This window comes from Triturus cristatus, chromosome 6, assembly GCF_964204655.1.
Source record: "Triturus cristatus chromosome 6, aTriCri1.1, whole genome shotgun sequence".
Classification (NCBI taxonomy): domain Eukaryota; kingdom Metazoa; phylum Chordata; class Amphibia; order Caudata; family Salamandridae; genus Triturus; species Triturus cristatus.
In genome coordinates, this window is record NC_140589.1 from 917,517,052 (window position 1) to 917,661,230 (window position 144,179).

General features: G+C 46.7%; 1 protein-coding gene across 4 annotated transcripts; it reads left to right on the top strand.

Moving 5' to 3' along the window:
- The first annotated feature begins 2,598 nt into the window (after window positions 1-2,598).
- On the top strand, window positions 2,599-117,350 carry LOC146820793 (uncharacterized). Of its 4 annotated transcripts, none has more exons than XM_085611590.1 (8): window positions 2,599-2,807; window positions 23,377-23,462; window positions 30,051-30,177; window positions 43,384-43,494; window positions 85,452-85,556; window positions 85,995-86,105; window positions 113,820-113,906; window positions 115,264-117,350. In XM_085611590.1, the coding sequence occupies exons 2-8, from the start codon at window positions 23,454-23,456 to the stop codon at window positions 115,890-115,892; spliced, it is 1,179 nt and encodes a 392-aa protein (XP_085467716.1). In that variant the 5' UTR covers window positions 2,599-2,807; window positions 23,377-23,453; the 3' UTR covers window positions 115,893-117,350. The 4 variants fall into 4 exon arrangements, with proteins under 4 accessions (XP_085467716.1, XP_085467714.1, XP_085467715.1 ...); XM_085611591.1 differs by lacking the exon at window positions 2,599-2,807 and adding an exon at window positions 8,000-8,110; XM_085611588.1 differs by lacking the exon at window positions 23,377-23,462 and having other exon boundaries at window positions 2,668-2,807.
- Window positions 117,351-144,179: the final 26,829 nt, after the last annotated feature.

The following is a 144,179-nucleotide window of genomic DNA, read 5'->3' on the forward strand; positions in this document are numbered from 1 at the left end:
CAAACTAGAGTGGTCTGTCTGTGCTGAAAATGCGCTATGGTTTGTCTAAACTAGCAGTTCTGATGATTTATTAGTAGCGCAAAGTGTTTAACATCCCTGCTCGACAGTGCACTACGAAGCAGCACCCTTTATTTTCTCAGCACAGTTAGACTTGACAAGTCAGAGATCAGTCATGTGATTATTGTTCCCACTGTAGAGAGGTCAGAATTTTCTCTCCTGGCAGTTTTCACTCACATCATTAAGTAGGGTAGTGGGTTAATAAGCCTTCTTCAAAAAAGCATATTGTATTGTACTGTATTGTATGTGGATAGCTCAGTGAGTTGCTGTTTTTGTCACACAGATCCCTTTGTTACGTGTGGTTTGGCCGCACCTGAAGCTGAGGTTGGGGTGGAGGGTGCTGATTTAAAAAAAAATAATAATAATAGCTTCAAAGGCACCTGCTGCAGAGTTTGACTTCCTTGTTGCTCAAATGAGTGTGATTTCTGATATTTGTCTATTTCCATTGACTTCATTCCATGATTTTGGTTGCAAGAAAATGTCACTCTAAGTGTTACACATCTACTTGTTGCCTGACTCTCATAAATCAACTGAATCTATGAAAATGTCACACATTAGCAATCTGAAACATTAGCAGCTAAACTCAAATGAGTGCCATTTCTGATATTTATATGATTCCCTCGTCTTCATTGCTTAATTTTGCTCGCAGGAAAGTGTCAATCATAGTCGTTGAAATGTCATTCATAATTACAATGAAAACATGAAAATGTCACACATAGCAATCTGAAACCTGGGCAGTTCTGGGGTCCATTCAGGCCCTCTGCTGTCAACCACATTCACAATATCCTCTGCATTTGTGCAAACACAGGAATCATGACAGTCCCCTGGCAGTGGCAATTAAAAAAGCCATGGTGAAGAGTATAACATGGCTTTTAACATATCAGAGTCTTTTGTGTGTCTGCTTGTGTTTGTGTGTTTGCCTGTTTTTTGTAAGAAAAAAGCAAGAGAGAGAATCAAGACACTCTCAGGAGGTATTTTAAAGAAAATGGGTGGCACTTTGTGTGTACATGTCTGCGGCGACAAAGGTTCATGAATAACGTAGTAGGCAGGATTGGTGGGTGAGTTAGTGGATGGATGAGTGAGAAAGGGTGGATGTATAGATGGATGAATGGATCGATGAGTGACTGGATGGATGAGTGAATGGATGTATGGGTGAAAGAGGGTGGACGATTGGATAAAAGGGCAGATGATGGGTGGATAAGTGAAAGATTAGATGGATGAATGAAAGGGAGGGAGGATGGATGAGTGAAAGGAGGGACTGAGTGAAAGGGTGGATGGAATGAAAGGGTGGATGGTATTAAGGAGTGATAGGGTTGATGGATAGATGAGCAAAAGGATTGATGGATGAGTGAAAGGGTGGATAAAGAGATGGATGAGTGAAAGGATGAATGGATATGTTCAAAGATGGATGGATGGATACGTTTGGATATGAAGGGTGGACAGACGGAATGGTGAAAAACTGAATGATGGATGAAAAACTGAATAGACGACAGAATGTAAAGGGTAAATGGTGGACATCAGCAGGTAAATGGTAGGATGAAATGATGAATAGATAGATCAATGGAAGAGATATCTTCAGGGGAGGGTCATGATGATTTGCTTCATTTGCTTGGTGCCATAAAAGCTTTGGTTTGAAGTGCGGGTATTTTCAGTTTCTTCCTACTCACGTGCTCAAAAATATTAAGTATTGTGCCAAACAACATCAATTAACAGTATGGCATTAAGAAGGTACAACTATTGCAAAAAAAAGGAAATGTTAACATATTATCGCATTTCTCTTTAATTTTGTGTAATGAGTTAACCTGCTTTGTTTATATAAACACATTTATCATGTGTTTTGGTGTGTGCTGCAACTATTATGGAAGTTGTTAAGTATCATTATGTCTTGCCCTTAGCCCCGCCCCTTGCCCCACCCACTCACTACAGCTTTAGCTCATTTTAATGAGTACCTGCACTTATTTTTTCCCATTTAAGCACTGACTATCTCCCACCTGAAATTGCATCTTCTTCAATAGAAGTCATTTTGGAAATTACATTCTCACTATTTCTATTCCAAAATCTCCCACTTCCCGGTCCTAAAACGTTGGCATGTATGCCAAATAGCAAAAAAACAGGCTTAGCACTGGGGGAAGAGGCTAGCAGAGAAGGGGTTAAAGACACACCTGTTGGCTATGAAAATGCGTGTTCTCGTACTGGTTCAGAAGTTCAAGTCTAGTATTGCCCCTACATCATGCATCATTCATGTGATATCACTTTACGGAACGTCGTAGGAAATTGGGTATGCTAAATGTTACAACTATTGCTTTTGGGGACTTGTGCTAAGCGCTATGGAAATAAACAACTTATTCTTTTCATAACATGAAGCTAGTAGCAGTATGCTGAGCCCTGGCAGAAGCATACAATAAATATGAAAAAATTAGACAAGTGAGCTTCTCGGCATACAGTATGTATACGTTCGCATTCTCTAGCGCACATGTAGCAGGTCACTAGCGCCTATTCTGTGGCCACAACAGAAACCTACGTAGTAAGGCTTCCTTGAGCATGCGCAGTAGGAAGCAAAGGGGACCATGCGCTTTTGAGTAGTGTCTCGTGTTTACGGCATGTGCTGTGGCCCGTTCTGGCAGTATTGTTTACTGAGAGGAAGGGAGCTGTGTCCTTGGCTGCCTAGTAAAAATCTCTCACACCGATATTTTCACGTGGAAAATTGAGTGACGCTCGGCAGAGGAATGTTTCGGCGTGATTCTCGCAAGGTGAGTAAACATATTTTAACGTGCACATGCTTTTGTAGAAAAATGTGTGTTTCTGAAGCTATTTGTAAATTGTATTAATAAATTACATGCTCCACAACATTGTACTCCGCAGCAAGGTATGCAGAAATGTAATGCGGGTCCTGCAATGTGAATTTACTGTGTATTGAAAGGAAGGTGCCACAGTGGTAACGTGGACGCAGGACGTTAAACGTGCTTAAAACGACGTTGTGTTTTAGTGTTGGAGTTGTTGTTTAAGAGCTGATTTTAGCGGTTTCATTCTTAAGTCATTCATGTTTCACGTTTATTTCCGTGGCATGTAGAGGTCAGCATTCCCCTGTTACTTTAAACGGATGGCATAAGCAGGTAAAAACCAACATACACCCATTTGTTTACAGCTGTAAACAGTGAAATTTGGCGATTTTTAGAAAGTGTCACTGGGGTTGTTTTTAGTTTCAGATCGTCCACTACCCAATCGAGTCATTTATTTTAGTCTTTGCAGTTATCTGTTGTGAGCTGTTTTTTGGGACTATTCGGAAACGCATCTTAAGATTTCCTGATAAAGTGCAACACAGGTTCATTTATTTTATTTTTTAGTTGTGTGTCTTTAGGCGTTGCGCCTGGAGAAGACATCACGGGGAAAACAAGGACAGTATTGTAAATGGCTTCAGTGATGTAGGCGGCACTGTAGTGTGTTTGCATAACAACCTGTGATGATGGGAAAAAGTTCTGGTAGAGTGATATTTTTTGCTAAGTTCTAATGCTCCCATGCCTGACCATCTCCACGCTCACCAAGCAGTGCCTGTAGGAAGCTGGCTCTGTATATACTATACCATAGTGAGGTATAGTGTGCACAGAGTCCAGTGGAACACCAAAGGTAGGCAGAGGTAAAGTTAGATAGAACCTTACTCTCTATTTGTGGTAGTGTGGTCGAGCAGTAAAGCAGTATCAGAGGAGAGTGTAAAGCATGTGTTGTACACACTCAGTCAGCAAATGAATTCACACATTCAAAGACTGAACTTCAGACCAATTGTTTTTGTATGAAAATATTCTTTCAGTTATTTGATTTTCTCAATCCAAGCAAGCCTGGCACAGGTAAGCAATACATACGTTACAGTAGTAATACAGTTTGTAAACAGTTTGGATTGCAATAGTAAATGTACTTTGATTGGACTTACAGTATTGTTTAGAGAAATGCAATGGTTTGTAAATACAGAACATAGACTTGAATGGGATTTTTAGTAAAATGTCAGGTAAGTTACTTTTTGGATTACTTTTTTTACTCAGAGTAGTATGCCTGGATACTACTCTGGGACATTTCCTGCAAACAGGTTGGTAAAATCATTTTTGTTAACCCCTTGCATGCCCTTGACGGAACCACTCCGTCATGAGCCACGGGCGCCGTGTGCTCATGACGGAATGGTTCCGTCATGCTGCGGCCGTTGGTGGCCGCTCCGCGCACGCGGCGCTAATTCCCCGCCTGTGCGGGCGATTAGCGCAAGTGGGTGGAGTCATGACGGAACCACGCCGTCATGAGCATAGCTCGCCCGTGACTCATGACGGCGTGGTTCCGTCATGACCATAGTGGCGCCGCAAACCCCCCGAGCGCTGCGGCGGAATTCGCGCCGCAGCGAAGGGGTTAAACAGTGTAATTTTAAAGAATTTCTTTACGTTTTCAAACTCCACACTTTGGAACTTTTTCCAAGAAAAACAGTCAATGTTATCCTACAGAAGAAAATAGTGTTTACAGGTAAGTTACTTTTGAGATTACTTTTCTTACACAGTGTAGTATACCTGGATACTACACTGGGACATTTCCTGCAAACAGGTTGGTAAAATCGTTTTTGTTAAACAGTGTAATTTTAAAGAATTTCTTTACGTTTTCAAACTCCACACTTTGGAACTTTTTCCAAGAAAAACAGTCAATGTTATCCTACAGAAGAAAATAGTGTTTACAGGTAAGTTACTTTTGAGATTACTTTTCTTACACGGTGTAGTATACCTGGATACTACACTGGGACATTTCCTGCAAACAGGTTGGTAAAATCGTTTTTGTTAAACAGTGTAATTTTAAAGAATTTCTTTACATTTTCAAACTCCACACTTTGGAACTTTTTCCAAGAAAAACAGTCAATGTTATCCTACAGAAGAAAATAGTGTTTACAGGTAAGTTACTTTTGAGATTACTTTTCTTACACAGTGTAGTATACCTGGATACTACACTGGAACATCTCCTGCAGACAGGTAAGTGAAATTGTTTTTGGTAATCGGTACAGTTTTAAAGAATTTCTTTAGGTTTTTAAACTCCACACTTAAGTTATCCTATGGAGGAAAATATGGTTATCGGTTTTGAGGTAAGTATTTGGTAGTGGGAGTTGAGGTTCTGGGGCTAGACTCAGGGGTCCCCCAGCGCCAGTGATGCACTCTTGTTACACCCTCAGCGGCACTAGGGCGGCCGGGTGCAGAGTGTTGAGGCCCAATGTTAACCAATGGGGGATAGGGGGCCTCTGGTTGGTGGCTGCTGGCAAGCAGGTCACTGGGTTGTGGGAGCAAATGTCCTGGACTTTAGCTCAGGCCAAATGGGGAAACAAATTAGCGGCGTTGTGGCAGCCGGGTGCAGTGTGCTGTTTTTGGCGTCGGGTGCCCTGTTGTTTTCAATGGGAATTTTCGTTTTTGGTTTTTAGCTGCAGGCTCGGTCCAGGGAGACTTCCGGGAGGAACCAACAGCTGGGCAGGTAGGTTGGCGGGCTCGGGGATGTAGGTGCACCTCGGGTTCTTTTCTCCAGGGCGCAGGTCGGCTGGATGCAGGGGTGTCTTTTGAGGTAGGATTTCACGTTACCGGGCCACTAGCGGTTTGGAGGGGTCTCCGTGCAGAGGCTGCAGGCGATGTCAGGAAGTCCTGGAGCGGTCAACCCACGGTGGAATCGGACTCTGGAGCACGGGGGCCGGTGGGCCACTTGAACTCGGGCTGTAGGCGACGGGTGCAGTGGTGGTTCCAGGCATCGGGTTTCTTTTTCCTCAGCAGGCTCGCAGTCTTTGTTTGGTGTTTCTTTTGAACAGAGCTGCTGTTCACAGGAGATCCGGTCTTTGTTGAAGGCAGTCAGTCATCCCTGGAGTTCTGGAGGTCGCTGGCTGCAGGACAAGACGATTTTTGATGCAGGATCTCCGGAAACTGCAGACGGGCCGGTAGGGCTGGGGCCAAGTCTGTTGTTCTCTGCAGTCTCCTCTGCTGGGCGTCTTCTTTTGTCCTTTTTAGGTCTCGCTAGCGTAAGGCTGCGCGCATGCGCAGTCTCGCTGGCGAGATTTAGTGTTGACAGGGTATTTTCAGTAAGGGGCATTAAGCCCCGCCCCTCTCTCCCATTGGCCGGCATTACCGTTTATGGTAAACGGCGGCCAGCCATTGGGAAAGAGGTGCCGGTGACGTTTTCGCTTGGCTTTTCGAGCCGTCCCATTTGGACGGCCTTGCCTGCTTTGCGTTGGTCGCAAAAGGTTTCTTATCTTTATGGGGCCAAACACATGGCCCCATAAAGACAAGAAACCTTTTGGCAGGCGAGGCCACGGCAGAAAAAGCCAAACGAAAACGTCATGGCGAGCGCTTGTGTTTATATGCCCTCGAGCCATGCTGTGCATTCTACATTCCAGGTTGTGAATCGTAAAGTTTACCACACGTGCTGCTGCTACAGAGTGTGAGGTGAGGGGGGGCAGGGAGCAGTGGGCCTTGGGAGGGATGAGGTGCCGTTGCCCAGGGGAAAGGGTGGGAGAGATATGTGGGGCAGCTGACGGGGTTAATATTACCAACTGAAATGGTAATAAACGGCAAGAACGTTATGGGGCATTAATAAAGTGCTAAGGGAAATAGTTGCAGGATATTTCTGAGTATTGGTGTATTCGCCTAGCTCACCTTTCACCGATTGTGGCTCGTCTGGCGAGGTCCCCGCCAGAGGGTGGATTTCCTCCTCAAGGCACATTTGTGGGGATGGGTGTGTTGGTGATGGAGCCACCAGATGGCTGGGGTCTGTGGAGGTCGGCGTGGGCTGCTTGGTTGCTGATCTAGGGTTGATGCGGTGTTGGAATGCCCGCGGTGACTGGCGTTGTGGTCGCCTAGACTTTCGTGATGGGTGCAAGAAATTAAAGGACGGAGTAAAATTCGGGGGGGGGGGGTGTAACCGTGGGAGCGGGCGGAGTTTGAGGGGAAGGGAGGGTGACACGGGATTTTATTTTCTGCGTTTCTATATAACGCAGACTTTACCCTAAGGGGTCAGGGTGCCATCGGACGGAGAGGCAAAGGTGTTGTTCTGGGGTGTGGGCGGAGTGGGATGGTTGGGTGAAGGAAGCGGGGGTGATCGGCTGAGGGTAGGAGGGGGGCGTTGTGGGTTTTAGGGGTCGGAGTGCTGCGTGGGAGGGTGTGGGATGGGACGTGAAGGGGAGGTGGGCGTTCCTCAGTGGGTCGGGTATGCACAAAGGCTGGGAGGAGGCTTGGCGGCGGTTTGAGCTCCATTCAGAGAGGATGGATGTTTTTGCCGGGCTGGGCTCGGCCTGCTGGCATGTGGCTAGCTGTGGAGGATAAGGGGCAGTACGGAGGATTTGATGTGGGACGGCCGGAGTGTCGGCGCTGGTTTGGATGGGTGGGTGATGATACGTTGGCATGTATGCCAAATAGCAAAAAAACAGGCTTAGCACAGGGGGAAGAGGCTAGCAGAGAAGGGGTTAAAGACACACCTGTTGGCTTTGCTAATGCATGTTCTCGTACTGGTTCAGAAGTTCAAGTCTAGTATTGCCCCTACATCATGCATCATTCATGTGATATCATTTTACGGAACGTCGTAGGAAATTGGGTATGCTAAATGTTACAACTATTGCTTTCGGGGACTTGTGCTAAGCGCTATGGAAATAAACAACTTATTATTTTCATAACATGAAGCTAGTAGCAGTATGCTGAGCCCTGGCAGAAGCATACAATAAATATGAAAAAATGAGACAAGTGAGCTTCTCGGCATACAGTATGTATGCGTTCGCATTCTCTAGCGCACATGTAGCAGGTCACTAGCGCCTATTCTGTGGCCACAACAGAAACCTACGTGGTAAGGCTTCCTTGAGCATGCGCAGTAGGAAGCAAAGGGGACCATGCGCTTTTGAGTAGTGTCTCGTGTTTACGGCATGTGCTGTGGCCGGTTCTGGCAGTATTGTTTACTGATAGGAAGGGAGCTGTGTCCTTGGCTGCCTAGTAAAAATCTCTCACACCGATATTTTCACGTGGAAAATTGAGTGACGCTCGGCAGAGGAATGTTTCGGCGTGATTCGCGCAAGGTGAGTAAACATATTTTAACGTGCACATGCTTTTGTAGAAAAATGTGTGTTTCTGAAGCTATTTGTAAATTGTATTAATAAATTACATGCTCCACAACATTGTACTCCGCAGCAAGGTATGCAGAAATGTAATGCGGGTCCTGCAATGTGAATTTACTGTGTATTGAAAGGAAGGTGCCACAGTGGTAACGTGGACGCAGGACGTTAAACGTGCTTAAAACGACGTTGTGTTTTCGTGTTGGAGTTGTTGTTTAAGAGCTGATTTTAGCGGTTTCATTCTTAAGTCATTCATGTTTCACGTTTATTTCCGTGGCATGTAGTGGTCAGCATTCCCCTGTTACTTTAAACGGATGGCATAAGCAGGCAAAAACCAACATACACCCATTTGTTTACAGCTGTAAACAGTGAAATGTGGCGATTTTTAGGTCTCGCGAGCCAAAGGCTCGAAGAGAGATTTTATATGTGGGATTTTCAAAGTGCTACCCAGTCTTTTGGCTGGCCTAAACCTTGAGTGCACGATGGCGTGCACGTGCACAGCTGCTCCTCTGCTCATTGCATTTCCCCCTCCCTTCTCACCCAGCCCTTTGATGCTCTGCTCGATTACTTTCACTTTCGCCGCTTTGACCCTTGCATTCCCCCCTCCCTTCTCACCCCCCCCTTTGATGCTCTGCTCGCATCTCCCTCCTCCCTGGGCGTGAAGGGAGACAGAGCCATCCTGCTTGATTGCCGTGTCTGCGATCACTTTAATGAAATGCAGCGCTCGCTCCCCTGCTTTCACTAGGCCCGTTTGGCTTCCTCGCGTGTAGATTTTACAGTGTACACCTACATAACTCGCATTTTGTTTTTTATTTATCTTTCTTTATGTTAAGGCTTTGTGTTTTGCTTATTGGTGTATTCTTCTGCTGTTCTCAAAATATAGCGCAAACTCGACTTAAAGGTATTGGAGCGCTTTACATGAGCCTCAGTTCACATGCATTGTGAGATTAAGTGATTTGCCCAGGATCACAGGCTCTTGAACCAACGCCAAGACTGGAACCTGCTTTCCCAGTTCCATAGTCGCAAAGCAGCCTGGACCGTAATACTACATCCTGGGTAGAGGATGGGAAGGAGGGGGAGAGACAGAAGCCACACGAAAGCTCGGCTCGCTATGAGCTCGAGGTTCCAACAGCACCTCGAGCTGAGCCAGGCTCCAGCTTTTAGTGACTTGCCCGCCTCGAGTTGCTAAGCACTGGTGCCCAGAGGTGTGGCTCCCTCACCAAAGCACAAGTCTGTCTTTTTCTAACACCCTTTGGGTAGGGGACAGTAGGGCATTTCTCTTGCTCGCGTGAATATCACTCTTGCCACTGATTTCTGATCTGGTGGCCAGTGAGTGAATACGTTGTACAGAGCGCTTTTGGATGTGAGTGTTATAGAATAACTGCTGATTTAGACCCCACTTCTTGTTTGTTTATGGAGCAGAGAGGGTGGGAGGACCTTAGTTTGGCAGCAGAAGTACAACACTAGAGCATGTTCACAAAAGTGGGCTAGTAGTGTCCTATTCATGAAAGTGAATTAAATGGGTTGACTTATTAACCAGGGCTAGTTTGCATAGCGTTCTATTAGATAAAGTGTAGCATAATCGTAAAAAAACACGCAGAGTTCTGAAAATCCCTTTTCTACACCCTGCAACAACTTCCTACAAACGCCCACTCCGTTATGGATACTCTGCATCCGCCCTACACCACCACTACTTGCACTGCATTTGTAAGGCATTTATTAACCAAGTCTCACTGTTTGGAAGAAGGCCTCCTTGAGGCAGACTGAGATGCAAGATTGTGGCGCTCTAACCCCAGCCTGAAACTGGTCTGTTGCTTATTAGGTCTGTTCACCCTCCACGTGTCTCTCCTCACCCTCCACCTCACCCTCCACGTGTCTCTCCTCACCCTCCACGTCTCTCCTCACCCTCCACGTGTCTCTCCTCACCCTCCACACGTGTCTCTCCTCACCCTCCACACGTGTCTCTCCTCACCCTACACGTGTCCCTCCTCACCCTCCACGTGTCTCTCCTCACCCTCCACGTGTCTCTCCTCACCCTCCACGTGTCTCTCCTCACCCTCCACGTGTCTCTCCTCACCCTCCACGTGTCTCTCCTCACCCTCCACGTGTCTCTGCTGAATGCCGCACACTGCTGAATGCCGCACACTGCTGCACGCCGCACACTGCTGCATGCCGCACACTGCTGCACGCCGCACACTGCTACACGAAACATTGCTGCACGCCACACACTGCTGCACGGCACACACTGATGCAACCGGCACACTGCTGCATGCCACACACTGCTGCACACTGCTGCATTACTCACTGCTGCATGCTGCACGACACTGCTGCACGCAGCACACTGCTGCACGCCGCACACTGCTGCACGCCGCTGCACGCCACAGTGCTGCATGCCTCACACTGCTACACGAAACACTGCTGCACGCCGCACACTGCTGCACGCAGCACACTGCTGCACGTCACAGTGCTGCATGCCTCACACTGCTACACAAAACACTGCTGCACGCCGCACACTGCTGCACGCCGCACACTGCTGCACGCCGCACACTGCTGCACTCCACACACTGCTTTTATGCTACTGACATTGTAAATGACAATGCCTTTTATTTGTTTTAAAACCAAAACATAAATAAAAGGCATTGTAATTTTACAATGCCAATAGCTCAAACTCTTAGAAATGCGAGACCTATTGCATTGCAAATGCTTGTTAGAAAGTGTCACTGGGGTTGTTTTTAGTTTCAGATCGTCCACTACCCAATCGGAGTCATTTATTTTAGTCTTTGCAGTTATCTGTTGTGAGCTGTTTTTTGGGACTATTCGGAAACGCATCTTAAGATTTCCTGATAAAGTGCAACACAGGTTCATTTATTTTATTTTTTAGTTGTGTGTCTTTAGGTGTTGCGCCTGGAGAAGACATCATGGGGAAAACAAGGACAGTATCGTAAATGGCTTCAGCCTTCAGTGATGTAGGCGGCAATGTAGTGTGTTTGCATAACAACCTGTGATGATGGGAAAAAGTTCTGGTAGAGTGATATTTTTTGCTAAGCTCTAATGCTCCCATGCCTCACCATCTCCACGCTCACCAAGCAGTGCCTGTAGGAAGCTGGCTCTGTATATACTATACCATAGTGAGGTATAGTGTGCACAGAGTCCAGTGGAACACCAAAGGTAGGCAGAGGTAAAGTTAGATAGAACCTTACTCTCTATTTGTGGTAGTGTGGTCGAGCAGTAAAGCAGTATCAGAGGACAGTGTAAAGCATGTGTTGTACACACTCAGTCAGCAAATGAATTCACACATTCAAAGACTGAACTTCAGACCAATTGTTTTTGTATAAAAATATTCTTTCAGTTATTGTATTTTCTCAAACCAAGCAAGCCTGGCACAGGTAAGCAATAAATACGTTACAGTAGTAATACAGTTTGTAAACAGTTTGGATTGCAATAGTAAATGTACTTTGATTGGACTTACAGTATTGTTTAGAGAAATGCAATGATTTGTAAATACAGAACATAGACTTGAATGGGATTTTTAGTAAAATGTCAGGTAAGTTAGTATGCCTGGATACTACTCTGGGACATTTCCTGCAAACAGGTTGGTAAAATCGTTTTTGTTAAACAGTGTAATTTTAAAGAATTTCTTTACGTTTTCAAACTCTACACTTTGGAACTTTTTCCAAGAAAAACAGTCAATGTTATCCTACAGAAGAAAATAGTGTTTACAGTTAAGTTACTTTTGAGATTACTTTTCTTACACAGTGTCGTATACCTGGATACTACACTGGGACATCTCCTGCAGACAGGTAAGTACAATTGTTTTTGGTAATCGGTACAGTTTTAAAGAATTTCTTCAGGTTTTCAAACTCCACACTTAACCATATTTTACTCCATAGGATAACTCTTATCGGTTTTGAGGTAAGTATTTGGTAGTGGGAGTTGAGGTTCTGGGGCTAGACTCAGGGGTCCCCCAGCGCTAGTGATGCACTCTTGTTACACCCTCAGCGGCACTAGGGCGGCCGGGTGCAGAGTGTTGAGGCCCAATGTTAACCAATGGGGGATAGGGGGTCTCTGGTTGGTGGCTGCTGGCAAGCAGGTCACTGGGTTGTGGGAGCAAAGCTCCTGGACTTTAGCTCAGGCCAAATGGGGAAACAAATTAGCAGCGTTGTGGCAGCCGGGTGCAGAGTGCTGTTTTGGCGTCGGGTGCCCTGTTGTTTTCAATGGGAATTTTCGTTTTTGGTTTTTAGCTGCAGGCTCAGTCCAGAAAGACTTCCGGGAGGAACCAACAGCTGGGCAGGTAAGTTGGTGGGCTCGGGGACGTAGGTGCACCTCGGGTTCTTTTCTCCAGGGCGCAGGTCGGCTGGATGCAGGGGTGTCTTTTGAGGTAGGATTTCACGTTACCAGGCCACTCGCGATTGGGAGGGGTCTCCGTGCACAGGCTGCAGGTGATGTCAGGGAGTCCTGGAGCGGTCAACCCATGGTGGAATCGGACTCTGGAGCGCGGGGACCGGTGGGCCACTTGATCTCGGGTTGTAGGCGACGGGTGCAGTGGTGGTTCCAGGCATCGGGTTTCTTTTTCCTCAGCAGGCTCGGAGTCTTTGTTTGGTGTTTCTTTTGAACAGAGCTGCTGTTCACAGGAGATCCGTTTTTTGTTGAAGGCAGTCAGTCCTCCCCGGAGTTCTGGAGGTCGCTGGCTGCAGGACAAGATGATTTTTGATGCAGGATCTCCGGAAACTGCAGACGTGCCGGTAGGGCTGGGGGCTGGGGCCAAGTCTTTTGTTCTCTGCAGTCTCCTCTGCTGGGCGTCTTCTTTTGTCCTTTTTCTTCTTAGGTTGCGGGAATCGGCTTTCTTGGTTCAGGGCTGCCCCCTAAATACTGTATTTAGGGGGCGTTTTAGGGGTTTTGAGGTCAGTAGTCAATTGGCTACTGACTTTAGGGTGACTACACCCTCGGTGTGCTCACCCCACATGGGGGAGTGAGCACAATCCCTAATCCTGATTGGGGAGTGCCTGCCATCTGCAAGATGGCGAGCACTGAAGAGAGGGCTTCACCTCGCCTCCCCCACCAGAGGAGTGGAGTTGGCAGAGGTGGGCACACCTTCTGGGATGACTAGTTTTTCCCGCCTGTCTTCCCGCCGAAAAGGAGGGGAGACAGGAAGGGGGCATGCTCCTGCTAGCAGGAGAGGCTGGGGCTCGCATTACAAAGTCTGTCAGGCCTGTGAAGCTCCCTTGCCACAGATGTCTCTTCATGGCCTGGGGGAGGTGTGAACACCTCCGCCCAGGAAAGGCTTTGTTTCTGGGCTCAGGGAGCGAAGGCTCCCACCCAATGGGGTCCAGAAACATGTCTTGTGGTGTCAGGCTGGTGTGTACCAGTCTGGGAACCCACCAGAGACTGGTTTTATTTCAGGGGGCATCTCTAAGAAGCCCCCATGTGTGCATTTTTCATTAAATCCCACACTGGCATCAGTGTGGGTTTAATCTGCTGAGAAGTTTGATACCAAGCTTCTGAGTTTTTAGTGTAGCCATTGTGGTGCTGTGGAGTTCGTAATGACTAGCTCTGCACTTACAATGTCTATGAACGAACTTAGACACTGTAGGGGTACAGGGCTCATGCACCTGTACCCTCACCACTGGTATAGGCACCCAGCTAGAGGGGTGACTGATCTATGCCAGGGCAGTGGGTTGTAGGCATGGCACACAGGGATGTGTGCCATGTCGACTCTTCACTTTGTTCTGCACTAAAACACGCAGTCTGCAAAGGCAGTGTGTGTGTGTGTAAAGGTACAGGGCCTCTAAGGGTGGCACAATAAGTGCTGCAGCCCTTAGAGGCCTTCCCTGGTCACAGTGCCCTGGGTACCTGTGGTACCATTTACCAGGGGCTGACCTGTGGCCAGAGATGCCAATTGGGTTATGTTTGGGGAAAGAACACAGGCCCTGGGAACCTGATAGGCAGGGACTCATGGCACATCAAATCAAAGTGCATCAGTAGTCTGGCAAAAAGTGGGGGGTTACTGCAGCAGAAACCCACTTTCCTACAGTGCCAATATTTCACCAAAGTCTTCACTTGATTGTGAACTGTGCCAGCAGGTTGGTGTTGGCCCAAACCACCTTCCAAATAAGTGTGCTCTGAAGTCATCTAAAATAAGTCCACATTCTCAGATCCCGCCTAATACCCGCTCCCAATCTCACATGGTGATTAATTCAGTTTTCCCATTTACACCCGCAGTTATCACAGGTTGACCTTTTCTCGACCTTTATTCCAGAAAGTGTCTCTATGAAGGTGAGCATCGTGTTCAGTGGCTGACTCAGTTTCAGTTCCTGATAATGTAAGAATCATTACTTGATCCAATGTCTTTTCCTTCCCTAGGGAGATGCCTAAGATCTCAAGGAATTAAATGCCCTCAGTACTGTAGCAAGTTCCCCCTATGTGGGTGACCCACAGACAAGACATTTTTGAGGCAGTGCCGCATATTCTCCCTCTGCTGCAATCTGCGCAAGAGCCACTTCAAATCGTGTCAAACATGTCCAGATATTCACAGGTGAAGGACAGTCTGTAGGCATGTGTTAGAACTGGGATCTTTCGTTGGCTGAGGTAGGTACCTTAGTCCAAATAGGGACCCTTGATTCTAGTCAGGGTAAGGACAGACACACCCTTAGATAACCCTTGCTCACCCATTGGTAGCTTGGCACGAGCAGCCAGGCTTATCTTCAAGGCAATGTGTAAAGTATTTGCAACTGTTGCAGGGATTCTGCTCATGCACAGAACTATGCGCAGGAAACCTGGACCTCAGTGAATTGCGGTGTACCAAAAACTCACCTCAGTACTCAGAACCCCAATCCGACTAACATATGTGTCCCATTCGTCCTCCGTATCCTCTCGGAGCTCCCAATGTATACACAACCCAGAACAAGCGACTTAAAGAGTACTCTCAGAAATGGTGGGAATCAGAAATACCTGTTCGTTATTATTCTCATATCAGTCCACAAGAAGAGTAATCAGAGACACGGTAAAGCTTAAAATGTTTATTTTATAGAATACGTGTCCTAAGATGCAGTACTTTGGCTAACATAGGCAGACAAATGATTAAAATTAAAACCATCAGCATTGTTACAATACCATACAAAATGAAGGGAGAAATCATATTACAAATGATAGTGAAACACAACCACCCTCCCTTCACTAGTGAGCTAGTATTATTATACTAATAGAAGGTCTCTAGGTTTGAAGGGGGAACCCCATACCGTAAAGATCAGCTTAGGTGAATCACATCACAGGATCAGCTTTGCTCTGTGCCTGGAAAAGTTATTTTCCAGAATGTGTATCTAATGCATGCAAACTGCAATATTAAAGGCTCTCGACTTTCAGATATTTGCAGCTGTGTGCGTGTTATGGCTAGAGCGTGGGCCGATCAACCTGAACTCAAAAACATACATTGTTTGGTGGCTCAGACTGTTTCTGCACACAATGTTCAGACCAAGGTTGCAGTGCACGTCTAGGGATGTGAACAACAGACAGTTCTCATGTGAAGAAAAGGCAAGCAAGCAGTTTTCAAATAATAACATGTACCTGCAGTGTCGTGTGCATAAGCAGCAAAAGTGGCAAGATGGCGTTTCTAACATCTAAGGCGCTTATGCTAACATAGCAATTTATCTATCTAAAACGCTGCCTCCACTACACAACCACACTCTCAGTAACAAAGTGATAACACCACAAATGGACACCACACTGGTTTCATAAAAATAGCGGTATCTTTATAAAAAGGAATACGATGAGACCAAACGATAGAAAACCAACATATGCGTATTCATAATAATTCACTTGGTGGATTATTAGGCCAGCAATCACTTGTAGGTTCTTGCGGTATTAATGAGTAATTCACGATCTCTAATGCATTCCCAGTGCAATGCTATGCAGTTCATAATGCAGTTAGTAATGTAGTAATAAGACAGTCCAAAATGCAAGAATCAGGCAGTTCGTAATGCAAGAATAATGTGATTCTTATTGCAAGAATCAGGCACTTCGTAATGCATTAATAATGCGGTTCGTAATGCAAGAATAAGGCAGTTCGTAATACAATAATAATGCGGTTTGTAATGCAAAAATCAGGCAGTTCGTAATGCAATCTGCGCGGTCAACTCGGGCACCACTAGGCCCCAACAGCAGAGACAGCGGTCATAGGCTTAAAGGGGCGGCCCCGGTCCTGCTGGGCAGGTACGGACCGCTTGGGGACTCAGAGCGTCTAACGCGGTGCAGCGGGAGAGAGCTTGGAGCACTCCTGTACTCCGCCTGCATGCCTCCCCAAGCCACACACACTTGCGGCTCCCAACCGGAGTCCAAGCCTTACCTGGGGGGCTGCGCTGCCTCGCTCTCTCTCTCTCCCTGCTCGTCGGACGTACTGCTGGGCGATCCCGATCACGTTGCGGCTCTGTTGCTAGGCGACGCTGTAGCCGGACAGGTTATGGCGCTGCCTTCTCCTTTGTTGATGATCTTGGGCAGAGTCCTTACGACGAACAGCGATCACGATCCTTTTCACCTTGTAGCTCCCTTAGCTTCAAGAAATCCTTTTGCATGTTGCGGCTCGGGCCGGTGGCGGTGATCCTTACTCACAGCCTTAGTTACGATGACTGCTCGGGCCACAAACAGCAATACAGCTGCGTGGACGATGCTTCACGCTGCAGGGGCAATGCGATCACGGGGCACCTTGTAAACAGTTCCACGGACCCCACAGCAGTCTCAGGCATGCAAAAGCACCACGCACACAGCGTCGCTGAGACACAGTCCTTAGTTTCAAGTAAGCCGTTAGCACGCTGCGGCGTGGGCCGACTGCGGCGATCTTTTCTCACAGCCTTAGTTAAGATGACTGCTCGGACCACAAACAGCAATAAAGCAGCGTGGCCGATGTTTCATGCTTCAGGGGCAATGCGATCACGGGACACCTCGTAAACAGTACCACAGACCACATGGCAGTCTGAGGCGTGCAAAAGCACCACGCACACAGTGTCGCTGAGATACGGTTGGAAACTTTTATATTCCTGAGTTTCCACAACAGGGGACCAGCTCTCCTCAGGCCCTTAGAGACACGCTACTTCAGGACACAGCACACAGAACACACAGCAAGGGCAGTCCTTCTCTTCGGTTTCTTCAGCTGTTCTTCTTTGGCAGGGGTTCCTCTTGAACACAAAGTAGTTTCAATCCTTTTTAGGTCTCGGCTAGCGAAGGCTGCGCTTGCGCAGTCTCGCTCGCGAGATTTAATGACTTGGAGAAGAGGGGCTTGAACCCGCCCCTCTTCTCCATTGGCTGGCCTCTTAAATGCTGGCCAGCCATTGGAGAAGAGGTTTGTCTCGCAAAACAGGCCCCGTCCTTTTCGGATTCGGGGGCGTTTTTTTTCGATACTTTTCGCTTGGCGTGTTTTTCTCTCCTCCAGCCAATGGCAAGAGGAGAGAAAAAGAAAAACACGCCCCCTAATCCGAAACCGCCGCTGCGTTTCTCCGAGGCATTTCTGCTTCACCTCGGAGAAAGGCAGTGGTGTGCTTGTTACTTTCTCCTTAGAGCTAAACAATTTGATAAGCGGTGCCTAGCTTAAACTATGGCCATTGATTTTCAACAGATAATTTGGAGGCATCCATACCTGTGACCAGAGGAATTGTGAAATCCCTTATGCCACAAGTATCAGTACTGACTCACGGAATAACATTCATTGTTATTTTTCTGTCTGGTTTGGTGGTTCTTTTTTAAGTAATAAGTCGCTCTCTTGTTGTGATCCTAACATACTATTAGTGCCCGTAAGTGTTCACGATTTGTTCTCATAAAACTAAAATCAATTGAAATCAATACCACTGATCATTTTATTATGAAGGCCAGTTACAATTTTTGTCCGAACTCGTCTTTTTAACAGGCGGAAATAAGTCTTTTATTTTTATTTTTACACAATACTGCTGAAACCACATCTAAACTTAATATACATTTATTGTGGTTTTGTACTAAAAATGCATTCCTCAGTTATTCGTCTGCTGCAGTTTTATTCATAACTACCTCTCACCACTGTCAATTTTGGAAGAGCCTCACTCACTTACCGGGCGCATGCCCAGATGGTACGTATTCCCGAGGCAGATGCAACATCCAAGCGCCCGCAACTGATGCGCCGTGACTCCTTTCATGGTGCCCTGTGTGCCTACATGAAAACCGGCGTAGGTACCTCCCCATGAGGCAATCGCAGCTCGCATGCCCGGGCTTTGGATACTCGGCATTCCGCTAGCACTCGTAGAGAAAGCGGCGGCGCTGTGCCGGTGGAGGCTGCCATGCTGCTACGGATACGACGTCACCAGAATGCGATGGAACCACACAGCAGGCCGCCATCTTAGAAGCTGTACGGAGGAAGTATACTTAGGGCGCAGCCATATGCAAAAAGCGTCACAAAAAGCCATGGAAGAACATGAGCAAGCAAAAATCGTCAATGCCAACATTTTTAGAAAAGTAAAGTGGGAGAATTTTAAAAGTAATCAGGACTCTATATTTTTCCCATTTACTTATATTGAAAGAGAGGCAATTTCAGGCGTGAGACCACCCAAATGAAGATATTTTTGGCTTCAAAGATGATGATCGGGACTCTCCAACCTAAATCTTGTCTAAGGCATGTTTAAAATATAGCATTTAGCAGTCAAGTATAGCAGCCAAAGCCTTTTCAAAACGATAATCTGTATGCCATAGAAAACAAGCATTGGCAAACCCAAAAGGTCTCGCCTTTGGGACCTGTTGGCTTTACGAATGGTTTTTAGGTCTCGGCTCGAAGGCTGTGTTTGCGCAGTCTCGCTCCGAGATTTTTAGGTCTTGGCTCGAAGGCTGCGCTTTCGCAGTCTCGCCCCGAGATTTAATGTTTAGGAGTGGGGCTTTAACCCGCCCCTTTTTTTTTACCTCTTCTCCATTGGCTTGCCTCTTAAATGCTGGTCAGCCATTGGAGAAGAGGTTTGTCTCTCCAAACAAGCCCCGTCCCTTTTGGATTCGGGGGCGTGTTTTTTCGATTCTTTCTGTCCTCTGGAATGTAAACATTCCAGCCAATGGCCAGAGGAGAGAAAGAAAAACACGCCCCCGATTCCGAAAACGACACTGCGTTTCTCCGAGGCATTTCTGCTTGACCTCGGAGAAAGGCGGTGGTTTTCATGGCGACTCCCTTGAATGATTGTTGCGCCCCCGACGATTTCGATCGCTGCATCTTGCAGCGGTGATTAAGCTATTGACATTGTAAATAACAATGCCGTTTCTTTAAATGTTTTAAAAACAAAAACATAAACAATAATAATGTCATGAGCAATGCCAATAGCTCTAACTTTAACAATGCCGAGACCGTTGCATTGTAAATGCTTGTTCAGTATGGATTTCAGTCTTGAGATCAAGGGTTTCAGCTCTTACATTTATACCCCTAAATGCCTTTGAAGTCTTTTTGTTCAGGGTGCTCTGACCTCGTTCCAAACCAAACCTGGGTGTCTTCCTGCCAGTGCCCACCCTCCTGCTTTGATAGTCAGGGTCTGGGGCCCAGACGCTCAGCAGGAGGTGGAGACATCCTTTTGTGGCAGCAACACAGCCCTCTTCACATCCAGGAGGCTACTCCTCCCCCCACATCAAATGCCGGCCAGCCTGTTGCTGTCTCACCTTTTCCTCCCTGGGGTCAGAACACTTCCCAGACCCTGTCACATCTAAACCCAGGCAGGAAATATACAACCAGGCAGAGGCACACTGGATGGTTTAAGACAAGAAACCAGCAACTTTTAAAAACGTGGTTTCTAAGCACACACTTCAAAAACCATCTTCACAAAAAGATGTGTTATTAAATTCTGAGTTCAGGCACACTAAACTCAATCTCTGTATCTTATGCCTGTGGGAAGATATGGTGGAAACATGGGACACAGCATTCCCCATTCTGTCCTATGGGCAAGATGGCCTTGCAACAGTTAAAAATGAATGTGGCAGTATTTTACTGTCAGGACATGGTACACACCCCAGTACATTTCCTACCTTTCATATACACTGCACCCTGCCCGGGGGGTACCTTGGGCCTACTATAGGAGTGTCTGATGTGCATAAAAAGGGAAGGTAAGGCCTGGCAAGTGGGTGCACTTGTCAGGACAACAAGGCATTTACCAAACAGCACGCAGGCACTGCAGTGGCAGGCCTGATATCTCATTTTAGGCCTACTTGTGTGGGTGGCACAATTAGTGCTGCAGGCCCACTAGTAGCATTTGCATTACCAGCCCTGGCACACATAGTGCACTTTGCTAGGGACTTTACTAGTAAGACAAACATACCAATTATGGACAACCAATTACCATACCACTGTACACAGAGAGCATATGCACTTTAGCACTGATCAGCAGTTGTAAAGGGCCCAGAGTCCTAAAACCAACAAACACATGTCAGAAACAATACAGGAGGAAGGCAAAAAGTTCAGGGATGACCCTGCAAAAGGGCCAAGTCCAACAGCATGCATGTATCAATATATTTAATTGTCACATTAAAATACAGTAAATGTAAGCTGTCTGAGTGGATTTGTAGGAGTTTGAAAGTAAGCTCAATGTCCACTTTTGCCATCAGCACTCCCACTCCTGGGTCTCTCACAGCGATGAATGTGTAGAACACTGGCCACTGTTCCTTGATCCAACCAGTTGTTGACTGATCCGCTCTCAGGAAAACAGTGCGGCGGACGCACCAAATAATCTAACAACCATGATAAAATTGGTGAAATGGGGTTCTGTGAATGAGTCCTGAACCCTCCCCAACCACAGTTCCTGTTAATCTTAGCCTTTGCTATTCTTAGGGGCGCATTCCTTGACTTCAAATAATTTCTGGACCTGCTAATACTATGTCTCCTGTAAGGAGGCCTGAAACTTTTGGTGAATTTCTTTCCTAGCACTTTTGCTTCACGTCGCCTGTGCTATAGATTCAGCAGGGCTCCTAAAACTGATTGCTTACTCAGCAAGGAGGGTTCCTTCTGAATTCCCCCCTGAGACGGCGCAGTCAACCATTTCCAAGTACAGTGCTATTTCAGTGCTTTGTGCATGATGGGTTACATGATGTGATGGTACAACCATTTGTATCTACATGTTGCCCTGACTCTACAAACATGACCACTGGAAGGATCTCTCTAGAAGATGGGTGTACAGTCCTCAGTCTTTAAATTGTATATTCTTCTGTCCATGTGATACTCAGTAATTGCATGGGCTCCAACGCAAGAGATTTGAGTATCATTAGTTTATTGGTGAATCTTGATGCTATTATCTGTGAGTAGGGCCCCAAGCGGCTTTGTGGACAGTATGAAATCATGAGGGATTTCACAGGAAAGATAGTGATCTTTTGGAGACTAGAGATGCATATGTGAACCAACTGGTATCAGTCGGAAAGGTAGGAGGAGAACAAGTAATGGACATTGCTGGTGAATCCCAAAGAAGGCTACATGGGTGCACATGAGTTTGGGATGGTCAACTATGCTAAATGCATCTGAAAGGTCCAATTGAAGGGTACAGTTTGAAGTTTCCATTGTTTTTTTTTTGGGGGGGGGGGTTGCATTAAAGTAATCACATAGATTTAATTTAGAATAATGTTTTGGTTGGCAGTGACCATAACATAAAAAGGGGAAATGTGAGGAGATTTATTTGAACCAGTGTGACACACAGGGAGAGGTGGATGGTTTTCCCTAGGAACATGCATCCATAATTTGGAGAAAGTTTGTAGAAATATACTTTATTTTATTTTATTGTCTTGTAACTTCTTTCTCCAGCAACTGCTTTTCCTGCACTGACCATTTGGGGCATACTTCAGTCATAATTTAACAAATATGTCCTATTTTAGTACACTAATCATAGACAGGAGTATGCAGTTCCTCTAAAACAAGGGGAAGGGGGAGGAAAAAATGTTTGTACTGTTCCGGGTTAAAGGAGAAATCTCCAAACGGAGAAAGTACCCTCACACACCCGAGAGGTGTCATGCTTCATCAGTTGAGCATGCTCTTCGTCAGACTGGCGCTGCAATGCCCAACGGTCACCCACTAGGGAGCTTTTTACTGGAGATCTTTTAAATGCCATATGGTGAAGTGTGTGAGTTGTGTTGTGTATGTAGCATGGTGACCAAAGGTGGATTAAAATAGGTAAAGTGATGCTTAATATAAGAACATTTCAATAAAAAAGCTCACTACCCTAGTTAAAAGATGTGGTGCTCAACTGAGATACAATGCTCTTAATGATCAATTCTTTGCTGTTGCAAGCTAAGGATTTTCTTTGTGAAAGGAAGCTATGGTGGCTCCACACTTGAAACAAACTTCCGCCAACCCACAGACAACTAGTAATTGTAGGCCGATCTTGCCTCTGCAATTCCTGCGAAGATTGTAGAAAACATGGTTAATAGACAACTTTCTGTCTTTTTGGAAGAGAATGAATGCCTAGACTGTGACAAAGAAGCCCTCCTTCCACTTCACAGCATAGAAGTAGCTCTTTTAGCTGTTGAAGAGGATCTCAGAATGAGAATGATAATGGTGGCAGTAGCAGAGCGGCACTAATCCCGCTAGATTTAATTGTTGCTTGCAACACTATTTTGATCTTCCTGTATTGGCTTTTCTCTCTTTAGATTTGTGATAAATCCCTTTCCTGCTGTATCGCTTTCTACCCAACCACACACAGAAGGCCCCTCTAAACATCTCTTACAGTGAATCCAACTTAATCAAAATGTTGTTGTCCGATTATCCCCCTGACCTTCTATCTCTGGCAGTTCTAAAACGTTCCCGGTTTCTTGTTACCGAATGATCTATATTCTAAGAGTTGTGCATTTGTCATTGTGCATTCCAAACAAACAGTCCTGAGTTTACCTCTAGCCACATTTGCACCTATTTACCTGACAGAAATCTCTGGTCTGCTTCTGTTTATCTTATTTAGTCAAAGTTCCACACATCAAAAAGACTCAACTGGGTGGTGGTGGTTCTTTTTTTTTTTTTTGCTGTCATTTACTGGAATGCCATTGGCTCGGCATCTTTACGCTGGACCCTACTATCCTTCATTTTTAAGTTAAAATCTTTAAAATGGCTGTTTTAATAATTCCTTTTCTCTTGGACATCTTCAGCGTCAGAACCCCCTTTGTGGGTGGCAGCTGAACTCTGTTAATTGCATTCATTCATTCAGATGTCTGATGTTTTCCATTTAATGTCAAGAGAAATAAAGATTAGAGCCACAATGCAACATATTCTGTTATGCTTGCAGGAGGTTATTTCATTACATCCTTCGATTGCGGACTTATACCTGACGAGCCATACTATTCTCATTTTGATGACTTCTTAATGGAACATGTAAGTCTCTAACGTTATAATGTTTAAAATCCTGTTTTTTCTTTGCGAAGAGCTCCGGCTAAATTCTAAACAAAGGGATACATGTCCAAAGCATTTTTGATGTCTCAAACGGCTCGATTCACAGAATCGGGCCGTTTGCAACCACAAAAATGCTTTTTGGGATTCTGTAACTTGTTGGCGAATCGCAATTCGGACTTTGCGATTCGGTATTAGGAAGGGGCGTGTTTAGGATGTCCCTTTTTAATACCAAATGGAATGCTATGTATGAATGTTTTGCGGCCAAAATGCTGTCTCAAACATTCACAATTTACCACCAATTAAAAGTGATGGTAACCCATTCGCAAATAGGAAGGAGTCCCCATTTGATCCCTTCCCTTTAGAGAATGGGCTAAAAAATAAGCCCACTGCCAACTTTTAAAAACTCTCTTCCTTTATTTAAAAGCAATAACAGTCATGGTAGTCTGCTGACCCCAGCAAGCTATTATCCCTGTGATGACTGCGATTCCTAGTGGGTTGTAGGTTGCGACCTACCTCATTAATATTCATGAGATACATATGTCTGTTTCCGACGCATTACTAATTGCTAATGAAACAAAGTGTTTCATACGATTTCCTTATTGCGATTTGCAAGGAATTGCAGTCAGGAAATCGCTATTTCTCACTTTCATGCATCTGGCCCAAACGTTCTCTGTGCTGAATCATTATGCAGTTATGAACACTTTCAAATGTGGATAAACTATAAACTGACACAGTAATGCTGATGTTCCTGCCGCTGACTTCACCAGTTCTGATACCCTATCATTCTAATGGAAAAACAAGACTGAAGTGATGCAGTAGTCTTAGACTAAAGATGACTAAGCATGTACCTGTTCAGAGAATGTTACCCTCCATTTCTCTTCAGTCCTACTACAAATTGTACACTCCCAGGCACCACTTAGGGACATTAGATTTTTAAGAGAAAGGAGGTAGCTTGAGAATTGTCCAGCATCTTTTATCTGATTTTTCAGTTTCACCACTGGCCAAATCCTTTAATTTTGATGATTGAGAACAAAGCTTATGTGGTGCAGGAGAATTGCATCATGATGTTGTTGCAGTTGGTGAACTATCACACCAGTGGATATACCTGGTCCATGTTGCAGGAGACTGCAGTGATTCGGCACCAGTGTCTGGGGCCGAGAAAATAATACAGATGGTGATGGATTATCAGACATTTTACTGTGAATTCATCAAAGCAGTTAAAATAAGCAAATTGTGACCTCCTCTCTGCTTCTTTTGTGGAGGCGTAAGTATTCTGACTGAGGAGGAGCTTACTTGTATAGACTACTACTATCTCATTTCTTGAAAAAATAAATTCCTATTGGAGAGTACACGCATGAGTAAATGCAGATATTGAACTATCAATCATTCATTTATACATTTTAAAACTGACTGCCAAGCAATGGAGATGCAACATTTTTACATTTGCGCTATTAGCTCAGTAGCAATGAGGCAGCCATCTTAGACTGCCCCCACCCATTACCCCTGATAAGACTGGCCATAGCTTCTTCTCTCCACACTTCAGATTTTCTTTTTATCCCTCACTTGACATATCGTTAACCTCTTTTCTTCTAAACCCTTGTTCTTTTCCTTCCCCCCCTTGCACTTCTCTTCCTTATCTGCACTCTGCACCCGGGACACTAACATCTACTTCCAGTGTGCCACCCCCCCACCTTTCCTCTCAGTCCACTTCTACATAGCCCCTGGCTTCAGCTTTCTCGCTTCTCCCCCCCCCCCCCCATATCGCCCCCCCCAGCGCGCTTCGCACTGCATTGGGTGGTTCGCATCATGGAGCGTGCAGGTACACACACCTACAGCATAATTTATCCCCTAACCTCACTAAACAATCAGCCAAACGTTTCAAGCATAATTTTATAAAACTCCACCCCGAAACTCTCTGCGCGGACCCTGATTTCTCACTTCGTAGCGGGGTTACTACCACTAATTTCATTTTCCACACTAAATGAAGAGCCCAATGGAGAAAAGCATTCCTAGCTTCTCTCTCGATCTCCTCTACGAGGAAAACCGCGCATGGGACAGCCTTCGGTATTTCCCCCTCCCAACTCTTTCATGCGACAGCGACCATCACCATATACAATAACGGCACTATCCTCATTCAAGCCACAGACCGTAATTTAAATCTCTTAGACAACATCTTCCCCATCATTAAAAACTGGGTGTCTATATCCCAGCTGCCGTCTCAACCCTCTCCCTGCAGCAACACAGAGTGGATTAGCCCCCCACCCTGGCAAGCAATACCTCCCCGCTACCGCCCTGTCCTCGTCTGTCCCCCACACAATTTACCCCCCTCTCCCACACACCGCGCTTCACCTCATCCTCACCACCCTGCTCGCTTGACACCCCTGCCCTGCATACGCCCCGGCCACCGCTGGCACCAGTTCCTTACGGCACTCCCCCCGTACACCCCTACCATCCACACTCCTCCCGTCACTGCACTTGACCCGTGCATTCTACGGCCCAGCACGACCGAGGCAGCCTACGCGCCTCCCTTAGACGGGGAACCTATTCCTCTGAAGCCCACCGCTCCTCTCCCCCTTTACAGCCTATACCGCACTGATTCTATCTCTTCCGCCACCTCCCCTTTGCCAGACACGGCCTCTCCTGACACATACTCCCCACAGCGCAGTCACCCACCCCCATGTAGACTGTGGGCTAATAATGTATCACCTCACCCCCTTTCTGATACCTTCCTTCTGAGCAATCCATCCTCCATACTATCCCTACTCCCTCACAACAGCTAGCCACCCCCACTTTACTCCCTGCAACACAGCCATCCTCAGGCATAACACACTCACCAACCTCTCTCTCATCCGCACCAGACCCTAGACTAGAGGAAATTACGATCGCCCTGCACTAAATTAAAGGAGAGCTTCATTCGTTCAAGGTGATGTTGTCGAGACATTCATTGCGCTTCACTCCCTCAAAGACCTATAAATTACACGAATGCCCGGACCTCATTTCATCCGCCTCTAAAATGCTCCCACCCAGCTGGAAAACAGTTCCGTCCCACAACACACTAACACGCCCAATGTGCAGCACCAATCCGTTTTCGGAGAGCGATCTTCTCTCTCTTCTGCACTCTTACGAACCCTCCCACCCCAACTCCCTTACGTCCTCTCAGATGACCATCCCGACTATCCCTCTCAACCCCCGCAGACCCGCTACACACAACAACAGAGGAGTCAGTGATAATAACCTAAGAAGAATCCCTATCACTCAGGACCCCTCCTCTTCCCTCATTTCACCCCATCTGAAATGCACTCTGCTAAACTGTACATCGGCCTCCAGACACACAGCCGACATAGCTGACCTCATCATCTCTCAGGAGCTGGACATCTTATTTCTAACTGAAACCTGGTTAACAGAATCCTCCACCCCTCTCCTCGACATCCTAGCACCACCCGACTACGACATCATTAGATTAGACAGAACGGACAAGATAGGGGGTATCATAGCTTGTATACATCGTAGCAGCATCACCATAAACAGAGCCATATCGCCTACTTTCCCATCATGTGAATACTTATGCTCGGACATTAGCTGCAATGGCAAACCAGTATGCTCACTCCACATCATCTATCATCCCCCAGGAGACAACCTCCTCTTCATCGAACACCTCATGGACTTGATCTCCTCTAACAATGGGTGGCAAAATACCCAAATATTTCTTGGCGACTTCAATCTCCATTGAAACCACAACAATGACTCAGTGGTCAACAGCTTCAAAAACGTCCTGGATGATCTAGCCCTCATCCAATCCTGCAACAGCCCGACACACAATAAAGGCTCAACTCTTGATTTTATAATCTCCAAATCTGACATCATCCATGTGGACTCGATCCAACCTTGTGACTGGTCGGACAATCATATTATTGCCATCTATATCAAGGAAACCACTACACTCAACTCAGCACAATCCACAAAACCAAAGATCTGGAAATGACACTTGGAAAAAACTCAACCCCAACTCACTACCCTCCTCCAGCTACAACCTGCTCCAGCCCCCTGTAGGCACCTCTGACGTCCATGATCTCACCAACCACTATCTCGATGCTATGACCATGATAATTAATGAGGTAGCCCCTCTGCAACTTAAGAAAGCTCCCATTAAAGACTGCAAGCCCTGGTACAACGCTCTGCTTAATGAGGACAGATGGGCTCTCAGGTCCTTGGAATGCAACTGGAGATCAGTCCCATCAGCTAACCACCTTAAACTTCTAAGGAAAAAGAGAAATGCATACTACAAAAAGATTAAGCGTACTGAAGCTGACTTCTTCAGCCATCAACTAGACCAAGCAAAAAACCGCCCAAAAAAACTTTTCGAATCAAAAATCAATCCAAGGACGCACCCCAACGGCTACAAGACCTAGCTCGCCCACAACCAAACTGTGAAGAATTCTCTACCTTCTTTAATCTGAAGACCGACAACATCATGAAGGATCTCCTCAATGACCGATTACTACGCATTGCTCCTTTTACGGAAATCACCAACTCTTTTCCAACTCCCCCCTAAGCCTGGCCCTAAAAACGAGGCAGCATGGTCCTCCTTTGATACGTACTCTGAAAACGCCCTAGGCAAGATTCTCAACACCCTGAAACCGTCCAGTCACCACATTGACCCTCTCCCTGCCAATGCAGTCAAAGACCTTTCACCTTGGCTTCTTCCACTTTTGACCAAAATCATTAACAGCTCACTTCAACAAGGCTGCATCCCGGACTCCCTCAAAGTAGGTCAAGTTTCACCTATCCTAAAGAAACCCACAGCTGACCCTATGGACCTTAACAACTATCGTCCCATATCCAATATTCCCACCTTGGCCAAACTGCTGGAAAAATGTGTACACCGACAACTGACTAATCACATAGATCACTTTGACCTCCTAAATAAACACCAATCCGGTTTCAGAGCAGGTCACAGCACAGAATCAGCCATGACACACATTATTGATGATGCGTTACAAATCCTTGACCAGAACGGATCGTGCTTACTCAGCCTGCTAGACGTTTCCTCAGCCTTTGATACAGTCAAACACTAGAAACAAATAGATCTCCTGGAGCATAGAATGGATCTGTCAGGCACAGTGTTAAACTGGTTTACCTCCTGCCTCCATAACCGTACACAAAAATTCAAGTTCAACAACACGCACTCCAATTCCTTACCTGTAACACTTGGGGTTCCGCAAGGGTCCTCACTTTCTCCGACCTTATTTAACTTGTTCATGGAACCTCTCATTGAAATTCTACAGGCATCTAACGTACAATTTCATATGTATGCGGACGACACACAACTATATCTCAAGATCAACTCCCTAGAAGACATTAAGATGCTTAACTCCACACTCAGGAACACCCAGTCTTGGCTATCAGAAAATCATCTCAAACTGAACGCGCTAAAAACAGAATTCCTCCTCATAGCACCACCGGTCAAAGTCCGCTTAAAGAATGACTTGATCAAACAGCTTACCGCCTTCAACGTTCAACCAACCATCGTGGACTCAGCAAAATCCTTGGGAATTACTCTTGACAGTAACCTCACGATGCAAAAACACATCAGTAACGCTACAAAGGGAGCTAATTTCAAGATAAATACATTGAGGAAGCTGAAACCCTTCCTACCAGTCGAGGACTTCAAGCTGGCAGTACAAGCTCTAGTTATCCCTCGTGTGGAGTACGGAAGTGTCTCCTTATGTGGCCTCCCAAAAGCTGCAACAGCGCCACTAAGAGCGTCTATCAACGCTGCAGCAAGACTCATCACTGGCTCGAAAAGAAGTGCACACATATACCCTGACTTAAAAACCTTGAACTGGCTACCATTTGAAGCTAGAATCCACCTAAAAGTTGCATGCATGACTCATAAAGCCTTACATCATAGCACTCCCAGCTACCTCGCGCAGAAACTGACGATCTCTGGTGGTCTAAAATCCTCTAGGAGTGCTGAAAACCTTCTACTGAAACCACAAAGGATCAACAAGAAGAAAACATATAAACGATCCTTCTCAGGGATGGCGCCCAAAATATGGAACACTCCTCCCCCTGAAACCAGACTGAATGCCTCTACCGCATCGTTCAAAAAAGAAGTTAAAGCGTTTCTCATGGCAAAATTTACATGAGCACTATCTATTCAGGCCCGAGTTCTTTAGATCCTGTTATAATATACATTACCATGTTTAATCCTCCTACGATATTTGCACGAAATGTTGTTTTATATGATTGTTACCTGCACATTATTGTTTGTTCAACTTACAGTTGGTTGTTATGTAAAGCGCTCTGATATCCGCAAGGATCTTGTTCGCGCTCTATAAAACTTTCTAAATAAATAAATAAATTTGATAATGTTCTGCATTCACTAGGTACGAGTTCCTATTGTGAAATAAGCACTGGTCTTTTTTCACGCAAATCCCTAACAGTTATCACATGTTAAAAATGAAAATGGAGATGGAGGAAAAACTTACCACATTTTAAAATCGACTATCAAAATGGATTGTCACTATATGAATTTACTGAGACTTTCTTAAACCTTTGATCTTACAGGTCCCAGTTACTTTCCATGATGTGGCTGCCTGCTTCTCTGTCCAGGAGTGGAAGCTTCTACATGAATGGCAGCAGGAACTTTACAATAATGTGATGAAAGAAATTCACCAAGCTTTGACTTCAATGGGTAAGTATGCACTGCCTGTCTTTATTTAGAGGGGGTGAATTCTTCAGAACAATCAGTCTGTTTTTTTAGTTCACCTTTAAGAACTGTGAGATCACACTGTATTGCCAAAACTTTAATTAAAAAGAGATCAAAATTGCCTTACTGTAAATGTACAAAAATCAAATGAAAATATTTCATCATGGTCTAATACTTCAAAACCAAATTTTGGATTGGCCGTGAAACTGATGCAAACACACCCTTATAAAGGCACCACAAAAAGAGTCAGACTGATTTGCTTTTCAAATTTCTTTCTGTGGATGGAAATCATTTGCACTTCTTTTCTGTCTTACCATACTCAGCGTCCAATACGTGACATTTTCAAATACTGTCACCAGGGTTCCTCCCCTGCTTCCTCCATTGCTAACCAGTTCTGTCCATACACGTGCGACTTTCTTACAGACGGAGCATCTGCACAGCCACTTCCACACCCATTGCTCATCTGCTGAAACAACTGTACCTCATCTGTAACCGTCCATATCCAGTAACTTTTTGTTCTTCTCTGTACTTTACGCTTGCCACTCTGCCTTCTGCACATATCTTCCCATTAGGTTGTATATTATCAGCTATCCTGTTGTCCAGACTCCTTTTGACCAGTAGGCCCAGATTTTTCAGGCCCGAGGCCTTCCACGTAAAGCCATAGTAATCAAGCGTAGACCGCTGGCCACAACTCATCAGTTGTAGCACCTCTCTCATTATCTAATTTATTTTATGCTTGGAAAAAAAACATAAAGGCATCAATTACTGAGATGAGGTGTGATCTAGAGGATTCCGTGTCACTCAAGGTCAGTAAGATTTCATTAAAATAAAGCAAAATGTAGCAATTGCCCACTGGCATATCAACGCCCCGTATGTGAGTGGACTGACGGATAGTAGCTGCCAAAGGCTCTAGGGCCAGATGGAACATCTAGTGTGACAGCAGGTGATGGACCTGATACTCATCAGGCATCAGTTCCCGGAACTTATTTGCATATTCCACCTGGGTTTTGCTGATTTTCTTATGTGGCCTCCGCCACAACTACAGTGTGAAAGTGCACACGCCTTTCCGATCCGTTGTGGGGAGTGGTGCTGATTTCATGTTCTGAAACATGGGCCGATCTGTCATTGCAGACCGGTGGTTGTGCACTGATAGGTTGCCAGTGTAGGTTGCTGTGAGTACGCACCCGCACCTATGGTGCCCATGATTCCATCTGCCTCCTGCTAACACAGGTTATTGTGTGCGCACAGACACACGTATTGGTTAAACCTGTGTTCAGTCCGATGTGCAAACTCGGACGGGCGCACTGGCACCATGGGGGATGGGAGCTATGTGTCCCTCCTGCCATCGCAGGACAGGGTGTGCAATAGCGCATGTGCACCCAGGTAGTGATGAATACCTATGTATATGTTCACGACCTATGAATCCTGCTTTGCCCATAAGTTAATATGGGGAAATGGGTGACAATACTTCACGCAGCAATGCTGGATTCATATCAATGGATTCACAGTACCAAACCCTTTCCATTGGTAAAGGGTTTTTGGCATAATTCGCTTAGAAATGCCACTTATAGAATATGTTTAGAACAACAAATTATCTAGTCATCACCTTTATCGCTGTATATTACTTGAACAGAAGCAGACCATAAACTAATTTCTTTGGCCTGTAGTATTTATTTACCAATTATTTCTGCTCAACCAGGGGGCCACTTCCAACAGATTCAAATCTATTCGTAGGAAATTGTCGTTAATTTGAATAAACCGTTCCCTATGAGTACAAATAGTATTCCCTCTGGCAGCAACCTTATAATGAATGTATAAAATGATGAATGAATTCCCAATATGGTTGCTTTTTCTTTTATGAAATCATGACTGGTCTAAGAGCTCACACTTTACTTTCTTTCATGTAAATAATTTTTGTCATTTGTATCGTGTCTTTTGTAACAGTTTGGTTATTTTGTTTTTCACAATATGAGTTGACTTTATGTTTAAATCTGGGAAGAATTACGTGTTTCCCGTGTTCTTATTGTAAATGAACAATGACTATTTTTTCAAAATAAGAAATAATTAGTAAATAAATACTACAGACCAAAGAAATGAGTTTATGGTCTGCTTCTGTTTAAGTAATATACTGTAATATACAGTGATAAAGGTGATGACTAGATAATTTGTTGTTCACATTATTGACAGGCCCTACCTAGTAGGTGCCGTTTACAGGGCCTAACCCCTTTATTACGATACTTATAGAATATGGACATAGGACATTTCTATGCTCCAAGAGTCTCAGAGACCATGGTTTCTGGCTTAAGTGGACTCCAGGGGTCAGGGGGGAGCACATCTGTGCCTTCTCCAACCGACAGCCATAAAGCATGGGCTTCCCAAGGGAATGGCAGACCTCTGCCATTTGAGGGCCAACTGGGATAGATTGAAGATAGAGGTTGTGACACTTCGCCACTATGGGCCAGATCATTGCCCCACTAAAGATTAATATCTGCATTCCAATGCCCCATGGCAGACAGCCCTAGAATTTAGATCAGACAATTGTGGTTCAAAGAGAAAACCCCTAAACCCCCCGCCTTCAAAGACACACAACAGTGTAACTACAGGTGCCATCCTCCAGCAAAAGGTCAGATATGCTTGTGGGAACAACATCAACGGAGAATTCAGACTGCGAGGTGCACACTGTCAGAGGACTCTGTTGTGCACAAGGATAACTGTCCAAATAGAGACTGGCCTGGGCCGAGGACCTGCTTAAGTGTGACTCTGTGACATGTGTTCTCCAAGCACTCGATAGCGGTCCTCCTGTTCTCCCCAAAATCACAAGGACATCAAAGATCTCCGACGAGGGACCTACACCATCTATTGTGACATCTGGAGAGCTGTGCCCTCTCAAGTGCCCACTTTGGCTACTAAATCAAAACTGGTAGCGTGGTGTGAGCGCGGACTTGACTTGTGTCTGGAGACTGAATTGCCTAGTGCGGAGCCCCAGTAATCTTTCTCACATCTGAGGCGTATGGTTACCATACTGCGTGGACCGCAACACTCCTAAGCGTCTAGTGGCGGTGAATGGATTCAGCAGTTGCGGAACCCCGTGTGGCCCATTTCGTCAGCCATGCCGCATTTCTCTCATGTGACACACTGACTGCATGCTCATTGCGTTTGGTGTCCGATTCACAGGGTTCGACACTCGGCTGTGGGGGTGTACGCAGAGTAGTGCCTCATTCTACCTCATGTGGCTCTGCTGAGCTTGCGCCTGTTAGTGTGTGATCAGAGTGATTTGGTGCAACCTGTATCATTGTGCACTGGACAATGTGCCTTACTTCCAGAGAGGTACGGAATTGTAACTCTTCGCTGTGTAACTGGAATCACCTGGTGCAACCAAACTCGACGTGCACCTTCATTGTGCCTCCTTAACATGGAGGTGTGGAATTTACAACTCATCTTGTTTGAAATCTGAAGTGCCTGGTGCGACTAATCCCTTTGCACCCCAGTCACTGTGCCCTGATTGCCAGGGCACAACCTGGATCATTGTGTACCGATCGGGGGGCCTCATCCCACTGAGATGCTCCTCTGTGTTACTGCCCATTCATGGGTTGTTCTCTTCTTGACCCTCTTTTCGACAGATCAGCTGCCCTCACCACACCTGGCCCTTTCTAAAGACATTGTGGCACCAGGTAGTAGCGAGAGAGATTGACCGGGTTGAAGAAATGCTTCTGAGATACCTCGGAAACAGGTCAAGAGACTGCGTGGCTCATTTGTGTTTTGAGACCTGTGGGTGAACTTCCCGAGTGGCTGCTAACCTCTCCCTTGTTTACGTCTACCTCCTAATTAAAACTGTTATATATTCCCACCTACTTCCTGGGGACCCAGATTGAGTGTGACTTCAGCCACGTGCGGCCCAGTGTCCGGCAGGTGGGGCTGGTTATCTTGCATCCAGGGGTATATGACAATAAGGGTGAACTTGAGGGTGGAGGGAGGCTTGGGCCACGGCGTCTGCAGAGGGTGAGCAATATCCCTGCTGGGTACCAGTGGCACAGCATTAGGGTGCTGAGTGCGAATGTGTATGTAAGAGCATGCCGTACTGACTGGCTGATGCCTTTCGCACCGCATAGTGGTGCGGAGTGAGTGTGAGAGTGGGAGTGATTGTTTGCAGACCGCCTGTGATTCACGACACTGGCGGGCGGTGCGGCCTTAAACGTTGATCAGTGCCAAAAGCACAATACTGCTTGACACTGGGTTTCTTCCGTGTGGCGTCAGCTCGTGGTACTGTTAAAAAGTGTTCTATATTTTGTGTATGTACATAAGTTTGGTATCGTGCACCGTACAAGGGTGCTCTCACTCAGTTCGGAGGGGGGAGTTAGATTAGGAATTGTCCATAGTATGCATACTATTGAAAGCATAACCATACGAGTGGGCCTGGTACTGCTAGTAATATTTCTGATTGTGTTTAATGCCCAAAAGTATATGATGGTCATGTTATAATGGTTGAATATGTGTGTTGAATATAAATCTTTTTACATATATCCTATGTGAAGTCTCTTTTGTGACACTCAGTGCATGTATCACGAGTGGCTGCTGTGCCTTTGCTTTACACATTGCCTCTGTAGTGAACCTGACCTCTCAGTGCCAAGCACTGGTTATACAGCGAGTGTAATCACCTGTCCTTGACTGGAGCAGTAGTTCTGCCTGGGCGGGGGCATCCCTTCAGCCAACCATAAAACTGCCAGTTCCAACAGTGGCATCCTTGTCTTGTCCCCCCTAGGATCAGGAAGGTACCCAGAATATGTCCTCCACAAGCAATCTGTGCCATAGAGGAGGTACAGATAGAACCATCTGATTTTTACAGGAAATTGGGGCCTATCCCCCTCTGCTCAGCATGCACCTGGTAAAAAGCCTTGGCAATAGCTTATCATCCGGATCATTACACACGTGCCATATAACATTGGACAGAAGACGACTGTGGTTGTGGAAGGCACAACCGAGCTCAAATCCTACTTAGTAGTCCTAAATCAAGCTCGGGATAATCCTCTTATGGCAAGTTGCGAGGACTTTGCAGTATCTTCATATCTGCACTTATAAGTGATATTGGGCGATAGCTTACACAATTAGTAGGGTCATTGTCTGGTTTCAAAATAAGTCTGATGAGCGCTTTATTAAACTCCGGCTGCGGCACAGTGTTGCTTTCGAGTTCCATAAAAAGTTTACAGTGGAGGGGAGAAGTCAGCTGCCATGTAAATAATTGCACCCTTCTAAAGAAAAAAGCTGTTGTGTCTCTTAGCTGCTGTGATTACCTGACGGGTATGCTTATGTCGAAGAGAACATGCGATGATTGGTCGGGGCTATTGTGATGCACGTCTACCCTGATCTGGATCCTGTGTGCATTTCATAACTCCAGCGATGGCACAAAAGTCAGGCCTGTCAGTTTTGGGATAAATGGAGGTAGGAATCTGTCCATATTTTTCGCCTTCAGACTCTCTGGCACACCCAAGAAGCTGACATTATGTCTGCGACTCCGGTCTTCAACATCCGTCATCTTCCTGTGCATGTGCCACACCTGGCTGCCTACATCAGTATTAGATTCCAAAACTGTTAACCGATCGTCTATAACCAACAAAAGAACTGAAGTCAGACCTGAGGGATCTGTGGTCGGCAGCCGTGGACTTAGAGTCCGCAAGCATCAAGTCCAAGGTTCACTCAATGTCTGTGAGCTCTCTAAAGTAATGTCCGCCACAGTGGGCACAGTGTTCTTCAACTTGCTGGCCACCACTGGAGCATAGTTTTTACTTTGGACATAAGGGAGGGAGTGAGAATTCTCGTGACTTAGGGAGGTGGGACTTGAAATCAATGCCGGAGATCCACTCGGGGTTCTGAATGGGCAATATGATAGATTTTTGGATGTACCCTTAGTGTACTTCTGCAGGTATGCAGAGCTATCTATATTGCAGTCACCGTCCCAAGAGTAGGACCAACTGAATGCAAGGTAAGTTATGCTACCTCTGCAAAATTGGAGGTCCATCACTATGGGCGAAGAGGTGCACTGGATACGAGCCAGAGGTCTGTCCCTGGGCTCCGCATTGTGGTCCTATATATATATATATGTATGTATGTATGTATGTATGTATAGGATTTATAAAGCGCTGGAATCACCCCCGTAGGGGTATCTCCGCGCTATAAGAAAGAGAAGGTACAGGACACGCAAAAATCAGTCCCGGAATAGTTTGGTCTTCTGGAGTTTCCTGATGCGGAGCAGGCTGGGGCATTTGTGCAAGGCCTCCGACAGGGTGTTCCAATATTAATTTAAACTTGTCTGCCAAATAGAAGGGACTTCTACCATAGAGTGCTTTCTGGACGAGGCTGCAAAGTTTAAATTTGATTCTTTGGCGGATCGGACGCCAGTGGTGCTGTTTGAGCAATGGCCTGGAGGCAGTACGAGACAGCTTTTTGAGAGCCAAGCATGCTACAACATTCTGGACTATCTGTAGTCTACTCAGAAGAGATTTGTTTGCTGATACTAACAGCGTTGCAGTAGTCAAGACGACCAATGACCAGAGCCTGGATCAGAGTTCTACCGACAGATAGAGGCAGCCACTGGAATACTCTGCGCAGAAGCCTGAGGCAGCCACTGGAATACTCTGCGCAGAAGGCTCAGGGTGTGGTAGCAGGTCCCTGAGGTTGTCATAATTTGATCCCTCATGGATAAAGAGACATCCAAGCGGACCCCAAGATTTTTTGCAACAGGAGCCTGGATCGGGGCGGGGCCCAAGACAGCCGGCCACCAATTAGGGGACCAGGTTGTTTGAGCTGGGCCAAACAGCAGGATTTCTGTCTTGGCCGCATTTAACTGGAGACAGTTCTCAGTCTTCCAGGAAGATATGGCTAGCATGCCCTTAGCGAAACGATGTTCAACTAGCTCTGTATCCTTATCAAAGGACATGAGCAGTTGGGTATCGTCAGCATAGGAATAGGGAGTAAAACCATACTCCCTAATAATCTTGGCAAGGGGGGCCACATAAACATTAAACAAGGTGGGTCTCAAACAAGAGCCCTGGGGCACCCCCTTAGTAAGCTTCAAGGTTTGGGAGCGAAAGGGGCCAAGACTGATTGTCTGGGTACATTGATCTAAGAAGCTAGTAAGCCATTTAAGTGCCTTTCCCTGCACTCCAGACTCTCAAATGATAAACCAATCTCTGATGAGAGACAGTGTCAAAGGCTGCTGTCGGATCCAATAAAATCAGCAGCACAGCCTTGTTGTTGTCCAACTCCATTTTTATATAATCTGTAACACCAATAAGGGTAGTCTTTGTAGAGTGATTGGGTCTAAACCCAGACTGGGAAGGGTCGAGGGTACCTTCAGACTCCAGATAACCCATCAACTGAGTGTTAACATACCCTTCTACCATTTTGCTCATGAGTGGCAGAATCGAGCTGGGGCGACAGTTGGCAATCGCTTCAGTGGGTAGATGAGCTTTCTTCTTGATTGGTAGCACTTGAGCGACCTTCCAATCAAGAGGGAGTGCCCCTTCATGCAAAGACGTATTGAGGGTGTCACAGATGAGAGGCGGCAGGAAAGGAGCTAATAGGGCAAATAAATGATCTGGCATAACGTCTAGTGGGGATCCAGATTTCGCTGATCTTAGCATGGCTTCAACCGGAGGTATCAGTATCGCATTAAAACGCTGAAGGCCTTCCACCTCACTTCTTGAGGTAGGGGGGTGTGAGTTGGAGAGATCCCCGGGATGGGGGCCCTGAGGAAATTGATTGTAGATTTAGGTTTATTTTTTCATCACAATGTTTCGCTGTGATTTCACAAAGACCAGGAGAAGGGAGCATCTGCTATTAAAGCTGATATGCTGACTGTGGGAGTTAAGGGCCACAGACAGATTGTTATCACGTGGTGATGACCTCCTTTAGACTGGACCCCCTGCTGATCAGTTTGTTGCAGGGTCTCTAAATGTCTTTATGGGGCTGCCGGGGTTTGCCGACTGGGCACCACATCTGCATCAGACTAGGATCAGACCTCCGTAATCCTCCCAGGTTTTCACAGAACAGGTTGGTAGATTTTACACATGTTCAATAGAGATCTGGAGTAATATATAGCTTTTATACTAGACCCTCTACTGAGCAGTGTGTCTGCAGGGTCTCGAAATGTCTTTTCCGAGGTTTGCCAACTGGGCACCACAGCTGCATAGGACTGGGATCAGACCTCTGTAATCCGCCCAGTTTTGTGCAGAAAAGGCTGGTAGATTTTACACATGTCCAATAGAGATCTGGAGTTGTATATAGCGCCAATGCCTCCAGATAGGATTAAGCATTCAGTGTAGGCCTCTTTCTGATAGGCAGGTCTTGCTGTAGCCAAACAGGTAAACTTCCTCTGCTGGAGGTAGGGAGCTGCACCAGCCCAGAGTCAGAAGACAGTATCCGTGCCCCTCCATGTGTTGTCATAGGTATGTTCACTGCTGGGGGTTGAGGTCACATGGAGAATCAAGACAGCCGATGGCACCATATATTCCAAGTGCCAACCCAGAATTACTTCGCGTGGGGTCTAGGGAGCAACTGAAGTGGCCCGCCTTAGCAACGAGGCATGGATGCCTCCTGTAAGAACAGTGCGCTCGTGCTGCTATAGCCACAGTCTCAGAAGGCTGAGCGGGTCTGCATTTTCATGTATTCAGTATCCCCGGGGCTGTCAGGGCCTGGGGGCAAGGTGCTGCAGCCACACAGGGCCCGCTGTCCCTACGACGACTTACCTCGGGCCCTCTGCTCCGGCCAATGTCTGGCTTCTGTAGTCTGTTGCTTGTGACGGAGGGCAGGCCATCAGTGAGCAAGTAGGCCCTGCCCAGTCACTTTGGCTCAGTCAAAATAGTTTGCTCCATCAAAGGGCTACAGGAGGGATTGCAAACTGCACCCCCATGCTCCGGCCCCATGATCACCCCATGCCACGTAGCGGGGAGCCCTGGCTCTGCCGTATTCTCCGGGAGAGCGCCGTGTGGCTCAGGAGCTTTTTCTGGAGCAAGCCATCTTCGATGCAGCTGGACACCGCAAACCCCACCCTGGTTTCTTGACCTTCCCTCAAAAATTGATCTTGTAATAACAAAAACATGTGCAGAACACTACAATAATCAAATAACAACCCCTCCGCAAAATAGCAAAAAACTCACACCACTAAAATGTACATATGCAAATACAATTCAAGAGTCGAACACCTCTGACAATCCAATATGTTTGACCCAAGAAAAAACATCCTAAAATTTTCAACAATTTAAGTTCTGTTGCACAAAGGAACAATGCAACCTTTTTTCAGTTCCTTTCTAAGAAGCAAGAATGTATTGGGTACGTTATGCATGAAAAACACAGCATCATTTTAATAAAGAATGTATTTTTCATGTGATATGTGCCCAATACTTTCTTCTTTCTGAGAAAGCAAACACAGGCAAAGCCAGTAAGTCTCGCGTGTTGGATCATTTGGATTTGCCAATGCAGTGGGCTTCTGCTGTGCAACATTGTAAAAAAAAAAAACATTTAAAAAAAAAAGAGCTATAAAGGCAGAATGGTGCGAGCGTTGTTGGTGCACCCTTGTGTCGATAGGCATGTGTCCGCTTACAGAATGAAGCAGGAGCCATTGGAATCTGTAAATAAAAAAAACTTTACATGAACGCACAAAATAAAAATAAAAAGGACTGCGAGGTGTTGCACAATGGAGGAGTTGGCAAAGGGAGGAGAAAAGCAGCACTGAAGGGTGGAGACCAACATGGTGGACGGGTGGAAAGCACACAAAGGAGAGAACAACATATTGCACAAGGAGACAGGCATTTTTGCCATGAGCAACATGAAAGCCAGCAACGTATAAGAGAGAGAGTAGCACAGGCAACAGAAGAAAAGTGAATGTAAAACACACGGACTATTATGGTGTTATTAACCACAAAAAAAAAGTCGTTCCCTAATAGTGACAAGTGGAAGGATAGAAGTCAGACAGTTAAAAGGACACTTAAGAGGCTGTACTCCGTGGAGGAACATACACAAGAAGGGGGAAGGCAAGCCTTCATATAAGAAGCAAGAGTGGCAATAAATCCAAACAGTGGTAAGCAACAAAAGGGGTTGTAAGCCCACTGTAAGTTAACTATAGATCTTGCGCTGTCTGGTAGGTGAGACCTAAAAAGTAATTAACATGTAACCACTTATATCCTTCCTGGTCTGATATCAGAAAGCTGACCAGGTTTTATTGACTGCTTTTGGTAAGGGTAAGCCTTTCAACAGTTAGACCACATAGTGAGCCTTTGGGTAGTGGAAAAGTGAACTTTCAAGAGCCACACGCTTGACCCCATCTTCTCCGCAAGCCCCCACGTCTCCTTCAACCACACCATCGAACTCCACTGGACCGACCATCGCTGCATCCACTTCACCTTCTGGAAACCCACCACGCACCACCGCACCCAACAGATCCCTCGCCGGTCCTGGAGCAAAGTCACCGAAGACCAGCTCACCACCACCCTCGCCTGGAGCCCACCTTCCGACCCAATCGATCCCGACACCGCCCCCGCAACCTCAGACAGTGGATCGACGACTGCGCCAACACCCTTGCCCCGTTCAAGAAACCCTCCAACAACCACACCAGCAAGAAAGTCAGCTGGTTCACTGAAGACCTCCAGACCTCCAAGCAAATCTGCCGAAAGCTAGAGATGAACTGGTACCGCGAACGAACACCGGACAGCTACGCAGCCCACAAGAACGCCACCCGCAGACACCATCACCTCATCAAATCCGCTAAAAGGGCCTCCTTCAAAGGCCACCTAGACAACAACGCACACAACAGCAAAGAGCTCTTAATCATCGTGAAGGAACTCTCCAACCCCAGCACCAACAACAATGACATCTCACCTTCGCAAAACCTGTGCAACTCACTTGCCACCTTCTTCCATCGCAGGATCGCTGACATCCATGACCGCTTCAATGCCACAACCGCCCCGACAACCACAGACACTGCCGTCCCCAAGACCACCATCCGCACCGACCGCCTGCTCTCCTGGACCAACATAAACGACGACGATACCATAAAAATCGTAAACACCATCCACTCCGGATCCCCGTAAGACCCATGCCCACACCACATCTTCAACAAAGCCAGCACTACCATTGCACCCCATCTCCGGAAAGCCATCAACTTTTCCTTTCAGACAGCAACCTTCCCGGAGATCTGGAAGCACGCCGAGATCAACGCCTTACTCAAGAAACCCAAGGCGGACCCCAAGGGCCTCAAGAACTTCCGGCCCATCTCCCTGCTCCCGTTCCCGGCGAAGGTCATCGAGAAGACCATCAACAAACAACTGACCCGCTACCTCGAGAAGAACAGCATTCTGGACCCGTCACAGTCCGGGTTCCGCAGCAACCACAGCACCAAAACTGCCCTCATCGCTGCCACCGATGACATCAGGGCCCTGCTAGACAACGGAGGAACCGCGGCCCTCATCTTCCTGGACCTGTCAGCTGCCTTTGACACGGTCTGCCACCGCACTCTACGCACACGCCTCCATGACGCCGGGATCCAAGAGAAGGCCCTGGACTGGACCACCTCCTTCATCTCTGGCAGAACACAGAGCATCCGCCCCCCCCCCCCCCCATCCGCTCCAAAGCCACCGAGATCATCTGCGGCGTACCCCAGGGCTCATCTCTCAGCCCAACGCTGTTTAACATCTACTTGGCACCGCTCGCCCACGTCGCTCGACTGCACGACCTCAACATCCTCTTCTATGCCGATGACACCCAGCTGATCCTCTCCCTCACCAAGGACCCCCACACCGCCAAAACCAACCTCCACGAAGGAATGAAAGCCGTTGCCGATTGGATGAAGAACAGCCGACTGAAGCTGAACTCAAACAAGATGGTAGTCCTCATCCTCGGATCCACCCCCTCGGCCTGGGACGACTCCTGGTGGCCCTCCGCACTAGGAACAGCTCCAACACCCACCGACCACGCACGCAACCTAGGGGTCATCCTCGACTCCACCCTCTCCATGACAAAGCAGGTCAACGCCGTCTCCTCCTCCTGCTTCAACACCCTCCGCATGCTCCGCAAGATCTACAAGTGGATCCCCACCGAAACGAGAAGAACGGTCACCCAGGCCCTCGTCAGCAGCAGGTTGGACTACGGAAACTCCCTCTATGCAGGAGCCCCGGCCACACAACTTCAGCGCATTCAGAACGCCTCTGCATGCCTGATCCTCGACACCCCTCACACCCCGCCACATCACACCCCACCTGAGAGACCTGCACTGGCTTCCCGTCAACAATAGGATAACCTTCAAGCTCCTCACCCATGCACACAAGGCACTCCACAACACCAGACCAGCGTACCTCAACAGACGACTCAGCTTCTACACCCCCACCCGCCAGCTTCGCTCCGCCGACCTCGCCCTCGACACAGTCCCCCGCATCCGAAGAGCGACCTCCGGCGGTAGATCGTTCTCCCACCTCACCGCCAAGACCTGGAACACCCTCCCCATCCACCTACGGCAGACCCAAGACCTGCTGACCTTCAGAAGACTCCTCAAGACCTGGCTTTTTGAGCAGTAGCAGCATTCCCCCCCAGCGCCTTGAGACTTGATTGATTGATTGATTGACAGTGCTTGTACCAAGGAGATGGAGATGAGTGCATAAGCCACGTACAATCTAGCCCTGGGAAAATGTATGTGAGCTTTGCATGAACTTAAACCAAGCTTTTGAAAAGTGAGTAAAAATGCAAGTCAAAAGTAAGCCTTTACCATCTATAATGAAGCCACACGGTTGGAAGAACCTTCCACCAACTCCAAGCTGATGAAACTTGGGCGGAATTTACGTATATGTTGAGCCTTAGGGAAAGTCTTTTTATTTTAATTTCCAGAGTGTTTGGATCAGAAAATGGAGCTATTGAGTGCACATGCTGTTTAACTTGTGATCATGAGACAAACTGAAAAGCGAGCGTTCGTTTGCCTGTGATAAAGTCACAGTGGTTTTTTAGACTTGAAATGCATTGGAACAAATGGTATCCAAAACAGGTTATGGCTTGAATAAACCCAACCGGTGTTTTTGACCTTTACATAAGGTGCCTTTGTGGAGTTCAATTCTGTCACATAATCTTCTTCAGTGTCAGCTATTCTGTACTGTCTGCTTATTACAGAAGAACTAATTGAGAATTTCTAATTTTTTTATTCATTTTTAATAACAGGTCCACTTATTGCTGCTTCAGTTTTTTCCTTAGCAGCAAAGGGAAAAGAAGAGCTGTGTCCCTTGGATCATGTGGAATGTGAAAGAAGGCAAAATTCCTATCATTCCCCAGGTAAGTCAGGCATTCAAAGATCTTTTAGTGGAAATTTGACATGAATTTTTAAATTTATTTTTGACACAGTCACCACACGTATACTGTGACTTGAGTGTCTTCCTATATGCCCCCGTCACAACAGTAAAATCGGAGGTTTCATCTTAGTGTGGAAGTGTGGCCCACAGTGGCACCACATCTCAGTAAAGCCCACATGCAACTAAGTGTACCACAGTTAACTATGATTACTTGGACAACTGGAGGCCAAATATTCAAGACTGAGTAGGACAGGAAAGAGTGACGTGTGTGCCTCACTACATAGTAGATAAAGTGTTGGTCTGCAGCCACTGGTATTGTAATGCTAAAAGTAGAGAGTATGGTAAAGCTAAGCCCACTAGAAAGAAAAGCGTGAGGGTGAGCCAACAGGAGAACAGACTTGATGTTGTGGCATTTGCTTCTTCGCACATTGCATCATTTCTTCTTATCCAACTGCTGAACTTCTGCCTTTTGCTGAATAAGGCACAATATTTCCTCATTTCTATTAAACACTTCTACCCACATCCACCCCACAATTAAACTCCAGAAGCGCTTTGCTGGCTTTCAGAATTACAACAAACAATATGCCCTATATATTTAAACACTTGTGCCTTAGAATCATGTCCTAAACTATCTCATGCCCTTTTAAAAAAAAATATCTTTTCATTTTGCCATTTTCAATGTAACAACATTGAAAATCAAACATCGAAAACAGTGGTGTAGAGGACACATACATAAATTAAAGTAAATCATAGTACAGCAGGTTTACATGCAGCAAGCAGTGCATGGGAATCATATCAGCATAGTGCAGACAGGTGTAATCTCGCACCCTTCCCTCCAGTGCCACAGTTTTGTGTGCTGGCCACCCAGACCCCAGGCCATTCTTAATTTTCATTCACTCATTCATTCATGTGTGGTGTGCTTTCCCATCCATCGTCAACAAAATCAAGCCCATAACATATGATCCACCGGCCCCATATTTTACAGAACTTTCGGGGGCAGCTCCTACTGGCATGTGTTACCTTCTCCACTGTCATGTAAAGGTCCATACCTCTCCACCGTTCTTGGAGGTTTGGGACTTCCACCACTTCCCACCTCTGCGCCACATCCTGTTTTGCAACCATACGGCCAAGAGAGCTGAAGAGAAGGTGGTGCCGTGGAATGTCTATCTCGTTTGGGATCCCCAATATGACGTATGTGGGTTCAGCCGGAGGCACAACCTCCAGGACCTTGCCAAGTTCCACTAGTATTGCGTTCCAGTTCCTTTGAAAAAGGGTGTGCCATAGTGTGTGCATGAAATCCCCTCTATCATTACACCAGAGGCATGCTGGCGATGTCACTCTACCCATTGTGTGTAGTTTAACCCTGTCATAGTACTCCCATTGCAAGATTTTGTAGTGAATTAGTCTCAACAAGGACTTGATAGCGACCTCCCTGGGTTGCATGAGTACCACCTCCCAGTCAACGTCTTCCAGTGTACCCACATCCCTCACCCAGCAGTCTCTGAGATCGCTCAGATTATCAGGCATATTATTGTTGAAGGGAGAGAGGATGTGGACTAATGGTCGGAGCTGGGATTCCAGGTTCGAGTCTTGGCGTCGGCTCAACACCCTGTGATTCTGGGCAAATCACTTAATCTCCCATTGCCGATGGACAGCGCCTGGATACCCTCCTGGGTAATAAGCTGAGCTACACAAATCCACTTTTCATTGTTCAATGTTCGATAAGATAGAGAAATGCCCCCCCCTAGTGAGTTCTTCTTGCATCAATCTCCCCTCCAGTGGAGCATACTCCGGTATCTCAGTGCCGAGTGGACCCACAGTGATCCAGGCATGTCTCAATTACGCATATTTAAAAAATGTGAATCTATGCAAGTTATATTCGACACACAACGTTGCCAGGGATTTAAGTTGCCCTCCAGGATATCCCCAATAGTGGAGATTCCAATTAAATCCCACAACTCAAAGCCTTGTAATTTGCCAATCTCTCCCAACCGTGTCCCCTTCCAAAGTAGTGTTCTCGTGATTTTCCGGGCCCAACGATTTGTCCTTGTTCCCCTGTCCCACACCTCCAAGGTCACCTGGGTGGCCAGGAGCAGGCCTTGCACGCCTCTTCCCCCATAGAGATAAAGTACGTAGGAACAACGTATCAGAGTATCCCTTTTTAGTCTGTATGTAGGGTGGTCCTGCGGTGTATGTATCCAGTCATTGATCGATATCAGATGCGCCTTCAAGTAGCAGGCCTCTACATCAGAGAGGGCTATCCCACCATTATAGGGGTTGCGCTGCAGGGTTCTCAGAGCTATCCTCAGATGTTCACCCTGCCAATGTAAAGACCTCACATCCCTGCTAATATTCGTGAATGTATTCCTCTGGAGTGAGAAGTATGTTTGCATAGAGGAAAATCTTCTTCTCTACGTCTTCAGTGGCTGTAGCCCGAATGCCACAGATACCCGGGTGCACCGGATCCCGTCACACCAGAGATTCTACTGTAAGGGCATATAGGAAAGGGGGCATCCCTGCCGTGTCACAGTGCCAGTGGGGAAACTCAGAAGACAACAACCTGTTAACATGGACTTCCACCCTTGATGTGCGAAAAAAATCGATACCCAGTCCCTACATTTGGGCCTGAATCCAAATTTGATCAGCATGTGTTCTAGAAATGGCCAATGAACCTCATCAAATGCTTTTCCCGCTTTAATGGACGAAAAGACATGAGACGCCGGTCAGTTTTTAACATTCATTTGTGGGTACAGCGTAATTTTAGCTGGGTGGAATGCCCCGACATGAATCCCGACTGATCCCTGTGAAAGAGGGGTGTTATGACCTGGAGCAGACTCGTCGCCAACACGGTGGCCAGGATTGCACCTCATTGTTCAAAAGAGAGATTGGGCGATAGGAGGCACACCCGTCACGAGGTTTGCACTCCTTGTGAATGACTGTGATGGTGGCAGTCCGGAGGTCTGGGGGCAGAGTTCCTGTCTCTCATGTTTCTATAAAAAGATTCAACAAGTGGGGTCCCAGGATGTCAGGATAACATTTAAAAACTTGGCAGGAATGCCATTGTGTCCCAGATTTTTACCTGTCCTGAGTTTGGAGACTGCTACCTCCATCTCCTCTAGGGGAAAGTCACTCTCCAAGGCTTCAACCTCCTCAGGCCCTGGAACCGGGGTCAGAATGCCATCTAAGTAATGCGTGATGGCTGTGTGGTCACTTAAGGAGTGGGCCTCGTAAAATGAACCATAACAAGTGGCAAACGCCTGGACAATCTGGCCGTCCATGGTGTGGGAAGCCCTTCTGTCGTCTCGAATCCCTTTGACCCATCTGGCCTCCCGTTCTTTTTTTACTAAGCCAGCAGAGACGTTTCCCAGCCTTGTCCCCCACTTCAAACAAACGGTGTAGGGTCACCAACTTTTGCTGTCAAGCCTTATCCTGTGCCAGGTCACGGTATTCCTTGCTGAGGGCATCAAGTTGTCTATATAGTAGGGTGCCAGGAGAGTGGTCCGATCTCTCCTTTAAGCGGAGGATTCGTTGCTCAAGGTGCTCCAGCTCCGCTACCTCTCGCTTCTTTCTTTGATCAATGAGGTTTTGTGCGCTATCTTTTAGGATGGGTGTTTACGCCTCCCATAACATAAATTTTGAGTCAACCGAGTCCCTATTTGCCGCGAAGAAGAGTTCAGTGTCTGCCTGGAGGCCTCTATCCACTCCCTCATCTCAGAGCTCCTAGGCATTCAATTTCTACCCTATTCCCAACGATCTGGGTTTCGCCCCCAGTTGAACAAGCAGCGGTGAATAGTCAAACAAACCTCGCCCTAAGTACTCTGCTGGGGACACTTCCCCCCCTCCCCTTCCAGCATAAAGACATAGTCCAAATGGGAGTAAATTCTATGACCCCCAGAGAAATAAGAATATTGTCCGGTTTGTTGATTTCGGCATCTCCCTAAGTTGGACAGCCCTAGTGTGTCCACGATTTGGGCCTGTGGTGTAGCTCGTGGGCTCCCGCCCTGTGTTTCAGAGTGGTCCAGCGATAGTTGCACCACGTCATTAAAGTCCCCACCTAAAATATGGAGGGACCTGGGGTCTTCAGCAAGATATCTACCACTTTGGCCAGCTTGGGAGCCTGGAGACGGGAAGGTGCATAGACACAGTTCGAAGTATGTTCCTGCCTAGCCGAAGTGCCCCGAACTTACACATCTTTACCGTTTGGGTCAGTCCATCTCTGTGTCACCGTGAAGAAGGGTGATTTTTTTTTATCAGTATTGTAACACCCATGGACCCGGAGGTGTAACCCACATGTGCCAGAGCCACGTACACTCCTCTCCCCAGCAAACGACATTCAGTGCCCCCTAAATGTGTCTCTTGTAGCATGACTATGTAAGGTTGAATGCATCTAGTATAGGTCGTTACCAACCCACGTTTGTTTTTATTTCCCAATCTACTCACATTCCACGTTAAATCCACAAGCTATATGAGTAGACAAGTGTCCAAAGGCAAAGTTCAGCTGTGGTCTCCCAAAGAGGGGGTACCATTGGCCGCTGTCGTCTGTTCACTGTTCAGGCGTCCTGCAATTGGAATGCCACTTCAGCGGTTAGGATGCTCCCTTTCCAGGCCATGGATCTGCGACTGGTGACCTTAGCCCACCATATCTGTCTCTAATGCCACGATCCCGATAGCCAGAGGATGCAAACTTTCCATCTCCGAGGATGAATTACCCCCCCCCCCCCCCCCGGACCTAGACGGGGAAGTCTTGGACAGTACTTGTCCCCTGGGCTTCTTTGTGGCCAGTCAGTGATCTCCCGCCTTGGGTCCCTGGATCCCTGGATAGCTGCTGGCTGGGCCCTGCATCTGGCCCCAGCTTGAATCTGGGCCTTTCCTTCAGCCAGGACCAAGCCTCCTCAGGCTTCTGAAAGAAGAGGGCCCTATCTTGATATAAGACCTTCAGTTTAGCAGGAAACAGTAACGTACTGGACTCGAAAGGCACACAGTTTTTGTTTTTACGGACTGGAACTTGCATCGCTGACACTGAACCTCTCGACTGTAGTCAGGGAACACAATGATTTTGGAGTTAGCGTTGCGCAAGTCTCCATTATGGTTGGCCTCGCTGAGGATCATATCTCTGTCCAGAAAGTTAACAAAATTTGCTATTATGTGGTGAGGCAAGACCCTCGGGTGGTCTCGCGCCAAGGGCCCTGTGAGCCCTTTCTACTACAAACTTGTCAGAGTGGAAGGTGGTCAGCAGCCAGTTGGTTAAGAACTTGTTGGTATCAGTGCCATCCACCCCTTCCAGAAATTAAACAAAGCAGAGATTATTTCTGTGTGCTCGATTTTCCACATCTTCCAGGTGCGACATGATGTCTGCGTTAGTCTTGCGGGTATCTTCCACACCTTTCTTAAGGCTGTGTACCATGTCTTCCACCTCCAAGTGTCTGGTCTCAGCCGTCATCACCCTCTCTGAGACATTAGGTATGTTTTGGCGGAGAAGGAAAACCTCAGAGGAAACCTCGCCTATCTTGTTCTGGAGTGCCTCCCTAGAGGATTGAATCGCTTGGAGGTGGGCCGTGTTGTTGGGTATGAGGCTGCGTCAGCCTCCTGTTCCAGTATTGGGGGGCACAGCCCTTGTATATCTGTTCATATTCCCTTCTCACGATTGTTTGGCCTCCTTGGCCTTCACCATTGGCCAGGGCACTTTCCAGTCAACCGCAGTGCGAGGAGGATGTCACACTGTGCCCTTGGGGGGAGGAAGGGGGCTGGTGGGGATCTCCGGGTAGGGGCACCCAATGTTGTCAACCACACTCCTCGATGCGGCCTGTGAGAAAGCTCAGTGCAGGCACAGTCTCTGGCCTGCTCCCATTATCCACTCCTTCATCCAGCATTGGTGCGGAAGGTGCCACGAGTTAACTCACCACTGCAAGGGGGCAGGACTTTGCCCCCCACCACCACCAGTGTCCACATAAGTCTCCACCCATGTCACTTCACCCGCAAAGTCAGTAACCAAGCATGCCCCCACTTACAGTTGTAACGCTGGACAATCGGCAGACCCAGCCATGTCAGTGGCTCGGCGATATGTGAAGAACAAAGTGGAGCCTGGGACTGGGACACCTCTTCATAAGTCCGCTTGGCTGGTGGTGCTTTCAGGAGTTCAAGCCAGCAACACCACCGTGGAAAATCGGAGACGAGGTCCCTCCAAGGTGTCGCCTCGAACTTTGCAGCACTTGCCCCGGGGCTCAAGGCCCTCGCAGATCAATGAGGGTCTCAGCAGCCGCCAGCACGCCCGTGGAGTCTGAGGAGTACTGCCCCTTCATCAGCCCAACGATGGGCCCCAACTAGGTCTACCAAACCTTGCCCAGAACGCCTGCCCCAGCAGATCTCAGCAGGCCCTATGGGACGGGCACGCCGTGAGCCACACCTCTTCAGGGCAAGGCCCTGGGTCACAGGCAAGGCAGCAGATTAGGTTTAGATGGGGGCCCTCCCTCTGTCCAGTCCAGGATCTAGCTCCATCTGGGGCTCCGGAGCGCACATCTCTCAAACCTCTGGGTTCTTCTTCACCAGCAGGCTCCCCAGAGCAGCTCCTCCGCCCTACACACCTGCCTTGTCCCGGCCGAGTGGTTCTATCGCCCGCTCAAGTGGGCCGACGCAACCAGCCTCGCCTGAGCAGACCGCGAGTCAAGATCTCCCTGAAAGGGAGCATTTCATCTCTCGGGCCACGGTGGTGACACTGTGAAGGGGGGAGGGAGGATGGGGGTAGAGAGAGCGTATTCACTGCTAGAGCCCCGGGGGTGCCCACAATTGTATTGGCCCGGGAAATCAGGTCATGCAGAGAGTGGTCACCACCATGTTGGCTTATCCAGGGCAGCACTTTGTTCACGGGCCCCAAAAGAGCTAATCTGCTCGCAGCTCCCAAAAGAGCTAATCTGCTTGACATCCAATTAATCCGGCGGCCCTCAGTGGCACAGGAGAGCCGCCGTATCAAAGGTGTCGCCACTGTATATGTAGATGGTCCCTAGTAAGGCAGGATTAGTCTTGGATTAGTGGCCGGTCGCCGGAGCTCACGAACAGTGCAGCTACCCGGCCATGTTGCTGGCCACGCCCCCCCCCCTCATGCACTCTTATGTTAAATCGGCTGCATACCACAGCCAGCGAATGTGACTACTTTACTTACTCAAACCTTGACTTTCTACTTGTTAGTTACATTTCAAACAGAACAGCAGATATTCATGATCAGCAGCTGAGCCACATCACCCATTAAAACACCACAAGCAGTTAGGAGTGTTGCCCTTTTTATTGAGAGAGACTACTCATTTCAGATGTGAGACAGCTGCTGACTTGCTCCTCTTATGTCTGTTTCACTCCACTTCCGAATGCTTCTCAGCTTTGATTTGTTACTGTACGTTGAAGTTTTGTGTTAACAGGACTTCTGTTCACTAAATTAAATAATTCCTGTGACCTAAAAGCCACCGAGATTTAGATCACTGCTCATTGTGATGTCCCTGCACTTTGATGCAATAGTTGAGATGCATGCAACCAGCAGGGTTCAATTACTACAACTACTGGTAGGATGACCCAAGCTGATCCAGATCGCACTGAAGACATATACACACTCTCTGACACAAAATCCCTGCACCTTTCTACCACACCCACACAGTTATAATAAACCATATTCAGCTCATCTTCATTGCATAGTCAGGCAACGGGCTAGCCACTGCACTCTGAAGCCAGGTGAATCCCCATTCATTGAACTAGTCTGTTGCATAGCAAAGTGTCAATTCACACAGTTGCAAAAAATACAACCTCATTAATATTTATAAGACAGGAGTAGTATTGCGGCTCTATGCAAAAGACTGCAAATGCAGGACTGGGGGCAAAGCTTGGAGGCGGTCACATAGGCCTCACCACACACAAAGTGTGGTGTACAAGATAGCAATGCCCACTCCTTAGGGGTGTGTGTCGCGTAAGGATGTATATAATGGTTCAATTCTACTTTAGCGGTGGGGCAAAGATTTGAGAACTGCGTCCGGAGGTCGTGGCTGGGTGCAAGGTGACATTTATCTATAGATTCAGTACGGAGCGACCTCCGCCCGCGAGTGCATATCACAACTTTGAGGGGTTAACTTGTTGGGGGAGGGGGGGGGGGTAGTGGGAGGTGTGGGTAATTTCTAAATGGGATGCGGCATGGCCGAGTTGAGGGTGGTCTGCTGTGGGAGGAGGGAGAGGGATGGGTTTCAGTTCTTTGTTCAGAGGCTGGTCCGGCGGCGCATGGGGCTGCTCATGTTACACGACGGAGATCATATACAACACTTAGAGGAAGGAGTAATGCAAAAAGAACAGGATAGTAATGAGTAACACTACTGCTCCTCGAGGGGCGCTAGACTCCATAAGGGTGGTGACCTGGAATGTTAGAGGCCTGAATGACCACCGGAAGTTGCGTAAGGTGTTGCAGTACCTTAATAGACATGTCATTGATGTGGCCTTCCTCCAGGAGACGCACCTCCCAAACCAGAGTCCCATGTTGCGCACTAGAGGGTTGCTGGGCAATGCGCATGCGGCCGGATTTACAACACATGCCAGAGGGGTGCTTACTTGGATCAATCCTAAGTCGGGGTACACGGCGCAGCTGGTGGCAGCGGATAGCGGGGGTAGGTATATACTATCCCGATGTCAGGGTAGAGGCCTCGATTTGCTATTGGTCAATGTTTACGGCCCAAACTACGACTGCCCGGAGTTTTACACTATGCTGGCCACGACAGTGAGGGATAGCAGAGCACCTCAAATCTTGTGGGGAGGAGATTTCAATATCGTAATAAACCCGAGCCTAGACAGATCGGGGGGACCGGCCAGAGCTCCGGCGGCGGCAGTTACAATTCTGCACAGGGCAATGATCAGTATGGATCTTTCTGATGTATGGAGAACACTTAACCCTGCGGTGGGAGGCTACACACACTATTCGGCCTACTATAACCTGCACACGCGTATTGACTACTGGTTCGCAACGACGTCTCTTATGCCGCAGGTGCGATCGTGCCAGGTGTTGCCGCGAACCCTATCCGATCACTCCCCTGTGTTGTTGATTCTCGCCACCCCTAGGAAGACCATACCCTCATTTACGTGGCGATTTCCCCCGTACTCTTTATTGGATCCTCTATTTAAGGAGGAAATGGCGGAAGCAATAACAACATTTTTCGATGCCAATATTGGCTCAGTTGGTAGTTTCCAAACGGTCTGGGAGGCGTTTAAGGTATATATCAGAGGGGTGGCCATTACTAAGCACTCTGGGGTGCTGCGCTCCATTCGACAGAGATTGTCGACGTTGGAGCGCAGATTGGGGGAGTTGGAGGCGGAGCGGCTGCTTGGTGAGGCGGAGGGCGCTACAGGAGAGCTGAAGGCACTGTTAGTGGAATATCATGAGGCGGCAGACACTGAGGTGAAGCACTTGGGGAAGTATGCTACGGCTCCGGTGTATGGAGAGGGTGACAGGCCGGGCTCAGTGCTGGCTAACATACTAAAGGCCCGGAGGGGTAAAGCCAACATTACAAAAATCAGATCGGACAAAGGGGACCTACTTACTGAGGATGCAGATATTGCGGCTCGCTTTCGGTCGTATTACGCAGAGCTATACGCTTCATGACAGACTGATATGGCTGAGGACATACGGGATTATCTGGATCATATACAGTTACCCTTCCTCTCTAATTCACATAGGGAATTCCAGGCCCTTCCCATTGAGAAGGATGAAATCTTGGAAGCGCTTGCGGGCATGAGGGCGAATAGTGCGCCAGGGTCGGATGGCCTAACGGTAGCTTTCTACAAAACCTTCTCGGATCTATTGCTACCACATATATAGCAGCTGTTTGACGATATGTGTGCTACGGGCCAAATGCCACAGTCTATGCGTGAGGCTATCTTGGTGGCTATCCCCAAGCCGGGCAAGACCCTGGAGGAGTGCAGCTCCTATCGCCCGTTATCCTTGCTAAACGTAGACACTAAGATATTTGCGAAGGGCTTGGCCACGCGCCTTGCCTTGCTGACACCGGAGCTCGTGACTCCGGAGCAGGCGGGGTTTGTGCCCGGTAGAAACCTTACCTACAACCTACCGACGGTGTTTGGCACTATGCAACATGTCAGGCAGGATTCGAAGACACTTGCGGTCTTCCTTGACATGGAGAAGGCATTCGACTCGGTTGAATGGCCCTTCATGCGACAGGTTTTGACTAAATTGGATTTGGGTCCAGTCTTCTTACAGATGATCGGGGTACTATATAAGGCACCCACTGCGAGGATACGGCTGGGTGACCTAGTCACGGACGCTATCCATATTTCCAGGGGAACGTTTCAGGGTTGTCCCCTATCGCCCATATTGTATGCTCTGATTGCGGAGCCTCTGGCGTGTGCTCTACGGCAATATGATGGCCTCACAGGGGTGAACTTCCCCACCTACAAGATAGTGGTATCCACCTACGCAGATGACACCGTGCTGTATGTCCGAGACCCTGAGAATAATTTGGCACCGGTGCTGCGGGAAGTGGTGCATTTTGGGGCACTCTCCGGACTGCAGGTCAGTTGGACTAAGTCCATCGCCTTTCCGTTGACCCCATCCACGACTCCGTTCGCGATGGAGTATCCGCTTCAGTGGTCAGACGATTCGGTCAGGTACCTGGGAATACGGCTGCATACAGATCTGGAAATAATACTTAGGGAAAACTATGGCAGGGCCATTGACAACCTGGAAGACGCTGTGGAGATCTGGATTGGGCTACCTCTCTCGCTGGTAGGTAGGATATCTATCATGAAAATGGTAGTACTGCCTAGATTTTTATTTTTGTTTACTAATATTCCTATTGTGCTGCCACGCGTCTTTTTCACAAGGCTTAATAAATCCTTGTTGAGATTAGCATGGGCGGGCAAACAGGCTCCAGTTAGCTGGCGATTGCTAACACTGCCTTACCATATAGGAGGACTTGGGGCGCCCGATTTGGAGTTATACTACAGGACAGCACAGGGGGCTCAGGCGCACAGTTGGATCCATGGTGAGGATTCAGTCCCATATCTTAAACTGGAGAGATTGTTTGATGAGCCTCTCCCGCTGCCGGCGGTCATCTTTGAGTCAGCTGACCGTAGAACGGGATTTCTGGATTCCCTCAACTCAACCAGGCATGCATGGAATAACATACTGCAACATACAGCTGGGGCACTGTTATATTCTCCGGCAATGCCACTAGAGTGGGCGGTCTGGCTGCCTTCCTGCAGGGATCACGGAGTGGTACGGGCCCTCCAGGAGATGGGAATTCGCACGATGGGAGATTTGTTCATAGATGGCACGGCAATAACCTGGGACGAGATCGCTACTGGGGCGGAGGCCCCTACGCAGCTGCAGCGCTTCCAATTCCACAGGGTGAGGGGGGCGTGGTGGCAGCATCTGGGAGATGACATGGCTGAACCCCCGGAGGTGCCGGAATTAACCTATCTTATCAAACATAAATGTCCCCGTAAGCTGATATCCAAACTCTATAGCATTGCAATGTCGCAGAGAACACAGCACTACACTAAGGCCAGACTGACCTGGCAAAGGGACCTAGACATTGTGATAGACGATGCCATGTGGGCGTACTGCTGTGCCGGTACGTGTCGAATATCATTACATGGCAAGCACAGATTGCTACATTTTAAATATATAAATAGAGTCTATTATACGCCAGCCAGATTGCATAGGTATGGACTAACGGAGTAATCGACTTGTGAGAGATGCAGCCACCCAACTGCGGATTTTATTCATTTGGCGTGGGAGTGCCCGGGGGTTTATAACTTTTGGAACGCTATTTTCCAGAAGATAGGAGCAATGATGGAATTAGATCTCACGCCTGACCCGGCAGTGGCTCTGCTGGGCTACTCTAAAAAGTTGCCCAGGGCAGTACGCAAAATGGTGGACATGGGATTATTGATGGCAAAGCGCAGGGTCGCAATGTGCTGGATGCGAGGACCTCTGCCAACAGTGGCACAATGGGCACGCGACGTGCTTTATTGCTGCACGCAATCAGAGGTGTTTAGTGAGCTGCTTCCGCCGCGAAGCAGGCCAAAAAACTTCTGGGGTTTATATACAGATTATCTCATAAGGGGCGGAGGGGCCGAGGAGATGGGGACCGGGACGGGTGGTGAGAGGGACCCTGGCACTGCAGTGGCTTGAGCAGCCTAGGGGAAGACCCTTTGGGGACCAAGGGGCCTCCTGGGCAGAGGTGTAACGGTGCTATTAGATCAGTCGGGGACGGGTGGTAAGGGGGGACATGGAGGTCAATCACCAATACCGCTATTCTGACATGGGTATCAAGTAGTGGAGCACCCTCTCAGAGGAGAAGACGCTACACAACAGTGTGTATGGGCATAAACCTCATGTTGGGCACTGACTGGACGCCTCAATGGGTATGGGCGGGGGGAGGGGAGGGTGTTGGGTTAAGGTGTTTATTTCAAAAGAAACCTAGGTGTCCCCAATGGGGAGGTGAAAACGAGAAATGACATACCCTAATGTAACATCTGTTAAATAAAATGCACTGCCACTTCAGTATACAGTGATGCCCAGCCTCCGGGATGTGGGATAAGCTGAGCGGAGACGCGACCTTCAGTGTTAATGCAGCCGGCCTCAGGGTTGTAGGCACACAACTATGTATGTCATCAGGTTTTATCAGTTATTAAATACAATTAAAAATAAAAAAAATCACTGGATGAGCATAATTGTGCATGGCAAAATAGATCACCCAGCATGATCACCCCAGATAACTCCCATGAATGGCAAACCTGGTTGTAGAAAATTGATGGAAAGATGGACCACCACAACGGAGTATAGCTATTGTATCTTGTAACTCCTATTTTAGTTTTTAGCTATTTCCAGATCTTAAAGCCAATTCCAATGGTTTTAAACCTCACCATCTTGTAGTAACTATGTTCAGTATGTCTTAAGAAGCACGCCCCTGCATCCTCCCCAGAGACAGTTCAAAGATAGTAGAAGGGTCTGACCTTGAAGGACTAATGTCCTGTAGCCATAATGAGACACCCAATATGTCGCAGGAGTGCTGCCCAATAATATAACATGAAGTTGGGGACTGCCCAGCCCCTTCTAACTTTAGGAGGACTAAATATTTTAGAGCCCACCGCACCCTTTTATATTGCCATATTAGGTTTGTACAGAAGGTGTCTAGTATTTTTGAGCCACACTAATTCCAATTCCAATGGTATGGCTCTAAACAAGTATAACACCTTTGGTAGGACAATCATTTTAAGCACATTACATCTACCAGCTAACGTGAGATGTAAACCTGTAAGCCTCCTTAAGTCCTGACTAGCTTTCCCCAGGATCGGATTAAAGTTCATTTTATAGATAGTACCCACATTAGCCATAATTTTAGTTCCTTGACACTTCACACTTTCCACCCTGAGACTGTCTGCCATAACAACATTACTGGTACATATGATCTGGGTTTTCTCTTTATTCAAATGATACCCTGAGATTGCCTCAAACGTTTAAGCCTCCCTTTCCACTTCAGTCGATGCATTTTGGGGCTCAGTTGTTAACAAGGCAATATCTTCTGCATATGTCAAAATGTTTGTGTCTTATCCCTTTACCTTTACTCATTTGATGGGTCAAGTAATTAGCGGGTTATTATATAGGACGAACAGGAGGGTAGAGCAGAGACACACCTGCCTAGTCCCCCTGGTTATCACAATCCTTCCTGATTCTATACCCATGATTTGAAGTTGGGGAGTTGTATTAAGATACAGCGCCCTTACAGCTTTAATTAGGCCTGGCCCAAACCCCTTGCATTTGAGCAATCCCCAGAGATACACGCAATAAACCTAGCCAAACACTTCTGCATTGATGAGGATCATAGCCAAAGGGTTCTTCGTCACATCTGCAATGTCAAAAAGTGTGATAGCCCGTCTAATATGTTCCATGGTCCGTCACCCTGGTATGAATCCGTGCTGCCAAGGTGAGACAATTTTGGCTATGACCCTGCCCATACTTGTTGAAGACCATGATGTTAATGCCCCCCACACCCTGACGAGGCTGGCAAAGTCCCCTCTCTCCGAACCCCAAGGAACGTTTTTATCAGGTCCAAAGCCAACTCTTATAAAAATACCCAATAAAATTCTAACAGTATTTTATTAGGCCCTCCAGTTTTCCTGATGCAAGAGATTTGAGTATCACATACTTCCTCCAGGGCAATAACAGATTCTGGTGTGTCAGTGTCATCTTTGTCTAAAGAGTCTTTGCTTACCCCCTCCAGGAAGCCTGGTATCTGATCTGATGAGGTAAAGATATCCTCTTGATATAGTTCTGAATAATACTCCTCAAAGACATCGACTATGGCATCCGGGGTGGTGGCCACGGTGCCATCTGTTTTTTCAATACCTCTATCCACCTCTTGTTGTCATAGGCGGAGAACCTCCCCACAGTCTCCCCATACTCGTAGCTCTCTGATCTACAAGTCTGGAATTTTTCAGCCAATATTCTAGAGTGATAGTTATTGATCCTGGCATTTGCCACCGCTATTCTTTGCTGCATCTCTTTGTCATCTGTCTGCCTTGTGATCAACTTCATATGTTGCACTTCCATTTCCACCAGCTCATTGTACAGCCCTCTGGCCTCCTTAGCCTGCTGCATCATATTATGAGAGGGAAAACTGATGGTCTCAGCCCTGACCCCCACTTTTAATGAATCCCAAACTTTCCCTCCTGTTGTACTGTTTCCGTTCACTTCCAAAAAGTCGGCTGTAATAAAGTGCCCCTTCTTTGCTTGTTCACCCCCCCCATTTTTGCCTGACATCTGATGCAACACGACTTGAGGTGCCATGGGACACTGCCAATCAGAATTCCCATGGCCAGTGTTCTTTCCCAAAACTGGTCCTCTGTATCCACAACTGGCACATCCCTGGCCACAGGCAAGCTCCTTGTAAAAGGTACCATGGGTACCAAGGGCACTGTGACCAAGGAAGGCCTCTGAGGGCTGCAGCACCCATTATGCCACCCTCAGGGGCCCTGCAACTTAATCTACACACTCTGCCACAGTAGGATGCGTGTTTTGGGCAGAGAAAAGTGAAGAGTCGACATGGCACACACCCCTGCGTGCCATGCCTGCAATCCATGTCTAAAGCCTTGGTAAGTCACCCCTCTAGCAAGGTGCATTAGTCCTAAGGTGAGAGAACAGAGGCATGAGCCCTGTACCCCTACAGTGTCTAAGCCAATGTAATAAACATTGTAAGTGTAGTAAAGCCATAAAGAGTATATGGTCTGGGAGTTGGCCATTATGAACTTCACAGCTCCATAATGGCTTTGCTAAACATTGGGAAGTTTGGTAGCAAACGTCTCAGCACATTGAACCTACACTGATGCCAGCGTGGGATTTAATGTAAAATGTAGTCAGAGGGCATCTTAGAGATGCTTCCTGAAAGCCGACCAGCCCTGATGTGGTTCCTGATTTGCTCCCCGCCATTGCCACCACGAGACAGATTTCTGGACCCATGGTTAGAGGGCCTCTGCTCTCTGGGTTTAGAAACAAAGTTCATCCTGGGTAGAGGTGTCATGCCTCCTCCCCCAGGATGGGCTGCACCCAAGAAAGGGGAAACTTCAAAGGCCTGCTGCCTTTGTATGCTGTCCCTGCCTTTTGCTGCACCCAGCAACTGGTTCCCACCGGTTCTGACCCCCAATTTGGGTGGGAGAATCGGTGGGCAAACCGAGTTAGGAGAAGAGGTGTGCCCACCTTTGCCAACCCCACCCCTCAGGTGGAGGAGATGAGGTGAAGCACACATCTCAGTCCCCTCCATCTTGAAGATTAGGGGGCTCAGCCAAATAGGAAGAGACTCATGCCCCCTACCTCTGGAGGGTAGCATAATAGGGGTTGTACCCACCCCATGAAAGGGACCCATTGGTCCCAACCTACGCACTTCTTTAACACTCCAGGAAGAAACCGAGGACACCAGCTGACTTGGCCCCAGCCCTACCGGCCTGTCCCAACCACAACCTGCCAACAGCGAAGAAACCGGCGTGTCCCCAGAGCCCGGAGGACCTGCCCTGCACTCAACCAACAGACCCTGTTTCCCGTGAGCGTCCGATGTGCCTAAGCCAAAGACTAAACAGCCAGAGTCTGGACTCTGCGATTCTGCACCACCCAGCCACCATGGCCCAAGGCAGAGTGGCTCCCATACTCCAAAGAGGTCCCCCCGGCGATCATAAGTTGGGATCGGTTGACCCCTGACTTCCCACAAGCGTTGACGCTAAACCTGCAGCCTTTACTTAAAGGGTCCCACCGACCGCGATCAAAGGCGGTAAGAAAACTGCTCCCTTGACCGAAGCAGTCCAGGAAGTTCAACCGCGCCTGTTTGCCTGACGCCGACCATGACACATCACTGACTAAGGAAACCAATGCCTAAGACCCCTCAGTCCTCAACACCTTCCCAGCCTTGGGTGACCAAACTGACGGCATCCAAGCATCCTCCCAGATCCCCCGTCGCCTTCCCAGTCGTTTGTCGCCTCCAAGAAGTTCTCCAAATCGAGCCTGCAACTCTCCGAAACCAGCGGTCTCCAATGAAAAGCCCAGTGGTCGCGACGTCCTCTTTACCTCCTGCACCCAGCCGCCTCTGCACCGCTGGCGGTGTAGTTCTTGTGCCAGTCGTTGACCCCTTCAGTGCCGAGTGCAACCTTAGGAGCTTTGCTCCCACAACCAAGTGGCCTGCTTGGCAGCAGACCCAAACAAACGCCCTTAGCCCGTTGGCTAAAGTTGGGCCCCTGCACTCTGCACCCGGCCGCCCCAGTGCCACTGCTGGTGCAACCAGAGTGTCCACTTGGACCTTGGGGAACCTTGGTCCTTACCCTGAATCCTCAACCTTGTAAGTCTAATACTTACCTTTGAGCTCGATAACCAATTTTCCTCCCGCAGGAACTCATAATACAAGATTTTGGGTCTAGAAAGTTTTCTATGTAGAACTGCTAATGTATGGAGAAAAGTGAGCACTATTGTAACGTAATCTGAAAGTAATCAAAGAGTATTTACTCTGTAATGCCAAGTATCCCAAAAAGGTATATCAACCTGTAACTGTTACAATTACGAGAACAATTGCATTCCTTGACAGTTGTGTATTTGAAAGCATTTATTGCTTACCCTTACCAAATCCTGCTTGGTTCTACAAATAAACCTTAAGTATATCTTATTTTAATAATGACCTAATTGGTCTGGATTCTGTCTCTGAGTGTGTGACATCAGCCTTGATTGAGTGACTACAATAAATGCTTAATACACCATCCTGATAAGACTAACTGCTCAACACACTACCACAAATAGAGCTGTTAGTGATGATCTAATTTATCCTCTGCTATACCGCTGGGGATCCATTGGACTCTGTGCACACTATACCTTACTTTGGTATAGTATATGCTGAGCCAGCTTCCTGCATCTGCTATCCATTTTCTCATATGATTGACATATTTAATATTCCGGGAGCCCTGAGTAGGTGGAATACGGGTGCTGCTACTTGACCAAAATTTGTGATTTAAGGAGCGCACTCCTCCCCTTTCCTGAGCAGCGACCAATACTCAGCCATAGTGTTTTTTCGCTGCGGTGTCCGCCAATGTGCAGACACCTCTTCCACACACCTTAGCGAGTGTGTAGGTAACTAAATCATTTTATTTTTTCACTAATCACGTGGCACTCCTCACTTTGCCACTCACCTCACACACTGGTCCTGACGAAAGCCCCTGACACTACTAAGTGGGCTGAAACATGTAGACCTACCACACATACAACTATTAGAAACTAATCTCTTTCGTAGTTGCACCACATAGTTTAATTTTAATATATCCTGAGCCGCCAATAATAAATTTACCTCGGCAAGGACTCTCAGAGATATTTTTAAGCCTTCACGACATCACACTTCTGCACCGCACCAGCTCCGCTGTAGCCAGGCGTCGCAGCACAACCGGGAGGCACTCGGCCACCCGGTTGGGGCCCCTATGATGAAGCATGACACCAACCAGGTTGGTGTGTGAGGGGCCTTTTAACTAACCTAGTGGGTTCTCCATCACTGCTTCTCAGTGATTGTACCAACACCTTCGGGTTCGTCCAGCTTTGATAAAACTGACCTATACCACAGGGGATACGGACGTACCCCATGTCTCCCTAGCTCTCTCATTGATCTCTACATATTTAATATTTCACAGCAATTTCCTATCAAATGTCCACTTACCCTGACTCCTGGCTGCCCTGTATCTGATATTTCTAAGATGAAGGGATAATAATCAGAAAAGACCTTAGATAGTCTCCTGATGCCAGCCTTCTCCGCTAATCTGGAGAAAAAAAAGGAGTTAGTCCAATTGGACATATTTTTGTGTGGACATGAGACGAAGGTGTACCCTGCGTCAGGAGCTCTGATTCTATCCCATATATTCACCAGCCCGTGGCTACTCACGAGATGTCACATCGCTTTATATACAAGTGGTTTCCTCCCTAAATATTTAGCAGCCTATCTGTTATGAATATCCACAACCAAATGGAGATTAAAATCGCACACACAACCAGAGGGAATGGCCATGAGGCCAATTCCACCATCAGTTCTTCCAGAACAGCTGCTTCGTCTAAGTTGGAGCCATAGATAAAGCCTAGGGTGATTAGCCCCTGCGGCCTGACATTCAGCTATCGCCCATCTACTGAATTTATTCTCCAATGTATGCTTCGCCAGGCCAGTATTTCTCCTGGCTAGAATTACCACCCCCTGGTAGAAGAGCTTTGCAAGAAGAGGATATCTTCTGACCTGAAACAGGACTCTTTTCTCTCAGGGAATATGAATTTCTTGCTCACGAACAATATCAAGCCCCAGAGTTCTTATTACTGCCGCTACGCTTTGCATCTTAAGTTGGTCATTTAACCCACAATCATTGACCAAAGATATACGAATTTTACTAGCCTGCATCATTTGACATTGAAGTAGATCTCAACAAAGAAAAATAGACTCTGCCCCCTACCCCCTCATATTGCCCCACCTTACTTTATTCAAGAATCAAAGTAAATGTGAACAGCCTAATCCAAGCCTCACAACACCTCTTGCCTTTGCTACATCTTTTTCTTTTTTTTAAGTGACCCCCTCTTTCCTGCCCACCTCCCCTTCCACACCCTCAAACCACTCCACAAACCCCCTCCTTCTCGCCCCCCATGTGGAGCATACAGGCCCAACTTAGGTCTCCTGAAGATGTTCACACACTCTGTCTAATCGCCAGAGCCTATTACTACCAACAAAAAAGTTGTTAAACCACATTTTGCAACCTAATCCATTTGCTACGTAGAAAAGGAGAAAAAAGAGGGAGGGGGCAATAATATAGAATTCATAAAAATCCATGAGAAAAGGAAGAAGGAGAACAAAGAAAAGATAGGAAAATAAGTCATGAACCGGGAGAATGTATCATTGTCCTGTCACTTATTGGCCCGAGTCCCAGGACTAATTGGCTCACACTGATCTAGATACAGTAGTTCAAATTCACAAAGTCATAAATCCATGAGCTCTTGCTCTCCAAGAACTCCCTGGCTTTAATTTCAGATATAAACAGCTGTGCCTTATTATTCCATATGATTATAAGCCTAGCTAGATTCATCAAAAATGTCTGCGCCCCCTTATCCTGGAACGGTTTGATCAGCTGCCTGAGTCTCCAGCGTCTTTCGACCATTACATGACAAAAGTTCGGTCTCACGAAGAAAGAACATGCATCTGCTGTAAGTTTCGAATCCAAGCGTGCTTTTTCAGATATTTCCTGTTTTAGGACAAAATTCACAATATAAACCAGTATAGCCCAGGGTTTCTTGGTGTCCATATTCACCTGCTTCCTCATTAGCAGGATTATATGTACTCTTTGGATCTGTTGACCCCAGTTCCACCCCTTGAACGCGGGAAAAGCCTTCTGAAACAGGTTGCTCAAGAACAGCCTTGTGTCATTCCCCTCTTTGTCCTATGTTACCCTTAGGGCTCAGAGATTTTTTTAACGCTGTTGATTTTCATTGTCTTTCCGTTTTCACTGGATGTCAATTAGTTGAACTTCATGAGCCTCTGTTTGTCCACGAGCAGCAGCGACGTCATTCTCCAAAGCAGTGACCCTACTTTCTAGTTTGGACAGCCTTTCTGCAATAGCAGAACATGTTTTGGCCACCACGTGAATCTTTCCTTGCAATTTGCTAGTCGCCACACGGGCCCAATGGCTATCTGACCGGGTCTCGTCCTTGTGCACCATGACACATTGACACATGGCCTCCAAGGATGGTGGATGCTGATCATTTGGGCCCTTGGAGTCTATAATGGCTTCTCCTAACAGTTGTGCCGTTGCTGTTGAATAATCCCATTTTAAGTCTGCTCCTGCTTTTGCTTGTCTCGTGCCAGTTCCTTTGGACTTCAGGGTTGTTGGTGGAATGCTGCCCTCGTCAATATCACTTGATTTACTGAGGACACTGTCCCTGGAGTCTTCCGCTAAGTCTGAGCCCTCCTTAGACCATTCTGACCCATCTGATAACGAGAAGAAGCACTTTACTGCACCTTGCTCCAAGCCTTCTTTCGTGGCTACTGCCATAGTGCTTATGAGGCTTGTGAGACTTGTGGGGGCTTGTGTGTTTTGTTAGCCCCGTTGATGGCCTCTGTTGATCCATCCCGTGAACTGTAGGGCACATTTTCTTGCCTGCCGCTTGTTGGATGCCCCCCGTGTCTAGGTTTTCTCTGCTCCCCTCCATGGAGCCCCCAGCTACACTTATATCAGTGCCAATACAAGTGTCTTGTTGAACCCCCGCTCCAGTGTACTGTTGGGCAATGTCAGAGGCAAGGGAAAAAAAATGTACAATTTGATTCCAGATCTGGAGAGCTGAGAACACCTAGCACCTAGAAGTCTGCCTGCTTGCTCAGAGAGAGAAGGAGATACTAGCCAGGAGGAAAAGACTAGCCTTGTTTCGGTATATGGAACAACCAGAAGAACCTGACTATTGGGACCGCAAGCACTATCGAACAAGATGTGAAGGGTCATGTGGTCACCCTATTTACAACTCAAATCCAATGTGTGCTGTCTGGCACATCTGTAGTTCATTGGAAAAGACTAGTGCTGCTGCTCATCATGCTATGTTTAAAGAGAACCAGTTATCTCTATAGTAAGTAGTACCCCTCTTCCTTGGCCCAGAGCTGCAACTGTCATTAAAAGGCACCTAACAATCAGGTACTAAGCACTTGACTTGCTCCATCGAGGAGTAAGGTCCCTGTCTGCTGTGCCACGCTACTTCCAAGGATGCAGCTTGTGGGAAACAAACAATCACCAACCAAATCTGCAACATATGTGTCCTCTGCAAAGAAGTAACACGAGGCCTTAACGAGAGTAAGGCAGTGTATTGAACTACAAAGCCTAGTTTAAAAAGTTAGAATGTTGCATTAGCAATTTGAACTCTTTTAGCTCAAGATCACACAAACTGACCTACTGGTTAATACTGCATGGTGATAACTCACACCTGTGCTGTTCTCGCCTGTACTTTGCTATCCCATTGAGATATTCCAGGCCTGGTGAAGCTCCATAGCACAGGAGAAGAGAGCACTAGAGGTGGTGGGCGCCTAGTGCTAAATCATAGTCAAGATTACCGAATCCTGTATGAACCCTATTAGCTTGTGTCGTATTTCGTTTTGCTGTGACATTAAAATGCTTCTCATTACTTAAGATAACACTGGGCCGTCCATTAAACTTTTCTGTCTATTCGTTGACTGTTTTCTTCTCACACTACCACCCTGAGAGGCCTTTGTCCCACTACCTTGAGAGTTAGGTGCAGAAAGGAGGTTTTTGGCCAGAGCCATACTAGGGCAGATCCCAGACCACCAGTGCCAAACAACACCAGCCACCATTGTTATGGTCCGGTAACCCCTGTCTGCCCTGTGACCCCCTGAACGGGTGTCTGATAACGAAGTTGAAGAAAAAAGAGCACATATTCCATATTCTTCTTCACCTGTGTCTCCTACTGCTGTCCCTCAGTTCCCTCTGTTACCTACTCTACTCCTTCAACAAGTGTTACGCACCGTCTGCAACTTTTCTTCACTTCTTCATGTTATCTAAAGTCTTCTGCTAACCACCTCCCTATCTGACAAAGCTGCACTCTCTCATCTTTGTGCTTAATACATAAAAGGAGGGAGAATTAGTGGCCTTTTAGATACAGAGCAGGGTCCAGAGAATGTGAGGCAGCCAGCCATGCTATTAATTCCCCTTCCTTCCTCTTGTTCTGGTTGAACCGACCATATTGCACATGGTATATGCATTTTTCATTTTCTATTATACACAGTCTGGTTAGTTCCCCTAACTCCGGACATAGCTTCATCCAGTCTCCCTGATCACTCTGCCATTAACACCAGGTCCTAGAATGAATACTTCCATGTGGCCTCCTTCTAACTTATTCTTCCTCTTATCTGTTATGATTTATGTGTAGCACATTATGACATCTATTCAGCTACAGATGATGCCAATCACTGAGCTTGAGCTCCTCTGTTTTTTCACTACAATCTGTGGAACAGAGACTGTGTTCGACTGGGTTCCCTTATTAGTTTCAGAGAACTGACCTCAGAAGAGGGTGGCCCTCAATTAAGGGCTTTCCCTAAAAAGACAGGTGCACTCTCTCACAGAGTTGACATGCTTTATTATTTGGCCCCTTTCTCACTGTGGTGATATCTGGTTACACAAGGTGGACTCTCTCTGGAGCTCTTTTAGGCAAGGATATACTTGTATTTCTTGCACCTAATGTAATGAAATGAGAAGCAGATTAAAAAGGAGTCAGAAAGTGGAGAATATCCAAGTTAGTTTCTTAATTTTATTCTCACCCTACTACATGGTTATAAAAACTAGTACTAGATGGGCTATATGGTGCAGACCACTAGGCTATGTGTATTATGTCCGTGACCTCCCACTGCTGGGTAGTATATGTTTTGAACTTGGTGTGTTGTGTGCTGAGTCTGTATTTGCATGTTCTGAGTATGGCATGATGTGTGCTTACCTTTTTGTGTGGTTCAGTATTTGACGACCACATTTGAGGTGTCATGCTGGGTTATATATATTTATTGTATTGGGTGGGCCTCCTCAGTAAGAACGTTTTCTTCATTGGCTGGAGGATATGGACTGAGTGTTTCAGAGGCATGATCAGTGCGTTGGAGTGGGTGGTATTGGGACCCTATGCTGGAGTGTGCTTTGTTCAAAATGTGTGCACATACGTGATAAGCGTGATGTCGTTTTTTAGGTCTCGCCTGACCCAGCGCATGCGCTGGTCTGGCGAGACTTATTGAGAGGGCTCCAAAAGGTGCTACCAGGCCGGCCTAGAGCTACAGTGCATGTGCGCGGGCGCGCGCGTCGCGCTTTATCGCGATTACTTTCACTTTCGCCGCACGGCCGCTTTGAAGTTTGATCGCGATCACTTTCGCGCCACGGCCGCTTTGATGTTCTCCGTGAGGCTTCAATATATTGCAGCAGTTAAAACAAGCATTGGCATAGTCAATAGGTCTCGCTTTTGGGACCTTATAAGTGTTTAGTTATGCAACTGTTGCATGGCTAAACACTTATAAGGTCCCAAAGGCGAGACCTATTGGCTAGGCCAATGCTTGTTTAGTTTGTGTGGTGTCATGCTGATAGTAGTTTTGTGTTTGCTGCCCATGACCTGATATGCGGTGAGTGCTCAATGGTATGTGTCCTATGTGCCAGTTTGGTAGTGTGTTGTAGTTCATGATGAGTTTGGGGAGGGTGGGGAGTGGAAGTTGTAATTCTTCCCATAGTTTGGATGGGCTTATTGTAGAGAAACATTTCTATTTTAGATGGTTTTAACAAGCATGTCTGAGGATGGCACTGAGCTCAGGGGGTTGTGCTGAGTGCGGGAATGTATTGGCTTGAGAGCGTTTTGCAGAATATGGTTCACAGGGGTTCAGAACATGAGAGGTTTAAGGCAGATGGACGAATGTCAAGGATTGTAGGGGTGTGCATGGTAAGTGTGATGAAAAGGGTATCTGCTGTCATATGTGCCCCAGAGTAAAGTGATAGAATGAGATGAAAATAATACATATTAATTAGCATGAATCATTGAAAAGTTTGCTCTGGAGCCTTGCACCATGTTCTGTGGTATGGTAGAACATAAATGAAAAGATAAACCTGAGCCCTTTAATTTATTCTTGTTATAGAACAACCAAGAGTTTTTGTATGTTAGATTTTTGTTTTAAAGTTGTGGCTGATGATTCATGTAAGAATGCCAGTTTAACATAGAGAAGGGCATTTAGCGTGAGTGCTGAGCTTTTTAGGTCTCGCGACCTGCGTTGCACTGCGCAGCAGTGCTCGCGCAGGTGAGAGTCCTTTTGTTCCGGGGTTCAGAAATGGACCCTGGAATCGCACACGCTCGTGCGTGTGTTTTTTGTCTGCTCTTCTGTCATTGGGCTTTGAGTGCGTGTATTTTGTTAACAGAGCACGCAATAGGCCAAAGGCGGGCGCATTGCTCTGCCCACGGCCTATTGGTGTCTGTTACCCGCACCAAAGCCCATGTGGTTTAAATTATCGTGCCCAGACATGGGCGCGATCATTGAAAACGTATGTCTCGCAGTGGCGCGCGCGCACCACTCGCGGGCGTTTTTAAAAAAAAATTTTAGCGATCGCTTTCGCGATCACTTTCAGTTCCGCTTGTTTGAAGTGTGGACTCTTAATGCAGAAGGTAAGTTGGGCAGGTTGTAGACTTCAGCAACAGTGGCCTGCGTCTGAAATCCTGGCTCTCTTATGGGACCAAATAGTGTGATACTGGGCAGATTACGTTTTCTCCCCGTGCCTTGGCTGCCTTTCCTTACTGAGACCGCCTAGTTAAACAGATTTTGGACACACTTGAAATATAGGCGCAGGTCTGTAAATGTGAGTTTCACTCCCTGACTCCTCTGCTCGCGCCTTCTGAGAAAATGAAATAGAAACTCGAAACCTGGATGACCTCACCGGTTCTCTTCGCGGATCTCTGCCCGGCTCGCTGTCCAGCTATCTGCCCCGCAATCCTGCCCTGCTCTCGTCACGTTCAGGGCTTCTCTTCAACCTGCTCTGTCCAACTCTCTGCTGTTGCTCAGTTCCATACTTCTGCCTAGGGTGCCCTCTGTCCAGCTCCCTGCCCGGCTCTCTCTACTGCTTTCTGCCCCACTCCCTGCCCCGCGTCCGGCTCTCTGATCTCCCTGCACGGCTCTCTGCCCCAGTCTTAGTTTCTTTCTCCCTGTCTCCCTCTCTGTCCGACTTTCTGCCCTACTCCCTGCCCCTCTGTGAGCTCCGCTCTGCCCTGTATTGGCCCCACTTTGTTCCCTTCTCTCTGCTGGGCCATAGCTGAAGCAAACCCCGTGGAGCGGATGTATGACGTTAAAACGCATACTTTTACAACGCATGCACTTACAACGCAATTTTTACAACGCAACATCCACTACAACGCATTCCATTACATCGCATGACACTACAACGCATTTTTAAAAACTACCTTTACAACGCATTCCATTACATCGCATACTACCTTTACAACGCATACCATTACAACGCATAATATTACATTGCATTTTAGGTAAGTATTGGATAGTATAGGGGTAAAAATTACTATTCTAACTCCAGGGGGTGCAACAGTAGGGTAAGTGTTGGATAGTATAGGGGTAAAAATTACTATTCTAACTCCAGGGGGTGCAACAGTAGGGTAAGTGTTGGATAGTATAGGGGTAAAAATTACTATTCTAACTCCAGAGGGTGCAACAGTAGGGTAAGTGTTGGATAGTATAGGGGTAAAAATTACTATTCTAACTCCAGGGGGTGCAACAGTAGGGTAAGTGTTGGATAGTATAGGGGTAAAAATTACTATTCTAACTCCAGGGGGTGCAACAGTAGGGTAAGTGTTGGATAGTATAGGGGTAAAAATTACTATTCTAACTCCAGGGGGTGCAACAGTAGGGTAAGTGTTGGATAGTGTAGTGTAATATTATGCGTTGTAATGGTATGCGTTGTAAAGGTAGTATGCGATGTAATGGAATGCGTTGTAAAGGTAGTTTTTAAAAATGCGTTGTAGTGTCATGCGATGTAATGGAATGCGTTGTAGTGGATGTTGCGTTGTAAAAATTGCGTTGTAAGTGTAGTGCGTTGTAAAAGTTGCGTTGTAAAGGTTGTTCCCCCCGTGGAGCACCTGATGGAAGAGACAATATGCTCCATCTGTCTAGACTACTACACAGACCCGGTGACCACGCAGTGCGGGCACAACTTCTGCCGGCCCTGCCTCGCCCGATGCTGGGCAGGAGTAGCCTCAAACTTCCCCTTCCCCGAGTGCCGGAATGCGTCACCCAAGGGTGCCCTGAGCTCCAACCGGCAGCTGGCCAACATTGTGCAGATTTCAAGGACTTCTGCCAGCAGGCGGCACAGCTACGGGTGGAGTGGGAGTGCGGCCGGCACCGCGGGAAGCTGTGGCTCTTCTGTAGGAAGGAGGGGACGGCCATCTGTGTGGTGTGCAGAGAGGCCAAGGAGCACCGGTCCCACGAGGCGGTGCCCCTGGAGGAAGCAGCCCTGGAGTACAAGGTAAGAGAACATTCACCCAGCTCACGGTGTGCGACAGACACTTGCTCCATTCATCCATCCATCTATCCACCCATCCATCATCCATCCGCCCACCTGTCCATCCATCCATCTATCCACCCATCCATCCACCCAACTATCTGCCCACCTATCCATCCATTCACACACTATCCATTCATCCGTCCACCCATCTGTCCATCCTCCCATCCATTCACCCATCCATACACCCATCCATACACTCACCTACGCACCCGCCCACCTGTCCATCCATCCATCCACCCACCATTCATTCATCCACCCACCCTTCCACTCATCCACACATCCTCCCATCCATCCACCCACCCATCCACCCACCCATCCATCCACCCACCCACCCACCATCCATCCATCTACCTGTCCACCTATCCATCCCCATCCACCCACCCTTCCTTCCTCCAACCCAAACACCCACCCACACATCCATCTTATTCCATTCGTCCACACATCACATTTCATCTATCCATCAGACACCCATTTATTCATAGCCAGCTCCATTCATCTATCCATCACCATATCGTATCAATTCATATATAACTTTATTCCATCCATCCATCCCCACTCATCCATCCATCCCCACTCATCCATCCATCCATCTTATTCCATTCGTCCACTTGTTTCATCTATCCGCCAGGCACCCATTCATCCATCGCCTTCTTACATTCATCCACCCATCACCCTACTGCATCCATTCATATATCACTTTATTCCGTCCATCCATCTCGCGGCCATTCATTCACCACCTTGTTTATCTTTGTATCTAGTTTATATTATGGTGGCTGCCATTGTCCGATGATTCGTGCTTGCATGGTTCTTTAAATATTATTTGCTGCTACTATCCCGTTGACTAGTACATAATTTATAGATCCTGGGAGGATGAAAAACAAAGTCAGTCTCTGGGTAACTAGCCGATGACCTGCAGGTAGGACATAGATTTCTGCAGCTGCCACGTTACCTAATGGTACCTTATTTGTGTCTTCATGCTGCAAAGATTTCGCAGCTGATACTTTCATTTCTGTTTTTAGGCCTCGCATACAGCTATTCGCTGTCTGAAGGCCAAAACCTCTTGTGGACCATACCAACAAGCATTTGCAATGCAATAGGTCTCGCATTATTAAAGTTTGAGCTATTGGTGTTGCATTATTATTAGCAATGCCAATAGCTCAAACTTTAATATTGCGAGACCTATTGCATTGTAAATGCTTGTTTCCTTTGTTGGTGCATATTTAAAAGTCCGCTTTTGTTATCCCATTCCTTCCTGCACAGGTTTCATGACCCTAGTTCTTGTCCATTGCACGTAATATGAAGCCTTAGCCACCCAGCAAGCAACTGGATTAGTGGAACACGTTAATTTATATCTCTGTATTGTTAATTGTGGACACAAAACACTGAGCAACCCAGGAGTTAGACTTGTTCATTAAAATGTAAGTTGTCAATTCATGGTCTAACATCCTGGACAGGTTCAAAGAGAAAGCCATGTGGGGTTTGGTTATAGCCCATTTGAAGCAACACATCTGGAGCGGCATTCACCTTATAGAAAAAAAAAGTCTTCAAGAAATACAGTTTTCTGACAGACTTATTACTGTTCATATTCACAGGGCACTAAGTATATTCATATTTATTCCTTGGGAAATTAGGAGTTAGATCACTGGGCATGATAGATCGGAGTAGTAATGTGGAGTGTTGTGTTGCTCAAATTAGGAAGTCCTCATCATAGAAATTTTGTTTTGAGCAGTGCATGTGCTAATAGAAAAAGAGTATCCCAACTGTGGGAAAGTGTCCCTTTTTAGGTCTCGCGCATAGCGATGCAGTGCGTAGCACTGATCGCGCAGCGTGTTCTGTGCATTGAGCAGGACTTCCCAGGCTGACGGGGACTTTCAAGGAGTGAGCAGGTTCGCTGTCACCAGGAGCTGCAGTTCTCTTGCCTCCTGTTGGCAGACACCTAGGCGTTGGCAGACACCCAAGTCCGGGGTCAGGGTGGAGGCTGGAAATGGTTATATCTGCACTGATCACTGAATTTGATGACGCCTTTTGGTGGGGTGGAATACTACGGACGAATTGTTCGCAGAGGCAGCTAAAGCCACCACAAAGCTCAGCAAACTTTTACAAAATATGGTTTTTTTTTTAAAGCAGAGGCAGTAAGGCCAGTGATAGTGATATGAAGGCCATCCTGCAGTGTGAACAAGTATCTTGCCTGTAACCCTGTAGGGTTGTCGGTCTCACTCCGAAAGTGACACCGTCGGTACAGATCAAAATCTGCAACCCTGCGCTCCAAGGCAGCGTGTTTCGTGAAACGTGCGCACCTGCAGCAGGTACAAGGTCATTACTGTGCCTGGAGCGTGGCAGCAGCGCTGTGGGCATCACCCCCTCGCCCATGTACGTGAAAGATCCCGTCATGCTGTCTGATCATGTCGCCGCGCGGCCCTGTCCGTCTTCCCCTATCCATCTTTTCACTCCTGTCCACCCTCAGACCTTTGCAGTATTTTAACGTGGCCTACGCACCTCTCATCTTCCCTTCCCCTCAAGTCCATCAATTTCTGTCTCCCCTCCAATGTACCTTTCCACTCACTCCCACGTCCCCTTCCCAGCTGTGGATCAATGTAAATGCCCACACGGCGATGCAACAAAAGGGGCAAAGGGACCCAAAAGGACAAGTCCTGCCCTAAATGGTAGGTGCTGAGCCGTAACTCGCAGGAGTTGGGAGTCAACTGATGCTTGCCAAGATCTGAAAGTGAATGGCCAAACCCTGGCCCAGAGTGATTTCCGGTGTTTGTATTTCTTCTCAGAACACTTTAGAAAAGATTGGTTCTGACATACTGACAAATTCAGTAGCAGTTTTAGAACAAGCATTTGCAATGCAATAGGTCTCGCATTACTGAATGTTTGAGCTATTGGTGTTGCATTATTATTAGCAATGCCAATAGCTCAAACTTTAATAATGCAAGACCTATTGCATTGCAAATGCTTGTTGTCATGGTCACCTCCACATTTTGCTACTGGTACTGATGTTTTTCGAATGATGTGCACTGGGTCCCTTCTAACCAGGCCCTAGTGCCAGTGCTCTTTCCCTAAAAACAAGGTAAAATGGTCTAATTGTAACCTAATTGGCACACACTTTAGCACTCCTGTCAGCAAGCCCCTAGTAAGTACTAAAGGGGGTCCCTCAGGGCTGCAGCATGTATTATTTCACCCTAAGGGACCTCCCTACAAATTGCATGCAGGCTGCCATTCCAAACTGCTTGTCATGGTGCAAACCATGACTGAAAACCCGACATGGCACACTCACTGTGCATTATATTACATCTGTGAGCATATCCGTATGAGCAGCTATGCCCCTGTGCTGCCTACTTAAATTACTAGATGGTACAAGTGAACAGGTAAGCCATCTTAAGTATATGTACTGGGCACTGGTCATTAGGAGCTCCCCAGCTACATAATGGCTTTACTAAAACCTATGGTGTTTGATATCAAACACCTTGTCTTAATAAATCTGTACTGTTGCCAGTACTAGATTTATTATGGCATGCACCCAGAGAGCACCTTAGAGGTGCCCCCTGAAAAGCCTAACAGTATCTTGTGTGCTAGCTGACGGGTATCATCCAGCCTGCCACAACAGACATGTTTCTGACCCCCTGCAGGTGAGAGCCAATGCTCTCTGAGGCCAAAAAATAATTCCTGCTCCAAAGTAACGTCTTCACACCTCCTCCAGCAGGATGGGTAGTGATTTAGCATATCAGGGGCGCCAAAGCCCCTGCCACCTTTGATATGCAGCCTCGGCTTCCCCCAGACCTGGAAGGTGTCACCCCATGCCCTGAGGCCTATTTGGCACCAGGACGGGTGGGAAATCAGCCAAGCTAGTATGCGTGTTGCATCATCTGGGCTAGTCACACTCGTAAGGTGTGCTACCAAGGGATAGCTGGACTCACGATCGCAGCGCTTTGTACTTGCTAGCGCTTACGTGTGCTTGCACAGGTGTTTATTAGCCTTTTTAAATCATTACCCGTTTTTTGTATTTTAGTTAGTTAATTTGTTCTTACCCTGGTTTTAGCTGCATTTCATTCCGCCCACACTCTCGCACTATAAATTGTGTCATCACCGCTGTTTTAGCGGACTGTATTTGCGGAGTATTCGGTTTTCGCCGCCATCTTGGGGGTACCTGAATAGTTTCGTGGCGCCATTGCACTGAGCGTTCTAGTGCTCAGGCGGACGGGAGGGGAGATACTATTTAAGCTGACCATTAATCACCGTGCTCTAAGGGATAGCTGGACTCACGATCGCGGCGCTTTGTACTTGCTAGCGCTTACGCGTGCTTGCACAGGGGTTTATTAGCCTTTTTAAATCATTACCCGTTTTTTGTATTTTAGTTAGTTAATTTGTTCTTACCCTGGTTTTAGCTGCATTTCATTCCGCCCACACTCTCGCACTATAAATTGTGTCATCACCGCTGTTTTAGCGGACTGTATTTGCGGAGTATTCGGTTTTCGCCGCCATCTTGGGGGTACCTGAATAGTTTCGTGGCACCATTGCACTGAGCGTTCTAGTGCTCAGGCGGACGGGAGGGGAGATACTATTTAAGCTGACCATTAATCACCGTGCTCTAAGGGATAGCTGGACTCACGATCGCGGCGCTTTGTACTTGCTAGCGCTTACGCGTGCTTGCACAGGTGTTTATTAGCCTTTTTAAATCATTACCCGTTTTTTGTATTTTAGTTAGTTCATTTGTTCTTACCCTGGTTTTAGCTGCATTTCATTCCGCCCACACTCTCGCACTATAAATTGTGTCATCACCGCTGTTTTAGCGGACTGTATTTGCGGAGTATTCGGTTTTCGCCGCCATCTTGGGGGTACCTGAATAGTTTCGTGGCGCCATTGCACTGAGCGTTCTAGTGCTCAGGCGGACGGGAGGGGAGATACTATTTAAGCTGACCATTAATCACCGTGCTCTAAGGGATAGCTGGACTCACGATCGCGGCGCTTTGTACTTGCTAGCGCTTACGCGTGCTTGCACAGGTGTTTATTAGCCTTTTTAAATCATTACCCGTTTTTTGTATTTTAGTTAGTTAATTTGTTCTTACCCTGGTTTTAGCTGCATTTCATTCCGCCCACACTCTCGCACTATAAATTGTGTCATCACCGCTGTTTTAGCGGACTGTATTTGCGGAGTATTCGGTTTTCGCCGCCATCTTGGGGGTACCTGAATAGTTTTGTGGCGCCATTGCACTGAGCGTTCTAGTGCTCAGGCGGACGGGAGGGGAGATACTATTTAAGCTGACCATTAATCACCGTGCTCTAAGGGATAGCTGGACTCACGATCGCGGCGCTTTGTACTTGCTAGCGCTTACGCGTGCTTGCACAGGGGTTTATTAGCCTTTTTAAATCATTACCCGGTTTTTGTATTTTAGTTAGTTAATTTGTTCTTACCCTGGTTTTAGCTGCATTTCATTCCGCCCACACTCTCGCACTATAAATTGTTTCATCACCGCTGTTTTAGCGGACTGTATTTGCGGAGTATTCGGTTTTCGCCGCCATCTTGGGGGTACCTGAATAGTTTCGTGGCGCCATTGCACTGAGCGTTCTAGTGCTCAGGCGGACGGAAGGGGAGATACTATTTGACCCTCTTATGTGGTCGCGCAGCGGTAACACGCAGCGGTAGTGCCTGTGCGCCCGTCAGCGCTAAGGAGGCGCGGAGACGGGAGACCCTGCGTAAGTCACTTGTTATATCGCTGCGGGTATAGATATGTGGACTACGGTCGTTCAGTCATGCTCTGTACCCTGCCTCTCGTGTTGTAGGGACTTGGCTACCGATAACATGCCTAATCCTGACGGCAGTGAGCATTATGACGCTGTGGACACGCGTGACCCGATCATTAAAACAGTTACTAATCCCATGGTAATACGAAGTGGCCTCATAAATGCCCGTTCGCTCTGCAAAAACGCTCAGAATATATATGATCTGATCACGGACAACATGCTTGATTGGCTTTTGGTTACAGAAACCTGGCTTAAGCCGTGGTGTAATCCCGACTTAGCCATAGCCTTACCGCAGGACTATTCTATTCAGCGTTTAGACAGACTTGAACAACGGGGAGGGGGCATTGCTATTATCCATCGCAACTCCTTAAAATGTTCTTCTTACGAACTGGTAGACATTAAAGGAGCCGAAGCGCTAGCTTTTTCTCTGGTCATTCACGAGTCATTCACCTTTTCTGGTGTATTAATTTATCGCCCTCCGGGCCCCTCGAAGGAGTTTCTGGAAAGTGTGGGAGATGTGCTAAGTGACTTAGTGCTTAGATTTTCCAACTTTACGATCTTGGGAGATCTAAACCTGCACCTTGATTCTCCTATAGCCCCAGGAGTCGACTGTCTCATGGAGATTATTAACGTCCTGGGACTTACTCTTTTGACCCATGAACATACACATTCAGGAGGTCACACTTTGGACTGCATTTGTTCTAATTCTACCAGGATTGCCGTGAAGTCACCTTGTCCCCAGATCTGGTCCGACCATTTTTTTATACCTTTTGATATTTTATCAAATCATAGAACTATGATACCTAGTACAAATAACATAACTATTCCCAATTTAACACGCAAACCTAATTGGAAGAAATTATCCAGAAGACCTGATGTGATCGAATCTCTTAAATCTAGTTTACCGATGACAACAGGCAACACATCTACAGATAACCATAGTTTCTGTGATTGAATAACTACGACAGGCCATCGATTAGATCCTATCAAATTTCAGACTTCGAGTTCCAGTACAACTAAAAGGAGGGCCCCCTGGTTCTCACCTGCCTTGAGATTAGAATTGACAGAGTTAAGAGTACTGGAACGGAGATGGTGCAGGCAATATGAAGTTTCTGCTTGCGACACTTATAAACGGGCTAGAAGAAAATACCATGCAGGTATAAAGTTAGCTAAGAAAGCCCATTACCTACAGGCCATTTCTATGGCAGCTCAAGGGAAAAAAGAAAAAGAAATCTTTAAAATAGTCAAGGATTTTATGAATCCCTCAGTTCTTTTACAGGAAATTCCGCCATCCCAAAAACTCTGTAATGAAATATCAGATTATTTTGAGAACAAAATATTGGATATTGTGAGGACCTTTCCTCCAATATCCCCTACCTCAGGAACTGCTGAAGAAACAGAAAGGGAGAAGTGCTTAACCGGCTTGGAAACATTCTCTCATGTTTCCTTGGAAGATTCCCTTAAAGTTATTCTGGCATGCAAATCTGGATCTCCTTTTGATCCATGCCCTCCTTCGGTCTTACAGTCCTTAGCAATAGCAATTAACCCCATTATTAATGGGATTATCAATTCATCTTTAGCCACGGCTGACGTTCCAAATGATTGGAAACTTGCCGCTGTCAAGCCTCTTCATAAAAAGGCATTAGCTGACCCGACCACCCTTTCCAATTTACGGCCGATTTCCCTGCTCCCGGCATTATCCAAAATGACTGAGAAGTTCGTGAACTACCAACTTACGAGCTTCCTGGAAGAAAACAATATCTTGCATCCAAATCAGTCTGGGTTCCGGTCAAATCACTCTACCGAGTCTGCCCTGCTGTTTACAGTAGAGACCCTTCGCATGGCCATGGACCAGGGAAAGAAGGCTGTTTTAATCCTACTCGACCTGTCGGCAGCCTTTGATACGGTTTCACATAACATCCTCGTGAACCGGCTGGCTGCCGCAGGAGGAGGCGGGATGGTTCTGGCTTGGCTTAGAAATTTCCTTACAGACAGACGCCAAACTACAGTGCTAGGTGGTTTCCAATCTGAGGCCAAGGCCCTCAGCTCTGGAGTTCCCCAGGGATCAAGTTTAAGTCTGTTACTTTTTAATCTGTACATGGTTCCCCTGGTAAAACTGATCTCAAGCTTTCAGATCAGTACAATTTCGTATGCTGACGATACTCAGCTTATCCTAGTTCTAGATAGTGAGCGGTCGGGTACCGAGAAAAATCTTAAAGAGTGCCTAGCAGCAACATTTAATTGGATGACTGATAATCATCTTAAATGCAATGCTGGCAAAACTGAAATCATCCCATTCGGAAAGCAAAATTTGTTTTCCCCGATTACTTGTTGGCCTGATGATGCAGAAGCCCCTCCTAAGACCATTACCTCTGCCCGAAATCTGGGCATTAAGTTTGACTGCCAATTATCCTTCAAACAACAAGCGCTTGCTGTAGCTGGTTCATGCTTCCACATAATAAAAGCTTTAAGGAAGTTTTTTGATCTTCTTCCTTTGCCAGCTAGGAAAACGGTCTTAGTTGCTTTAATTACCTCCAAGTTGGACTACTGTAATAGTTTATATGCTGGAGCTAATAAATCAGTTCTCCACAGACGGCAAATGGTCCAACATGCTGCGGCCCGTTTAGTACTACGCTGGCCCCGTAAGTCATCAGCTTCAGCAGCATTGAATGCGCTTCATTGGCTTCCAATTGGTAAAAGGATTCTTTTTAAGATCCTCTTACTCACTTTTAGGGCTTTCCATCACCAAGGTCCTAAATATCTATGCAATGGTTTTAGACGTTACCATCCGGCACGGTGCTTAAGATCTGCGGGTCTTAACTTGCTCACAACCCCCAGATTCAAGCTAGCCACAAAAGGTGGTAAATCTCTTTTTGTATTGGGGGCTAAGGCCTGGAATAAGCTTCCTCTTTCTATACGATCCTTGTCTCAGGAAACTCAATTTAGGAGGGTTCTAAAAACATGGGTTTTTTCCCTTACTGATGCAGCTTGCTCAGCAATGGTGTAGATATTTAGCGTTTAGCGTGAATGTGTCCACCTCTGCCAACTACTTCATCTGGTTGGATTAGCGCCAAGATACTCCTTGGAGTGGTAGCCGCGCTATATAAGTTCACATTACATTACATTACATTACCTGATGTGCTCCACGAAAGGCGAGATCTGCTATCTTGTTTTTGGTGGAATTAGGAACTCTGGGACAGGGTTATGCCCACAATCCCCACAGGAAGTGGTCATATAGGAGGTGTATTGACCCAGGGGTAAGTAGCCTATTGGCTACTACCCTTCACGCCCCTAAATTTAGTATTTAGGTGGCCCCATGACACAAGGAACTCCGATCAGTGTGCTTGAAAGAAGAAGACAGACAAAGAAGAGCTGAAGATGTGAGAATTGTGGAGTAGCTGTGGACTTTGGTGCCAGACTCTGCCTAATGGCTCCTGTCAAAGATGTTATGTTATGTTATCCGGATTTGTAGAGCGCACAGCTGCCCCAGCAAAGGGGCGTCCCGGCGTTATAAAGGACAAAATACCGGACACAGGTAATACCAAAGACAAGAGCGTAGCAGCACTAAAGATCCAGAGGAAAAAGGAAGGTTTTAACAGCTTTCCTAAAGGCAAAAAGTTTGTTGATTGTGTGGACATGAACAGGAAGAGAGTTCCAGACCCTGGCCGCAAGTACTCTAAAAGAGCGGCCGCCGGTCCTAGCTCTCTTAAAGCGCGGGACTGTGACCAAGTGAAGACCTGAGGATCTTAGAGAGCGCGAGGGAACATAAGGCAGAATAAAGTGCTCCAGGATCTGAGGAGAAGAATGCTTCAGGATTTTAAACACAAGGCACAGAGATTTAAACTTAATCCTCTGAGCGACAGGGAGCCAATGAAGTTTGACAATGGTCTTTTTGGCCGAGCAAAATCTCGGTAAGCCGACCAGAGCCCTGGCGGCAGCGTTTTGGACGCGTTGAAATCTAGAAAGTTCCGCCAAGTTAGCCCCCAACAGAAGAGAGCTCGCATAGTCCAACCTAGACAAAATCGTGGCTTGAACAATAAGCTGTCTGGTTGGAGCATCAAAAAATGTAAAGATCGGTCTAAGCCTACGTAAAATCTCAAAACACGTGGCAGCAGTTTTCTTAGTGTGACAGGCAAAACTGAGTTTGGAATCCAACCAAATCCCAAGGTTCTTAACCTCGGTGACAGGAAGAGGAGTTGAACCAAGCTCGGGTGGCCACCAATGATCACCCCAGAGATGACTCTGCTTGCCGACAATGAGCACTTCGTTTTTTTTAGTGTTCAATTGCAGGCAATTGTCTGTCATCTAGTGGGCCACTGAGCTCAGGCCCTCGCGGAACCTAGCAGCCTCGAGGTCGGAGGCCCCACTTAATGCAACCGCCAGCTGCGTGTCGTCAGCATAGGACACCATAGTCATGTTCCAGCGCTTGGCGACAGCAGCCAGCGGCTGCACATAGAGATTGAAGAGTGTGGGGCTCAGAGCTGACCCTTGCGGCACACCCTGAGTGATAGGATAGGGTTTAGATTGAAAGGGAGGGGTAACAACCCTAAACGTGCGACCGGATAAAAACGATCGAAACCACTCAAGTGCCACGTTATCGACACCAGCCTCACCCAAACGCTGTAGTAAAATCGCGTGGGAGACGGTGTCGAAGGCGGCACTGAGATCAAGAAGCACCAGTGCCGCCGTTTGACCAGCATCGACCAAGGTACGCAGGTGCTCAACCATAAAGAGCAACGCAGTCTCAGTACTATGGCCGGATCGAAAGCCATTCTGCGAGGGATCCAAAATGTTAGCACAATGAAGATGGTTAGATAAGATGGCGTTAACATGGACCTCAGTCAGTTTTGCGACCCATGGGAGAAGAGATATAGGGCGATAGTTCTCCAGCTTTAATGGATCCAAGGCAGGTTTTTTTAAAATAGGCATCACCTGAGCTTGTTTCCAGCTAGCAGGGACAGAGCCAGACGTCAAAGATAGATTGACAAGATCACGCAGGGGAGGAAGTCAAAGTGACGCTGAATCTCTAAATTGGGCAGGTTGAAGAGGATCCCTAGGAGAGCCAGATTTGACTTTGGCCACAATTTTATTGAACTCCTCCATCGAAAGCTCTGGGAAAGAGCACAAAGACATAGTAGTCATTGGACAAGGTTCCAACTTCTCCACAGAGACTGATGGAACAGAAAAAGAACGATAAATGGCCTCCACCTTTTCCACGAAAAAGGCGGCCAGGTCCTCACAATGCCAGGCAGAACAGATCTCAGCGACTGGAGCTCTACTGGCTGTAAGATCCTTAAGCACCTTGAAAACTAATGTAGTAGGATTGGTGCTGATGTTAAATTCGCGAGAATAATAGGCAGCCCGGGCTTTAGTAACCGCTCTATGATATTTCTTAGTCCTGGCACGATAGATCGCTTTCCTGCCTGGCAAATAAGACTTACGCCAGGCTCTTTCAGCTTGTTTGCAAGATTTTCTAAGGAGCCAAAGCAAATCATCATACCAAGGACTGGGTTCAGCACGACGGCGTTTACTCTCAGCCATTGGGATCAAGCAGTCCAGGGCTCCAGTCAGCCAATTGCAAAAAAGATCATATCCCGACTCAACATCCAAAAAAGGGCCCAAAGGATGTTGGCCAAGAAGACGATGAAAATCAGCTAATTTCAGCTTTCTCCATGGACGCCTAAAAAGCACAGGCGAAGTTACTCTGTGAGGAAAGTCCTCAATCACAAGGTGTAACTCTATAAGATGGTGATCGGTCCAGGCCATAGGCCTGGGAAGTAGGACTTTAGCCGCCGATAAGTTGGTAAAAATAGGGTCCAGAATATGTCCACCAACATGGGTACAATGATTAACCAACTGAAATAGCTGGACAGCTTCCAAATCAGCAAGAGTACTACTAACTGCAGGGGAAAGGAGAGTATCAAAGTGAAGATTTAAATCGCCAATGATACTGAAGTTAGCAGCCCTTAAGGCTAAAGTACTGACAGCTTCAGGAAGGGCTAACCTAAAAGCGGCATCCGGGCCATGAGGCCGATAGATTAGTAGGCCAGAGAAAGTAAAGTGAGGATTGACCGAGATGCGAAAGTAAGCACTTTCGCAGCCAGCAATATCCATGGCTTTCCATATGCATGAGTAGCAGGATTTAATAGCGGCCGCAATGCCCCCTCCTCTCGAATTACGATTATGAGTGAATATCACATACTCAGAGGGGAGAGCCAAGTTCACCGCAGCCGAGGCATCATCATGCAGCCATGTCTCTGACATAAACAGAACATCGGGGGCTACATCCGTAAGTAGACTATGCACATCCTGATGGTGTCTAACCAAAGACCTCACATTGAGATGGCAGACCTTAAAGATAAACGGGTCCTGAGATTTCACCAACGGGGGCGTAATAACTGCGGGGCAGTCTAAGAGGGCTGTCCTATATGCAGAGATAGGGACAGGAGATGGAAGTCTAAATACGCACTTAGGGCAATTAATAGGGCCAGAGAGAGGATGAAGCGGAATATGCATGCACGGCACTAAATTACGAAAACTAAGCAGATCAGTTCTAGTAAGCATGCTGTGGAAAAGTAAGGAAATACAGCAACCGGAGGAAGACTACAGAGCCCTGCCTTAACCCTGACTCGGCGCGGACGAGCGCAGACGGGCAGGACTCTGGCACGACTCAGGCGCAGGGAGGACGCTCCCGCTGCGCGTCACCGCTGCGCGCTTGAAGGACTGGCTTATATAGGGTGTCCGCGAGTGATCAGCACCACTGGGACACTCAATATGGCGCCCAAACTGTGTCACCCAGTCCACTCACAATATGGCGGCCAATTCCCTCCAAACTTCCTGAAACCCCGGGACCCGACCCGCTAAGCAGCGGTGTTACAACAAATTACAGTGCAGGTAAGGGGGCATTCCCCAGGTTAAAAGCAGGGAAAAATAAATTAAAATTAAACGCAAATCGAAAAACGGGTAGCAGTAAAAATAGCAGTATATGCACAGCGCGGCTAAACCGCAGCGCTAAGTACAATAACGCCTACACCACAGCGCGAGTCCAATGGCGCACTAGTAATCATAGGTACCTTTGTCCAGCTGACCCCCTTGATGCACCGCCTTATATAGGGTGTCCGCGAGTGATCAGCACCACTGGGACACTCAATATGGCGCCCAAACTGTATCACCCAGTCCACTTACAATATGGCGGCCAATTCCCTCCAAACTTCCTGAAACCCCGGGACCGGACCCGCTAAGCAGCGGTGTTACAACAAATTACAGTGCAGGTAAGGGGGCATTCCCCAGGTTAAAAGCAGGGAAAAATAAATTAAAATTAAACGCAAATGGAAAAACGGGTAGCAGTAAAAATAGCATTATATGCACAGCGCGCCTACACCGCAGCGCTAAGTACAATAACGCCTACACCACAGCGCGAGTCCAATGGCGCACTAGTAATCATAGGTACCTTTGTCCACATAACAAACAAGTCACCCCTTAAATGTTAACTAACAACAATGCGCGTGCTGGTAATGATAAGCACCAGGACAGGCGTAAAAATAACTGTCTCCTGAATGTTATTGAAAAACTAAATTAAAATCAATTCAAAGTGTGGAGTTTGCTGCACTGGTCTACATGTAGGGTTGTCCTCCATAAGGCCTCCTCCATGTAAACAGACCACAAACAAAGTAAAAATAAAATAACTAACTATTGTACCTTTTTGGAAGAAAAAAATACTAAGTCAAACAGAATGAAACGGTAAGAAGCAAAACAGAGCGATGAAAAGAAAACTGCATCTTCAAAGAAGATGCCAGACAGTTCTGAAGAGAAACGGGAAAAACAAAACTAGATGAAAAAAATATCAGGTAACAAAGAATTCCATTTATTCTACTGACATCATTCAGGGAATTCCACAACTGCCCCAAAATATACAGACTTCCAATCAAATGAACAAAAGTTTACAAATATGCAGAATACACCCAAAGTGTTGACGAACATATGCATGACAGAGCACTCAAAGCACGCAATATGAACATCTCTCAAAGTGCGTGAGTGCTGGCTATATACTACACCAGAAACATATCAAACAGCTTTCCAGGTGAGCATCAGAGTTGTGGTCGTGCTTCCCACCCCGAAACCAGGACTGGCACAGATGCCTCCCGTGACCCTCAAGCATGCGCAGGTTTGCCCTCTGCAGGACTCCGACTAGTCCTGCAGCTGTGCATCCTCCCTCAACCTTGGAGGGCTGCTAGCACTTCCCTGCAGCGTGCAGGCACCAACCGTAAAGTGGAGTTCACCGATCTGCTGACCACCAGGTCCACCTATGTTGCAGCAGCCGAGGAGAAGGTTCCTCAAGCCCCCTGAGGTCAGCCCTGCTCCCTAGCTAGTTTTGAGACACTAGACCCTTCAGGAGCCCTCCAGCACCAATCCTCAGAGTACCGGAGCCCTTGCAGCAACCAGGTCTTGTTCAGTGTCCAGCCCGGACACCAACACATCCGAGACAGACTTACCGACATGGGACATCAGCATTAGAGAAGCCATCGTTGAGATTATCCCTGTTGTCCTATATTGTACCCATCTCCAGATCAACCTAAGAAGTGAGAGCCTACAATTCAAGCAATCTGCCTGACAAAATCGCTCTGCACCTGACCCCGAGACTACCGACCGTGCACCCTTGCTACAGAGACCCTAAAGAGCCGAGCTCCCCCTTTGGGTTCTGCCGGACTGGTTCCCCAGTCTCCAATTGCAGCCTTTTTCTTGTTGCAGGTTTCCCCATTGACTTCAGCGGTAGCTTTTGAGATTACCCTCGCAACCAGCACTTCTGCACCCAGACACTCCAGGGCAGGTAAATCGAAACTACTGGTGGTTCTAAGGACCTTTGCCCCTACTTACCTTAAGTCCAGAAGAACAACCCTGTAACTTGATTGCAAGCATACCTATGCAGTGTATGTTTCTCCCATAGGAAAACATTACAGTGTTCAAGGCTCATGCCTCACACCTGACAGCCGTATTTCTTTGTGATTCTGAAAATCGCTAACTCAAAAATCACTTGCCCGACCGATTTCAAAGGTCTTGGTGTCTAAATTATTATAAAAATCGATGTTATTTTCTAAATTGGGCTCGGATTTCCTTATTCAGTGTGTGCCTTATTTATTGACCTGGTGTGTGAATCAAATGACTAACACTCCCCTTTGATAATCCTAAACTGCTCAACCACACTACCACAAAGAGAGCATTTGACATTTTTAAAGAAAGTCCCTGTAAATCAATATGCGTCACATGGACTATTTGCCTAGTGTACCCCTTAGGTGCACAAAACAAATAGCTTCCTACACAAACCTCCTAAAAGAAGCAATGGTCTAAATCCACATTGTGTCGGGGTGGACTTCACCCACTTTCTACGCAAAGTATTATTGTGCGCTTAACTGAGTAGCTACTTTAATTTTTTCATATGAGGCAATAAAGAAAGTGATAAGGGAGTAAATTAAAATGTCTCAATGCCCCCTTCTCTAATGAACAATATAGATCTTTGAAAGTTGTTTTTTTCATTTTTTTAAATCTTATGAATCTCCATTTTCTGACATATATCATTTTCAACCTGTTTTCAAGGATTGTCATCACCGTTTGTTGACAATTGTTCAAAGAGAGAAGCAAAGTCCACAGAATGTTTGATGGATCATCAAACGAGAGAAAGCAGCCCCAGCGCTAGCATCGGTAAGTTATTTTCATCCTTGAGTTTTTACACAGCTTTGATTTGATTATCACTGAACTCGGCCCATCTCAGGAAAGGTATAACAAACACAAAGAAGAGATGTTACATTGCTGCAAGAGTCGGTGGCTTTTTTACTTACACGGTTACATTCATCCTTGAATTTTTACATTGTTGTGATTGCATTGTGAATGAGCAGGAAGGGTATCACAGCTCACCTATGACTTTATTGCTTACACCTCTCTCTCCTCCATGTACCTCCTTCCCCACTTACTTTTGGCACTTCCTGTTATGGGGTGTTTTAAAATATGCAATATCTCAAGAGCTGTTTCCATCGTAACTGTTATCAAATGAGTATTTGGATGGATTTTAGTCTGATGTTTCCTGGTGGCCTAATTTGTTCAATGACTAGTAATTGATTTGTTTGTGTGTTCTTTTGACAGACCAAGTAGTTGTCACATCAGTGGTTTCTTTACCCATCAAAGAAGAGGATGATGTTGATCCACTTGAACAGCAACCACCTAATGGAACTGAAAGTTTTATTTTGCCTACAGGTCAGTAAACGCTGTTCGCTGGTTCTAGGACAATATTGCCTCAGCACTCAAATTACCTCTTTTTTTCCTCATTAAGTATGCTAGGTTTTCATCTCAGTGTCACCAGATAAAATAAACACATTAAAACAGTGCTAGTTTGCTGCTAGCCTCATTTCCAGCCAGTGAACTTATTGTAAATATTTTCACATTTCAGACCTATACATTTTACTATGCTATTACTATCACGTGGTGCTAAGACTAGAGAGGAGGATACCAGATGTGGTATGTTCCTCGTTCCTACTGTCGGTATACCTACAACAGTGTATTCAGAATGTACGAGTGTAGAAGATAAAGAATTGAACTTTATTTACTCTTGTTAGCGGAAATGGAACATTAAGATGTCTTCTTCTGTGGTTGATTTTTCATTTACATATGTAACTGACCTTCGGGCCGAAGAACCTCATCTGGTGGCGATGTTACATAATATAAGGGCCACATGGCTTTTGAACTGTACACCAATCTCTGCCTTCCTCTTCAGTTTTCCTTTTTGTCCTTTACTGAACTCACTAGCTCTCCCACTTTGATAATCTGCAAATTCATTGGGCACACATGCGTAGATCCTCTGCCCACAAGAATTTATTTGCTGGCCCATTCAACGCCTAGTCTCATCCTGATATGTAATCTTGCTTCAGGTCTACAGGATGGTAGGAAAACGTACCTACAATAAAGTAAAACAAGCATTGGCATAGCCAATAGGTCTCGCCTTTGGGACCGTATAAGTATTTAGTTATGCAGCAGGTCCCTAAGGGGAGATCTATTGACTATGCCAATGCTTGTTAGTAATAGTAGTGCACTATTTCTATTTTAGTATTAGTGGTGTACTGTAAAAAATTTCTGTTTCTTTAGCACTTTGCTCGCTTTCCGAAGACGTGGATATTGGCACCTGGCTAGTGAAGCAAGACAATTGGCCAGGAATTTCTGAAAATAATAAATGCCAACAACAAATACCTGTGACGCATCCACAGCCACTGCCCAGAGTTAAAAGCCATGCACTTTATCTGTCGTCACTAGTCTCTCGAAAATCCGAAGCATCATTTAGACCAGTGTTCAAATTACATTTTTCTTTCAACGAATCGCCTGGCCGTTCCAATTATGTGCAGTAGATGTTCTTGCATTTTTGAGAAAGACAACGCCTGCTTCATTACCGAGGGCTACTTTTTATCCTTCTGTTTCCCAATCTTTGCTGTTTTTCTCATACAGTCTATAACACACGAGGGGATAACTGACAAGCGACCCCTGGAACAGGGACAGACCATGGGAGGAGAGACGAGATTCTGTGGCATTAGTGGGGGCTGCTAGGGAACGTTGAAAGGAGGGGTGTTAGAAAAAAAGAAAAGACGACTTGCATGCTTGTTGCTTAATGCGATGTCGCCTCTGTCACTGTTGAGGAACTCGAAATTGGCATATTACGAGTTATTGATTAAAACTTCACCAGGGCCAAATCACTGCCTTGCTGTGTCTAAATTGAGAGGGCTCACAGGCAGTTCGAGAGTAACGCAAGACAGAGAGCGTGCGGCGTGGCATCGAATTGAAAGGCAACTGACACGGCCACACACCGTTTCCCTTGCGGGAGCGAGCAGGGGCACCATCTGTTTGCAAGATAATTACAAGCAGATGTCGCCAAAGCTCGCTCCCACAAGGGAAACACCAAACGTGCACGTGTTGCAATAGATTGCAATGCAAAATGGGCAAGTTTTTGGCCAAAAAGCTGATCGATTCCAAGAGGTCCCCTCCTATGCAGGGCATGCACGCTGCGTAGGCGAGACCTAAAAATAGAGGTGACCCTCCCTGTCTCTGAAGTCTGCATGTCTCCAAAAGTCATGTTATGCTCCAAAATTATTTTTATTTCCAAAACTATATTTAGTAGACTTGAAACTTGATTACGAGTTTAGCAGAGAATTATTCCTGAATGGGATGCCACCCGGCTCAATTATAAGGGGCAAGGTGTTCATGCATCTGGATTTTCTTGGTGCTGGAACACTAGAACCGATCTTACCCACCAGAATGGTTTGCAAGTGCAGCCCAGCCCTGGTTACCCCCATCCCTGCCCAACCTGCTTCTAAGGAAAGAGAAGGACCATATAATGCCCCCCACTGCCAGGACACATCCTCCCATTTCCTCAGTTACCTTTTCTTTAATCCGCACCCCCCAACCATTCGTCCCACGTCATTTACATTTACCACCTGCTCAGGACAGTTGATAAATGTGAGCATTAATCACAACAGAATTGGGAATTCTGCACTGAATTCCACCTGGAAAAAAACAGATGTATAGAGGTATTCCACATTCCATGAAAGTTTCCTTTTAATAAGCCTAGTTAGTTGCAGAAATACTATCCAAATTATTAATTCCAGCCTCCAAGTATCTCCTCACCTAACTCTGACTACCAGGACAACTGTCTATTGGTAAGTTTGATGTTTGCCCTAATCTTTTTCAGTAAATTAAAAATCCCATTTATTCTGCTGGAGCAGAACGTGGTTAGTACATAATATATTAGACAACTGCCCTTTGAGATCCTACAATAAACCAGAATTATGCTTTTCAGTGTATTAATAATTCTGGATCTGCCTGCCCCCCTCCCCCCTCCCCCCCCATCTCCCACATGACCTTACAGTGTGCCACTGTCCTTAAAGTGTGTCACTCTATCACCCTGCTTTTTTTTGGTATGCGGGATCCCATCAGATGAAGAATTCATTAAGCAATTCCCTTCATAGTTTGCTGTGCTGCTTATTTGAACTAGCTGATAAACTATGAGTAGGCCATTGTCAGTCAGCTTACTGCTGTCCTGTTTTCAGGGTTCAGTCTCTTGGACAACCAGTCATTTTTCTTTTGACTCATGGCTTATTCGGTGGCAGGAGGCACTAACTGGCACCCTAGGCCTTGGCTTAATTTTGGGGAGGTTGAAAGAAGAGACTCTGCCATAAAATGGTAAATTAATTGTCCATACTTTCAGTGTCCTGTTAGTGTAGCCTATGGGGCGGACATGCAGCCAGCAGAGGTTGCTCCGGCTCCATCATCTTCTCCATCAATATTCATCTTCAACTCTGGCAGACTTGGTGGCAGATCAGCCACTACATCTTGTGGACGCCCATAAAGTAAATGGTGGCAGATTTTAGACAAAGGCAAGTATGGTGTCATGAACATGCTGGGAATGACCACAGAGAATGTTGGAGAGACCACATACATGTACACTGACAATCAGCACCCTCCTTTGGGGTCTATTTGTAGTACCTACCTTTTGGTGGTGATTATTCCACCAGCAGTAATGGGTATTTTTGAACACAAGGTTTTCTCCCTAGTGACTCCCATCTTGCTAAATGTCTGATTCATTTGAGAAATCTCAGCTGCATTGGTGATTAGGATAATTGCCTTCCAAATTCTATGTCAGACCTTTAGTCTTAGGGGATCCTTAGCACATTCTCATTAAAAGCAACATAGCATAGGGTGTTTTTACTCTAAAGTGGCCTTTTTGTTCTAGGCCAGGGGTACTCACAAACTTTCTCTCGGGGGCCAAATTTACAGTGTGGTTTGTGGCCGAGGGCCGAACCGGTGGGGGCGGGGTCAGTGGGGGAGGGGGCGGGGCTAGAGCAACAAAAAAAAACTGTGACCATGAGGTTGAACACAGGCCCCTGCAGCAGACGCCTTCGTCCACTGAGCCACCAGACCCGGCATTCACACATCTCTATCTATCTATCTATCTATCTATCTATCTATCTATCTATCTATCTATCTATCTATCTATCTATCTATCTATCTATCTATCTATCTATCTCTGTCTCCCTCCCTCCCTCTCCCTCTATCACTCTCCCTCTATCACTCTCCCTCTCCCTGTCTCCCTCCCTCTCCCTCTCTCTCTTCCTCTCTCTCTCTCTCTCTCCCTCTGCCTCACTCACTGCGTTTGTCTACCTCCCTCTCTGTCTCCCTCCCTGTCTCCCTCCCTCCCCCTGTCAAGGGGGCAAAAGTGAGCCCAGCCGCAGGAACAGCAGGATGGCAAGAAAGCAACAGGACAAGGTGGGCAGCCGAGGTGGATTCTAGTTAATACATGCCGATGTTTATAGATAAAGGGCGTTAAAAGCACTGGCAAGCACCCGCACAAATTAAGCCCTGGAAGACTTTGTCATGTCCGTCATATCTTTCAGACAGTGGCACAGGGAAAAGCCGGCTGTCGATAGGTGCACTAATGCTACGCGGCATATGAAGTGGTGTACAGCCAGTGCGCACCCTGAGTGTGTGCACCTTCAGGAGTAGGACACAACGTTCCCCGGGACCTGCAGGCATCACTCTGCAGGCTAATGCTTTTGTACTCAGGAATCCCTCTCGCCTTCCCAATGTGCTGCCTGGACCTCTGCATTGACGGAGAGACCAGCAACTACAGTCTGTTGCTGCTGCGCTGTCCTCAGCAGAGGTGCACCTGCCTTGGAGAGAAGGCATATTTTTGCGATATTGCACACAGATGCTGTCTGAACCAGGCCCACCCAAATGAGAGCCTGAGGTTTTATAAATATGGCTCCAGGTGTTATTTTTTTTGCACAGTTTGTTAAATGCAGGTCCAAAGACTTTCCCTTTCATTTACATTCTTTCTTTCTTTCCCTTTTTAAAGATAACATTTATATTTCACTTTCCTGTCAATAAAAAAATGTAACTGTCTTCAGCTGTTGCATCAAAATTGCCTCTGATGTTGAAACCGTGTTTCCTATCATAGTTGCTTCACAGACGAACGCATGTGCGGTGTGTTGCGTGGGTGTGCCACGACAGATTCCACATTCAGAGTGCTGAGCTCAGGGTGGGGGCTGAGAAGGGTTTAGGCGACCTGGACAGCAGCGCCTTGATGGACTAGGTGTGCAGTTTCCTCTTTTGACAGGTGAATAGTCAGCGAGCTGTGGTACGGCAGGCGAGCGCTCTGCACCCACATGCTTACACATAGTAGTGCCCGGTTCTTTTGAGCAGACTCCATGTGTGCTCCAGCCAGCCAGCCCAAAGTTGTACACCCACCCCACCCCCCTGTCCGTCACCTCACCCCGCGCTGAGTCAGCTTCCCTGGAACGTACACAGCCGCCGCACCCAAGTACTTCACAGGTCTTTTAAAGACCATTCACTTGTTAATGAGGCTTTGTTGTATTTCATCTCTTCTTAGCGCCCCTGCATCTCCACTCATTCAGAGGGGAGATGCAGGGGCGCTAAGAAGAGGTGAAATACAACAAAGCCTTATTAACAAGTGAATGGCTTTTAAAAGAATCACCCGGCCCGGCCCTCATAGCTCCACGCTGCTGCAACCGGCGTTGCTTGCACAGGTACGATGTCTGCAAGGTCCGCGGGCCGCCAAGGAAGGCTTGCCGGGCCGCCAAGGAAGGCTTGCCGGGCCGCTGGCGGCCCGCGGGCCGTACTATGAGTATCCCTGTTCTAGGCTGTACTACTTCTCCTTTAACATTACTTCCTGTGTTTCGGTATACATTTGTGCTCATATTGCAGTTTTTATTTTTGCTACTGTTGCTGGATACTGTTTAGGTTTCATCTTGCTGTATCTCTGCTACCTTAATCTGGCTGTTATCACTGTTTTACATGTCTTTGTTCTTATTTCTAAGCACCGTTTTTGTTTCCCCTCTACCAGATCTTATTTATACTACCAGTCTAACAGCCTTAGTCATGACTCGTCTGATCTATCCTTCCTTCCTCTGACTTTGCCCTTTTGGAACAGCTGATCCCGTTGTTATACTGCACCGATAAAAATTTTACTTACAGCAACTTTAAGCAATGTGCATAGAAATGTACTTCTTGCTTAATTGTGACGTTTGAAACACACTTTGACTATGCATGTGCAGAGGTTCTGTTCCCATAATGCATACGAAAGGCAGCAAATGCTGTGTCATAGGAGGGGAAAGGTGGGAATTGTGGCTTTTCATAATTGGTGGGGAAGAGTCCCAGCTAACTAATGAATGAGCCACCACTACTTTCTCTATGAAGAGCTACATCTTTCAGTGACACGTAAAGTCGGGTGATGATATGCTGATTTACCATTCCTGCTGTCAGCATGGATTCTGTTGCATCTATTCCATTCGTTGAAGTGGGTGCTCTGCTGTGTGATCCATAGCATGCATGGTGTTTACCCCTGTTTTGCTCTGGGTAGGAGGTCAGTTTTTACCTTTAGATCTTGCCTGCTTGAAAGCCTGCTTGCTCTGTCTTGCTCCACTGTGATGCGCACCTCATTTCTTTTGGTGCTCCGTAGTGGCACAGAGAAGAGGTCCTAGATTGGGCTCAGTGGGTCTGAATGTCTCAGGGAAGGAGACCAATGTTGTGGGTTGGAAGGTCAGGTACGGTCTCATGAGTCGGCTCTGGGGACTGTTGCTTGTATTTGCTGGGCCGGTGAACTTTGGATGGAGTGATGGGAGACTGAGAGGTTGTAATGGCATGCTCGTGTGGGAGGCGGTGTTGGCATTGCCATGTCCCTGCTGGGGTCTTGTCTCTGGCCCTGAGAGCCCGGATACCAGCAGAGCTGTGAAGTGAAATATCAAGTTTATCTTAGAGGTCATGTACAAAAAAGTTTTAAAAAACATTTTTAAAATACAGAATAAATAATTATTTTTTTAAATATTGTTTCTGGTTGATATACTTGATTGGATTGATGCACCAAAAAACGTTTAAGTCCGGCGGGATAGAGGTCTCCTAGGGAGTTACAGCCTCCATCTTTCCATTTCTGGACAGACCTGGACTCTACTATTTTTAAGAAAGTTTGTAGGAACCTTATGGACATGTCCGAGGCGTACGCTGCTCCATCCCAAACCTCGCAGCCCAAGCGCACTGGGATCTGTCTCCCCTGTCATCCCTTATGCAGTTCCCCTGCAACCTTGAATATTCCCTCTTGCATTTCTTTCTCTTCCCTCCCCTTTAGGCCCTGCATTCTCCTTAATTAACCCCGCATCCTCTTATTTACTCCTCTTTTTGTCTATCTCTTCTCCCAATGATCGTCTTATTGACCTCACTGCTTTTATTGTCCATGTGCAGCGCCTTTCTCCACATCCTAGCCCTTTTCATCCTGATGACTGGTAAGTGTTGAATAGATGGATGAATAAATCTGAAAGAGACTATTCGTTATGAATTTCTTACCTTAGAATTACCCCCAGGTGTCAGACTGGAACTGGAGGATTTTTCTTCAGCAGTACCCCTGCGTGTCGGTAGGTGGCGTTGGTCGACTCCGTTTTCGTCGTTGGCGTCGTGATTGCTGTAATGATGTTGCGGTATCTACTTAGATGCGGCCCCTGCGCTCTGAAGTCAGTTCTTTCTTTCTTTCAGCGAAGGTCCATAGAGAGCGGTACCTCTAGTCATTTTTTGACGGTCTTTTTTCGACTTTTGTCGACATCTTTTTCGAGTCGTTCCTCTCCTGGTGCACAGGGATGTCACATCGGTGGACCGGCTTCAAACCTTGTGGCTCTTGTCAAAAGTTGATGTTGGTTATGGATCCGCACATTGTGTGCCTGTGGTGCTTGGAGCGCGGCCACGACCCGAAGTCGTGCTCCGACTGTCGGGTCATGAATCTGAAGTCTTTGCAGGAACGGTCCTGAAAGCTTCTGGAGGCCCGGCAGTCGGCTCCGCGCCACTCAAGGTCCCGATCAGGAGGAAGGTTGAGGGACCGGTCGAGGAGTCACCACCATCACTCCTCTTCGAAGTCTTAGTCTTTTGGTAAGTCGAAGCACAAAAAGAAGGTGAAAAAGCACCTTCGCTCTTCGAGTTCTCTCTGTCTGTCGGCTGATGCGACGCGGGATGCGAAAGGTAGTCGTTCGGCTCCGCCCATGGAGCCTGTTGTGTCGGCTCCAAGCTTCCCTCCCTTCCTGGAAGCCAGAGCAACCCCAGCCCAACTTTGTAGTTTTTACGAAGCCCTCTCCTCCATCTTTGGGCAGCCCGACTCTGCCGGAGCGCCTTCAGGACTCACGGACTCTGCTGGGGTTTCTAGGCCTTCGATGCCGGCAGCTTCGGCACCGCAGGCCCCCCAGGGATCTAGGCCTGGATCCGGATCGGCACCGGTTGACCTTACAACGCCTTCTCTAGCGCAGAATCCATTGGCGACACCCCTGCCCCCCTCCCCCCGACGCCGGTTGTGTCCCCAACCGATGTCGACCCCAGCCTCCCCCTCGACGTGGACACGGATCAGGACCGACGTCGGCTGGTACTTTTGTACCTCTGTTCTACCCTGGTGATCACTTTGGACAGGTGAGGTTTGCAGATAGTCTGAAGGGGCTACTCCCTCCCCTCGAGATTACCGCTCTCTCCTTGCCACCTGCTTTCCATCGCATGTCGGAGGATCACTTGGCCCTTCTCCGTCAGGAAGTTGCAGCTCTCTTGGCCAAGGGAGTTATCGGTCGAGTCCCTGTGCCTGAAGTAGGTTGTGGTTGTTATTCCCACTACTTTCTGGTACCCAAGAAGGACAAAGGCCTGCGTCCTGTCCTGGATCTCAGGGATGTCAACCTCTTCCTCCAGAAGGAGAAGTTCAAAATGTTGACATTGGCTCAGGTTCTGTCTGCCCTCGACCCTGGCGACTGGATGGTAGTGTTGGACTTGCAGGGTGCCTATTTTCACATCCCTGTCTTGCCTGCCCACCGGCGTTACATACGGTTCACAGTAGGCCACGAACATTCTCAGCTCACCGTGCTCCCCATTGGCCTTACCAACGCCCCTCCGGTGTTCACGAAAGTGATGGCGGTGGTCACAGCTTATCTGCGCTGATTAGGGGTTCCAGTCTTCCCCTATCTAGACAACTGACTGTTGAAGGCGAGTACGCCCCAGGCTGTCATCTCCCATCTCCAGATTACTGTGGGCTCCTGCTTTTGCTGGGGTTTACTATCAACGTGCCGAAGTCACACCTGATTCCCTCTCAGAAGCGCCTTTTCATTGGGGCAGTTCTGGACACAGCAGTCTCGGGCTCATCCTCCCGAACAGCGAGTCTGGGATATTCGGGCTATGATTCCGATCTTTCAGCCTGTATCCCGGGTTTCGGTCAGAATTACCCTTAGGCTGCTCGGTCTCATGGCCTCCTGCATCCTGCTGGTGGATCATGCCAGGTGGCATATGCGGGCTCTGCAGTGGGACCTGAAGTTCCAGTGGGCACAACATCAGGGGAATCTTTCCAATTGCGCCCAGATCTCGGAGGGCACTGCAAACCAATTGCAGTGGTGGCTAATGAAACAGAATCGTGTCAACAGCAGATCCCTCTCTCTTCCCCAACCAGAGTTCACAGTGGTGACAGATGCATCCCTTCTGAGATGGAGCGGCCACATGGGGAGGCGGAGATCAGAGGCCTCTGGTCTCTGGCCTAGTCTGGGCTCCACATCAACCTTCTGGAGCTCCTTGCAATTTGTCTTGCAAAGAAGGCATTCCTTCCCTCTGTCAAAGGGAGAGTAGTGCAGGTGTTCACGGACAACACCACCGTCATGTGGTACTGCAACAAACAGGGCGGGGTGGGGTCGTGGACCGTATGTCAAGAGGCTCTTCGCCTTTGTACATGGCTGGAACATCAGGGCATATCCCTGATGGTTCAACACCTGGCAGGTTCCCTGAACGCCAGGGCGGACGAACTCAGCCCACCGGTGCATGATGGATCATGAGTGGCGTCTTCACTCAGAGGTGGCGCAAGGTCTCTTTCAGCAGTGGGGAGAGCCTTGGTTAGATCTATTTGCCACAGAAAAGAACGTGCAATGTCAGTAGTTCTGCACGTTGGAATTGCCAAGGTGGCACTCGTTAGGCGACGCTTTTCATCGCAAGTGGAGTCGTGGTCTTCTATACGTCTTTCCGCCTATACCACTTCTGCCCAGAGTGCTAAAGAAGATCAAGAGCGACCGGGCCCAAGTAATTCTTGTGGCTCCGGACTGGGCACGAAGAGTCTGGTATCTCGAGGTCTTGGGCATGGCCATCCCTACACAGACTGTAGTATCCAACCATCAAAATATGTTTGGACACCTCTTCCTTTACATGGACTGTTTGAGTGAAGCAATTTCTCAGCTCCTCCTGAAGGGCAGGCAGGATCTCACTCACCATGTCCCATACTGCACAGATGTATCTGCCCAACAGGCAAATTGCCTTCACCGATCATAATGCCAAACTGATGGAGGAGACACTCTCTTGCCAAGCACATCAATTCACTTTGGCTTTTCATTGGGTCGGGCAGCAGGAAATGCACTGGGGGTCACCTTGCCGGCCAAAGCCTGCTCTGCAAGACTTTTTCTGGTGTTTTGATGCGTAGCCATGGAACACATAATGATTGGCACCACATAAGGCTTTGCCCACACCAGAGCTAAAATGTCTGTCAGCGCTTTGTTGAAAGGCAGTAAAACCTCTGAAGTTGCAGGGTTCGACTACAACATTTCAGTGAGCAGAGTAGACTTGGTTTCCAGTATATAAGCGAATGTAGTTCTAACACCTCTGCTACCCTGTAAACCACCAAGCAAAGTAGGCATGTTGCTCAGAGGGTTGCACAAAGGGGACTCAGTTTCCATCTCAGGCGAGTTATCAAGCTCACTAGCATTTGAAGGTTTAAATATAGTCCCATTATAATTACAGTGAGAGGGCAACATATTGTCTGCCTGCTCCTCACAATCTCCACTCTGTGGAAATTCCTGAGGCTCCTATATGTTATCTAAGTCTGAGCTAAATATGACCTCAAGCCATCAAAGATATAGGTGCTGAGGTTACGCAGGTAAATCCTCCAATACAACTGGCTGTATTTTAGTAATCGCATAGCAAGACATTGGCTGAAATTTAGCCACGCTAATTTCCAAATCCATTGCCGGCCTGACTGAAACCCACATGGTCTCTAGCAAAGTGGAGATGTTGCCCAGCAACAGTAGTGGGCTGGGCAGAGATCTAATGCGGTCAGACAGAACTTAGGCAGGTCTTCCCAGTAAAAGTTCCATTGGGGACCCTGGCGGATCCATGGCACCAAAGGAATTTCACAAGACCCGGAATCGACTTAACAACCTAGGGTTCACCGTAGATATAAAGAAATTCCACCACTTACCCCAAAAAATCCATCCCTTCTGGCACTCGGTGTTAGAAGTTATCACAGAGAAATCATATTCCAATAAACAGACAGAGGGCATTTCAGACACTGCTGTCTCTTTTACAGTCTGCTTGTACACTCACTGTAAGAACTGTAATGAAGCTATTAGGTGTGAAGGCTTCTTGCATAGCAATTATGTCACACTCCAAACTGCTCGTGTACACTCCAAGTGAAGGGTCAATCTAATGTTGCTCAAGTCCAGCATTTACAAGCTCAGAAATGGTGGAACGGCAGCAATCTTTTGCTCGGTAGAACTTTCTTGGACCCACTTCCACAGGTGCCCATCACCACCAGCATATCACTCACTGGTGGCAAATGCAAAAGGAATAATTGATGGACAGAATGCTGAACAATGTCAATTCACCCCAGTTCAGAGATCTGGGCCTAAATCCATAACTTTTTTGCTCCCCATGCCATTCCAGTTTGACTGTCAGGCCAGATCCTCTCTGGACCGGAAACAAGCATCCTGGGACCAGTTGCAGGGTTTCACCCCTCCTCGGCCACGCTATCTTGACTCCAATGGCATGGAGAACACAGGACCCACACCTGGACATACCTGTCCCACTCGGGTGGAAAATGCAAAAAGAACAATTGATGGACAGGATGTTGAACAATGTCAAGCATTCATCCCAGTACAGAGATCTGGGCCTAAATCCATTGTTTTTTTGCTCCCCATGCCATTCCATGTTAAACTGAGCCATATGCAAATCAGTCTTGACCCTGTTCCCTATGGAAACAGTCCAGCCCAAACTGCCAAGCTTGGAGAGCACAGGACCCACGTCTGGGCATACCCGTCCCACTCGGGGTGACATGTGCAGAAAGAGCAATTGATGGACAGCATGTTGAACAATGTCAAACATGCACCCGAGTACAGAGATCTGGGCCCACTTCCATTGTGTTTTTTGCTTCCCTTGCCCTTCCAGTTTAAACTCAGCCATATGCAAATCAGTTTTGACCCTGTTCCCCATGGGAACAGTCCAGCTCGAACTGCCAGGCCAGGTCCTCCTTGGACCAGAAACAAGCATCCTGGCACCGGTTTTGGGGTTTCACCCCTCATCAGCCAAACTAGCTTGACTCCAATGGCATGTAGTGCACGGGACCCACATTCCTTTTGCCTCACTCATCCCTCTAAAATGACTGGGCAAAGTACCTGGACCTCTCAACATTAGGGTCATCACATCAACAGCCTGGAAATACTTGCCAGCTGTCTAGCCCTCAAAGCTTTCTTCAAGCTTGTCTGAGGCAAGGTAGTCCTTATAATGACTGACAACATGATGAGTGTGTATTAGGTACAAAAACAGTGGAAACTCACTCCCTGTCAGCTGTCTGTGCTAGCACGAGAGATCTGTCACTGGGTAATCCGCAACAAGATGCACCTGTTAGCAAGTTACAAAGTGGGGATTGTCGATGGCTTTGCAGTCATGCTTAGCAGTATCAAAAAGTCCACTAGTGAGAACTCCACTGGCAAGTCCTACACAGATACTTCCAGCTGTGGGGAGCCCCATCCACTCTAGCAAATGCAAAATGCCCATGCTTTGCCTCCAGGTACCACATCCAAAGTACATGGGCAATGCACTGTGGATGGACTGGACAGAGATATTTGCCTATGCTTTCCCTCTCCTACTCGTCACATACTTGGTGAGGAAGCTGAGACCGGTGTCAAGTGACCCTTTTCCTAGTGGCCAGAACCTGGGCAGGGTAGCCCTGATACTCAATACTCCTGGAGATGTCCATTGGTTCCTGCGAGAAACTACATATCAGGTCAGATGTTCTCACACAGCAAAACTGTAAGTCAGGCACCCAGACCACAAGCAACTCAACCTAGCTATATGGCACCTCAGGTCTTGGAGTTTGTTCACTTAAACCTCCCTGATGAGTGTTTGTCTTCATGAAGCTCATAAGCCTACCACTCATGCATGTTACACACTGAGTGGAAGAGGTTGTCCATTATTGCACCTAAAAACAACTAAATTCCTTTATGATCAGAGTTGAAGACATTGTCTGCTACCTTTCACACTGCCAAAGGGCCGGTTTTGTGTATACTTCAATATATGTTCACCAACCATCGTTGCAGCATACATTCAAAATTGGAAGCACTCATGTCTCGTCAAAATCCCTGTGATCAAGGAGTTCATGCTGGGACTCAAAAGGGCAATACCCACTAAAAATCCTCTAGCCCATCTGCAGAATCTTAACATAGTTTTCACAAGACTTATGGGTCCATCATTTGAACCCTCCATTCCTGCCATTCCAAAATGGGAAGGTGCCTTTACCACTCTTTCGAGTGCACAAGTATATCTAAATGTAAACGTGTACGCACTGTACCCCTTTAGAGCACACTCCAAATGCAAAAAGGGGGTGACCACTGGCAGAAACCTGCAAGGTATCTACCTAGTCAACATCACACACCTGTGCAAAGTACTAGTGGGCATACTAACCCATCAACAGAATATTGTGAGCCAAATTGTATTAAGGACTTTGTTCCAAACATCTGCATCATCTGCTGCCAGCCTCCGCTTTGACAAGAAACTGCCTTACAGTCAACGTCGAACATGTGTTTGTAAAGCCAAACATGCTACAAACTGAAAATGTTACTTACCCTGCAGCCGTCCGTTCGTAGCACAAGTGCAGTAGAATCACATTTGCTCACCCTCCTCCCGTAATTTGGCTTGTAACGATGGCACATTTTAAACCTTCTCACACCTTACTTATTTAACTATTTAAAATGTGCATGCCACACAATACTAATCTTCCTCTAAACTCCACTTCCATTACTTACCGTCTGAGTGGAAAACAATCTAAGGTGAAGTCATTGCCCATGTTATGTGTTGGGAGTTTTGTAGAGTACCTGGTTACTCCTTTCTGAGTGTCCCCGTGCTAGGCTTCAAAGGCCACAAGGGTTCTGCACTTGATTCAAACAATTATAGTTGTCTAAAAAACTAAGTTTAAAAAAAAATTCGGGATTTGGTTTCCGAGCGTTCTAATCTCACCTCAGAAGGGAGGGAGTTCCACAACTTTGCTGTCAAATAGCTGAATGAGCAATCACCCAGACCTGATCGTTTTATCTTGGGATCACAGTCAGTGTTCCCCCTGAGGACCTAAGACATCTATTTGGATGGTACCAATCGATCAAGGGAAAGAGGTAGTGAGGACCTCTCTGATGCAGAATTTTATGACCAAACCAAAGAGCTTTACAAGAGACTCTTTCCCTTATAGGAAGCCAATGGAGTTTAGAAAAGGCATCGCCCATAGGAGAGTGTCTAGGAATCTTTAGCAGCACCCGTGCAGAAGCGTTCTGGACCCTCTGAAGTTTCTTAAGTCTGTCCTGCCTCACCCAGGATTACAATAATCCTATCTGGAAACTAGGAGGGCCTGAACTACTGTCTTCCTTGCCAGTTCAGAAAGGAGCCCTAGGATTTTTCATAGTAGTTTTAGAATGCCAAAGCATGTTCTAGCCAGGGCATTTATCTGGCTGTCACAGGCGATCAAATACAAAGCCCAGATTTTTTACTTTAGGCTTAGGCATTGTTATTGAACCTAGATTGTCTGGCCACCACACCGAGGAACATATCGAAGGTTGTTGCCCCACAACCAGGACTTCCATTTTATTAGCGTTAAGCTTCGAGCAGCTGCTGTCCATCCATTCAGCTAGATTCACTATAAATACTCTAAAATTATCTCCTGCAGTGCCTTCGTCCTGCACCAGAGTGATGATTAGCTGAGTGTCATCAGCATACAGCACGATCTTCATGCCATGACACTCGATCACATCAGCTAGTGGGCGAATGTATAGATTAAATAGAGTCGGACTCGAGGAAGAACTATACGGTACTCGTTGGTGCAGTGGGATAATCTCAGAGTTACAGGGCTACAGTGACACCTGGAATGTTGATTCTGGATATAGTCTGCCAGCTATTTGATCGCCTGACCCCCGACACCGTACTTCCACAGTTGTTCCAATAGAAGACCATAGGACATGGTGTTGAAGGCCGCACTCAGGTCTAGCATGACCAGGGCAGCCATCTTGCCCTCATCAGCGACAAGTCTTGGTAATTCTGAGGCCAATAAGAGTGATGATTCTGTACTAAAATGAATCCTAAATCTAGACTGGGTTTCATGTAGCCTGGCATTTACCTCGATATACCTCATCAGCTGTTGGTTGACATGTTTTTCTGCTATTCTACCTAAGAAAGGTAATAGGTAAATATAGGTCTAAAATTATCTGGCTTAGATGGATCCAGAGTGGGCTTCTTCAGAAGTGGAACCACAGTAGCATCTTACCATTGAGAGAGGACTTGCCCGGTGGTAAAAGACAAGTTGAGCAATTGACAGAGCATCAGAATAATCACTTCCATTCCCCACTCTACTATGGCAGGTGAGGCAGGGTCGGGTGGAGAGCCCTATGTTACTTTGGTAACCCAAGGCACGGGTCTCTTTGGCAGGTAGGTTGGGTATATTCAGAAAGGCCTCATAGCATTTAGAAGCAGATGGCCATGAGAATGGGAACGCATGGTCTTTAGCTTTGTCCTGCAAGGTTGTATAGATTTTTGCAATTTTTTTTCTGACAAGAAATGCGCTATTTGTTGCACGTTCCTACTGAGGGCGTGATAGCTTGAGACCCGTTCTAAAGAAGTTAGGAACTTTACTATCTGAAAGATTTCCCTAGGGGAATTTTTTGCCGTCTTGATCTGTTGAGTAAAGAATTGAGTGTGTGTGTGTCTTATTGCTTTGTGATACTTTTTCTGTGCTTTCTGATAGTTGCTTTTGTGAGATAAGGTGTAATTTCTACGCCGAAGGCGGTCTAAGCGCTTACACTCTTTTTTCTTTCTTTCGGAAAACCACTTCACCAATGGTTTCATGCGGGTAGTATTGCATAGTTTTTGTGGTACTATAGTATCTAAGGTCATCTTAATCCAGGACTCCACTTGACCATTGGCTGCCCGGGGACAATTCGACAATAAAGAAAGGCTTAAATTTAAGGCGACTGTAAAAGAGGTAAGTGTAATGCAGGACCATCTCAGAGTATTACGGTCATTTTGAGGTCTTGAGTCAGAAGGGACAGCAGGACTCAACTGCACTTCAAAAGGAAGCATCAGGTGGTAAGACCATGCAGTGGGCACAGGGGTTGCTGAAAACACCTGAAAGGCGTTCGGAAAAATAAGATCCAGGGTAGGTCCTTTTTGAGTGGGTAGGGGCTTGAACCAGTTGTGTGAAGTGCAGTAGTCCAAGATCCTCCATAGGGTAGGATGCAGATCCACAAGTTATATCATCAAAATGAAGATCAAGGTCGCCCAGTATGAGAAAAATCGAGGCCTGAGGGCATACACTGGTAAAATTTTCATTAAGTCAGAGATAAACTGCGGGGCTTGGCTTGGAAGAAGATGATGACGGACACGTGAGCCAAGAGCTCTTCGCCGGCCGGCCAAATTATCCTGCTTGTAGCAGTGACGGCCGTGATCTGTGGGCGCCCTGGTCGGGGCCTTAAACACCAGAGGTGCCCCAGAGCCTAATTTGAACCACCCAAGGTCTGGGGGCTGCAGGAGAGAGAGGAGGTCTGGAAGTGTGTGACCGACGGAGTACAGGACAGATGGCGGCCTGCAGCCCGGGTACGGCCATAAAGAGGTGACGGGCCGTGGTTGGGCTGCTCGTGTGGCGTAGCCCATCAGTCGACTTAGAGGCACACACTGCGGAGCAGACGGCAGAGTGCGTGCTTAGCGGCACAAGACGGCGTGCTGCGGGGCACCACAGGGAGCTGCATGGGGCTGGGGCCTGGCGAGGGCCGATCCTGTTTGAGAGGCACGTGAGGTGACCCGCGAGAGCAACCGCGGCCGTGGCCCCTCGTGCTGGAGGTCACCACAGAGATGCGGTTTCGGGACCCGAGCTCGTGGAGTGCCCTCCCCGGTTAGGGGAGGTAATAAAGGAGGTTTGTGAGGCGTTGGCAAACCAGAAGGCTGAGAGATGGCCTGAGACTGGTGGGATTGCGGTAAACCTGATCCGAGGCAGAAGTTGGCAACGCCAGAGGGTCTCTGAGGGCAGGTACAAGCCGGTGGTGGCCACAGAGCCAATATGTGGGCCTAGGCCGCAGAACGATTTGGGGACCAGCGATACCTGCAGGGAGATCCCGGGACTGAGTGAGGACATTAGCTGAGCCCGCAGATCCCAACACAGGCATGGAATACCTCGCCAAGAGGTACATGGGCTGCGAATATCGAGCCTTGGGGGAGAGGTTGCTAGCAGGATAAGAGGAGGTGCGTGCACCCACATTGACATTACCGAAGGGGAAAACGCCTGTTGGGCTGGCGGTGCCGGGTTTCAGAGCTGCCCCTACACAACTCCAGAGAGGTGAGTGAGAAGAGAGGGCCGGAAGGGCCCCGAGTCACTACTGGACGGGACTGCTCTGGGGATATGGGCCACGATCTGTGCATTGCAGTAAAAGAGTGGGCCTCGGTGAAGGACACCGCAATACAGAACTGGAAAGGGGTGAGGCGCTGAGCCAGGCTGAAGCTCGGAGAGCTGGTGCCCGACCGCTCAGAGAAGTGCGGATCTTAGTTGGCCCTTACACCCACTCCTGGCGATGGGGAAGACTAGAGGGAAGCAGACTGGACCTGTCCCGGAGCAAGAGGAAACCACTGTAGAACAAGTGCAGAAGTAGCTGAGTTGCGACCTCCCAGAAAATCTGGTCCAACAGCAGCTGTCCAAAATATTGGAAGCTATTGCCGACACTAAGGCGACCCTACACCAGTACATAAGCACCGTGGCGGTAGGCCTAGGCCTGCTGAGTACGGAACATGCCAATCTGGCGGATAGGGTGAAGCTGACCAAATCCTCCCTGTCAGACATTACACCAGCGCAACAGGCAGGCTTTGACCAGCTAGGTAGGGGAACTATCCAGGAGTGTCCTGCACGTTGGAACAGAGAGCCAAAAACGCGGAAGGGTGGAATCGAAGGAATAACGTGAGGGTCCTGGGTCTACCGGAAGGAGTGGAAGGAAACATGATTAAATATCTGGAGGGCTGGCTCCGGGAGGTTGTGGCTCCAGAGGGCCTGTCACCGTTCTATACGCTGGAGAGGGCGCACCGCGTACCTGTCAGGCTGCCTGCTTCTGGGAGGCCCCCGCGCCCTGTGGTAGCCAGGCTTCTCCATTTCAAAGATAGGGACACTTTATTGCAGAGGGCGCGCACTGAAGGACCGTATGTGGTCGAAAACAGTAAGGTTTTACTCTTTCCTGATTACACCCTGGAAGCGCAGAGGCGGCGCACCTCCTTTCTCGAAGTTAAGACGGCCCTTCGGGAAAAAGGGATCCAGTACTCCCTGATGTTTCCAGCTACGAATATTGTTGGACGGGACAAAGCACTTTTGTGAAGATCCCAAGGCGGCACGGGATTTGATTGAGGCTCATAAAACTGAGGGACTGCCTGCAGCACAGAAAATGGCGGCTCCGCCTAGGGAACGAGAGTCGGGGAAACGACACAGGAGGCAGCAGAGGCGAGGAGTCCCAAAGAAGCCAAGCTCTTCAGAGACAGAGAAGGAAAGAGCTAAGGCATTGCAGGCAGTGGCCGCCATGATGCAGGACCGGAGATTGTCATTGGAGAGAGGCTCTGGTTCGAAGAGAGGGACTGATGGGACAGACTCGGACACGTCTCGCAGTGGTAGTGTCAAGCTACCGGTGATAACCCTGAATACAGCCGATGAGATTATATAATCTACGAACTACCAATTCCATGCTCTTTTTGTTTTTCTATCTCTATCTGTCTCCCACCTACATACTTCCTTTCCCTGGCCATGGGCTTCGAGGAGGGTGTGGAGGGCGACCGGATGGGCCCCTGGGAACCGGCCGGATCAACCAACCAAGGCTGACGCGCCATGTGTAAACCTTGGTGTCTATGTTTGGGCACTTGTGGGATTGCCGTGCTCCCTTTCGGTCCTTACGCTGGTAACTTTGGGCCTTTACTAGTTGATGCAGTCCTATCTGCGGTTTGGGCGGATGGCAGTTGCTAGATCGTCCTGGGGTCAGGGAGTTGTCCTTCAGGGGATGTTTGTTGTTAACTTTTTGTTTTGTGAGTGCAGAGGGGGGTAGAGGGTATGGCCAAGAGAACTAGCAGCCATGGGTGTGGTGGGGGTTGACATGGGGGGGGCTTTGACACCATCTTAATTACACACAACACGTTCAAGTTTATCACATGGAACATAAGAGAGTTGGGGGTCCATGGCCAAAAGGTATAAGGTATATGCCTACCTCAAGAGGAGGGACGTGCATGTGGCCCTCTTGCAGGAGACCCACCTGATTGGTAGTGAAGGGGAAAAGCTGCGTAGGAGGTGGAGGCGCCACTACCTACTCCACATTCGCTAGGGGGGTATTGATATTGGTGCGGCCAGGGGTCCCCTTTGAGTATGTCCTCACTAAGGTTGATAGCGAGGGTAGGTACGTCCTAGTGGTTGGGAGACTGGCTGGGAAGGAGGTGATGCTTGGGAGTGTGTATGCACCGAATGTGGACCAGGTGATGTTTCTTAATGCCCTCTCAGCCCAGATGATTGACTATGTAGGGGGTAATTCTGTCATCGGCGGTGACTTTAACTGCGTGGCAGATACCATTGCAGATCGCTCACACACTCCTCTCCCGGGTGCGCAGGCTCACAGGGTGGCAGCTGGGTTTTGGGTTTTGGGTCTGGATAAGCCACTGGGGCTTCGAGGATTTCTGGAGAGTGCAACATGCGGCTGATAGGAAATTCTCGTATTTCTCCCAGATGCATCAGGTACACACCAGGCTAGACACCTTTCTGTGCATGCCGGACTTTGGCACCTCCGTTACACAAACACCTGGGTAGGACCCTATCGGATCACAACCCCTTACTATTGACTCATCAACCCCTTGGGAGGCGCCCCCCGATTCCATTGTGGAGATTGAACCCCCTGACGTTAAAAGATGCGCCTTTCCGCAACTCTTTGAGGGCTCTCATAGAGGTATATTTCCCGATCAATGCTAATTCAGCGTCATCAGTGTTAGTAGAATGGGTGGTGGTGAGGGGACACCGCCTGGGACAGTCAATTGTATCACAGCGGGAACTCAGGCAAGAACTGCTGGATCTGGAGGCTCAGATCAGGCAGTTAGACAATATTCAGGGGCGCAATACCACCTGCAAGAGGCACAAACGAGCTATGGTAGTGCGGTTTAGACCCTGATGTTATTAATACCTTGTTTCGCACATGCTATAAGAAGTTGTATACTGGCCCTGCGACGGCCCCTTGCTCCAATATCTGGGACTTTCTGGACACGCTGCCACTACAGATGCTGGACGAACAGGTGCAGGAAGACCTAGGGGGCCCAGTGACCTTGCATGAAGTCAGAGCGGCCATTTCGGACATGGCGACGGGGAAGACACCGGGACCGGGTGGACTCCCGGCAAAGTTTCACGCAAAATATATGGACCAACTGGTGCCACGATTAGTGACCCTGTACGGGGAGTCCCTGCCCCTCGGGAATCTCCCTGAGTCTACACAGGATGCATTGATAATACCCCTCCCTAAGACCAAAGAGGCTGGTGCTCCGGTCACTGAGTATAGACCACTCTCTATGCTTAACCTCGATTTCAAGATCATCAGCAAAATACTAGCACTCCGACTGTTCTCGCACATGCACTCCATCATTCACTGAGACCAAAACGGTTTCATCCTTTCCCATAATACATCTTATAATCTGCGTCAGCTGTACTCTGTTCTTTTCCACAGGGAGACGAGATCTATGCCTCTGTGGCTGTTCTCTTAGTCCACCTGGAGAAGGCCTTCGATACAGTCGGCTGGGACTACCTCTTTGAAGCAATGGTGCGACTGGGCCTTGGGGAGGGATGGGTGAAATGGGTACAGTTGCTTTATGCATCACCTACGGCGAGGGTCAGGACGGGGAAGTCTGTGTCCTCCCAATATACATTATTATGAGGAACTAGACAGGGGTGCCCCCTCTCACCTCTATTGTTTGCCCTGGCAATTGAACCCCTTGCAGCATTGATCCGGCAGGGCGGGGAGTTGATAGGCCTCAGCCTAGACTGTCGGGCGCATATTATTTCCCTGTACGCAGACGACCTGCTGGTATATCTGAGGACTGATTTCTCGGGCACCGCAGCTACCCTTGCGCCCTTGGAGCGGTTTGAGGCACTGTCGGGCCTGCGGGTCAACAAGAAAAAGACCTATTTGTTTCCGTTGGTGGGACCGACGCCCCGGCCGGCACTGCTACAGGCAGATATTAACTGGGTTCCCCATTCATTTAAGTATTTAGGCATACATGACTTTCATTCTCTGGAAGGCCTAAAGGAAGGGAATTTGGATAGAGCACTGCGGTCTCCCCGAACTTGTGTGCTTTTCTGGCACACATTACAATTGCCCATTATTGCGTGGATCTCTTTAATTAAGATGGTCGTGCTGCCGCGGTTATTGCACTTCTTCGTCAACTTGCCGACGTTGATGCCCCGATGATGGTTCAGGCCGTGAATTCACCAGTGAGAGATCTGATATGGGGAGATGGTAGGCGAAGGGTTTCCCTGCGGACATTACAGCGCCCCATGGCGGAAGGCTTCCTGGGCTTACCGGACTTGTACATGTTGGCTGCCCAATTACAATGGCTTTCACAGTGGGTGGAGGGTGTAAATGCGGAAGGAACTTGGTAGATGGGACCTAATGCCGGCCCAGACGTACTGTTGGCCAAGTTACTCAGACCGACCTCGTCGCCCCTTATCGGTCTGTTTTGCAGCTCACAGCTATAAACACTTGGAAACGCTGTGTGCGTAGACTGGGCGGGGGGGGCCGTGGTATACGCCCACGCTCCGCTACCATTGGTTGGACTCCCCCATGGCAACCCGGTGACGACGTTCAAGGCTGAACAGCTGGCGTCATGGACGGTGGCGGACTTGGACATGGTGGACGACTGCTACCAGGACGGTTTCCTGGTCCCGTTCGCAGACCTGATGGATAGCTGCGGCCTTCCCCCAGGCCAGTTCCTGCAGTATGAAGCCCTGGTTCGCACCTTTAGGCAGTTATGGGGCACAGGCAGGGGCAAGCCGGCGGCTCACCCCGTATTACAAGCACTGATCACCCTGGGCACGACGAGGCACCAAGTGAAGTGGCATCATGAAGCCCTTGTCACCGCGGCTATTGGCCCTTTGGGGGATCTCCGAGGGAAATGGGAGAGGGCAGTGGATAGGGAACTCACTGATGGAGAATGGGGTAAGGTTCTTCGGTCCCATAAGAAGATATCGCAGACCACTAGACTCAAATACACGCAGTTCAATTATATCCATATGGTCTACATGACACCCCATCGATATCATATGGTGGTGAAGTGAGAAACTGCCCGAGGTGTGCCCACGCAGACGCTGGATTTATACACTTGACTCGGAGTTGTAGCATCATGCACGAATACTGGGAGGGGATACTGGCCAAAATCAAAAATGCCCTGGGGAGGGAATTGGCGCTCACGATAGAGGTTTGTCTACTAGGGCTCTTCCCATGTCCACCTAAATGGAAGGTTGGGAATCGATTGATAGACCTGGCCTTAGGCCTAGTCAAGAGAATGATAGCACTGACGTGGAAGTCCACTTCTGGGCCACTAGTATTCAGCTGGAACCGAGTTGTTATTAGCTGGGCATGAGCAGAGGGAAGAGCCCTGAGCTGGGAGGAATTGAGAGGCATACGGAAAAGACCGAGAGCGGACTTACTGAAGGAAGCGCTGGTGATTTGGGAAAACCCAGAGTTAGAGCAGAACACAGGGGAGGGAACTAGAAGTGACAGTGAGTGACCAGCACACTCCTATCCAGGAGGTTTGAGCCTAGGAGAAGAGTGGCGTGCATAGATTAGACTAGCACCAAGAGAGACAGACACACACATTCCTAGATGAGGGACAGGTATGCGGCTGGATGGAGACTGGGAACAGAGGGGGGACCCCCCCCCAGTAGACACACACGCTATGCAGAACACACTGATTACTGGTTGAGAACAAGATATGCACATCCTCAAAATCAGTTGCTACACTTCCCCCTCTGCACGAAGTTTTGTTTGATTGTTTACGTTTTATAAAATATGAGTGAAATAGATGAGGACATCACTGAGCCCTGGTCTGAGGCTGGAGCCACCCACCGGGACAGGGCAAAGAAATGTAGGATAGGCAGACTCTAGGGGGAAAGTAGGCACATTTAGACTACTGTATGGTAGACACATTGGAGGTGGGAGTGTTTACGCCCAGGGAAGAGATTTGCAATATTATGATTTTCCTCCAGATTGAATTGTATGTGAAGCTCCCTAAGTGATTGATAAGAATATGTAACGTAAATACTTGACTAACGTGTTTGTGCAAATATGCTAACCAGATATAAATGTTATTAAAAATATGTTGCAAAAAAAAAGTCAGAGATAAACTGTGTGGCAGGGCCTGGTGAAAGATGTATACAAAGGCCAACAAAGTTGCAACAACCTGAGAGTGACAGGGAGAAGTGGGCTTCTTCGCGGCCCGCTATCATTATTTCAGAGAGTCTGCATTGAACGTGCCATTTAAATATAACAGCAATCCCTCCACCCCTTTGGTTGGGTCTGTCTTGCGTCCGGATTACATATTCTTAAGGAATGGCATCTAAAATATCTGGGGCGGAGTGTGCCATAAGCCAAGTTTCTACCAATGGCCAGTCAGAAATTCTAGGAACAGGAACAGGAATTTATGTTTAGGTAGAGAGCAGCAATTTAGTCTGAAGCATTGGGCTAATTTTACACTTGAATGCAAGGTTGATGGTCAGTCAGAAATTCTAGGATCTGGAATTTATGTTTTGGTAGAAAGCAGCAATTTAGTAGGAAACATTGGGCTAATTTTACACTTGAATGCAAGTTTCTTCCCAAGGGGTTTTTCCCAGGCTGTAACTTAAAGGTGAACTTGCACTTACCACAGCTCATTGTACTCAGCGAGACATCAATACAATGCCTACAGTGGTCCAGAGTGGGTGGGGTGAGACGAAGCATCTTCTCGGCGGAATATTAAAAAGGACTGGGTTCCCTACGGCCAGGGAGCCTGGCGACGTCCGGGCTCGGATGGGTGCAGACGTGATTGCCTTTGGTGTGCCTTCAGCATGTCCACGCAACTGCCATCTTTTTGCAGTCTGCCTACCCCGGTGGGCATGGCTACACGCCGAACAGCTATATGAAGTGGCAACCAAAGACCAACGGAGCCCCGACACTTCACTCCTCTCTGGTAGGCTCCCCTGCCAGGTGGAGTTACAGGAGACTAAAATCAGAACAATAAAGTAACTGTGTAAAAATAAAAGCATAAACAATGGCTTCCGATCAGGGTGGGAGCCAGGCACCCCTGACTCTTATTGCGCTTACAAGGAACAAACGGCACCTCAAATTAGAGGAAACAAGTTCTCTTCTGCAGTGCAGGTGACTGGAACACACCAAGCGGTATAGAAGCATGTGTATTGTTTACTAAGGGAAGAGTCACAGGATATTCCTGATTCAAAACGTCCTTGAAGTAAAACAAATTTTAATTTCAGAACCCAGCACTAGATGGCAGACATATGCAGAGAATCTACAGCACTACACACTACAAACAGATGCTTACAGGCTAAATATCATTTTCTTTTCATTCTTTATTTACTCTTCAGAATGCTTGCCTTTGCTCTCCTCTCCCAGGCTCATATAGCTCCTGATTGGTGCTCTCAAAAGGAGTAGATGGAGGACCTCGGGTAGCCTGGGAGAGGGTGGATCAGGGGGGCAAGCGAGTGTGCATAGAGGGAGGGGGTACTGACCCTTCTGATACATCTCTACTGCTGCTCCAGGGGCCTGCTTCTCCTGTCAGTCCTATGAATAAGTCTGTGTCATAGGGCCAGATGTGCGACAATTCAGTTTTGCGAGTCACATTTGTCTCAGACACTGTTTGTGATTCCCAATGGGGTTACAAATTGCATGCCTCATTCATGAGGCAAGCGCAATTTGCGACCCCATGGGGAATGGCCAGCACTCACAGGGATGGTGGCCTGCTGGGGTCAGCAGACCACCATGTCTGTGACTGCTTTTTAAATAAAGCAGTTTTGTTTTTTTAAAATTCAGCCTGCTTTCCTTAAAGGAAAACGGGATGCATTTAAAAATGAAACTTTTCAGCTTCATTTTTTAAGGGCAGGCAGAGGTCTCTGAGACCACTGCCTGTGCTTAAAAAATATTTTTCCAAACACTCACAAAGGGGAAGGAAGGGGACCTCACGTTTGCGAGTGGTTTACCACCTACTTGAAGTAGGTTGTAAACTGCGAGTGTTTTGCGGCCGCAAATGCAGTCGCAAAACAATGGTACATTGTATTGAGACTCGCTATTAGGAAGGGACGCCCCATCCTAATAGCGAGAGTCACAAACGCTATTTTGCAAGTCAGTGACTCGCAAAATAGCGTTTGTACATGCCAGGACCCTTTTTTGCGGTTGCAAACGGGCTAATCTCCTGTTTGCAACCGCTAAAAATGGTCATACATCTGCCACATAGCACCTTACTACCTACTGGCTCCACATGGATACCCTTCATCACATCCTGACTGCTGGTTGGGATGAACTACTGCCAAACATTTGGACACAAACTCCTACAACCCAATCATCAGTTTACCTGCAGTTCTTCCAATTATTTGCAGGTGGCAGACACCGGCATACAAGGGGCATAAGACATGAACTGGCACACTTGTCCTTAGATACCGATAGAGTACTCCTTTGTTGTTATTGTCAGCTAATTCCATACATTCATGCTGTGATTTATGTGACCTGTGGAGCGTTCCCATTTCTGCATACAGTAATGTCTGGTACAGCAAAAGTTGGGGTCTCAATCTCTCAGCTCTTGCTGAGACTGAGTCGTCCAAAGTCTTTTTATTGAAATCTGTAAGTAACCTAAACTATACATTCCGTAACCTGACCGAGAATAAAACCTTTACTGGATTTTCCTTTGTAAACTCAATGCTTCCACTTTCTTTCTGACATAACTTCCAACCTACACTTTAACAATGAGCGAGCACATCATTAAGCTGTAGCTCCTTGTCATACATGTTGTAATAAAAGACTATCTGCATCAGATCTGGGTGTAAAGGAGTCTGTTTTTTATATTAACTGTAATACTTAGGTAAAAGGCACTTGGGGTCAATCTCGCTTAGAACTGCATAAACCTTTGGCAAGCCCATAATTCCTTTCACTGTTCACTTGTTTGATATTCTCGCCTGGAATCCGGCTTGCATATAAATCAGTATAGAAGCACACCTCTTCTATTCCCTTCAGCACTGCAGGAAATATTCCTGTAAGTGAACCATGCGCCTAATCCAGGAGTACGTTTTTTTTCAGGTGATCAGTACTTTTCCTAAACTCTCTGATGGAATGTGCACCTGTTTGACCGCCACAAAAAGAAAATCCATCATTCTTTACTTTCCGTCAGCCCTACCTGAGCATTATCTGACATGTGAGGAAAAAAGGAAACCTCTGTTCTTAATTTGTCAGGCCTTTCCCAAAAGATGCGACTCTAGGTGCGTGCTGTATATACCTAATCCTGACTTAAATATGTTGGTTGACTCTGTCTCTAATTCCATGTCTTAAAGCATTGTTTTATGACTGATCTTTTCTTCCACACGATAATCGCATTCACACTTAATCATTGAAAGGATTAAAGTTATAGCAGGAGTGGGGTGCCTTTTGAGATGCAAAACAGGGCATCCAATTCAGTGCCACATTCATTGCTGTGGTTAAAAAATGTTATAGGTCACTTACAGCTTCACCTGTGATCAGCCAGATTTTTTCTATTTTCAGATAACATGGAGTGTGATACAAGAATGCCACCCCCAAATCAATTATTACTTTATTCATAAAGCAAGTAGCTAAATTATTAAGATGAACAGATCTACTAAAGTATTTTAGTGTTGCAAATTCTCTATAAAATGTTTTTCCACAGAAATTTTGTTACTTTTCTCATTGTATTTACTTCAAGAAAGAAACAAAATGCATCAGATTATCAAATATAGTGCACCTCATTCTGCTTCCAGAATTAGTCTGCCCATAACAATGATCTTAGTTTTAGTATAGTTTGTATCAGATGTCATTATGTTGGTTTGCCAAAATCCATGTGTAATGTTGCGTAATGTGTTCAAGCATGCATTTTTTATGAATTTGCTTTCCTACCTAATCATAGGAACTTTGTTGTATGATTGATGTTTTAGCTTGCACTTTGTCATCTAAATCTCTGCTCGATGGACACACCTGAATTCTTGTCTTGTGGATTTCTAGTGGCAAATATCTTTATGCCAGTTATGTTTTTGAGCCTGATGTAGTCTCATAAATGCTCAATCTGACAGATAATGTTCTACAACACTGAACAGCACCAAAGTGCCTTTCTGATCCTGGCCCTTTTCTCTGTTCGTTAGGAGTCCAAGTTTGGGAATTTACGCAGCTCTACACCCTCAACAGAAGAGTAGTTATAACCGAATCCCGGTTTGCACCATTTGAAATAGTTTAAACCATTTTATGTGCCTCCTTTCCTCAAAATATTGTATTTTTCTTTATAAAGGGATAGCCAATTCTTATAATTACCTCGCTGTTTTGTTAATGTTTGCTATTATTTATATTTGTTTTTTTTTTTTATTATTAGGAGAATCAGTAACTGCAGCTGTGTTTTCAGTAAGCCTTAAGCCCACAGACTTCCAGGAGGAGTTGCCTGCTAAGGGAAGAATCAAGGGTGAGAGAGGCCTATGCCACTGAATGGCAAAGGGGGGATAACTGTGGTAATATTTTCAAAGTTTAAACTTTTTCCTGTTCTCCTCCTTGTCCTTTTTGCAAACCATTGATACCTTCCTACTTTTCTTCTACATTTGCTTCTTTCTATCCTTCTGACTGTCAGTATTTTCATTATTTTATTCTGAACGACTGTAGTCAGTTGTAGAGGAGTAGGAGAACTCATGCTGAATATGGTGACATCTTTTGTGAAGAAAGGATGCAAACTAGGTGGCAAACATGCACGATGTGAAGGCTTTTGATGAGGAAATTCTAGTCCAAATACCCTTGGGTGGCCCAGTGGGCATGCATGGGTGGCTGTATCCCTTATCTGCTTTGCGAGTAACTTGCCAGACTATATGTTGTACACATACTGGCTTTGCTTCAGAGGTAAAGTCTGAACTGAAATGTGTCAAAAAGGCAGTTTGGTTTTGTTATCTCCTGTAACTGAAAAATGACTTGGTGTTTCATAATGAGGCAAATACTGTCATGTTTCTAGCTTGTTGGAAAAATTGATTAATCAAATGTGTTAATGATGTTTGTAAATAGGTGATCAAACTTGTCCATGAAGCTTTGACCACGAATGCAGAAATGGGATCCACAATAAAGACAATAGGTTTGATTGTTTGCAGTAAGAAAATAACAAACATAATTATGCCTGGATGCACGATAAATGAAAGGAGCTAGAAAATGTATTACTTCGTTATATTCTTCTGTAGTTAGAGACATGTCTAGACTCCTTTATCCCTGTATGACTAGTAGGCTTATATTTTCAGAAGGTGCAGGAGTTATCAATGTAATATTGATTATTTATTAAGTGTGTACACCACAAACTGCACTATTTCTTGGAAATTTGATAGTACATGTTTACATAATTTAGTGTTATTGTTAATTTCAACCACAAAAGGATAAAGAGCTGGTCTTCCTTTCTGAATGTAAACTTGTACCATTAGGCACAGCACCTTGACAGCTAATGTTCGTAGTAATTACGTAGGACTAGTTTCCTTGAGTTATCACCTTCTCATAATTTTATTGTTGTTCCATGCCCTCCAGTAGCAGATACAACATGTACACCATTTCTTGTGGTTGAAATACTATCTACAATCCCCCTGCAGGACTTCCGACAATCCCTGGTGGTTGTGATGACAGCCACCTGAGAAACACATTTGTGATTTTTAGCTCCAGCAAACCTTATGATATAGCAAGTCTATTCACTCCTATTTGTATAATTAGATTCCTGTAAAATAACAGTATAACAGTACTTCCGTATGCAGTGCAGCTGTCAAAAACTAATTCCATGTTTATTTTTTTCAATCCAACAGCTAATGCTTCAATTAACCGAATAAGAGAGGAAGAACATTTTGAAAAATGTACAGAACAAAACCAACCACAGAATGATCTTGTACAGATAAACAAAACAATGAAAGTGCTTCAAAATTCTAAGAAAGAAATAAAAGGAAAAATGCAACTGTTGTCACGAACCAACCATAACCAAGGAGCAGAGAAAATGACTCAAAGTGCAGTTCATGTTGGTAGTCCATCACATTCCATTTCAAATAAGGATTACGTTACAGTAGGGTTAAAAGATAGATTTACTGAACATGATAGCAATCAGAGATATTTGAATAATCTTCCAAATCAGCCTGACATGGAGCAAAAAAGTGCACGATATTACTGTAATCAGTGCCCAAAAAGCTTCAGTGCAAAGAAAAGTGTTATTAGACATCAAAGAACACACACTGGAGAGAGACCCTTTCAGTGCACAGAATGTGAGAAAAGCTTTATTCAGAATGGAGATCTTATCAGGCACCAGAGATCACATTCAGGAGAAAGACCCTATCAATGCATAGAATGTGGAAAATGGTTTAGTTTGAAAGGAAATCTTAGAAATCACCAGAAAATGCATGATATAAATTCTGGAAAGAAACCCAAAATGGCACGATTTTCATGAGATTACGTGCAGCACATCCATGAGGAATAACAAATTTGGTGAACACGAGGAAACCATCAGTGTGCAAGTTGATCACTAAACACGATAAACACATATTTGTATAAACATGATGCCTATGTACTGTGGATGAGAAGAAGTTCGCTCAAACCATAAATATTTTGGTACAGTAGAGAATACATTGGAGAAGATACCAAGGAGAAAATCCTGGATGAAAACACAAACATTATTAGTTAACTAGTGTTGATCTTAATAACTACTTTGATCTTATCCCTGTCCCCAAGATGTTCATTTATTAAGTGTACAATTATTTTCAAACCATTGTGATGAAATGTTCCTTCATCTGTTTTCTGTCAAATCACATAAACATTTAAAATGGTAAGAAACCTTCTCTGATTCTGATGAGATGATGCTGTTCCATTCAGGAACTCCTTTAAACCAAGCAAGGCCAGACTGGCCGTAGCGGCCATCGGCCATTTCCCCAGGAGGTTGGACGCGTGGGTGGCGGGTTCTGTTACTGGGGGCTAGCTCTGTAGCAGTACAACAGTTCTGAAAGCACCCGCTGCAGAGTTCCTTGTATATCCAGTACTTTTCAAGCAACAATAAAAGTGTCAGGATAACTCTGGTGATTATTGTACCTGTTGGAGAGAGATCAGAGGTTTGTCTAGTGGTAGTTTGTATTCATGTAAGGTAGCATGCCTGCTGCAAAAGATGTGTATCATTCAGATCACAGAACAGTATTTTATGTGCATAGCTCAATGGGTTACTGCTTTTGCAAAGAGACCATTTTGTTACTGTGCAGCATAAGTTTCAATCATAGTCTAGCACAGTGAGCCTTGAAGTGTCATCAAAGAGCTGCATGCAAACTACACGGTACAGGTTAGAAAGTTATGTTTTTTTCAGAGTCTTTCATTATCCTAAAGTTGCTAAGAAGGGTTTGTTTGGCTAAAGATCAATTCTTATTAGTAAAGCCAACCCTAACCACTTTGTTACGTTCTAAATACTGAGTTTGGGCTTCTCCAGACCAAGCACTCTCCAAAAAAGCCTACCAGTATGGATGACATGAATCCTACAGCTTGTTGTCTCCTAATATTTTCTATACACCGATTTACTCCGGTATGATTCATTGTCTCTGTATCTCCTGTGTTATGGAAAGTGTTCCAACACCCTACACTGGGATAATAGGTGCTATAAAACAAATGAAATACATGTGAGAGAGGGGCTGTGGAGAGATGAAGGACACTGTTGGAGGGTGATAGTGAGGGGAATCATTGAAGGGCCCCAGCAAATATTGTTGTATCCTGGTGCACTGTAAGTTCATCATTTACTGTGCTTTTTCTTGGGAGGAGAAGCAAGGTCTGCTGGCTCAGTGGATACCAAAAGAGACAACTCTAATGGTCATACTGAAAAAATAATATGAGGATTGTTTTCGTTTGGTGTCCTTAAAGATTCTTTCAAAAATTGTATGTCTTTGTGATTCTTTCAATGCAGGAGTTTTTTTTTTTAAAGTTTTTTTTTTTTAAACCTTTATTCTGTAAGATCAGTGACACAGCTATTTAGCCGACAACCCGGAGGTACGGCAGCTTTAAAAGCACAACACATGCTAGCGTCAACATTCCACTGACAGGAGAATCGAAGGTTCTGTTTTAAATAAACACAAATCCAAACCTAAACACAAGCAAGGCGATAAGTACTGTAAGCACCAGAAGGGGTTCTCATCAGGGGAAGCGAGCCCCATTTCGTCTAACAGACACAGGTCTATAGTAAGGGAAGGGAGGGGAAGTCAGAGACTCAAGAAGACGTACACATATCAGCAAGAAGTTCAAAGCCGGAAAGAAAGCTAAGGGGAGAGCTGCTCCTTGGGCGGGTCCGGGTCCGGGGGCAGGCATATGCCCCCTCTGTACTGGTTCCAGCGCCCCCATACAGAGTGCCATTTCCGAGGGCGCCCTCGAGCACAATACACTGTCTTCTCCCTAAACATGCTCCAATCCATGTTTTCCATCCACGCTGCCAATGTAGGAGGCCCATTAGAGCCCCACAGACGAGCAATGTCGCGCTTGGCAACCATGTTCCCCAGGGTCACCCACTGAGTCTGTGCCGCGTCATGGTCAGTAGGACCCCAAACATTCAGAAGACAACACCGCGCCTCAGGCTGCATGACGATGCCCGTCACCTCCCCCATCACCTCGTGGATTCGCCTCCAAAACTCCATAATCGCACCGCATTCCCAAATAATATGTAGGAAGGTGCCCACCATACCACAGCCTCTCTTACATAAGCCCTCCTCGGAAAAACCCATATGGACCAGCCTGGGCCCCGTCACGTAGACCCTATGGAGTATTTTAAGCTGCACCAACCGCAGGCGCGCGGGGATCGCGACCTCTTTGGGAGAAGAAACTGCGTACTGCCAATCCTCATCATCTAGTTCAAGGCCATCCCTGGTCCATTGAGCACGCAACCCTAGAAGAAGATCTGCCCGAACATTAACAAGTTTCTTATAAATGAGCGAGATCGCACTCTCTGGCATATGGCCATCCAGGATCCGGTCCTCTAACGGAGAGGACTCAGGCACCTTCTCCCCTTCTACAAGAACTGACCGCAAGGCGTGGCACACTTGAGCGTATCGGAAGAACTCCGTGCTCCCCAGCTCATATTCCTTCTGCAGCTCCTCGAATGATTTTATCCTACCCTTAACCAAAAGGTCTCCAACCCTGGATATGCCGATCAGGTCCCATTTCTCAAACCCTTTTGTATGCCAAAGCTTTCCCAGAATATCGGAGTCAAACAGGGGGGTGGCGAGGGTAAGCTTACCCTTCCAGCCCAGTGAATCCGTCGCAACCTTCCATACATGCACGGCCACCTTGGTGGGCCCCGTTAGGGTTAAATCTAACGACTTCGAATACAACGCTCTGGAGTAGTTACCCCCACGTAGCAACCATCGGTCCATGGCGAAGCCAGGGCTCAGCGCCGGACCATATACACCATGGTTAATCGCACTCAGCTGGGTGGCCCAGTAATAACGGCGGATGTCTGGAAGCGCAATACCCCCGTCGTACCACGGAAGCGTCAACTTAGCAATCGCTATACGCGGACGCCCTTCCCACAATAGCGCGCGCTGGTGGCTTTCAACCTCACGGAAGTAACTGGCCGGGACCCAGTCAAGAGTATTCTGCAGGGCATAGAGGAAACGGGGAAGAGACATCATTTTGAACAGAGCGGCACGGCCAAGGAGGGAAAGCGGCAACCGCCGCCAGCCCGCCCCACGTCCCGCCGTAGACGCGCCAAGGGAGGGAGCAAGTTCTTCTCGTATCGCAAAATGGGATCGATGGAAATATAGATCCCCAAATACAAAAAGCCCTGTTGGGCTATCTGGAGCGGGCAGTTTCGCGGGACAGGCGGGACATCTCCACACAGGACATACAAGTATGACTTCCCCCAATTAATGACAAGACCAGAGTTCCTACCAAAAGAAGTCAAGACGTCACAAACCACTATCAGAGATTTCTTAGGCGAGGTGAGGTATAGCAGAATATCGTCAGCGTAAAGTGAAATACGGTCTTCGTGGTCAGGCGACCAGCGAATCCCACGTATGTCCGGGTGCCATCGTATCCACGCCGCCAGCGGCTCAAGAGCAAGAGCGAACAACAACGGCGACAGGGGACAACCCTGCCGGGTGCCTATCCCGAGCTCGAACGGTGCCGACGCCCACCCGTTCACCACGACGCTAGCGAGAGGTCCCTCGTAGAGCAACCTCACCCAGCCCACAAATCCAGGCCCAAAGCCGAACTTGGCTAGCACAGCCCACAGGTATGCCCACTCCACCGTATCGAAGGCCATCGTGGCATCGAGGGACGCCACAATAGCCGGCTCTCGCATCGTGCCCGTCCTAGCAATCACGCCATGAAGGCGTCTAAGATTCAGTGCAGTGTTACGGTGCGGGATAAAGCCCGACTGATCCGGGTGGATCAAGTCGCCAAGCACCCGGACCAGTCGGTTAGCGAGGATCTTAGCAAGGATTTTCGGCTCGGCATTGAGAAGTGATATCGGCCGATAGGAGCCACACTTGTCACGGGGCCTACCGTCTTTATGTATTACCACAATCGTCGCCAGCCGTTGATCGAGCGGAAGAAACCCATTCACCCGCGCCTCCACGAACATGGCACGCAGGTGAGGAGCCAACTTATCCGGATGAAGCTTATACAGCTCAATCGGCAAACCATTTGGGCCCGAAGCCTTACCGGAGCGCAACGCGCGGATAGCACACGCCACTTCGTCGACAGTTATAACTCCATCGAGGTCATCCCTATCAATGGCAGAAAGGCAGGGCAGAGCGATATCCCGCAGCAGGTCACACAAATCCTCAGTCGGCCTATCCGAGACCGAGGTGTATACCGTACGAAAATGGTCCGAGAAACACTGAACTATACCATCAGGGTCAGTAACAACCTCTCCCCCATCCGTAGACAACTCCGGCACCAGTCGATTGACACGCTCTTTTTTGTCCAACCACGCCAGCAATTTCCCGGCCTTATCGCCGACATCGTACAGTCGACCCTGCTGCTCCCTATGAAGGGTCTTAGCAGCGTTCGTCACCAGATCCCTATATTCCAGTTGCTTCAAGCTCAAATTATGCAGTGTGGCCGGTGCAACATCCTCTTCCAAGGCCACTTCTAAAGCCGCTATCTCGTCCTCTACTTGCGTCACCTCAGCGTCTCTCCGCCGCTTGGCGGCCACTACCAGGGAAAGGGCCTCCCCTCTCAATACAGTCTTAAAAGCTTCCCACAAGGACACCGCAGATTCAACTGAACCCTGATTCTCTTGAAAATAGCGGTCAACTGACTTCAGCAACGCACTGCGCAGCTTGGGGTCACGAAAATACCAGGGGTTAATGGGAGCCACCCTGCCCCCCGCCACCCGGCCAATATCCAAGCGGGCCCACACCGGTGAATGATCAGAAATGCCCCGTGCCAGGTGCCTAGCCTCAGATACCAAAGAGGCGTGCGCAGCCAGAGTGAGCAAGTAATCAATCCGAGAGAGACTCCCATGGGCCCCGGAATGAAAGGTATATTGTCTCTGAGTGGGGTGCCGTAGCCTCCAACAGTCTACCAGACCAAAAGTGTCTATAAAATCGGGAAGCCACTTCTGAGCACCCCCGATGTCCCTGAGCGGATACCTATCAAGCATTCCAGAACCAACCGCATTGAAGTCTCCTCCCACCACCAGCATCCCTTCGGGGAGTTCCAACAAGGCCTTGCCCAGATCAGCAAACGTGGAGGCCTGCAGGGCAGGAGGGACATAAACAGAAATCAATACCAACGTTCTGCCCTCCCACCTCCCCGCCACAGCCACAAAGCGCCCCCTATCATCAGCAATGGTGGAATCAACCTCGAATGGTAGGGAAGCTCTAACAAGTATGCCCGCACCCCTGGAGCCCGAGGAGAACCCCGAGTGAGCAATGAATTTATAGCCCTTTCTGTTAAGTGCATAACACGTATTCCCTATAAGATGGGTCTCCTGCAGGAGGACCACATCTGGCGAGGTCCGTTTCAAGAATTGCAGGACTATCCCCCGTTTAATACGATCCCCTAAGCCATTAACATTCCAGCTGATTATGCTTAAGCCCCTATCCCCCATCCCCGAACACAGAGAGACCTCCACCCCCCCCGGAGAACCACGATCGGACAATGCTGACAACCATTGCTACGCCTTGCAAGAAAAAAACCACCCCCAACAACAACCCCAACATCCCAAATCCCCCCCCCCTCCCTGCACCCCTGCGTCAGCTTACAAAGCCCCCCCAACTTGCAGTGTGCCTGTTGCCCTATCAAAAACAAATCTACAAAAAGTACCCCAAGGGAGGAAAGAGCTCCTATCTTCCCCCCGCCGCCCTCCCATTACTGCAGGAAGGTGCGAGTCACTGTCCGGGGCTGAGTCAATACGTGCCAACACCGGAGGTATCACTTCTGTCCATCATGGTCGCCTTCCGCTCCATCCACGCTGTCCCGGCCGGGCTGTCGCCGAGGGAGCGCATCCAACCAGTCCCCTGCCATGTCCGGTGATTCGAAGAAGAAAGTCCGGTCCTCATACACCACACGTAACCTGGCGGGGAAAAGCATGGCATACTTCAGGTCCATATCCCTGAGCCGCCGCTTCACCCCCAGGAAACTCTGCCTCTGTTTCTGCACCATCTGGGTGAAGTCAGGATAAAAACTCACAGAGGCGTTCTGAAAAGGGACCGGGCCTGTCACCCTCGATGCTTGCAGGATAGCGTCTCGATCCCGAAAATTAAAGATCCGGGCTACAATCGGTCTCGGGGGGGCTCCCACCTTAGGCCGTCCTCCAGGCACTTCGTGAGCCCGCTCCACCGCAAAGAACTTGCTGAGGCCCTTAGGCGCAAGATGATTTACCACCAAATCCTCGACGAGTAAATCCACGGAGAGATCCTCTGAAGTGTCCGGGACCCCAATAAGGCGCACATTGTTGCGCCGGGCCCGACCTTCGAAGTCCTCGAGTCGGCGGGCGGAGAGGTCACTCGCAGTTCGTAACTTACGAACCTCAGCCTGAAGTTCCGAGACATCGTCCGCGAGACCAGTAGTCTTGAGGTCCAGGGACTTGACCCCTCATTGGTTTTGCCCAGGTCCGCGCGAATCAAGTTGACATCAATCAAAATCATGTCCACCTTGTGCGCCAGGGTCTCGAACTGTCGCCCAATCGAAGATTGCATCCCATCTATCGCCCCTTTGATATCCTGTAGTGATAACTCCGAGGCTGGGGATGAATCGGCCTTCTGCGCTTCCAGCGACTGTCCCGATCCACCAGGCGACCCCTTCTGCTGGGCATAACGATCCATATTGTTGGATTGGGTATAGCCTCCCCGCCGGGTAGTCTTAGACTTCGACCTGTCTGCCTCCGATTTGGTCGACATCCCGAACAGCAGGACGGTCAGTTGCCAAAGGGCGTCCCTCACGCAGCTAGAGGAAACAGGGTCAAATAGGACTACAACAGTCAGTCAGGACCGAGTGGAGGTCCTCCAGACAAAGGAGGATCTGCGTGAAGCACTCCCAATCCAGAGCAAACAAAGGGCGAGAAAGCGAAAGTGAAAGTGCGGCGGCATCCGTCCGTCAGTTCACACCTCCCAGGGCCGCTGTTGTTCAATTAGTGGCCGGGCATCCTGCCAACGCAAGCCCCTGGCATCCTTCGGAGGTAGGCCGCAATCTTCCGCCATGCACAACTCCGGTCCCCGGTGGGCGATCTTCACCCGGACAACGTCAATCGCCCCAGCTGTGACTCATCTGCAGGATTCCGTGCATGAAAATCAGGATTTAGGACAGGATAAGTGCAGGAGGGCGCAAGGGTAGCGGGAGCTCAGGGCTCACGCGGCCATCTTGGTCAAGCGCTAGGCTCCTCCCCCCCAATGCAGGAGTTTTGATCTAAATTACAACACTTCATTCTGTAGCCCAGGAAAGAGATACCTGATGATTTTGCATATTTGTGACATATACATACTTCTTACGTTGTTAAAATGGTGGCTGGTATCACTTTTTAAGTTATATAATATTTAATAACCAACTTATTGACTGGGAATTTACTCTCAGTTTCCTTACTCTCATCTCGAGCAATGTACTTGTTTGTGTGACTGTCAGCATGTGAGCAGCAATGATCAAAAATGGCAGTCAACAGGTCACTACTCACAAAGGCAGAATGTTCACCCTTTTTATTTCCTGACATTTGCTCTTCACTGAGATAGGAAAGAGAACCTAGATACAGTGTAATGTCCTCAGTAGGCACTCCTTCCTCCCCAGGACTTTTCATTCCAGATAAAATAATTCCAGGGTTAGACAGAAGATTTGATGTAGGAGAAAATAAGATTGCCTTCCCTTTCTTTCCTGCTCTGTTGCCTGACACGTAGAGAAAATTAGTTGCTGAGTTGGTGTTTTTATGGGACTGGAAAATACGTTAACCTCTGATCCTTGCTCCGGGAGGAGGAGGTGAAAGGGACCCGCAAGCACCCTATATCAATGGAATGGGCCATGTTACTGTACCAATTTAGGCAGCTCTCCCCGGGGGCGGACCCGCCAGACGACGCATCTACACAACTAATCCGGAATGCACAATCACAGGCTCTGCCCACCTGAACCCGTAGGCCCCCAGCTGTGCAAAGCCTTGACAGACCCTAACTTCAGGCGCACTATTGCGATTTTAGGTCGCAACGACCAAGATAGACACATAGTATCAGAGATACCTCACCATCACGACGCTGCATTTCCCCCCTTAGTGCAAGTGGATATATTCTTCCATATTCATCCCCTAGTTTGCACCACTGTTGACCCCCAGTTCCTTTGCCATGTATGGAACCCGAGATTGTAGGCGGTGAACGTCACGATGATTGCATACCCAGTTTAGGCCTCATGATAACGAATTATCAAGAAATATAATTGTTGAGTAATCCTACAGGATGCATGATCGGATATGACCACTTGACGAATATGTATGATGTACAATATAAGAAATGTGAAAATGGCAATAAAAATAAGTTTAAAAAAAAAAAAAAAAACCTCTGATCCTTGCTCACTTATTTGTTGGTAACTGGTGAAACATAGACAAAACTATTTGGATTTAGTTCCATTGGGAGAGCTTAGATTTGCATAAGATCTGAATAAGTTCTTCTGACAGTGTTTCCAGGCTCCCTCTGCTAGAAGATTGAAGATGTTTACTGGACTAGACCTAACGAAATATCAATGCTGCTTTAGGCTTTTTTAGCACTGCAAGGATCATCCTTCATATGCAGCCAAGACATCCCATTTTGAGAAAATGTTGCTATTGTATAGAACAGTATGTCAGAGTATAAGCGTTTTGCCTTGCCAGAGAGACCCGTAGAATGTGACTCATTTATGCAGATTATTAGAGCTTGTGGTGGTTAAGCCTTAGTTCTACACAGGAATTTGCGGGAAAGACTTTTTCTCTGTCCGCCATTATGTTAAAACCTCTCCTTTATCATGACGGTTTCTTGTGACATCTTGAAAACATCAAATGGCTTCCTTCATTTCAGGCTTTAAGTCAGTCTAAGCAGATGGACTTTGTTACCCTACATTGACACTCATGATTTCAAGGGAAAAGAGACATGTTGGATGCCTAATCCTAATGGGCATTGTCGCAGAAAAGTTGGAAGAAACGTTCTGTGGCACTGGAGCATCAGAGGAAATGCCTGCCAGTGTTATGTGGCCAGATCACTTCCACATTAGACTTTTTTGTAGTCCATCCAGCATAAATGTTCACCCCCAAGAAAAGAGTACAAAATAAATTAAGCTCAACATTTGTTTGTGGAAATGTAATTCATTGATCTTGCTCAGAAAAACATGCGTCCTCAAGACAGATGTCATGACATTGAAGGTTTCAAAGCATTTTCTCTGACAAAAAGATGCCCGGCAAACATCTTGTTACTGTAATGTCAAATAATACACAATTCTTGTAGCTGGAACCTCATCTAGAGCCACATGATGTAGATCTTTCTGCCATTTAGTGCATGGTTTTTGAATATTGTATTACTTTAAAGTTTTCCTTTAGGGGAATGACCATAAGTGTTAATATTGCTTTCTATGACAGCAAGAAGCCCACTGTGCCCTAAAATGTGGCCTTCCTTTTGGATTCTGTTTTTCTGCCAGAGGGTTTGAAGAAGTTTTTTGATAGCTGCTGTGAAAAATTGGAAAACTGTGGACATCAACATTTGGTAAAGATTTAAACTCAACATGTATTGCTATGAGGCAATGTCTACTAATTGAAGGATAAAGGATAAGGCTTTTAAGAGCTCTAATCAGGTCGGAGAATGTGTTCCATGGCGTTTTACAAGATGCATATTAGTATTTTCAAGAAATCTCCCAATTGCAGCACAAAGTTTGCATAAAATGATGAACAATCTGTTCGCATGTTTTGTGCAGCAGAAGATCACAAATCTAAAGAATGTAATTGGTGTTGTTTTATCAAACTTAAAACAACGAGAAACAAGTATTAGTATCACCATTACATACATTCTTTATTACAAGCTTTTGCCGGAAACATACAAGCATTGGCAGGGCCAATATGCCTACCCTATGGCTTTGCCAATATGTTTTAGCCATATTGTACACTAGTGTGGCTTCCATTCAGTGTATCTAAAGGTCATTGCCATTGAGTGCAGCGTCGTACAATGCAGTATCATAGAATGCAGTGGTGTAGATTAGAGTGGGACATAGTAGAGTGGAGTGGAGTGGCGCAGAGTGAAGTGGTGCAGAGTGGAGTGGAGTTAGCATACAGTGGAGCTCTCAAAAGCACCCATATTACCCAGCACCTGAGAGACCTCCACTGGCTCCCAATCCAGGAAAAATGGCAATTCAAACTGCTGACCCATACCCACAAATCCCTTCATGACCATGGACCTGCATACACAAACCACCGCCTGAACTTCCACCAACCCTCCAGAAACCTCCGCTCACCTCTCCCTCACACAGGTACCACACATAGGCCTAGGCCGCACCGGAGGATGCTGCTTTCCCCACCCTGCTACCAAGTCCTTGGATGCCTTCTTCCTCCACCTCCGACCTTTGACCTTGCTGACATACTTCAGGAAGGGTCTCAAGACCTGGCTCTCCAAGTGAACTCGCAGCCCTGTGCCGGGATACCCACACAGGTGTTAAGCGGGGCTATACAAGTACTGCATGATTGAGTGAGCGGAGTAGCGCAGACTGGAGCGGCCTAGAGTTCAGTGGCAGAGAGTGCAGTGTTGCAGAGTAGTGTCAGAGTGCTGTGGTGTAAAGGCATAGAGTACAGTGGTTAAGAGTAGAGAGGAGTAGAGTGCAGTGGTGTAGACTAGATTGTTTCAGAGTAGAGTGAAGTGGCATAGAGTGGAGTGGAGTGGAGTGGTGCAGGGTAGAGTGCAGTAGTGTAGAGTGGCATAGAGTAAAGTGATGTAGAGTGCAATGGTACAGAGTAGATTAGAGTGGCGTACAGTGGATTGCCGTAGAGTGCAGTCATAGAGTTGAGTTTTACAGAATAAAGTGCATTGGCATAGAGTACAGAGTGGCGTAGAGTGGAGTTGTGCAGAGTAGATTGGTGTGGCCTAGATTGGAGTGGTGTAGAGAAGAGTGCATTGGCATGCAGTAGAGTGGTACAGGGTAGAGAAGAAAGGCGATAGCGTGAAATACCGTCGAGTGGAGTGGAGTGGTGCGGAGTCGATTAGTGGTATGATTGAGCCACGGGGTCTGATATTCTACACCACTCTTCAAGATCTGACCATGTCTGGGCTTTTTATGTAGTCTGGAAGAGTGAGAAAAGTTAGCTTAGCCACTTCCAAAAAGGGCATGGACATGGTGGCCCTGAAGGCATGTGGGGTATGAAGGGCAAGTCTGCTGGAACCAGTTTTTCAGTTTCAGTTTGAGGGGCCATTAGAAAAGAATTAGTGTTTCAATTGAAAGAAAGATGCTCGGACCACCAAACATTCTGGTACAGTGTGCAACTATAAGAATTGTGGGTCACACTGACCAAGTCTGTGTCTTTTGGCAACTTTAATTTGACTGTGGTGCCCGAAAAGGTTTTTCCCAAGTAGCCTGAGCAGTTTCATACAGCGTCTTACTGAAAGCAAGTAGGGGTTTTTGCTACTGAGGATAAGGGCTTAAGGATGTAAAAAAAAATGTAAGGTTAAGCATCCACAGAGGGTAGTTCAATGCATTTCATAGCTCCATAGTGAACAAAGGGACTTCTTCTGAAACAGGGCCGAAGATGTAAGAGATATGTCCTTTTGGAGAAGTAACCAGACCACTTTCATTTTTATAAAGAAGCGAAGAAAAAGGGCCCTTGACTGCTGTTGGTTAGTAAAATACAGCAGTGTGTTCTGGACCCCATGTTTCATTGCACCTGCTGCAATTCATTGCCACACATGACACAACAGTGCAGTAGGAACTCTACACTGCAATACAATAAACAATGCAAAATAAGGCAGTGCAGTGCAACTGAACACAAAACATGCCAATGCACTTAGACACATTGCAATCCACTCTAAATGCAATTCAATATAACTCACACAATGGCAATACGAACAAAACAAAATAATACTAAGCAATGCAATAGCATACACAATAACGCAATACACCACAACACATTTCAATTTAAGATGGTGCTACACAGCACCAAACAGTGTAATGCAATTCAAGGCTCAGATATCGCCAAGGATAGGCCATGCTCGTAAATATTTGTGTGCCCGTGGTGCACACAATGTGTGTGCCCAAGAAGGGCAATACATGGCCTTGATGTGTACGATCCTGGCACCGGAAGATGGGTGTGAGTTCCAGCTGGGGCCAAGCTCTGCATCTTTCTTTGGGTTTGATGGTGTTTTACAGCAGCATGCTGCATCTGCACCAGGTTTAAATGCCATCACTTTTTGCACCCACAGTGATCCCCGAGGACACGCCCTGCAAGTGGCTCCCGAAAACCATTAGATCAACATGGGGTAGGAGGTCGGCACGATGGCTTGGGGCCCAGTTGTACCATGTGTTTCAGGGAGTGACAAGAGGCTGTGGTACTATTACATACCTCATTTAATGCATAGAATGCTGAGTGGACCCCAGGGTCCTGGGCCCCTCGGTACAATGTGCTACGAGGAGCTGTAGTGAGGCGTGGCACAAGGAAGTGTGGCATCTAATGTCCAGTGCTGTTTAATATGTTGTTATCGGGGCCATGGGGTAATAAAGAGGAAATCATGAAGTAGCTTTAAGTAGGTTTTTTATAGGAGAGCACCCCATCCATAGGCCATGTAGCATCCAGGTCCAGCAGCAACTGAAGCCATGGATATACATAACTTGACTTCACAAGGCTGGAACATCCCTACATTCTACATTCCTTCCTTTACAAAATAATATTACCAAATACCTTGCATAACATTACTTGATTCAACACACCACCTTCCCTTACACTTAATACAAAGATGAACAAGTATTAATACATCAGAGACATACAAGAAAAGAAAACTGAAACAAAAGCAATAATAAACCCCAACAATATAAGAACAATATAGAAGCAAGTGAAAATAATGACCTTAACATTGCTGATCACCATACATTGGAATATACAATTCACAACTGAAACATTTCCTTTGTTCACTACAACCCTATTAAGATTCCAGATCCTTTCATACTCCACCTTAACTGCATTGTTGAAAAGTTTAACAATTCTCTGATAACTCATAGATTTATACCCACATTTTGACTACATTGGCCTCTTTATCAATATCAGATCACCAACCGACACATCCAGTTTCTTCACACCCTTCCGAATGTCAAAATTCATCTTACGGTTTTCCACACAGTTCTTTTCCTTCTCACTTCCACCCTGCACTGATTCCCAAGACACACTTCCACCTTATCCTCAATGCAACCAGCAAGGGGAAAATTCTGTATTGGCTTTTCTTCCCCTAACTAATTCAAAATGAACCTCACCTATGGTTGTGTGTGGAGAGAACCTATATGCAAACAAAAACTTCTTCAAACATTCCTTTCAATTCCTTCCTGCAGTTCCAATTTCATACCTCCTTTAATTGCTGTATTACATTTCTCAACTGTAACATTGCCCTCAGGTTGATATAGTGAACCCCACCTGTGCTTAATACCTTTCATGTGCAAAAATTACTCCATTTCAACTGACACAAACTGAGGACCATTGTCAGTCAATATTGCATTAGGCAAACCTTCAGGGTTGAATATCTCACTCAGGAAGTCAGTAATCCTCTTGGTCCCAGTGCTATTCACAACCCCCAATTTCTGTCCAACGAGAGAACTGGTCAATCAGAACAAGCTAATAGTTAGATGTTCCTCTAGAGTGCAGTGGGCCAACAATATCCATGGCCACCACATCCCATGGCTTGAATGGAAGATCCCTGCACTTCATGGGGAGATTCCTAACTTCATCACTACTTTTGCAGACCGGACATTCTCTAACAAATCTCTTTAGTCTTTGGCCGCCAGTAATTAAGGCACACTCTTGCATTGGTTTTGCTTATTTTTTGATGGCGTTCATGTTCTAAACTCAGTCTTTTCCCTCAATTATGTAGGCACCACAGGCCTCAATCCACATAAAACAATACCACCATCAGATGATAGTTCATCCTTCACTTTCCAGAAATGTTGCAGCACTGGCTTCTTCCTCATCTCTGACTTTCAGCCATTGCACATGGCATCAGTTACCTGTTGCAGAACTGAATCACCAGCAACAGCACTACTCCACTCCTGCAACATACATCCCTCTGTAGCACTGCATACTTCACTTGCTCATCTTTCTCCTAATCACCCTCTTCAACTACAGAGCTGAGCATCTAAAGGTAATCAGCAATTTTGTTCCTTGGTACTGGAACATAGTATACCTCAAAACAAAACTCCTGAAGACCCATAATCCATTTACAGATGTGCATGGAAATCTTGTCAAGACCCTTCTTGCACTTCAACCAACGGTTTGTGATCTGTACAAATTGTAAATTGCCTTCCCCACACAAAATGTTTACATCTCCTAATCGACTAACAGACACTCAAAGTTTCTCTTTCAGTCGTGGAGTACTTCACCTTCACATAACAACTTGGAAATGTTCATAATTAGTCTAAGTTCACTACCCCAGTCTCCCTTTGCATTAGAACAGAACCAAGCCCCTTCTTGCTAGTGTCAGTCGTTATAAAGCATTCCTAGGAGGGATCAAAACAACTCAAATTATCTGCATCCCCAAGTTCCCCTTTGATTTCTTAAGCAATCCCTTCACATTCACCGTTTTCGAAGCTAAATCCGGCAAAAGCTTTGCATGGAATTCCACCATACCTATGAACGATAACAGCTCATCCTTTTTTCTCCGAACTATGCAGACTCACTATGTTATCAATCAAGTTCTTCTTTGGGTAAACTCCTTAGCATTAACTCCATGACTCCAATACTCTATTTCCATCCTTCCAAATGCACATTAACTCAGTTTAAGTGTCAATCCATTCTCCCTCAATACACTCAACATCTCCCTGACCCTTCCATCATGTGCTTCTTTATTATCACCTTAAATCCAAATGTCATCTTGAAAGCATTTGACATCTTGCACACTCCCACAAATATTGTAAATTACACGCTGAAAAATAGCAATGGCTGATACTAAGCCAAATGACATGCACACAAAGGAGTAGGTCCCATGCAGTGTTATAAAAGTGGTGTAGTATTTGAAATCTGGATGCAGCTTTATCTGGTGTTAAGCCGCAGTTACATCTAAGGTGGTAAAGTGTTTAGCACATTGTAGCAAAGAGGCCATCTCTGTGATGTTGGGAAGAGGGAAATGGTCACTTATTACGCAACTGTTCAGAGCTCTCAGATCTACACGTAGCCTGAATGTTTCTGAGCTACTATAATGGGTGCCCATTCAGAGTTCTCAACAGGTTCAATTATACCTTCTTCACACAACCTCTTAATATCACTTTCAACTGCTTCCCTCATGGAGATAGAAATGGAATGTACTCTTGCAGCCACCGGCATTGCTCCTTGCTTCAGCTTTATTTGATGCACAGAGCCCTTTAGACAACCCATTTCCTCACTGAAAACTTCAGGAAACTCATCACAGAATCCTGTAGTATCATCCCCTTGCTGAAATATGAGTTCCTGCTCTAAGCACAATTGCAGCCACTCAATATAATCCTCTATAATAAAATATTCCTCTGTTTAATATAAACCGGAGTTGGAGAGTTAAGATCTAGTATAACCCTTAGGTCTTTCAGATGAGGCCAACTCAAAACAGTATCCCCTTTCGCCGGTACATACACTTTCTCATGGATGGTATTTGTTTTGAACTTGATGTCACACTCCAAATATCCTCTGAGATCAATAGCCAGCCCACAGTAAGCTCAGTGAACCACATCTTGATCCTTCAGCTTGATCTTATCACGGACCTCTTTATCAAACAGTTCATTCGATATAAAAGTCAGCAACACCCCAGAACAGTGGCGGTCCGTCCATTGGGGGCGTTGGGGCGTTGCCCCACTAAGCACAGTCACAGTCATCTGCATGCAGCATGCATAAAATCGATCGCACGCACTGTGCTGACTGAGCCTGCCACTGACTCGCACACGGCGCCGCACGCACTCCGGGAATCGGGATATGCCCGACTCAATGTGGACGGCACTGGGGGCGGGGCTGTCAGCGCGAATAGTGCAGCAGGCAGCAGCAGCAGTGTGCGCATGTCAATTTTTGGGCTAGTCATGACTGGCCCGAACATGCGCACACGCACACAATACCTTGACCTTCCCTCCTCCCCCCTCCTCCCCTAGCGACTCATTCTCAGGCAGTGTGGGTGTGGCGAGGCGAGGGACCGCAGCCCCCGGGTCTCATTATGGGCAGGGAGTAACCCTGCTCTTGGCCCAATCCTGTTGAAGTGCGCTGCTGATGCAGCGCCATGATTGGCTAAGACACCGCGCACGGCGTGCAGCCTGCATGGAGCCGCACGTGGGTGGTGGCCGCACTTGTATGATTGGCCTGATTTCCCGAGGCGTACGCTGATACGCTCGCTGACTCGGAGTCGGCACGTGTCGCTCGTCCCCGCCGCGCGCCAGTGCTGCCACATGACTGGAGTCACTCACTCACGGACACGGACGGAGACACGGAGTCAGTCACGAGTCGCACTTTCTTCTACCTGTAACTGTAAGTAACTTTACTTTAAGTTTTCTGTACAGTCTGAGTAGTCTTCTTTGAAGGTGGCAAGTTATTCATCTGTAACGCGATCAGAGCTTTATGCCTACGGCTTTTGTTACTTGACGGCTTTGGAACTGGGGAGCCAGGGTAACTGGTGCTAGCTCATGCAAAGCGCATTAATACCTTCGGGTCTAGTTCCCGATAAACTGCAAAAGAAGTGGGAGAGTGGTTTGAGTGTGACTTTCCTCGTCAATCTATTGCTGGTGGAGTAGTTCTAGCACAGGAACTGTAGTTACAATCAGGTCCTCCGGTGTTCGTCAGGATTCGGAATATACAAATATATGCCTTCGTGAATATTTGATTTGTAGGGTGAACCCTCTAAAATAATTATTTACTTGGAAACATTTGTACCGAAGGGCGTTTGCTTCCCCTATACTGATCTAGTCTAGTCTCTCTAAGACTAAGTTATAGAGTTTGGCGGCAGGAAGTGGATATCCGGCCTCCATTTCCTTATTTGCCTAAATGTGTGATCCTGTCACCTGAGCAAATCGCTTTTAACATCTGGTGCATTAATTCCCAAATCTAAGGAGGTAACCTAGGTCCCTCGAAGCGCGTCGAGGTGGTTCAGTCACACGCACTTAAGGCGGTGGATTCATTGCCCTGCGGATGTGCAGCTGAAGGGTTGAATAAGAGATGCATCGGTAATGGTGAAATCAAATTAGAAAATGCAAAAACAGCAGAAATACAGTGTTCGGAGAAGGGGCTTCCCGGGCTTGAAATCAAACAGGAAGCTTGTGACAAGGCATCCTCTGCCGGCGAGGCGACAGCCATAACCTGCACCTGTGGCTCCTGCAGCGTCACGTGCTTCCCATTCCTGCACGAGGAATCCTCGCGCACCCTCGTCTGGCCTCGCGTGAATTTGAAAGAGATGCGCAGTTATTAGAAAAGGAACGGATATATTTCAGACAGGCAAGTCTCAAGGGAACTCACGACGCAGCTCACAGCTGGAAATGTAATAACAGCCCTGTTGGATTGTGGCAGCCCGGAATCATTACCGTGTTAAAAGGAGACAGGAGCTGCAGGATGATGGATGGCGGGAACCTCACAGTCTGAATTGCAGGTGCTCTGCGGCTGTTGCAGGAAAAGGGTGGTGCAGAGGGTTTTGTTGCCCTAAGAGATGGGACTTTTGCCTGCCCGCGTGTACGGGCAGTGTGTCTGCCTCTGTTGGTGGTACCATCGAGTACATGCCTCCTTAGACTTGCCTTCCCGCAGAACACACCCAGAGTGGAGGGTCTCAGTGTGCCAAGAAAATTATTCCATAGGTAGAGAGAGCAAAATGAATGCAATCATTAATCCAATAAACAGAATCTCACAACCATACCAATGCAGTCTCTCTGGGAAAAGCAGGGGAAGGCGTCCTGGAAAATAATGGATTTCTAGTATCAATGAGGGCTTGCGGTATGGATGTACCTCGTGGCACAAAAGATCTCATCCAACTGCCGGACCTAGCCGCTCTTTGATTTTTTTTTTTTAATAAAGATTTAAAATTCTAAGAAAAGTGGTAAGAAGTTGGATGAAACCTACGGTTGTTGAACATATGCTGCATGTATAACACATTCTTCAGTAATAATGTCAGTTGGTTTATTTCTTGCATTATAAATATTCAAGTAGCTGACATACCTAATACATTTCTTTATGTAACGGTGTATAATTCAAACCTAGCTACAAAACAATAGAGTTCTGTAGAACGAGGGAGAGAGTGAAGTGTCCAATAGGGTGGCTATGACCGAAATTTATGGGTGGGTAATGGAGGAAGGGGGTACCAGGTACGAATGAAGGTGAATACATTGGAAGGAGGGTTATTTTATGGCTTAGGCAACATAGGGAAAGGGGAAAGAAGAACAGAACGATGGCATGTGAAATATCAGTTTGTTGCAGCCTCAGATTTTACACATTTTATAAATTCATCATCAAACATCATTAATATGGCTGACAACAGCAAATGGTGAAACACAGATACACTGCAGTTACTGCGGCGGAGGGGGGCGCCAATCTTTTAAGGGGACCCCATGCAGCCCATATATGTGATATATCGGGAAACTCGGAGACCTCATCACATTCTGCAAGGGGTCCCCCATCATTTTGCGTTACTTCACTACATATCCACCAAAAATGTTAGCTAACCCAGAGTAATTCTGGTCACAGTGTACTCTGACTCTGTATAACAAGTTATTGAACACGGAAATAAAATCGAGTTTTTGAGAGTCATATTAAGCACAGGCTGCCCTGCCTTCCATAAAGAATCATAACGCATACTCTACTGCAATAATGTTTACTGCAGTGCTGATGACGCGCTCAGTTCTACACCCCAGTTGCAAAGTGGCCACTAACAAGTATATAATTCAATAAGGGCTCGATGTGTCACTTGATCATGATTCCTACTCTTTTGTTTGTAATAATTGTTCATGGGGGAATGAGAGATACTGTTTTTTTTTATTTAAGATGTGTATGTAAAGCAAAGGATAGATAGAAATGTTTCATATCGAGATGAATACAGCCTTTTCTGAAAAATTCGAATGATTTTTTAAGGCATAGTCTGTGTCGTGATTTTAGAATGATTGGAAATCTTAGAGCTGAATAGGTAGTATGCTACCTCCCACCACCCTAATCTTTCAAAAATAAATTGTTATATTTTTATTTTCAGCACCTGGTAAAGCCTGACAAGTCGCAACTGGAACCTTTACCTAATTTTTGGGCAATTTTTGGACAAAGAACAAGAGGCCCCAACCTCCTTTGCTGCTCTTTTATCCCAGCTACGACCCAGCAAACACCAGTGTTAAAGGTAAGGAAACTGATGATATTTTTATTCAGATTGGAGTTAGGGCTATGTTTCTGGACACTCTACATGGTTGGGGTGGGTGCACATTCTGTACATTGTACCCTCCCTCAGTGGATGGAATTTACTAATACTGAGCCTTAGCCCTGTGGTTTGGGCAATAACGGTTGTGAAAGGCACTATCTATTCCTTGCCTTCTTCAAGGCCCTCAAACAGTGTCTGTTTCAGTGCCTTCAGCAACCACTATGGCACACAGAGGCAGCGAGCAGCGGTAAGGCTGTATTTTTAGCAGTCCTGTTGCGCAAAGGGGAGCTGTTGGATTGGAGATCTATTGCGAAAATGCACAAGGTAGATGTATTTATACTGAAATTTGCTATTATTGCACCAAATCTTATACGTTGTACTTTGACTATTGACAGGCTTCTTTCATATTGGTAAGGACAACATCGACATGATGAATACGGTAGAACAATTAATTACACGGTCATTCCATGCACGGCAACTAGAAGAGAAACTACAGATAAAGAGATTAGGACCTGATCGGCCAGACCTACAACTACAACAAGTTACCCAGGACAGAGGAAAAGCTTACACACGTACATTCTCAAACACCTGGTACACAAAAGCTGAATGGCTTACAGGGTGTCCGACAAGAAACAAACTGTTCTGCTTCCCCTGCTTGCTGTTTAATGGTGATTTTCCTTGGACAAGAGAAGGAGTGATAGACTTGAAGCATCTGTCTGAAAAAATCAAGAAGCATGCACACACAAAAAAGCATATGGAAAACGTAACAAGACTGGGAATATTGGGAGACACACCGATTGAGCAGCACATAAGCAGTGCATACCGCCAAACAATACAGAAACACAATGAAACAGTTGCTAGGAATAGGCACATACTATCAAAATTAATTGATTGCATTCGTTTCTGTGGTGCTTTCGAACTGGCATTGCGAGGCCATGATGAATCAGAAGATTCCACAAATCCAGGAATATTCAAAGGCCTTGTGGATTTAATAGCAAGCATAGACAAAGAAATGGAAGTACATTTAGCAACTGCTACAGTCTTTAAGGGCACCTCTAAAACTATCCAAAATGAACTCCTTGAGTGTATGCTCGAAATTTTGAGAAGCCATATTGTCCAAGAGTTGCAAAACACAGACTTTGTGGCTATTCAGGCTGATGACACCACTGATGTGGCCACACAAACACAGTCCGTATTAGTCTTTCGGTACCTGGACAATGACAATAATGTTGTGGAGAGGTTCTATGGTTTCACTCATTTAAGAGACTCTACTGCAGAAACCATTACTGCAGCTATACTGCGTCAACTCAACTTCATTTTTCCAGAGGTGCACCAAAAAAAAAAATGATTGCACAAAGCTATGATGGTGCGTCCGTAATGAGTGGAAGCCTTGGTGGAGTACAGAAAAGAATTAGAGATGTGTACCCTTATGCTCATTACGTGCACTGTTACGCCCACCAACTTAATCTTATTATGCAGCAGGCAGTATCAAAGATCTCCGAGACACGAATTTTCTTTCTGGATGTAGGAGGCATGGCAGCATTCTTCTCACGTTCCCCAAAAAGAACGGAAGCACTTCAGGAGATTGTGGACAAAAGGGTTCCAAGGGGATCCTCAACTCGTTGGAACTTTAACATACGTACAGTGCAACTAATATATCAATATAGGGAGGACCTTGTGAAATGTTTTCATAATATAGAAGTCAATGACAGCTTTGATTTCAAAACTCAAAGTGAAGCCCGTAGCTTTGCTAGAACACTAGAAGATAGAGAGTTTCAGTTCTTTCTGTTTTTATTTCAAGACATAATGTCAGCTGTCGAAAATTTATACAATCAGTTACAAGCACGAGAGATCGAAACTGTCTCTGTGAAAAGAAATACCGCTATGTTTGTCGAGCGCATAAGCATAGTGAGAAATGAGGTGGACAATTTAGACAGCAAACTGCCAGAGGCTTCAACTATTGGAAACCACAGGAAAAACATCACCACTCTGGTCCGAAATGCAAAGGAGATACGTGACATTGTAATTGTGCATGCACAAGAACGGTTTGCTTTCACAAAACATTTGGTGAGTGCCGCATTATTGGAAAGTCAAAACTTTGCAAAATATGGTGAATCCTTCCCTCAGCATGCTCTGCATGAGGCTGTGGAAGCTTATCCCATGCTCAACCAAGAGGACCTCAAAAGTGAGCTGACTGTACTGTACTCAATGCCTGTGTACCGAAATGCCAGAGATGCCAGGGCTTTGCTGACTTTAATTTATAAACTAAATATGGAAAAGACATTTACAGAGACAGTGACTTTACTTAAAATTGTCATAACCACTCCTATGACAACAGCAGAGGCAGAACGATCTTTTTCCGCCTTAAAGAGGATTAAGACATTCCTAAGAAACACCATGCTTCAGGAAAGACTGAATGCTTTGGCAATGCTTTCTATAGAGAGCAAGTTAGTTCAAAATATCTCTGATTTTAACGTTCAAGTAATTGAAAAGTTTGCTGCTCTAAAAGACAGACGTGCTGAGTTTAGATACAAAAAGTAAACATATGTATGTTCAATGCTGCTAGTTTCCTACCACCTGTTTAGTTGTTTGTTAAATAAAAAACACCTGTGAGGTACTCAGAAATGCATTATATCTCAAAGTCTGTTATGAAGCTCTGTGGTTATACTGAATAAGCAGCTACCTATGTTATATGACATGATCTCTTTATTACTGTAATAACTGCACTTTCTTCATTGCTTTAATAACCTTTCTGCTTTCTCAAATTTGCTTGCAAATGCACCATTTTTCCACTCTTTTTTTCAAAATTTTCTCGGGGGGAGAACCCACCCGAACCCCCCTTAGGTTGTTCGGGCTCGCTCGCTACGCTCGCTCGCTATACTGAAGTATGCCAAACATTTTACGCCCCACCACTTTCAAATGTCACCGTCCGCCACTGCCCCAGAATCAAACAAAGTTTCAACATCTAAATCCTCAATCATAACCTAATCCTTTGGCTATTTCTTTAACCCTTCTTTGGTATGCACAGACAAAATGCACTCATCTATTAACTTTACAGATTGCTGAGTAGGGTTTTTGGATAAGCGACAACACATCGCAACATGTCCTTTTTTGTTTCAAGTCTTACATGTGGCATTCCACGCAGGACATTTCGTAAATGAGGCAAAATGTCCTGGATTGCCACACCGATAGCACACATCTTTGAACTTTCCTTGTTGAGGCTGCAAGATTTTGTTTCTACTTTCCTCCTTGCCTTTACACTCACCTTCCTTCACTTCTGCTTTGCTTATTTCAACTTTCCTGCCCTTATTGTGCACATCCACACAGGCTAAAAGATGTTCTATTTGTTTGCGAATGCTGAAAACCTTATGTAACAGGATCATCCTTCACCCACAATTTGCCACTAATTTTTATCATGGTAACACCTCAGCATAAACTCGTCCCTGATGTGCTCCTCTAACGCAGCCCGAAACTTTCAGGTAGAAGCTAATTTTCTTAAACATGTTTTATATTCCTCCACACTCTCATTGGCCTTCTGTTCCCTCAAGCCGAAATGAAACCTTTTGAGGACTGTACTAACCCTCGGAAGGTACTTTAAATCGTATTTCTTCATACACATGTCAAATTGATTCAGTTAATCAACCTGATCTCCCAAATCTGGGATAGCCTCAAAACCGCCCAAACAGTGTAACAATAGGGAAGTTTTCCTCTCGCTAGAGAGATTTGCCCTACTTGCTCCGGAATAGTGTAGGAATTTTTTCTTCCACTTGGACTACACAACAGGTGGTTCACCTGGGGCAGAAAGAAAAATGGCAGAGGGATAACATTCTTTATGATGGGCTGTTCAGACCGCAAATGTGATAGGAAAAGGAAAAAGTCAGCTGGAAGGATAAGATTAAATCAGGATAGACGATTGTAAAAACACAGTATAGAAGGATTGCCAGAAGGTGATAGAAGGTGTTCCTATTGCCGTAGTAATGAGCAGAGCCAGACCGGGAATATCCACTTAGTACTGTACACAGTGCCTACTTTTGCCAGATAAATCACCTTGTCGTTGTAAAGAGCAGAGATAGAACAGGGGTATCTAATTGGTACTGTACAAAGTGCTTAATGATGCCAGGTAAAACGCTGCTCCCTTCTGCAAGACATGCTTAACATCAACAAAAATCAGGCACAATTAATAAAGCGCACCACTCAACACTTACGAGGGATGCCTGTCACCGCTGTGACACACACATTAATACTTCAGACACATGGCGTTCCTATCGCCACTGTGTAGAAAAGGCACGGAAGCTCTTTAAGGAAAATGCTGAAGAGTAGGCATGCCTATCGCCGCTGAGACACGCCACAGAAATACAAAGCCGTCAATAAATACTTCAGATTACAAGGAGTGTCTATCGCCGTTGTATAGAATAGGCTCCCAAAGGAAAATGGCCACAACAATGTGTTATGCCTAATGTTTTACAGGCAGTAGGTCCTGTCTTGGAATTGTCGTGAAGAACCAACAACGATTACGCTGCTTCAGAGACAGCACGGAATCCTGAGGATCGAGCTTGTCGTGCTGTTCAAAGAACAGGGCATGGCAGCATTATTCGAATTCAAGGAATTCAAAGGACCCAAATACAGATGAATGCAGGTAACGCCACAGTTATACCTGCATTTGTTGCTGTAGACTTCACAGTTGTTACATTTCTTGCCACCAATAGCATAGAAAGACACAGTTTCTTCCAGTTTTTAAACTTCTTGCCACCAACAGCGTAGATGCCTGTGGTAGCTCTCTAAGCAGTGTTATACAGAATGTGCAGCAAAAATGACAATGTCTAGGGAAAAAGAATCCAAAAGAGATATTTAACCATAAAAACACTAAAAGAAATGGTACTTCCAAAAACCTGAAGTTTGATAGAAAGGAAAATTAAGACAAATCCTGGGTAGGTCTTAGCAGATGTTGAGAAGCCATCCGTTCCCTCGTCACCAGTTTCATAAAGAGGAAATCCTGAAGTAGCTTTAAGTAGGTTCTTAACTGGACAGCACTCCATCCATAGGTCATATAGTATTCATGTCCAGCAGCAACTGAAGCCATGCAATTGCATAACCTGACATTACAAGGCTGGAACATCTCTACATTCGACATTCACTCATTACAAGATAACATTTCCATATACCTTACATAATATTACTATATTCCACACACAGAGTTAGGCAGGGTGGACTTCGCGGAGGGGAAGGGTAGGGGGTAGGGCCTCTGTACAATGAGTAACAGAGAGTACAGTGTTAGTAAACCCTGCATTTGATGTACAGAACTGTCCTCGCCACCACTTACACACTTGTCTTATTTAGCACCAGGGAGCCTCGCAGAAGCTTTCCAAATACTGTGTGTTACAATTATCCAAGCAACCCCGCTTAGTATCAACTTAGAAAGGATGAACAGCGGCACATGTGCCGCAAGGACTCTTGGCAGCAATTCCAGTTTGTTTCTAGTTGTTGATGGTATCTCGTTTCTGGTATACATGGTTGAAGCATATTCAGGCATTTGCACTTCTACTTGGCCGGTAACTAGAATTTCCAAATGAAATGAACAAGTGCTCGGATCACCGAGCTATCCTAGCGGATCTTGCTGGTATTTGCAAAACTGGCCAAGAATGGACCCCCGGCAGGGGCTTGTATTTGCTGGCAGCAGCGGGAAGGCCTGCGTTTCCTCAAAGGGGATGACGATGCGAACAGGATGGTTATCACATGCGAGGCCTGAAAAAGATTAGCCGGTCACCAGGCAGGAGCAAGTGATTGGGAGTTCTCGCTCTCAGAAACAACACGCTTCTCGTGAAAGATTCCCAGTCTGTTTGTGTAAAAGAAGGCTTGGGTAGAAGGGCCAGTAACAAAGAGCCCAGCTCAGCTGGTTCACCAGCCTCACAGCAGCTGGCTGATGCCAGCCACACAGTCAGCAGCAGTGCCAGCTGTCACAGGAGACCAGTGACAGGAAAAAAGTTAAGAGTAAGATTTACAGTAACCCAGCAAGTGAAAACAGGACCCATCATGTCAATTGCCTTTCAAGAAAGGAAAAAGGGCGCCTGGGAAAAATGTTAAAATGGTGATTGTTGTATTTATATCGTACTTCGTCCCTGTTCTCGAGGAGGGCTAAAATCAGCAATAGACATGGCAAATTCATGCCATGGACAAATGGGGAGAAAGAATAGGAGAGTGATGATGAAGCCACCAAATGGGAAGCCTATGGACCGGCTGTAAGTCCACAAAATATATACAACATGTCTCGAAGAGACAGCGCAAGCGCTGTCTAGCCGAGACCTAAAAAATGTTACCACCTACATATGGCCCCCACATGCTTGCAATATGTTAAAAACCGTTTCACAGATGTGAAACCGTTCACAGATGTGACCATTTTTAAAATAATAATACTTTCAGTTGTGCTGTGCATTTTATTATTATTATTAATGTTTGGGAAGCAGGCAAGATTAAATCACAACCGTACTAAGCTCTCAAATTGCAGGAAGCTACAGTGTTACAATACAACTTAAACTCTTTCAAAAAGCAATTGCAAACAGGAGATGGAAAAGAAATCACCATCTAACTAGGCACTACAATTGCAGGTTAAATACATATTTAGCATTTGAAGTTAATTAAAAAATAAATGATAAGTCAAGGAAAGTAAAGGAACTATATGTAAGTGGCTGTGCAACATGTGTAGGTTTTCTGTAGTCACTCAAAATGAATCGAGCCAGTTTGTAAAGTAGGCTGACTCATTGTCCAATTCTGTATGCTTTAAGGGGCAAAATATGACTGGCAATTAACCGACCAATGGATGAAGTCCACTGTTTCTCGGTCCCTCTAGTTACATAGATGTATTGGAACAACTATAGTCTGGCAAGACAGCTTAAGTTGTTTCAAATGCCATAGCTAAAATTTATAGTAGCTCTCTGGTCAAAAATAGAACGTCAACGATGTTGGAAATTGGATTCTCTGCAGAGAAGCATATCATGTTGACAGTAGTGGCTTAGAGAGGACAAGGCATGAATTCCAAGGTAGAGGACACTTAGTAGTTTAACAAGGCAATTTTGCCATCCCTCCCCGAGAAGAGGTCCAAACTCCCTGAGCCTACAGTACTTCCAAACATAAAAACGCTGTTTAGAAAGGTGGAGATCCTTGCACATGAACGTTTACGCCTACATGTATCATAATTCTCCACCTAGATGAAGTTCACTATTAACTTCACAGGCCTGTTTTTGGTGTAAAACACCCAAATGCAGCACTTCATTGCATAGGCGACAATCCCCACCTGTGCCTTATAGAACTACAAATTGAAAACAATAGGGAAAAAGGCACCACCTGAGGAAATTAATATGAGTGGATGCACATAAAGAATAGGGAAACAGGCATCACCCGAGAAAAATAATACAAGTGGAAGCACATAACTGCAATTCACACCCTGTTGATGTTGAGGAGAAGTATATCGGCTACAATTATGTTAATTTATTGTCTTTGTGTTTCGGGCATGCACAGTACTGTGATGCATCTTTGAGTGAGTGTGCAGAGTGGTGTTGAATGTGAGATGTCACTTTTTTACTCATTAGTTTAAATAGTTTTCTAGTTGCTCTTTCTGTTATGCTTACATTTTTACAATATAGTTTGTATAGATATCTGAAATGTCAAAAATATGTTTTATTTTTATATTTTTAAACAGTTTTAACCCTTTTACAACTTAACTGGTTTGATTGTCTGAAATGTGTAAAATAATTTACTAATTTTCTATTATAATTATCTTTTATTGTATATCTAAGTCTTTCTGCTGGAAGTGTTATTTCCTTTCCCCACAGACTTCCATGTGATTCTCTTATAACAGCTGTAAGTGACCTTGTGTACTTTATGACTTACTCCAAGTCTTTCCAGAATTATATTTGAGCTTTTCGTCCCGAAGTATTGCTGGAGTAAATTTATGCATTTGTATTTATATGACTCTCCATGTGACCCTCCTTAATTGTCCCATTCCTTCTCATGCTTTGCAGAAGCTACCCCTATTTCCCATCCACTCCTCCTTGTCACTTCCACATTTACACCAGAGAACTAGACCTACATGTGTACACTTTTGCACTCTCAGGTCTACGCATTAACACTTGAAAACTGCATTTATGAGTATGAGAAGTGGTACTAAGGGGCACAACTACACACACTCATAAGTGCCTTTGGTGAATTGCACCTAAGGTGTCATCACAAAAGATAAAACATAAAAAGAAGTGAAGTCCTCGATGTTGAAAGATTTACCGCTCAGGGTGCGAATTTATAATCCGAGGCACTTGACAGGGGAAGAATCCATAAAGAAAAGAGAGAAAAGTTATCAACATCGACAGACTTAACGATCAAAGATAAAAAGGTACAAAAATAACTTGAGACATCCAAAATGGTACAGTCTGAAACACCCCATTCTTCCAGGTAGATTGTGAAAGATGCCAGCAGTGAAAATGTTTTGACTTGACCATTAAGCACAAGCAAGGCAGAAAAAGGGCTGAGTGATCATAGACCCCCACATAAACGTTCACATTCATTGACTCATACAGAAAAAGACAAGGTTTTGAAAGCCAATAAACACGGAAATTCCTACAAAAAACAGTACATCAAGATGAGATTGTCTCTGCACTAATATTAAACACAATTTGAAGGTGTTTTGTTGCCATAGAAGCTTCCAATGTCATTAGGTACAAAGAGACCCATAGAAGACGCTAAAACACTAACACAAATATAAAATTAAGAGCTCA

Excerpts from the sequence above, each read along its gene's own strand:
- LOC146820793 (XM_085611588.1), top strand. The coding sequence starts at position 2,784 with ATGTTTCGGCGTGATTCTCGCAAG. Across the intron at positions 30,178-43,383 it reads CCAAGCTTTGACTTCAATGG|GTCCACTTATTGCTGCTTCA; the intron begins GTAAGTATGCAC and ends TTTTAATAACAG. Across the intron at positions 43,495-85,451 it reads AAATTCCTATCATTCCCCAG|GATTGTCATCACCGTTTGTT; the intron begins GTAAGTCAGGCA and ends CCTGTTTTCAAG.